General features: G+C 42.5%; 4 protein-coding genes across 11 annotated transcripts in view; 2 read left to right on the forward strand and 2 right to left on the reverse strand.

Moving 5' to 3' along the window:
• The first annotated feature begins 20,446 nt into the window (after positions 1-20,446).
• On the forward strand, positions 20,447-103,345 carry sema6e (sema domain, transmembrane domain (TM), and cytoplasmic domain, (semaphorin) 6E). 3 transcript variants are annotated; one of them, XM_062465495.1, is made up of 21 exons: positions 20,447-20,636; positions 34,914-35,020; positions 58,254-58,430; positions 74,333-74,534; positions 76,136-76,250; positions 76,508-76,565; positions 78,360-78,416; positions 78,734-78,835; positions 81,171-81,261; positions 81,527-81,649; positions 81,844-81,932; positions 82,088-82,305; positions 82,427-82,558; positions 82,797-82,952; positions 83,519-83,692; positions 83,885-84,022; positions 86,238-86,318; positions 89,216-89,274; positions 89,492-89,542; positions 91,787-91,942; positions 99,701-103,345. In XM_062465495.1, the coding sequence occupies exons 4-21, from the start codon at positions 74,393-74,395 to the stop codon at positions 101,014-101,016; spliced, it is 3,258 nt and encodes a 1,085-aa protein (XP_062321479.1). In that variant the 5' UTR covers positions 20,447-20,636; positions 34,914-35,020; positions 58,254-58,430; positions 74,333-74,392; the 3' UTR covers positions 101,017-103,345. The 3 variants fall into 3 exon arrangements, with proteins under 3 accessions (XP_062321479.1, XP_062321478.1, XP_062321480.1); XM_062465494.1 differs by having other exon boundaries at positions 20,448-20,636; positions 58,254-58,419; XM_062465496.1 differs by lacking the exon at positions 91,787-91,942 and having other exon boundaries at positions 20,448-20,636; positions 58,254-58,419.
• Positions 103,346-117,104: 13,759 nt separating this feature from the next.
• LOC134023405 (GA-binding protein subunit beta-1-like) lies at positions 117,105-122,175 on the reverse strand. 3 transcript variants are annotated; one of them, XM_062465497.1, is made up of 9 exons: positions 122,013-122,175; positions 121,222-121,329; positions 120,717-120,884; positions 120,273-120,467; positions 119,844-119,952; positions 119,234-119,320; positions 118,661-118,825; positions 118,386-118,498; positions 117,105-118,256 (listed from the first exon to the last, which is right to left on the reverse strand). In XM_062465497.1, the coding sequence occupies exons 2-9, from the start codon at positions 121,327-121,329 to the stop codon at positions 117,720-117,722; spliced, it is 1,482 nt and encodes a 493-aa protein (XP_062321481.1). In that variant the 5' UTR covers positions 122,013-122,175; the 3' UTR covers positions 117,105-117,719. The 3 variants fall into 3 exon arrangements, with proteins under 3 accessions (XP_062321481.1, XP_062321482.1, XP_062321483.1); XM_062465498.1 differs by having other exon boundaries at positions 121,222-121,332; XM_062465499.1 differs by lacking the exon at positions 119,234-119,320 and having other exon boundaries at positions 122,013-122,174.
• Positions 122,176-123,259: 1,084 nt separating this feature from the next.
• On the forward strand, positions 123,260-135,642 carry ptpn23a (protein tyrosine phosphatase, non-receptor type 23, a). 2 transcript variants are annotated; one of them, XM_062465500.1, is made up of 24 exons: positions 123,260-123,493; positions 124,923-124,997; positions 125,136-125,263; positions 125,425-125,501; positions 125,823-125,872; positions 126,081-126,212; positions 126,299-126,379; positions 126,549-126,680; positions 126,791-126,838; positions 126,913-126,969; positions 127,315-127,376; positions 127,481-127,560; positions 127,738-127,852; positions 127,939-128,004; positions 128,189-128,334; positions 128,555-128,869; positions 128,974-129,128; positions 129,290-129,621; positions 129,783-132,249; positions 132,363-132,547; positions 132,671-132,775; positions 133,056-133,194; positions 133,408-133,521; positions 133,861-135,642. In XM_062465500.1, exons 1-24 carry the CDS (start codon positions 123,410-123,412, stop codon positions 134,482-134,484), a joined length of 5,769 nt encoding a protein of 1,922 aa, XP_062321484.1. In that variant the 5' UTR covers positions 123,260-123,409; the 3' UTR covers positions 134,485-135,642. The 2 variants fall into 2 exon arrangements, with proteins under 2 accessions (XP_062321484.1, XP_062321485.1); XM_062465501.1 differs by having other exon boundaries at positions 127,318-127,376.
• A 457-nt stretch (positions 135,643-136,099) lies between these two features.
• The window catches only part of scap (SREBF chaperone), a 23,235-nt gene continuing 15,155 nt past the window's right edge, over positions 136,100-144,179 (reverse strand). For all 3 annotated transcript variants that reach the window (XM_062465523.1, XM_062465524.1, XM_062465522.1), the window contains exons 17-23: positions 143,908-144,179; positions 143,726-143,811; positions 143,454-143,536; positions 139,977-140,143; positions 139,690-139,770; positions 139,349-139,555; positions 136,100-139,128 (exon numbers count right to left, since the gene is read on the reverse strand). The exon at positions 143,908-144,179 is cut by the window's right edge and continues 254 nt beyond it. In XM_062465523.1, the coding sequence (XP_062321507.1) occupies positions 138,883-139,128; positions 139,349-139,555; positions 139,690-139,770; positions 139,977-140,143; positions 143,454-143,536; positions 143,726-143,811; positions 143,908-144,179 (1,142 nt within the window). In that variant the 3' untranslated portion in view covers positions 136,100-138,882. The remainder of the gene's footprint in view (positions 139,129-139,348; positions 139,556-139,689; positions 139,771-139,976; positions 140,144-143,453; positions 143,537-143,725; positions 143,812-143,907) is intronic.

Consider the following 144,179-nt stretch of genomic DNA (forward strand, 5'->3'; position numbering starts at 1 on the left):
GTGCGAGAGAGATAGCCTCAGGGATTAAAAGACCTTATTAAAACCTAATTTATCCGTTTCAGTCCCCAGACTGGATGTGACCAAGAAGTTTAATCCTTTCCCTTTTATGATCTGTCAGCTAATACTTTAAAAAGGGAATGGGGAGTTCACTGAAACTTAGAACTGTACTTTATGTCACAGTCTGTAGGGTCCCAAATCCAAAATTAGATAGGTATGGAACTGTCTGATTTTTTCAATACAGTACTGTGCACAAGTCTTAGGCACACAAAAAATATATGAAAAAATTAAGCAAAAATAGCATTGACATAATTAAATGATGTGGAAAGATAACTTATTCATTTAATTAAATTGTTTGCATTGAATACAACAGTGTATAGTAAGTATTCGTCCAAATATGTAAACAAATATTGTGAATTAATATACAATGTACTTGCAAATGCACTCGAAGGTCCATTGTTAAAGGTTACATGACATGCTGTTTTTGGAATGCTTTTATATAAAGTCTCGCGCCTACAACAGAAGTTGTGTAGGAGCATTTCCAGAGAAAATACAATTAAGACACTGGGTCTTCAGAGGCTCAGATGAAGGAACTGTAAAAAAGATTTTTGTTTTCCTTTGTACATCCAAACTGAGCAAATGTAATGCTTCGTTCGTTTGCAAGCCATGATGTCTCTCGAGGATAAAAACACTTGCACGGTCGTAGCTCAGTTTCTTATGGGCGGGCCAGATTCTCTGGTCGGGCAAAGCAGAGAGAGGGGAGGTAACCTTCCTCCTTGTGACGTCACAAGGAGGAGATTTTCAAACAAAGCAATTGAGCCAGCATTTTCTCAAAGGCGGAGAAGAACACCCAGGGCTTGGTTTACACCTATCGAAATTTCTAGCCACTGGGGGACCAAAGGCAGGCTAGGGGAACTCATATTAATGTTAAATAACCTCCTAAAGTGAAGTTTTCATGTCATGTCACCTTAAGTATCATCATTGAAACCACAAGTTAAAATAAATGCTCAACTTTAGTAAGAGGACAGATCATTCATGTTGTTAGCTTATTACATGTGTGCTGTCTCCTGTCTGTTAGTCTGAGTATCTGTATATTTCCTACTGCTGCATAGTAATCCATTAATCAAATGCACAGCAGGCTACTGTATTGATTGCATTGCTTTAATTGAATCCACAAGCGCTCCACAAGTTAAAACCATGACATATAGCACTAAACACCCATTATTCACCTGCTTCTTGTCATCCTAATGAATAATTGTTATGATAACTGCTCAGCAAGGCTACTGTAATGATAGCTACCATAAATGTACATAGATTCTACCAGGTCTAGGAACCTTTAGCACAGATGGCAAATTACTTCCCTTTCTTTATCTCTCTCTGGGATGTATAGTATCAAAAAAGGTACCACAATTATAGAGAAAGCAATTAGTGCCACGCTGTCACTGTTACAGAACTAAAGGGCTGTAATTAGGGAGATGAAGCCAGAGATGGCTGGGAGAGTGTTTGTTATGAGATTACGCAATTACTAGTTTCCTGTTTTTTTAATAAAGTCACTGCAGAGAACTGGTGAGATGTAAAACATGGACAGCTGGGAAGATTGAGCTGAGGATTATTTACAATATGTTTTACAGTTGTTTTGTAATATCACTAAACCATTGTATTAAAATATAATAAAAAAATCTGCTAGATTAATCAATGTCATGTAAACCATTCCTCAGTGAAATATTACAGCCAGATCACTCCTCTTTCCCTTGGTGGCTGTGAACTGGTGTCCATGCTGACATGTTGAGTTCAAGCCACATCAACGAAAGCCAGAGAGATCTTGACCTTTGACACAAAAAATCTCCCAGATCCCATCTATCATAGGCTCTATGATATGAAACTCTGTGACTAGGAACAAGATGGATGACTCCACTTTATCCAGGTAATGCAGTGCAACAGTAGCAGTGTTGTGCACCACCCACCCCCACTGTTACATGTACCTTTTGTGATTACACCATTTTAGAAGATGCAGTGTAGTTATTCTACAGTAGATAGTATAGCTACTGATGTGACGTAACTAGAAGTTAAAGTTGAACAAATCTTTGTGAAAACATTTTTGGAAAACAGGCATTCATAAAAAAAGGAATCGTCATTTACCCTACATATGTCAAAAAAGTGCAGTTTATAAAGAATCGAAGGTATCTTATGGCATTTGATTTACAAGCTGTCAGTGGTAAAGGACGCAGAATCATCTTGAATCCAGTCCAGTCTGTGAGGCAGCTAACCATGCCTTTTATTACTTAATTCCTTGGGATCTTGGCTCAAAATGTTTCCCTCAAGCACTCCATAGCCCTATTTATATCATTACGGAGCATCAGCACAGGCTTGAAGTTATTTCCAGAGTTTAACACATAAATCCAGTCAACCTCAGCCTGGGTTTTAGAAGTCCAATATGTTACCATAACTGTGTGACCCCATTTTTGTCTTATTACATGCAGTTTCAGTGGCACCATCAATGGCACCTCACTCAAATATAGGATGATGCCATGACGTCTCAGGTCAGTGCCAAAAGCAGTATTTGTTCAATTTGTACAACCCGGAAACGGATAAGCGGTTGATGATGGATGGATGGATGGATGGATGGATGGATGGATGGAAAGATGGATGGATGGGAAAGGAGATTGATACTATGGACTGTGGATTCAGAATTCATGGTCGTCTGTTTAGACAAGGCTGGTTCTTTAAGACTGGGTCTATGTTGTATTCCAACATTATCTGCCAGTATTTTGTCCACAGAGCTTATACGGTATGTCAGTGTATTACAGTTTAGTATAATAAGTGTCTGAAATGAGAAAAATGCCTCTATTGCAAGCAGTTTCTTTTTTAACAGATAGAGCGCTGTCTGTTGGCTGTGTTGAACCTGGAATGGTTAAAGAAAATAGGGCCAGTCATATGGAAGATTTATGGACAGTGAGGAAACATGGAAATATCCAGATGGTTATCATTTTTAGCTGCTCTCTCACTCTAGGCGTACAGTGTCTGTGTCTCCAAGGCCATGGGTTGTTTCATATCTAATGTTTGGAGTGATCCTTAGTTTAGACTTCAAAGAGCGATGATGCAGTCTGACCCCACAATACATATTAATTGACATTGATTAATAATTAGGGAATATTTTTATTGATATACTGTAGTATATGTTACTGTATGTCAACACCTCAGTCAATAGTTTTTTATAACAACCTTTTTTCCCCCACCTACTTTATGTAAATTAAGATAAACTGCCTTTTCTGAAGAAAATAAATCTATTTGTTTTCCTCCTAATAAAGTAATGCTTAATCAGAGATTCAGAATGTTTGAGAGATTCAAATTGAATGTGAACTAATTATTGATGAGGAGACTTTGGATAGGCTAATAGGAGGTAATTTTCTAGTGTGCATTTAATTTATTTTCCTTGCATTATGTTTAGCTATGAATTCAACATAGCTTCTGTATGCGATCATCAAGGATTACATTCGCTGAAACCCTTAGAGACATACAACGCAGATTGTGATCGGCAGTCTTTTGATCTGAGGTCCAAAAAAGACAGATCATCCTTGTGAATAATGTTTCAAATCCTCTTATTATCTATAAGCCATAATAATGTCTTGTGGGATTTATGGATTCACTGTGCTTTTTTGGTAATGGTGCTTATGTGGAACCATTAAAAAAACCTTTATGGGATTTTATTCAAACTTTTTGTCTCCTACGGGCTAATCTGCTCATTGGTATTCAACAGAATGGTCTGTAATTTAAAGTGACAGTGTGTGCCGGGTTAGGAGTCAACATGATCACACAGATATTATAAGTCCCTGTTATAGTAAGTATATTTAGTCTGGTTTAAAGATTTCGAAGTGTTTTACCATTAAATGAGGACAGCTAAATTGAACTGTGAGAGACAGATAGTTACAGAGAGAAATAACCACCTAAAATGCTATCTAAGGACACCCTCTTGCAACACGGCAATCTCTCCCACTGTTACTGGGGTAACTAAGCAAAAGTCTCATGCATTACGCACACACTCTCATAAGTGTCTCTCGTAAGCATACACACAGGAAGCCCCTGTCTCCCAAAAATGCAAATCCAACCCACATCCAGACTGGAGAGAATATATACCTTCACTTGCCAGGCAAAGTGATTCGTGCCCTGCCATCTAATCGATTGGTATTGTGTGGCTGAGCTGACAGCTGTTCGATTGTGAGTGCAACCCGTCCTCTAAGGCCTCTTACCGCTTTGTTGCCGATTGTGCATGGCTTTTAATGAACATCTTCCTTCCCTGCCAGAGCGACTCTATCCAATCATGGAAGACAGAAAACTAAGAAGGCATAAGTCATGGGATATGTGAAAGTATAATGTTTTCCAGTAGTTCATGGTCAGCTCACATGTCTTTAGTCTATTCACCGTTACAAGGGCTAAGCCTACTTGTTGCTGTTACTATAGCTTTCTGGCAAATGTTGGTGTGTATTTATTAAAAAGCAAGTAGCCTACAGTGTATTATATTATGCCTGCATAACTTTGAATAATGGAAGCATAGAAGTCACACAAAAGAAGTCATTGTAGAGGAAGTCCTAAATAATTTGTGCAAACAAGCCTGCAGCCTGGCAGCTTGGCCGATGTACAGAGCATGACGTGAACAGAAAGCACTGTGAAACGTGACAAAACCTGTGTTCACCTATGCTTGTTACTGAACAAGCATAGGTGAATTCTAAACAAACAAGGATAAACCAACCATCTTAATAAACAGTCCAGGTTGACCCCTTCATTGGCATTCTGCAAACAACACTGAAGAACCTCCCCAGGAATATCTAGAGTTGATCCTTCGGTCAGGCTGGGGCCTTGTTGTTTATAAACTTCTGATCTTTAAGGAAAAATTTGTATCAAACCAGAAAGCTGAGAAAGCCTGTGTATATTCTTACATCTGTGTCTCATACATTGGGTCGCAGAGGAAGTGCCGAAACAAAATGTTGTGACGTGCTGTAAGTCCTTATTATAGTTTTGACTTTGAAGGACATCTCCCTCACCCGTTCCCTGTAGCTGGTGCCATGTCCCCTGGCACTGCCAGGCAAGCCTGGTGACAGACTGGTCATGACCCTGTCACTGGCATCTCCCAGCCAGGCAATTCACAGACACAAGGCGAGCCCTGCCAAACAGAAGACTCAAGGGAGGAATGAGCTTTGAAATAGATGAAAAACGTACTGTGAATAAAAGAGGGGCAAAGAGAGAGAGATTAAGTGAGTGATCGACAGTGAATAAGTCTGCTGTTGAGTGGTTGCAGAATGACTTGTGTTCTGAGTAATGAAACATTTGCATGTTGATTACATGTATGTGTGTGTCATTAAAGTCAAGGGTACATAGAAGCTTCACTTTACTTTACTATCTTCTTTAGCACTATGTTGTCATTCACTTAGCATTTCCCAACTACAAAAACAGTTCTAGTCCCCCAGTTAAATAGTATCACAATATGGGATGGCGGGGTGACAATTAAAATAGCCTTCGCAAGCAAGACTCTGCATTCATGGTGCTACATAGCTTTTGTTTAGTCTTTAGATAGGGCTACTAGAAATGGCCTTGATGTTCCTCCCGCATATTTCTCTCCTGGACATGACCAAGGGTCATGTTCTCATGAGCTAATATAGCAGTTTATTGTATTCAGAACATAAAAAAACTGTAAAAAAAAGTAATAAAGTAATCGTTAGTTGTAATATTAAGTTATTGTTAATTGATCAGTGGTTAATGACAGACCTCTTCAAAAGAGAGGGGGCTTAAACTGCGGAATCAAAACGTAAGAAGTGCCGACATTTACGCCTGTGGCATATCTCACAATGAAACTATCATTGTGAAGTGCCTTTCCGACAATTCCATGAATAGCCAAATTGAAGCACATTAAGCCACATTAGCCTAAAATTACAGCCCAAAAGATGAATGATTCCCTGACAGTAAGCAGTGGATTACAGTTTGATATAGTGCACCTTTTCATGACTCTTCAACATTTCTTCCACCATCAAGGCCCAAAGAATCGAGTATTGTCCCTGTACCACACTGGCACAGTTCTATACTACATTGTATGACTTCCTGAATATTGTCTGTTCAAAGCTTTATCTTTGACAAGAAGCTCGTTTTTTCAAATTTCTGGCTTGAGATGATGGACCATGGACTATCTTTTTTTAATTTCATGCTCGGAAGTTGCAGACTAACAATGTCTCATAAAATGTTTCATAATAATTTAATACATCTGTACACCATTATCAATTTATGGGCTTACATTTGTTATTCTGTCATTGTATGTTGTATGGTTAGACTTTTCATCACATTAATTCTTAAGAGAAGTTTCCAAAGTACTTTGTTAAATACTGAAAACCTTTGACAATTGACTTATTGTCTCATGTTTATATGGATTCTAACCATGTTGAATTAAACCTACAAGAACCCCACATTGCGGATAGAAAATAGGTGATACACAAATGTTTGATAGTGTGCAAGCCAGTTAGCACATTTCCCAAAGTTAATCAACAGTCTAAGTTTGAAGCTTCTGATGTTAAGTTTCTATTAGATTAGATTGACAGCATTGGGATCTTCTCTGCAACAGTGGTAATCTTCTCTCAGCAGGTACATTAATTAGTTCATCCTTTTGTAATATCTTGATGATTAGTGGCATGTCACAATTTTGTTATTGGGAATATATGTTTTGTTTACCCATTTGGGAGGCAATGGATATTAGTTTTTAAAGCAATTACTCATCATGAGGGACTCTGTTGTTGTTGTTGACTATTATGAGGACTTGCTCCAGAGACAGATTAGAGGAGAATTGTTTTGATGGAAGACAAAAAAGAAGTAATCTAACATTGAGATGGGGAGGACAAAGTGTTTTATCCACAATAGCATTAAAACTCTAATTCAGAGCCTTAATGTGGAAGTACAAAGACAGAATGGCTATGTGTGTATTTGTGCTGATGTTTAAGTGCATGAGTTTAGGGTTCAAATCTAGTCTTTTAAGTAGTCTTTGTCATATTACCTTTGTGTAGTTATTTTTGCTCTTGCATCTGTCCATTCTGTTGATGTTGAAGGAGAAGATTTTTCGTCAATTTCTGCATGCCATTTAGTGCTGTTAATATTGGCATTCATATTTAATTTGCCCCAAGAACAAGAACATGATAGATTCAATGTTCAATTATTATAATCATAAAAAATTTACTCTCCAATGTCACCACGTATTTCGACAAGCAATACTTTTCCAGGCAGATATGTCCCCAGTGAAATCCTATCAGATGGCACAAGATGTTTATTGTGAGAGGCACGCCGTGCATAGCAAATATTGATTGAGAGGTTGTGCAATCGATACGCGGCCATTAGGAAATGAAATAGGCAGGTGAAACACTGAATGTTTTTTCCCTTAATACTCAATTGACTTGGCTCAAACATGCATATTTATGTACACAAACACAAATCATCATCAGAGACATACAGTACATTTGCACACACAAGCACATAATCAAGGACGCATTCCCCTTAATACAAATGTGCACACAAACACACAGACACACATTACATTTAGTCATTTAGCAGACGCTCTTATCCAGAGCGACTTACAGTAAGTACAGGGACATTCTCCCCAAGGCATGTAGGGTGAAGTGCCTTGCCCAAGGACACAACGTCATTTTGCACAGCCGGGGAATCGAACTGGCAACCTTAAGATTACTAGCCCGCTTCCCTAACCGCTCAGCCACCTGACTCCCTGACACACACAATCTAAATACATTCACACCAACACCACACACGTCTACCCCACACATACATTGTTCTATCATGTTCTATCCTTCACACTGTCAAGATGACCTTTATTGCAAATTCCAAACAAATGGATGACGGAAAGACAAACAATTCCAAAAAAATAAATCACCCAGCTCAAGGATGAAGAAGGATTATGCTTTCAGTGGCACTAATCAAATAAAAGAGCAGAAAAATTGCATTAGCCACGACAAACAGTTGAACTAAGACTATTGAAGGGCATGTGCTGCAATAGCCATACATTTACTGTTTTTTTCACTGAGCTACTAGAGTACAATAATGCTCTTTCTCAGTCTAAAGGATATAATGGAAATGGGTGTGAGGGCTCTATTATTTTTGCTATTGTCTACACCTCTTATTTCTTTAGTATCAGAACACTAGAAACCTACCCACCATCTACCCACCCTGTCACAGTTGTCTCACTCTTACTTTTCTCCTTCAATCAGTCTCCTTTCCCTCCTTTCCTTTATTTTTCTCTCCCTGTCTCTCCCACTTCCTCATCCCCTTAATCTTTCTTCCCCCTCTCCCCTACTCTTTCTCTCTGCCACCTTCCCTACATCAGTAATTGTCCCTGTTGTTGAAGGGGATGTGACAGGGAAGGAAATAATTAGAGGACAGTTTATAACTTACCTAAAGTTCCTATGAGCATACACACACCCCGATGAGTACTAAAACGATGTGCATACACTCAGATGCATCCACACAAGATGACTGGCAGGTGAATGGTATGAATGAGCACAATCCCTTGATCCAGACATGTGCACACGCACATCGCCCACTGCATGATCCACTTTGAGCTCAGAAGTAAAAGGGAACCAGTCCTGCAGTACTTGCACACCAAAGATTTCTTACAATTTTTTTTCTGAAGCTCAGCAAACCTTATTTAGAGATGGGTGAAATCTAAAACTTTATGTTTTTGGGGGAAGACAATGGATTGTGTCTGACCAAAACCTTATTTTTGTAGACCACACACTCCGTTAGTTCTTTACTCCTGAAAAAAGATCAGTAACGATTGACTTCATCAACAAATACTGACAGCCGTCAAAAGGTATTCACTGTAAATTCCCTTGACAATGATTCTAGAACAAGAAAATGGGACAGCTAATGTAAATGCAAAAATATGTCAGATTTCAAATCAGAAGAAGAACATGCAGTATATTTTATCGTTTTACAACCCACACCAGACTGGGTTTGAATTCATCAGATAGATACTGATGCATTGAATTCTCTGTTGTGCCATTTGTTGTTCTTCATGAGTCCATCCTTAACGCTTTGCGTGATACGAAAAGGCTCTTTGTGTTCCACTGCTTCTTGCACGAGTGTGTATATTTGCCATGGTGTTGGGATGTAATAAAGATTTCTTCTTTCTTTTTCGTATCATTAGGTCGCTAATCCTGTAATGTTGACCTGGTGAAGCATACACAGACACACCCACTACACAGTCTCTGCAAGGTCAGTACAGCTTCATTGAGTTATTTCAGAACCACTAGTCGCTGGCCACCCAGCGTTAAATTGGACTGCCCCTTGTTTTGGTGACAACCCCCATTTGATTATTTGTCATACCATGTGGCATTCCCCTACAGCGGTATAATCAAACTGAATTTATTATAAAACTGTCGGCCAATTGGCAGCCTAGCGCTGTAACATTGCCCACCTCTGGCCTCCTCTTGTGTCTCTACCCAATGGGATGTCTTTGATTTATGGTTTTCTCAGTATGAGGTGCCCGTACCTCCTGTGTGTGTCCCTTAAAGAATTTACTCTTTACCTCAAACACATGAACCTGGCTTGTTGTTTAGCTTCACATTGGATAAAGTCCTGGCTTAACTGGCTACCTGGTAAAGAAGGTTACAGAAAAATTGGCATTGAAAGTGTTATAATGGATATATGGATGTATATAATGTCAGATTGGATGTATACATACAGTATATATATATATATACACCAATTAGCATATTATATATACAAATCTTGTACATATTTTGCTAATTAAAATGGATTGGGATGTAAAGAACTACTGAGTTGGATGTAGCTGCAGGGTTTCTGCTTGCTCTGTCTTGTCTTGCAGTGGCAGAAAGCTAAGCTTTGAATGATAAGACTTTATGCCCGGGACAGTAACTGAAACCATTGGTCTGTGATGTGGCTGGTTAAGCTTTTAAAAAGTGTAATTCATCTCTTCCATAAGAGTATGGGGGCACAGTACCTGCCGCCTCACAGCAAGAAGGTCCTGAGTTTGATTTATGCACTTCTCAGGTCAGGCCTGTGTAGAGTATGCAGTGTGAAATGTATGCATGTAGTAGAGGAGTAGTAACTGTTTAATGATCATTAAATGTATTTTGTCATATGCCTCGTTACAGGCATTCCTCTCTGCAACATCATTTTTAAAGAACCCAAGGGAAACAAGGACTTTCCACCCCAATGCTGTTTACTAGCAATAAAGCTTCACAACAAAAACATTCTTAACCACAGCTATAAGTGGGTAAAGTACATTTCGATAATGCGTTCCATATGTATTGGATTAATAGTAATGCACACTTGGTTCTTTCTGGCCAATTAGCACTTTGACTTCAGTCAAAGTGCTAATTGGCCTGACCTGAGAAGTGCAGAAATCAAACTCAGGACCTTCTTGCTGTGAGGCGGCAGGTACTGTGCCCCCATACTCTTATGGAAGAGATGAATTACACTTTTTAAAAGCTTAACCAGCCACATCACAGACCAATGGTTTCAGTTACTGTCCTGTTAACTTTGACTTCCAGACTGGAAGTCAAACTTTGACTTCCAGACTCAAACATTTCCGCAAATGAACTATCAAACTTCCCCCTCACTCGCAGACAAAATACATACACACATTCACACACACACAAACCCCTGATCCACATGTTCTTCATTATTTGAAGTAATTTACTGATGGGGGCTCCAGGGCTGTGGACGTTTCAGATACTTCTCCTCTAATGGAATTTGACTGTGGGAGGGTAAAACCGTGTGGGTCAGATTAATTCTGGGGGTTGGTGGTGAGGGTTGAGTTGTGCACGGGATATATAAATGAAAACCAGTTTCGAGCAAGTTATAAGTTTGCGTTTGTTTGTGTGTGTCTTTGTGTGTGTGCACACGCATGAGTGTGTAGAGGAGAGAGTTAAGAGTTTAGAGCGCCCACATTTTACAACCCAGTGGCAGCAGGAGTCTGCTATCCAAAGCACAACTGACATTTGTTTATTTACTTGAGAATTTCAATCGTTAACCAGGAGGTTTTTACAAGATTTGTGGGGTGTTATTTTCTGTCCACAGAAGGTCAAGAGGTCAGACTTTACATGTTTAAAGTTGTCAACTTTTTGCTTAATAACCAGTCTTTAATATGCACAGTCCAGAAGTCATAAGACAAGCTCTATGCCTTGATTAAAGACATGGCCTCTAAAAAGCTTTTGCTCTCATTAATACAGATCTCATTAATAAACATCGTTGTCTACAATAACTGCAGTTGTAAAAGTGACAGTAATAGTATTAATTATCTTTGCAGTTTATCTAGAAAATATGGGTTCAGGCTTAGGTGACATCAATAGACTTTTCACTGCAATAGCATTGGTATTTAAGTATACAGTTACCTTTGTGTGAGAACATGATAGTCCTTGCTCATCCTATTTACTAGATCATGAAAAAGTAGTGTGATAAAACAAGAAGTTACTAGTGTGTCTATTGTGTACATTCAAGATATTTCAACAAAACGGTCATACATTTATTTTCTAAGGATATAATTGATGAGTGTACAATAGCATACAACAGTTGAACCAACTCATTGAACATACCCATTGTTCATACACATACATAGGCTCAAGGTACCGGTATATAAGCAGACCAGAATTGTATGAATTGTATGCACCTGCATGGCTGTAGTGCAACTGCGCACATTTGCTTGTGTAAACTGGTAGCCATGACTTGTGACAAAAACACATGAAGACAGACACAGTGAAATATCATCTGATGTCTCCAAGACAAACATCACTCAAAATTGCCTGCAGTAGTTTCTTAAGCGCAGTTATGGCCATGTCAGAGAATAAACATACACACTGTCACTCTGTTCCAGTCAACCAGGCTGTCTGGTGACACTAACAAGCACAGGGTGTGCCACGCGAGTCTAGCACTGTGCCCACGGGGGCCACTGGCTGCGACTGACTGATTTATGTTCCCTTTAATAGAAACCAGCGGCGTCTTCAGGCAAGATTCTAAACTGATGCCACCTTCAGCTCATTCATATGCATCAGTGACCAACCGAGAAGGAGGTGGATTTAGAAGAAAAAGTGGGTGCCTGGTTAAAAAAGACATTCTGGTATGCTAGATTCATAAATTCAAGATTTGGGATGAATGCATAATACATATGTGAAAATTCATTCCATTGATTATGAGATGGTATAAAATACATGCCATGTCTTGATTGGATTGGTTTTTAGTGTAAACACAATCTCTACCCACTGTATTTTTTCAAATCGAACAAAAACAATTCATGTTATAGCAATTGATGCTTTACACCTCGAGCTCATATAAAGGTTAAAATCAAAAGCTCTCTCTCTCTCTAAATCTCTCTCGCTCCTTCTTGAACATTGAAGTATTTGTGCATGTTTGTAAATAAATGTTGTCCCATCAGGTGGCATTTCTAAAAATGGCTAGGTGCTTTTGCCTTTAATATGATGCCGTTATTTTAATAAACATGAACACTTAATTTAAGAGCACCTGCAGGTCAGGAACATAAACAGTGTTGCACTGTGAGCACATTAGTCGAAAGAAAAGCTTTTGTGTGGGTGGAAAAGGTTAGAGTATCCATAGGGCGTAAATAGAAAATAACATCAACATATTTCACTACCCCACCAACAAATCAATTCCCATTGTCACTAAATTGTTACTCTTATTGCCCCCAGTCACTATTAAATGAAAATAATAGGCGGAGGATTCATCTTACAAAGCTCTAAGCTGTGTGGCCTAGAATGGGTAATGTGGTGATTAAACAAACAGGAATATATTCAGGAATAACATCAACAAAAGAAATACAATGATCGAGTATTTTTTCCTTCTTCTTCATTTAAACATCCACAGAAAATAAACATAAACATACATACCTCTGGTAAGAGCATGATACAACAAACCATTGCAGGAGTTCTGTTTGTTTGAAATGTATGGACGTTTCTGTGTCGATACTTAACTGAGCTTGATCTCTTGATCTACTTTATAAGTTAAAAAAACATTTCAACATGAGGCACACCAAAAACATAGATTTTGCTCTGGTTAAACACACAACCTAAGTGTGTTTTGAACCTTGTGAATAAAATATGAGTTCATTCCAAGCAGACCCTTCTTCTCATATCTTCAGTTTACATCCTCTTTGAAGACAGTAATATTTGAACAGGGCCAGTTGAGGTTAAAGGGTTCACAGATGATGCTATCTGGTCAGTTTAACAATGCAGGAGTTGAAGCTCTTCCAACTCTGACAGGAGATTAAACTGACTAGTAGCTCTCTGCGGGTATGCCGAAGGGCAGTTCATCCTCTGAAACAACCTTTGACCCTCCAATATGGGCATGATGTATCAAAGAGAGTTTCTCGGCTCACTTGCGATTCATGAGACTATCATGAAAATTTTCATCTCCAAGCAACATTTGCATTGGTTTGAGATTCTATTTGATCTAGGAACTTAGTTTCCTTTCATGTAAAATATAACAAAAATTATGTGTCAAATTGTATTAATTCCAAAAAGTCTCTGAAGGGTCAAGTTAGGTTATTGAGATAACATCTCGGGGTCTGACATTATTTACACCGATGAGAAGAATTGAAACACATATTGCATAACTCTTTCAGTTTATAGACCACAGGCTTTCAACATTAATCAGTCATTTTATTTTATTTTTTTCAAGGTATTTAGCAAACCTTGGTAATGGCAACATTTTGGGACATTTTCTCAGCTTAGAGCTTCAAATACCAACCAGTGTTTTGTTTTAATATCTCTACAATCTCCTCTGGGCAGCATAGTTCCTACTGAAGACTAAACGCATGTTAGTTAATCTGTCAATTTCCCTCATAAAAATGCTGATCAATGGAGAACAGGTGGTGCATGAACCTTCACTTTATGAATATGGATATGGGTAATGTGTTGAACATTGCCAGACTGGCTACAGTTGCACGCTCCGCTGAGAGAGCTTCTCATTTCACCATGCAAGAGCGGTAAAGGTCAAACAGGAGCCCATAATCCCTTGCACCGGGTGCCTTTTTTTCTCCATCAGACTTCCTGCGTGACCAGAAAGCTGAATGGGACTTCTGTTGTTTGTACTTAGTGGGTTTGGATGTTTTCAGATGTTGTACTGATCATTTTATTTTCAAACAGGTATGCTGTAATTCTCTGAAGAAAGAAAATTGTGTTATTAAGGTTAATTGAACACCATAGCCTTCACAGTTGAATAGAAACATCTAGGGTCCCATGAATCTCTTCCCCACGCACCGGGGACCTTTTCCTACATGTAACCCTGAAATCCCCATGTCAAATCTCCTTGTTATTATGGCTAAGACTAGCAGGTTATTATTTTTGTCTCCAACTGCCTTTGGAAGACCCAGGATCAGCTTGAGTCTGGGTAGCTATGCCCTTGCTCTCTCTTTCCATGTTCTCATCCATACACCCTCCTGGCAGGTCGTTACTGACCTAGGACTTAGCAGCCTTACCACGGCACCACAGGGGCAGAGGTTAAGAGACCAAGGTATCACCCGCCCCGATATGGAAAGAGAGAGATGAGCGTGAAAAGGTTTTTACCTGATCAGATCTTCCAGTTTGAAAAAAAAAAAAGGAAAAAGAGGAAAAGGGCGAGAAGGACGTCATCTCTGTTGAAGTAAATTCTACTGTTGTAACCCCCTCCTGTCCCCCCTCCACACTTCTTGTTCAGATATTCAAAGGATAGCTGTAGTGTATGTTTGCTGTTAGCCACTTTGAAACGCAAGACATCTAATCCTCTTACTTCCCAATATAACCGGTGTGAATCGGTGAAACTCACTCCTCAAGTATATAACAGGCCACCCGCGTCAACGAAGAGTTAGCTTTTCGTTGGCGTAGCTGGTAGTGGTCGTGCTTGGTAAGTCAGAGGTGGCGGGATCGAGCCCAGCGAGGGGCGAACATCGGCCCGTAGACCTTGTGACGGAGCGTGGCCACATCTGTTACACCAGCATCTCTTTTTGTACTTATCCAGAGGGAGAGTAAAAGTAACAATTGCCATATTTAATCTCCCAATGAAAAGAATCAGATTAGGAGAGAGAAGCGATGGCCAACAATACCATGTCCACCGTTTCTGTAAACTGTTCTGTTTCTGTTATGCGTCACAATGGGCGCTATCCTATGTGTGAACTGTGGACTTCTTAAATGGAACCTGTACATGTGGAAAGCTCATGATGTGATTGTGGAAATGAGGTGCCTCAGAATGGGATTAGTAATCATGCTGAGGACAATTACAGACTATAACTTTTCTGTCTCTCTCTCTCCCTCCCTCTCTCACACACACACAAACACACACAATCTTATCCTCACATTCTATATTTATTTAACACTCTTTTCCTCATTCTCCACACCCCTCTCCCCCTACTCTACCTGCCTGCAACCTTAACTATTGCGACGTGTCAGTCTGTGCGTCGGTCCCTGGTTTATCCAAGGTAAAGTACAAGGACGACAATTACAGAGAGGCAGGAAACACGTCAGACAACTCAGGTCAGGGCTGCGATGGAAATTACATTGCAATGAAACAGCCTCCACATTGTCATGCAGATATATACGATACACAGGGCCCAGGCTGTAACACAGTCAGCGAGGTTTTATAGGAGAGGATACATACAACAAGGTATAAGAGTACGTGCAGGGCTTGGTAATTGAGAGCTGAGGAGAGGAGAGTCATGGCAGAGGGCACCAGTCAAGTACAGTAGAGTTGATAGGATATGAGGGGCATTTTTATCACTTCACCTTCTTATCGTCTGCGTTATATTGATTGTATGCTATTAGTGGGAATGTTAACTTATTGCATTTTCCAATAAGATGAATAATGAACTAATGACCAGATTACAAGCTAATTCTTTTTTTAGATTGTGTTTGCTTATTACTAGTCATCCAATTGTGAAAATGTATAATTAAATAGTTGTAGTTGGTGTGATGAGCAATTGAAGTCATGTTTACAATGCAGTGGTATATTCTTGATTGAGGACCGCACATTCCCTCGCTTCCTGTTTGCTTGTTTGTTTGTTGTTGTTCACCACTATGGACGACAGCCGACAGCACAGATTTAGGTTGCAGTAACAGTGTCAGTACGCCTGTCACCTCCAGGAGAAGGGTCGCCATCATAGCCACATTCAGTACAGAATAATTGCTGTCACTTCACAAGGAGGAAAGCATCCCCCCTTCCTCGCTGTCTTTTTCCCTTTGACAGTCTAATTAGTCTTGGTGAGTACAGGCTATGATCAGTAAACATGCTATGTATTTGCGAGTATGTGTCTGTATGTGTGTGTCGAGACAGGTCTGTGTCTGTCTGTCTGTCTGTCTGTCTGTCTGTCTAGACAGGTGTGCATGTGTGTCTGTGTGTGTAAACATGCACAAAGACAGATATGCACACATTAGATAGATAGGGACATGGGTGCGGGTGTGTGTGTGGGGCGAGATGTCCTAACGAGTTATGGGTCGTCAACACTTTCCCTCTTACTGATCTCCCCCTCCTGCTCCTCCACCATACCCTCCCCCTGCTGGTTTGATCAACACTGCATAACTAGTCGACTTTCAGCACAAGCAATGCTATTCAACTTTCTACATCTTCTCTCACCAACTGATATTTATGTCTTTCTGTCTCCTCCCTGTGGAGTGTTGTGTGTGTGAACAGTAAAGTGTGTAATTGATTGAATTGGCAGTGGTTGGAGCTTTTCAAAAACCTAATGGCCTATTAAAAGCATTGAACAATGCATTATGATGACATTTAAAAACCCCATGCACATGGCAGTTCGTCATCTTCCCAAAAATACCTTTTAAAATGAAAGTTTTTTGTTAACCTTTATCAGACAAGTAACTGATGGAGACTGGAAATATTTGAGATATTTTCAGCCTGTTAAATACCACACCAATATTGTTAGACTCGAAGCATTGCTGAATGAAACTGGATTGTTTTCCATTTTCCCTGATGATTCTCCCTGCTCCTCTCTTACGGCAGATGGACCCAGCAAAACATTTAATCACTCCTCATAAAAGATCTAGATTTATTAACTTAACACAGAGCAGGTATGATATGGTCTGTTTAAAATCCTGCTCATAATTCACCCAGGGCAAAAGGGTCCTTGGATCATTTTGTTACATGACTCTGCGTTTAACTGCCCACCAGTGAGAATAATGAGAAGGAGCCGGCAGGCAGTCGAAGGTCAGACCAATGTCAATAGTTGAGCTGTCTGGTTAGACCCTGGGCCAGGACATAGGAGGCCACAAACCAACTGTGACCTGGTGCCTCAGGCACATGGCTCTGCAGGCAGGGTTGGGCCACTGGTTGAACTGCCCTACCCTACCAAAAATACTTATTCACTTGTCCTGCAGAGATAGCTCAATTGTTGCCTATGCCTGAATACAGTGCTGTTGGGTCATCCTGAATACAGCTTGTAGGTGGTTTTAACAAGTGAGAGTCAAAAGAGTCATCATTTCTTAAGGGTCTGATAACTCAACACGCAAAGTTGTGTTAGTGCAGTAACAAAACCAGACTTGTTCATAATGACACAAAGTGTAAAATGCAAACCAATCTGGTTTGTAGTGAGTCTACAGCTGTTTTGTCAGAAGTTTCATTGTGTGCATAATGAATGATGCAATTTAAAGGTGACCTAAGGACACGATAGGATCATTCACGGATGGTTCCCGGATAAATGGACACTCCACATGAATGAGCTATTGTTCTGCACTCAATTATGATCTCATGGTTCAAGGTTGTTATCATATGTAGAAACCTTTAGGATGTGATGAATATTGTAGGGAGATGAGGATGGTGATGACTCTTAGGAAATTACCAGACATTAAGATACTGTATATTACTAAATGATAATTAGTATTGGTTACATACTATGACAAAAAATCTCCTTTTAAAGATCACTATCGTGACATGGGGTGTGCACATGTACCTGCACCATTATAAGCATTATGGTTTACCTCTTTGTACTAAATAAAGTCATTTATTGGTAAAAAAAAATTATAACAAAGCTGCATTTATCTGTCTCCTTCCGCCTCTTCCTTTTTTATCTCCAAAGTGAACAAGCTTGTTTTTTTTTTTACCTCAAGGTAATTTTGCAGTTTGGATGGTGGTTTTTACCACTCTGGCAAGATGGAGGCTTTTCTCCTCTCTCGCAAATTGAGTCTTTCAACAGGGAAGGGCGGTTTTCTAAAGTACTGGCATTTTCCATTGACATCATCTGACAGTACATCCACGCACACCCCATTCAGCACATTCTGCTGTTCCGTCATTATGCCTTTACTAGTTATTGTGTTTTTCTCGATAAACATTCATTAATTTTAATGAAACTAATACACTTTTTTCTTCAATTGTTGCTTTTTTCTTTTGTCAGTCACCTTAAATTACACACAACCTTTCTGTTTATAGATTTGCTGCATGTGTTCTGTAAACCTTATATTGGCCACTTTGAGTTTTAAAATGAGCTTTAGTACTGATATAATCATTTCAAAACATGATCCCGGTGTACATAGACAATAACCGTGTTCTCTTAGTTGTTGAGGATGAACACAGATGAAGAAAAATTGTTTTTTTCTCTCCCTGTTCTGGTGACAAAATTCTGAGTTGTTTACTAGAAAATTACTCATGGGGTGAGCACATGATTCACAGGACATGATGGTGACACAACATCAACACAACAAGGCATGACCTCCTGATTAAAAGAGAATAAGATAGATAGAACATTAGAGTGAGAGAGACAGAGACACAGAGAGAGACAGAGAGAGAAAATTGTGCGTGGATCATGCATAAAGTTATTTTATATATATATATGTTTAAAATCATATGACTGTGGCCCTTACTATATGCTATATTGTTTGTGATTTACGTCATATTTTATGGAGGTAGGCCCACTTCAATCCCATTGATAGCAGAGAGAATACAACTGTACCATCATGATTTACCATCATCTTTTTTCCTTTTGTTTTTTCCTGTCTCAGCATTAGACCCATGGGAAGATACATGGATATATTAAATTGTAGTTTTTCATAATTGGATCTCAGGTGACAAAAGTCAGCAAGTCATTCCCACTGGTCCATTAGAATACAGCCATTGTGCTCACATGCTTTCTCTTACTTAAACTGACTTCGGGCAATGTAATTGTGAAGAGTCAACAATGGTTGCAGGGCTATTTACAATGCTTGTCTGTATTGGAATTTTGATAATGTGCCTCTGTTGAGGGGAATTGCAGTGTCATTGCAAAGGCACCAGTGTATGTATCAATGTATGTAAACTGCTATGCGATAGGTCATACTTTACAAATCTAGGAAAGTTTTGTGTTAGTGAAACAATTGACTAAATCGTGAGGCTGTCTTGAAAAGAGATCAAATATAAAGCAACATTTCACATTAGGCTAATTTTACAGTCCAGGCTATCACTTTTAGATACAAAACTCATTCCTTGGTAGATTTAGCATGTCCACCCATATCTCATTGACTTCCCCCCTCTTTCAGAGAGAAAATTACCCAGGTACACAGAGCATGTTTCCTGTCAAGAGAACTGACTGGGATACATCAGTATTGACTATAAATTGACCAAAATCTGTATTTTATTTTACAATGCTACACCAAGTAGAATGTAGGCTACTGAATACGCATGCCAGAAGGGAGGACAACTTTACAATGGGATTTATGAGAAAATACAGTGACATCAGGGTAACCTACTTAATCTGCTGTATCAGAAAAGACCTACATATGTATTTGATTATTATCAAAGTGTCAGTGAAGCACTGTCAAATAACAGACAATTACCACCTGGTCCACCTAGCAAGTGCATCACATTACAATCTCTATTTGGAAAACAGAAGCCCTGTTCTCTCACATCCTTTACAGTCTACAGTGTGCATCTTCTACCATTCATACAGTATCCACAAACGTCATTTCGCCAACATATTGTTGTGAAAACTGTTTTAAATGCATACCTGGTACTGCTGGGGCACATTTAACATTGCCTACATACAGTACGGATAATTAAGATACAACTCGATTAATCTTATTTACTTAGTAGGCCTATGGCGTCCTTACAAATATGTGTTTCTGACAATGTGTGCCTTGGGAAATTCTGAACACATTTCAATATGGATTCGGTTTTTAGGAAAAGTAAACTTGAGAAAGTCACGTTTAGGGGGGTTTAAATACCCTCTCTGAAGTCTCATTGGTGGATGCTGGTCTGGATCAGGTTACAGCGTTCCAGTTGTACTGTAGCCCTGCAAAAATGTCAACTTCACAAAAGTAAGATGTGGTAGGCGGAGTGAAACACAATTGCTTGAACAGAAACGTACCAAACATAGTCTAGTAGCCTACCATTCCTTACTCTGCTATTGGACTAACTGCCTGCCAATACAGTACAAGGGCGTGTCTTTGCGGAGGCTGCTATTTTGCTGGTGAAGTATGTTGTGATACAGCTCGAGCGCTTCTGGGTGACTCAGTCATAGTAAGAGGCGCTCTTTTGCTGCTTTCGCGCGCTGGGAATATAACCTTTTCGGAAAAATAACATATCTACTCAACGCAACTGTACTGCGACTTTATGTTTGCATAATACAAGGCTTCGCTCTCCCGAACTACGAACACGTTGAACGTGAGAAAACGGTAAGAAGTCTACTCATACTTCTTGTGACACTTTTCCGTCTCAGTCCTGCTGATGTTGCTGCAGCTGCACTTTCTCATTTATTAAAGATGTCCTTTTGTGGTTTCTCAAATGTAGGCTGTAAAGGCAATGAACACTTGATAGCATCCGTTTTTCAAGGTGACAAGCATATCGAGTCATTTTCTGCCAGTCCAAACAATTGTACATTTACCGTATGCTTCTGACATAACTCTACATGTTAGTAGGCTACTCGGTATACCGAGTCTTCATAGTTGTTACCACTTACCAAGACTACGTTGAATCTGGCTATGAATTTTGGGGGTTGTGACAAATTGTGCATTAATATTGACCAGGTTAAGATTGACTGTGCCTTTTATCTACACAGCATTTGTGTATAGGCTACAAGTTATATTATATTATATTAATATGCTCTGTCTGGGGATATTTTCACTGTTTGGCATGCCTCACTTCAACCCTATCCGTAGGTGTCAGTCCAACTGAATAAATGTGTTATACTGCACAAAGTATAGCTGTCCATTAACAGAAGAAAAACAGGTTGTTCTTTCGGGGAATTGTGCGGAAACCTACGTGAATAGGCTACTTTTAGTTCAATATGCTACTGGACATTTTCTTCAACCAAACAAAGTACGTAACAGAACCAAAAATGCTGTGGATGGGCGGCTTAGACAGCGTGAAATACAGTCCGTCTTGTCGCCTAAATGGTTAGGTTATGTTCTAAAATCGTGTGTAAATGAAAAAATTATACAAACAAACTAAATATTTCCTAGTTATTTTGGTCAAAGAACCCTTTTGGACAGTTTTTCTTTTTGTCCATTTCGTCATTGGCTTCACTCTTCCTGATCTCTTTTGAGTCCCTGATTGGACTCACCTTATTTGTTTCACCTATGCTGGCCCAGCTGGTATTCAACTTGTTGACTTGCAAGCCACATTCTAAATATGAATTATTTGAATTCCACACTGAGTTTATTCACAGTGCAAACTTAGCAATGGTTGTGGCTTTTCTAGAATTTTCCATAATAAATGTTCGTCAGACAGTCGTCGCGATTTATTACATGTAAACCTACCGTATAATTACACTAGATATTTTACAAAAATGCATGAATCACCATCAGTCACTCACATTTAATTGGATGAATATTTATCCCCAGGTTTATTAATCTATGGTATTAGTCTTCTTCTGCATAGAGCTGCATATTATGTAGGCTACTGTATGCACAGGTCAATTAGTGGGCTGTTTGGTCATCCACAATACCCAAGGACTTTCATAGAATATGGCACTTTTTCCCTCATATATAGAATCAAAGGAATATTTAGTGTTTCGGCAGATTAACTTGTACACCACATCATGTACAATCTGCTGAGATTTGTACGCTTGTCATGGGTGCCACACGTTCAAGAGATGCATTGTGCTAGATAGTAAGTTGGCCAAAAGAGGACCCATAGAACATGGGGTGAAATTGTACATGATGTTTGTGCAATCGCCCAACCCTCTTGTACAAGGTCCTTTAACATCTGCATTTGCGTTGCCCTTCCTATGCTGTCTCACACATAAGCACACACCTGGTAGTACCCAGCTCAATACAAATAGTTACTGTCATTTGAGTGGATTGGTGCATGATGGCAGTAAGCGAGTGTGGGAGAGAAAAGTATCACGAGACAGTTTGTTTTTCCTCGTCTCCAAAAATTGAAAGCCAACCACTCGACTTTCATTTCTGCCCTGAAAGAGCTGCCACTCGGTTAGTATGGCTAATGGTGCATTCAGCCCAGGGTTTAATTTGATTTCCAATTTCCATTGGTCCTGTAGTTTTTCTCTTATCTGAAGTGGGGTCTGGTAGAGGTGCCATCCCAGTGCAGATGGCTATGTCTACCCTAATGGTCTGTAGGGTAATGAGGGTTGAAATAAGCTCTGTCCTAGGAGCCCGGTACCATGGCTTAAGGATGTACAAAAGGGCCATTTCAACTACCAACTCTCACATTTGTTAATTTTCACTACCACTTAAAAATCGTCCCAAATATTTTTACGACCAGTGTTGTAGACCTTAATACCATAGTATTTTGTATGTTTGCTTAAAAAAAGAGGCCCATACAAATGAAGTACATTGCTTCTCTCCTATTTTAAGCACAATATAACTTTTTACTGAATCCTTTAAGACCCATTGTTGTGGAGCCTTGAAAGTAACAATTTGTCTGAGCTGACTAAGCACTACCTCCGGCTCTCAAGGGCCGCTGAAGTCTAAAGAATGGCCTGGCAATGCGTTGTGCTTGAGGAAGCAACAGTTAATCTTAGCTCCTCATCCCCAGCATATGGGATTTTGTTTGTCCCTGTACCTGAGAGAATCACTGGACTGGCAACTCATATTTCATATTGATGGTAGTTTGTTTTCCATGGTTACTGGGCAGCCAGTGGAAACCCCATGTCTTTAGCTTGGACAGAGGTGAGGTGTAGAGGAAGGGAGGGGAGGCAAGGCCATCCCTCTCCGTGCCTGCCTCCTTGTGTCCAGTGAAGGGTCCCAGACCCCTGGGGAGTGAATTATTACCTGTCAGCCCAAGAGCCTTCCCATCATCCATAACCAAGGGCTCACTCTTGACAGGCCTGTCCCAGCTATCTGCTGAGACCACCAGGCCTTGGACCTTTTGGCTGACCCTCTCCCCTTGGATGACCAGTGGTAAGAATTCACATGAACATGTTGCACCAAGCATTGCAAATGGATGAAGTAGGGGTAGCATGACTTTACGCCTCATAGATCATGCATGGCAACTGAAGAGGGGCCCTCAGTCATTGTGCTGGCTATACCTGTGGAGCTGGTTGCAGGTTGCTAGTAACATTTAAGAAGTTTACCAGTCACCACAGTGTTTTGATTGCTCTTGAGGTTTTTCAGGGGTGTAACATCAATAGTAACTATATCAAGAGTGAATTAGGTTTTACTATAGGTAATAATGCCAGAAACATTAAGATTAAGTTAAAGATGAATGTTTTGTTGATTGAAGTAGTAGATACAGTACTTTCATTGATCCTCAATGGGAAATTAGTCATATTATATATCAAAACATATCTTTCCTATTCACTCTCTTTAGAAATGTGAATGAAGTCTGTGATAGTCTGGTAATTACTGCTGATTACTTCAAACGAACACATGCAGTGGCTGCCCTCCTGTCACTCTAATGTAGTAAGCATAGGACAGGATAAACAGTACAATCATATTTGGGAGTTAAAATGCTGGAGTTCAGTCGAAGAGTTTAGGAAAGAGGGAAGAAAAACTTCATAATGGTGGCAGACCACAAGCTGGACAAGTGACAAACCTAGTCTCTTCTTTCCAGACTGACTGTCTTCCTGAGGTTTTGTCAAACGCTTTTCAGAAACATTAACCCCTTGTCAAACATTGGCTCTGGACATTCTGCCAATCCACTGATGCTGTGGACAAGAATGTTGGGTATAGCTGACTTGTTTATGGTCCATGAAGTTACAGAGAGGAAATGATCCAGCATTTAGAGGGGAAATATAATCTACACTCTGCCATGTCAGCAAATCAAGTATAATGTATGCATTTAGCTTGGTAAAGGTCTCCTGAGTTTTATTTAGGGCTATACTTTTACATGTTTATGTTATAACTTACTTAAGTTTCCTTACTACAGTGGGAAGGTTGCTAGTATCATCATGTGATTTAGGATTGTCAGTTTATTTTAAGTTCTATGCTACTGAGTAATTCAAGACAATGTTTATTTATATATTATATATTTTAACTTTCTCAAAGATTCTGCTAAATTTGCTGTGAGTGTGTGTGTGCTCTGAAAGAAATAAGGCTTTATATCTATATTTGTGCATTGTGCTTAATTAATAGTCAATGACAGCAAGGATTGCCAGACCATATGTCTAGTTGCCATTTTTCTAAATGCTAAGCAGTACATTTTCAACCACAATCCCTCAAAACTACAATGGCAACAAATGACCAAAGGAGCAAATACATCATCCTTCAAGATTATTATAACCATGCATAGCAGTGGGCATTCAAAACTCCTCTCCATGGGTTGTTTAGTGTAGGAAATAAACCATTTTGCAGCAGAATGGTTTCCCCCATGCTCCTCATCATATGGAATTTGAGGAAAAGCCTGAGCTAACAAAACAAGCTTCCTGGTGAATTGCAGTTGGCCATAGGCAGTATTGATTTCTGCAGTGCTAGCAGAGACTAAAGGTGCAGTGGTTTGTGTTCCAGATGATCTCTTAATCACTTCATAATGAGGGCAGCCCTTACAACTCATCGATTAACCGCTCATGCAGAAAGTGCAGCAAGCCGTCTCTAAAACTACACAATCCTGTCCACAACTTTTCTGGCCCCGGCTAGCAGAGTGTTTTCTTTGGGCTAAGCTGCATCATAAAGCATTCAATGTTGTTCAAGAATACATGTGTCTTAGCAGTGTTGCAATAATAGTCTTATTTCAGTCACTAGATGTTTTGTGCATGCATGTTGGTTGCGAGAAATGAATGTGTTAGTAAGTCCCTGTATGTTTGTTTTTTTTAAATCAAAATACTTTTGTTGGCAATGTGAACAACCCAGAAAACCGTTGCACTGAACATGATCCAGAATCTCAAGTGTGCGAGCACATGGGGTGTTGTTCTTGGAAATTAACTCACATTTCCCGACCATGTAGGAAAGATCAGCAAAGTGTGCACAGAGTAAGAGAGATTTGGTGAAAGAGTTAGAAATATCGAGCAAAATATTTATTGAATTGATATTTGGTAATGTGCGAAGACACAGAAAAAAGTATATAGAATTCATGATGAGATTAGGATGAAATGTTGAATGAGATGAATAGGGTTTCAAAGCGGTTCTTAAAGGGTGTGAATACTTTTTCAAGGCACTGTAAATATGTGATGGTACTATTGTCTAATTTGGCACATATTGCTGCACAGGGGTTTAGTACCTGTCAAACCCATTCAGAGTTATGATCATGTCTCATCGTAGCTTATTGAACATTTGGGAAATGAGTATTTTTATGATCCCAAAACGTGAAATGAAGCAGGAAATTAAAAACCCATGATAACATTTTCTGCCTGCCTTAAGTCACAGATGCCTCATCATAGCCAATCAAGCTCTGCATATACTCAAAAGGTGGGTGGCACTCATTTACACAAAGTGTTTTGATTAAACCCATCCCTTTTAGAGAATGGTGCAGTATCATGCCACTTTTTTTGGGGGGGGGGGGGAATTGGGCTAGTCCCACACTTGTTTAGTGTGCCATGTAGGAATGCATACTGCCCACATGTTTTTTTTATTAGCTTGTTCATAACCCTAACTATTCAAAGAATAGAAGTCTTGTTTGACCTTTGCCAAAACCTATAGCACATTACAGTATCAATTTGTATTCCTCTGATAATCTGCTAAAGTCATGTTACTGAACATCTGATTTCCCAGTATGTGTGTGTATTTTTTGCTTTTGTGTGAATGTGTCTTTTTTTTTTTTTTACACTTAATGTTGTTTTGTCTGTTAATTCAGTGTTCTGACAAGATTTCCAGGGTTCTCTAACTAGAGAAGTACTTCTAAACATCAGGACTACAACTCCTGTGGATTTATTTCCCACTTTTCTGCTTCCAGCGGCAGAATTAGTGGGAATTATAGTCAAAGCCGCCCTCGGCTTTGTCCTAGCAGCGAAGCGCCGTAGGAGAGGCAAACGAGCCGGTGCTCTGGTGCGACTCCGTCGGCGTGGGGCACGCACAGCGTTACCGGGGATATTTCTCTCCAACTTGCGTTCACTGAGCAACAAACTGGATGAACTTCAGCTACTGGTGTGGAAAAACAGAGACTTTCATTCATCTTCCGTTTTGTGCTTTACGGTGACATGGCTGAGTGAACTGATCCCAGACTCTGCGCTACAGCTAGCAGGTTTGAAACTGCTGAGAGCGGATCGTGACCCTGTGCTCTCTGGCAAAACGAAAGGCGGTGGTATTTGTTTTTACATTAACAGTGGCTGGTGTGAAGATGTGACAGTGATTCTGCAGCACTGTTCTCCTGATCTGGAATCATTTTTTATTAACTGTAGATCTTTTTACTCGCCACGAGAGTTTGCATCATTCATTCTGGTCGGCGTCTACATGCCTCCGCAGGCTAGCGTCAACGAGGCTCAACGTGTGCTCGCCAGCCAGATACTGAGTGTGGAGCATGAAAATCCGGATTCCTTGGTTATTGTGCTAGGCGACTTTAACAAAGGCAATCTCACTCAAGAACTCCCAAAATATAGACAATTCATCAAATGCCCTACCAGAGAAGGAAACACCTTGGATCACTGCTACTCTACAATCAGCAAAGCATACCATGCGGTCCCCCGAGCAGCACTGGGTCACTCTGACCACGCCATGGTCCACCTGATTCCTGCATACAGGCAGAAGCTAAAGCGCTGTAAGCCTGCTGTGAGGACATCAAAACAGTGGACCAGTGAAGCTATGGAGGATCTGCTGGCGTGCTTGGACTGCACTGACTGGGACATGTTCACGACTGCTACCAATAGTCTGGATGAGCTCACAGAGGCTGTGACATCATACATCAGCTTCTGTGAGGACTGCTGTATACCAACACGCACCAGGGTAAGCTACAACAACGACAAACCCTGGTTTACAGCTAAACTCAGAAGGTTGAGGTCAGAGAAAGAGGCCGCGTTTAGGAGCGGGGACAAAGACAGTTTCAAGGAGTCGAAGAACAGGTTTAGCAAGGCGGTGAGGGAGGCTAAACGACTGTACTCAGAGAGACTAAAACACCAATTCTCTGCAAACGACTCTGCTTCTGTCTGGAGAGGGCTCAGGCAGATTACCAACTACAAGCCCAGAGCCCCCCACTCCACTAACGACTCCCGCCTGGCCAACGACCTGAATGAGTTCTACTGCAGATTTGAAAGACAATTGGACAGTCCTGAACTACCCCTTCCCACCCAGGAGGCCTCCCACCTCCCCCCCTCTACAGTGACGACTCTCTCCATTCAGGAGGGTGAAGTTAACAGACTTTTCAAGAGGCAGAATCCCCGCAAAGCAGCTGGGCCGGACTCTGTCTCTCCAGCCACCCTCAAGCACTGCGCTGACCAGCTGTCTCATGTGCCACCACCCTTATTGGGCTCATCTCTGGTGGAGACGAGTCTGATTATAGGTGGGAAGCGGCCAACCTGGTGACCTGGTGCAGCCAGAACAACTTAGAGCTCAATGCTCTTAAGACAGTGGAGATGGTTGTGGACTTCAGGAGGAACACAGCCCCACTCACCCCCATCACCCTGTGTGACTCCCCAGTCAACACTGTGGAGTCCTTCCGCTTCCTGGGCACTATCCTCTCCCAGGACCTCAAGTGGGAACTGAACATCAGCTCCCTCATCAAGAAAGCACAACAGAGGATGTACTTCCTTCGGCAGCTGAAGAAGTTCAACCTGCCAAAGACAATGATGGTGCACTTCTACTCAGCCATCATTGAGTCCATCCTCACCTCCTCCATCACCGTCTGGTACGCTGCTGCCACTGCCAAGGACAAGAGCAGACTGCAGCGTATCATCCGCACTGCTGAGAAGGTGATTGGCTGCAATCTGCCTACCCTCGAGGACCTGCACACCTCGAGGACCCTGAGGCGAGCGAGGAAGATTGTGGCCGACTCCTCCCACCCTGGACACTCCCTGTTTCAGTCACTCCCCTCCGGCAGAAGGCTGCGGTCCATCAGGACCAATACCTCACGCCACAAAAACAGTTTCTTCCCTTCCGCTGTTGGCCTCTTCAACAAGGCCAAGGTACCACACTGACTCTAATGACTTCTTGCTTAAAACACACTGCTTTTTGCACTGCATTACAAAATGGTATCTTGTACATTTGTATTTTTTGTAATATTTGTATTTTTGTATTTTTATATTGTAATTTACGGCAACTTATATTTTATTTTATTGTATATTTAATTCTATTCTAATCCCACTTAGTACTGCTAGTTTATGTACCCTTAGTATAGATAGTCATATATTTAAATTTTAGGTATATGTTTATTGTATGCACCTTCCTGCCAAAGCAAATTCCTTGTCTGTGCAAACTTTCATGGCGAATAAATCCCATTCTGATTCTGATTCTGATCTTTGAGCGATGTTGTGATATCAGATATTTGCTTTTTTTGGTGGCTTTAAGATTAGTTCCTAAATGAACTCTTAGCCTGGTCATTTCCTTAAGTTTCTAAGAACTCCTAACCCTTTCTCCTAATAAGATCTATTTTTAAAACGAGTCTGTTGCGGAATAGGGCCAGGGGGTTGTGTGTGTGTGTGTGTGTGTGTGTGGGTGGGGGGGTGTTCATAACACTAAATCTACTCTGGGCACCACGCCAGGTTTGGTAAAATTGCCCCCGTCTCCTCTGTGGAGCACTCTTTCCATTCCACGGGTGGGTCAGAATTTACCATGTACGCAGTGACTCATCAACCCAGATTTACTGTATGTGCATGTGTGTTGGGATCTGTCAAGATATTGACTTGTTATTTTATCTATATGGGAGGACAGAATTTCTGTGTCAAACATTTGTACACACCCATGGTCAGTCTTTTGCACACCAACTTCAGTACTTGTACACATACCACACACATTCTTTCTCTGGTCCAGTGCATCCCAAGCGACTTCATTTGATCCTCTTTTATTGCTTTTGCACATTCTCTCTCTGCCTTGACAGTCTCTCCCTAAGGAGCAATTGCTGCTGACTGACGGTATGAAAAACATCTCAAGGTAAACAAGGCTAAATCTGCAGAGCCTGATATTACTTAAATACGTCATCTTACGGTGAGGAGACTTAACAGACACACCTCCATCACATCCTCATCACCTAATCTGAGAGGACTCAATTAGACACCCCAGAGGAAATTGCTATCCTGCTCAATACTCTCCAACCCCCCAACAATGTACCGCAAATATTTTCCAAAATTATGTAGTCGTAAAGTAAATGGAAAGAAGATATTGGACTACGGGGTGCAGGAGGTTAAATTGGTTAAATTTAAGAAGGTCCCAATCTTGGAGTTCATGTGTCCATTGACTGTTTAATGGAAGGAATATTTCATGTAACTAACCCAGTCCCCTACAAAGAGGCGTTCAGTACCCTCTTCTGTGGTGTGTCGTATTAGCTTTTTGCCTCATCAGCTGGACCTCTTTTTGGTGTGAAAATTGAATATGTACTGGAGGAAAAACTCAGGTCAGTGAAAACATTGATGCAGCTTTTCACCTAAAGACCCTTTTAATTAAATGTTCTTTTAATTAAGCAGTAGCATAATAGCTATGTCCATCTGTCAAGGCCCTTGCCATGGCAGTGCAGGAGGTATTTTCCCTCACTTGGCTTTGGAGGTCCCTGACTTCTATTACATGTGCCATTCAGTCAAATGTATTTTTTTCTTAGAGATTAGCATGATAATGCCCAACAGAGGGACGGTAGTGGAGAGTTATCCCAGAGCTGCTAATCAGATTCACTGTGTGCAAGACCCTGGCTATTATCATACTGAATGTACAATCATCAGTTAAACTAACTCTCTGAATTCTGGAATAAATCTCCAATATCATAGACTGACTGTCAGTGGATGGGAGGACGAATTATGTGCCATGTCTCTCATTGTGTCCAGGATATTGTATTGTGCTAACTAGATCTTTCCCCAGTGTAATTATGCTATGTTAATGCCAACCCCCTGGTGTCCCAATTCCACAGCCAGGGTTGTTCAGTTGTCCAATAAAAGGATTTTTTTTTTAAACTTGATATTGGGCAGAGCGAAGAAATGTGTGTTTGAGTTAGGTTTACCCACCAGTGCCACTCTTGAAACACGAGCACATCCTGGACAGTCATTCAGGCCTTCAATTGGGTGAAAGGGAGTCGTAGGGAAAGCCCTCGGCCAAACTTGGAGCCGTGGTTTCAGCTGGAGGGTTGGACGTGGGTCAGACCACCTTGAATTCCTCAGCAGGATTGATTGTGTTGGCAGTGGACAGGGTTATCTGCTGCTCTTTCCTCTGACATGAGGACTTTGTTAACGTCTGACACACACCAGACAGCGGCCCCAAAGACAAATCCCTGTCATGCTCTGAGGGCCCCAGGAAGGTCAAAAGTGAGGAGCTAAGGGGGGAGGTGGCATGACCTGCATACTGATTGATTTTGTTTTTGGGTGCCTGGAGACTGGGGACACAGTTAGGGGGAGGGGTTCACAGGGGTCGAGTCGCTTGCCCCTGCCCCATGTTGAGAACAAAATGTGGTTAGAATAAATGGTGAGAGAGGAGTACTCACAACATGCCCTACTCATCTGTGTGTGTGTGTGTGTTTTCACTTTCATTGAAATACTACACTTTTCCACATGTTAGACAGCTACACGGAAGAACAGAATCAACAGAGCCAACATTTAGCCTACACCAAGTTCACAGTTGGTTGCTCTCTGCACTTCAGTACATAGTTGAATTCCATAATTCTGTACTTTCCTAGACCACATCAGTGTGTCTGTTGTTTAAACTGTTGACATGGAGTAGGCTACAGTACGACTTGGCCTGTCTCTTGCAGTTCTTTTGTATAACAATATATGCCTCCCGCCACAGATACACTTTGTAAGCAAAAAGTTGATCTTACAGTGCTATGTTTTACAAAAGTGACTATTCAAAGGGTGAACTAGGACAGATACAAATTGAAATGTTATATTTCATATATGTTCATATATAATGTTATATATACCCATTGCCATATTAAAACAGTGACTTTGATTTGTTTACATAGTAAATGCTCAATTTTGCTAAAAAGGTTTGCTAGATATACTGCAGATCATAATGAGCATTTAGCAATGGCATTGAATCAGAAATACTCTTGCTGTTTAGTATTAGGTATAGTATGCTTTCAAGACAATACCACCATGTTTTTTATTTTTTAATGATGACTTCAAATGGATAATACCATTTTGGAGAACCATATGGTCAACCCATAAGTTTGGAGCACAGTCGGTGGTGCACCACCCATTGTGACATGGTGCTTCAAAGCTGTGGATGATCTCTACAAGTTCGTAATGCAGAGCCCTGGACGGACCTGATCCTTCATCCTGGGGTATGATCCTGGATGATGAGCGGCTAAGTCTTTCCGCCTTAGGCTCCATGATTAATCAATTTGCTGCCAGCACAGAAGAGACTGAGAGGGGGCATGGAGTTCACCCACCATCCCTTTCCTCAATGTCTTCCTCCCTGTTCTCAGTTACTCTCTGTTTCCTAGGGATGTGTGGTTCTTCTTTATGGGGGCCAAACACGGAACTGCAAAGGCACAAATTGAGTTTCTACCTTTTTTCTTACTACTCATCTTCTATGGCGGGCTGAATGAATGTATGAATGTTTTTATATTTGGTACACTGTTTGGGAACAGTCTCCTGATTCTTTTCACCAAAGTTCAAGTCTGCGGCTCAAGCACTCTCGAGCCACCAATGGGTCAAAGTTGGACGAAACTTTTGAATCGTATACCCGATTAGAAAAAAATTTGGTACAATGGAATTCCTTGGGTCAAGCCTAGTTTAATAGTGCAGTAAGCGAAAATATGTTTTGGCTGATAACTGTTGTTTTGTGCTGTGATTTCAAGTTATGTCTCTGGTTTGAAACCATGATTCTTGTTTATGCCTTGCTGGACTGCTTGGCCAGATCATTCCTGCTTGTTATGTTTATCGTTTTTTGTACTCTTGGCTGATGAACTCTGGTTCCCTGAAGACATTCTTTCCTATTTCACTGTTAATGATCTGTATCCCAAAGACGGTAGTAGAAGCACAAAGTATCAGGTGCAAGATGTCTTTGTCCTTCCAATAGTTATGTGTGAACACTTCTGATGAGATTATAGAATGCTCCTTTCAGACTTGCTAAAACAAGTCATAAATAAACATCTTCTAACATGGTTTAGAAGCCAATTTTTTTCATTTTCTCAGTTTCCTGTGGTAAGCAATGGGCGTTTATGTTTCCTCAAGACTTGAGTTGCAGCCCAGACTGAACAGAACTGATTTAGCTCTGGGGGTGGAATAGTTCCTCTCAGTTCTACAGGATAAACTATACACAGTCAGAACAGATTAAGCTGGCACGGCTAGTACCAGACCCTCCTTTGATAACGTTTCCCTGAAGTGTGCAGTATGTTTCATAATGTGTCTCTCTAAGTTGTTCCTTGTTCTACTGTGATCATATCTTCAGTGAAAAACGTATTGATATAGAGACCCCTTTAGAGACACTTTTAAATTGATTCGCACATGCGATATGGTCAGAGCCTAATTGAACTAGACCAATGGTTTACCTGTATTCAGTGCAAAATTACTTTGATTTGTCGATATTGCATTGACCAGTTGTTGGTAGATGGAGCCAAAATTAAGTCATTCAGACAACTTTTAACAGGTGGCTTATTGATCTTCAGTGTTGATTGAACTGTGCATCCCTTGTCTTACTTTCTTCATTACTTGAACTACAACACTCACTCTCAAATTATAAAGCAATTTGAAGTCTGGAACCTTTTAATGCATTTAAAAAAAGTACATTTCTGTGTAACCCCGAGTGAAGTTCATCTATTGTGGTACGCTGGTTGATTGAGTACCAACATTTGTTAATATTATTTCCAGCACCCTCCCACCACCCCACAAAAAAAGAAGATAACTATATCACGTTGGCCAGGGTCCAACACATTTCCAAATTCCCCCAGATAGGGCTATATGGGCTATAAGTATTGCATTTGAGACCATGGGAGATAAATAAGCTAGATGGTTCATTTAAGGTTTAGGAGACTTACCAGCAGCATGTGGCTGCCATCTGATCAGTTTGCTAATCTATGGGCTGCTGCTTTACCCAAAAAACAATTGCAGACAATTTATAGTTAACCTAATTCAATCCAACTTCAAGTACACACAAACGTTGAAAGGGAGAGTCAAGAATTTCATGACTGAAGGAATTTCACAGAACAATTATCAGGTTAACGCGTTCCATAACATTAGGTCTTATGGTTGCGATTGATGTTTCAAGACTGACTCAAACTGAGTTCTTGTGGTGTTTCCAACTGGTGTTTTGGGGTTCATTCCTGAAAATTATTGTGGCAGTGGTACCTATAAACCGTAATTTTTTTAATGATTTGTTTCTTTGTGTGGTGACATACTGCTTGTCTCTGAGGTGTCCACCCGTGGATCCAGTGTGTTGGTACAGGGTTGAGGCTTGATTAACTCCTCATACTGTAACTCACAATATAAGCGGGATACATTGCAAGCAAAGTTACATCCTATGGTTTGAGATTTTCAAGCAGCAGATTATTCTCAACCTTATCTTATTTTCCAAATCAAGCTTCATTTAGGTAGGTGTCAGCTTTTTCAAAAAGAGTAGCATTGCTTATCAAACCACCACACCTTCATTTATTTAGCTGCACCATGTCCTGTTGAAGGGTACAGAGTCCGAAAAAGTTAGATTTCTCAAACCACTCTGCACTAAGTGGTGAACTGGCAAGAACTAAATCACATTGAGCAGATTTTCAGAACAGATTGTGTTCTGAGATGCCTTGAGATTTTGGCAGCTTTAAGTCTATGATTTATTCCCTACATGTTACATCTTATTTGAACTATTTTGTGGGTTGCTTATAAGTACGAGTTGATTATAAATTCTGATATAGTATGGATTATGTAGACAACATTATCTTAAATTATAATATTTGGGTTATTTGCATATTAAATACATACTGTAGATTACATGTATAATACCATGGCTTGCCTAAGTATTGATAGAATGGTTGGAGCATTAATTTGAAATAGGTGCACACCACCACTGCACAGCTACTGAAATGAGTATCTCTCTTCATGAAACCTGTAAAAATAACAATATTTCTGCTTGGTAAAATAGCTTGTCTGCTATACTAATGTGTTGACAGCTGACAAAGCAGCACAGCACGAAGAATCAACTGATTTTATTAGTATGCAGAGTTAGTGAATAAATAATAAACATATTGTGTTGGCTCACCTAATCAACAAGACTGTCAGTGCTGAGGAACTTCATTCAGCAGATGGCCACACTTTTCTGTAACATACTAATTGATGCATGATGCTGATGGAAAGATGTGATTGACATGGTACTCAAACTCTGAGGTGTGAAGTTCTGTAATGTATGGTTAAAAACCTGACTGGGACTGTTCTGAGAATGTCTTTGATTCACACTAAAATAATCTCATGACATGTCTATAACCTTTGCTATAGACATGATGTTATTATGAGATTATTTTAGTGTAAATATATAAATAAATATGTATTTATTTTTGCTTCCCTTCAGATGGACACTGGGATATCACTCTGGGCCACCATACTCATCAGCTACAACTAAGCATCCGACAGTGCCTCATCACAAGATCTTGGGGTTTTGATTGATTGGAGCAAAAGGTAAAAGCGCATTGTATCAGGGTTGTTATGAAATTAATGTTGGAGCTTGATTGGAAGTCATCTCAAGACATGAATGCACTCTAAACAGTTTTGTACAGCCTTGGAATTCCTAATATGTATGAATTGTATTGGTTTAATGAGGGAGAAGAATGGTCTGCTAGTTGGATGAATAGTATGACAACTTGATTAATGGATAGTGCTGGAAATGTAATTAAGACAGTTTTAATTTCAGTGATTGCACATATTTTTTCATTAATATTTAAATCATTTTAAGGGGTTAGTTAACAAGAAGTATGTAGGCTTTAAATGTGCTGTAAGGAAATTGTTATCATGTGCAACATGATGACAATTTAAAAGTCAACATGTGTGTCTACAGTGACCAACTGACATAAACAAAAGCAAGGGAGAACTAGGCCAAGCTGCAGTGGTACCAGCCCAGATCATCAAATGGGTGGGCTGTACCAGATGGTTGGCCAAGTGCCCACCTGCTATGACCTTGTAACAACAAGAACATTTTCATGAATGTCTTAGCAAGGCAAAGGCATGTATCCTGCATAGGTGTCCGTCTTGCTTACGGTTTGCTACTCGAATGTTGAACATTTCTGTGCTACATTGTCTATTCACAACCTCCTAAGCCATCCACTTGACTAAATGAGTACATCCTTGGAGAACTTTCCCCCTCTGTCACCAAAAAGAGCATGTTTTCTCTGTCTGCATTCCTAATTAACCTGCCATTTGGCCTACGTAAACTCTAAGAAACGTGGCCCAAACCTTCCTCCATTTCTTTTATACCCTGTGCCTGAAATTGAGCAACTGAAGCAAAGAGTGACTGCGACCAACAGCCTGACACTGTGCCATCTGGAGTGGTTTTAGAATAGGAAAGGAAGTACGATGAACAGAGCCCGATGTGAGATGGTGTGGAGTTGAGATTTGAGGTGACAGACGTACAATTGTGGGGAGGAGATATCGGGGGTGAATGGTGAGAAGCTTTTTTAAGTCAACTGAACTTACGCCCTTGTCATCAAACTTGCATGTATCAGTGATTGGGTCTTGAACTATGAGATTTATTGACTTTGTACCATGGCGAGTACCTAACTTCGGATTGTTTCCTCCACATTTAACATGTTGTTAATGATACTGTATGTCATCCAAGACCCTCATTCTCTCAGACACAAAGATGGCGTCTTCTGGGATGGATTTTGGAACCTCAAAGTTAAGAGGGACTGAAAAATAGTATTCCCTATGAGCTGCACAACAAAGGCTGAAAGTTGAGGCAAGAGGAGGTCACAGGCAGAATTAGCGGCCTCCTTCAGTTCTTCCCCACAAATTGGTTGCTGGGGAAGCCAAAAAAAGAGACTTGAGACTGTTCTCTGCTTCCTTAGTAGCTTGTTAATTCTTCCAGCTGTGGCCAGAGGGGAAATGCTTGCGCAAACGCTACCCCTTCAAAAAAGGCTGCCCTCCACCCCCCGCCCCCCACCCCCTCCATCATCCAACTGTATCCTTCAGGGGTTTGTTAATCCTGTGCCTGGTCATGGTGGGCAGATCGCAGAAGGCTTTTCAAAGCTCTTCACTGGCTGGTCTTCAAAGTCACAGGGAGATGGGGTTTGAGAAGGTGTGTGTTTGTGGGTGGGTGTGTGCGTGTGTGTGTGTGGGGAGGGGGGGGGGGGTAGCGAGGCTCACAGCTAGCCAACTTGTTCAGATGCTCAGAAAGGGGTCACCTTAGCTTTCACCTGCACAATCCCAAAGGTAATGCTGCAGAGTCTCAAGGGAGAGACTACTTTGAGACAGGACAAAAAGATAGCAGCTTTAAACTTTTATCTTCATTTTGTGTTCCTGAACTGAATAGTATCTAATCACTTGAGTATAAGGAAGAAGGACAACACTTTGACCCTAGAGAGCATTAATAATGAATGTTTTTCAATCCAGGTTAGTGTCTAGCGAAGAATTACTATTAGTAATTCTGTTAAAAATGTTTTTGGGACAGCAATTTGCTTGATTGGGACAGACTATTGCCGGCCAAGTTGAAATCAGCTGTCTTCACCTATTTTTGAAGTTAAGTTTAGTATTCCAGTGACACAATCTTTCAAGTTAATAACACATGAAAGTGTAATGGGGACACTCAATCTAATGACTTTACAAATATTCATCCTTGTGTAACTTTGCTACTTTAAACATACTTTTTACACAAAAGCATTATTCCAAGTGAAAGCAACCCGCTTTCATTAAAGACAATTGTAATTGTTTAAGTAGAAATCATCCAAGTTATTTGTCTCTGTCAGATTTCCTATGGCGTAATCAAGTGTCTTTTTTGCTTCGATAGTTAAGGGCATGTTCATTTAAACCCTTGATTACAATAAAAACAAAGATTTCGATAAAGGAGCCTTCACACCCAGCTTACACTTGCCTTCTTGTTTGTTTAACGAATGCAGCATGCTCGGGCAACCTAGTAATTAGCTTAAGTGGACTCCTGGGGCGCTGGATTACGTTTTTTTTTCTTCCCCATCATGAAAGTGACGGTATGTGTGGCAAGGGTGACTCAGATCCAGTAGCCTCCTATCCTGCCATACTATAAAAATGTGCTGCTTAGACAACTATACAGTAGCTTCTCCTTCTGTAAAGGTTCACAATAAGTAGGATTTTGTCTAACTAAGGCTACATTAGTATACAAAATGTCGCTACCCTATTCAGTATGGGTGATTCCATAGCAAAGGAACTATTTTGCTCATTCTCAAGTTCTCTTGCTTAGAGTATGGTGATTTTGTCCGGTACATTTTTGTTTTCCATCAGTGAGGGGTTGTTTACTACTTAAAAAAAAATAAATGTTAAAGCATATTTTTATCTTATTGACTCCAATTCGTGTAATTGATGTAAATACATTCCCTAGGTGCAGCATTAAGGGGATTGCTTTATTAATTGCCCATGAATGCTTTCTAATGGGTAATTGCAATCTGTTTACTGGAATGCAAATTTTCTCTGCTTGTGTTTAATGCAGCTTGGTTATTGAGATGATGGCCACCCTGCTGAAGAATTCATATGTGAAATGATCATAGTACTATACTTGCTCCTATTTGTTTTGTCAGTAGAGGAATAAGATCTAAACCATTAAAGGAAGGTTGGTCTCTCAGAAACCCCTCCCCAATCACCACTCTGACCCCCTTAACACACACCCTTCAGATGGGTTTAGATGGGTTCAGCTGCTAGCCAAAAAGAGCAGATGGATGAAGAAGAGGTAGACGGATAAGAATATTACTTTGATCAGCCCATAGAGGGGTTCAGTGTTAAAATGGAGTAACCAACACCACACACTCACACGCACGTACGTACGTACTTACTATAAAATACAACACTGTTTTCTTTCAGTCTATAAAGTTTGTTCACCTTGTTGGTGGTTATTTTCAATCACCTTCTCTCCAGGCTGTTTTATCTCTCTCATCCACTTTTATTATTTATTCCCATCTCTTTTCTACCCTTCTTTCCCATCCATCTTATCTTCACTCACCCAAGATTTTTCAATATGACTGTGATTGGAAAGCACACGGCATCAGTGAGCCAATCTCATCCCTATTCACAGTCTTCACATGTCTCTGTGCCACCTCCTCCTGCATTGCTTCAATATGCTTGTCTCCAGCTTTTTGCGTTTTTGTTTCTGGCATTTTGTCCGTTATTTATTCAATTCACTTGCCTCCTGTAGGTATTTGAAATGGCAATGTAAGCAAAAGGCTTTGCTGTAAGCTCTAGGAAGTTTCACTGACCATGGACCTGTCATTACCTACAATCTCCCACCCTTCATCATCCACAACTAAAGCGCGCCCACACCATGTGCATGTCATGATTACCGTACGTACAAAAGGTGTAAAGGAAGATGGGCAGACAAGAGAAAAAGCAAGGTATCTAAGTGGGGTTTTTCATGAGCTGGAAAGAAATCGCTTTCAGATGCTCCATAAAGCTAAGGTCCTACTAACAAAAAGTGTTTCAAATTGAAAACGCTCAAAACTGCCAAACCACCATCTGGGTTTCCATGGTGATTCTGCACTCTGTGGCTGAAAGTGGAGAACTTCAATTCCATTACACTCTGATTGCCCTGTCAAGCACACTCTTGTGGAGGTGTTGTTCAGGTTTTGGCTCCTGGTCTCCTTAAGCATATGGGGTCTGAGGAGCAAGGGATTGTTTTTTTACCCCTGTATCAAGTTGTCAAGAGTTTTAATCCGAGACAGTCGACGGTTGGGGTCACTTTCTACAAGATAAGGCAAGTCTCAACTTTGAGGGACATTGCTCTTTATGCAATTCTGAGGACTTATATGAATCATATTCATTACACTAAAGTCAAATTCCAAAACACAACCCCAAGGAATTGTATCTGTGTTACTGTTTGCAATAAGGGGAAAACCCAACAAGTGTTGAAGCAATTGCCAACATGTATTCCTTACCTGACAGTATACGCCTTGGTGCCCAGTAATTATGCTTCAGTATGCCATGAAAAAAAGCTTTGCTTGATTGGACAGCTGATAATTGTGTGTTCATGTGCGCAAGAATATAGTACGCTGGAGGGAGGAGTGGCCGGCAGAGAACAGGACACAGCAGGTAGAAACAGGTGCCATTACCTGGCTGATGCGCATGCCATGAGAGAACAAACTGGTTCTCAGGAAAACACAACACTGGAAAGAACTCTGTATACCTCGCGTTGCTGATAGTCCTTTCTGAGTTTTTGCAGTGCCTATAAACAGCGAAAATGGATTGGACAAGAATGGGCAAAGAGGCAAAAAATCAATAGCACTCGTCTAACTGCCAGTGCAAGACTCTACACACCTGTGTCTCAAAAAATCACCACCAACTGAAAAGAAAGTTGACTTAACTGTGTGTAGAGCAAAAAAAACTAGTCCCTGAATCACTGAATCCAGATTCTCAAATATGGTTTATCATCTCCCTTGGGTGTTTAGAAAAAATTATAGCCTACACAGACAACACATGTCTCTGCATTCAGATTTGATATAACTGAAATTGGCAAATCAAACCTGGCCCAAAAGTGAGTGGCCTTTTCCTCTTTTTGTGTTGGTGTTCTGCGCTTCTCCCTTTTTGAATCATAATGCTGTAAGGTATGTCTAATCTCCCAAACCAGGAGTTTACTTCCTACCTAAAATCTAACATTTTTATGGATGGTCACTACAGGATTTGCATGAAATTTCTTATTGAGAATATTGTCTCCTTGCTGAATCATCTCACCAAAGGCTTCAGGCTCTCACCTCTGCACGCCAAGGGTGTATGATTATTGCTATTATGGATAATGAAATGTGCCCTGAATAAAAACATGTGCACACTGTCCTCCCGATCCATCCGCCCCCTGTTTAGAATCCAGTTAAGCCACAGATCACATTCAGCTGAGGCCTACAGTAAGCTGCTAGGTCTGCTCTTTCCTTGACTAATGCCCAAACCATGACAATGAAGCTGAGGCATTTTTCCTGTGGTGTAATGTAAACAACGTGAATCCTTGGATGACTCTTTCAAGCTAGTGAAAGTGGGACTTGGTCAACTACCAGCTGTTCTAGTTACAGTCAGCCTGGTACCTTTTTGAGGCTGTTTGGGAGTGATACACATGCATGAAAGGACATGAAAGCCATAAAGAGGAAAGAATAACGAATTTGCATGTCAATGCACTCAATTGCATACACACCCACACTGCAATCTAAAAAAAGATACATGGAGACTGAAGGAACACACCCACAAACACAAGAAAGAATAAGTCACATGCAAATGTAGATCGAGGACAACTTACATGGAACTGTTTTTGTCAAACCATTAGAGTTTGAATTCCTTATGAAATTACTTTGATAAGGACACACACACACACACACACATATGGGCAATGCCTGCTTGCCTTGTTGGACAGAGTAGAGCTGACATTGCTGAACATCTGGCACATGCACGGTCAATGACCCCAATTTATATCGAATTGAAATGTTTTTCTTTTTATGAATTTCCAGATCTTCTTCCTTTTTTCACCCGGCAGATCTTAGGGTAAAATAATCAATGTAAACACTTCACCCTGTAGTTGTTTTCACTGGGACACAAGTGAGTGCGTGACTGCAAGACTTGGTGCGTTGCAATTGTGTGTATCTTTGTATCCACACGCAACCCCTGGTTGATATCATCGATATCATCACGAGTAATGAGGAACCCTTAAGTGTTAAGACCAGACTTGGGCTGTCGACTGTATCCCTATCATCAGACTTCAATAACAAATGTACTCAAAGAAAACCATCTCAGACCTTGGTTGGCACCCCTCTAAAAAGATCCCCTCGGTTTCCAGCCTCCTCATTACTCCCAGGCACCTCAGTGCAAGAGTGTTACGTGTTATATGTATCGCAAATTTCCAGCCATTCTCAGTGATTTGAAGCGCAGAGCACTCCACTGCTTCTTCGTTAATTCATTTTGGAGTTTTTTTTTTTTGCCGAGTCCACCAGGACCAAGGCTGGTTTTGTCATGAAAAGGGAGGGAGGCGTGTGTGGCGGTTGATTTGTGCCTGCATATGCCTCTGGCTGCTCTCCCACGGAGCCGCGGCTCCAGCGACAGCGTGTCACCACCACTGTATTTCAACACGGCGAACACCGCTCCCTGTGGGCTGAGGGCCGGTGATCAAAACCAGACAGGGACACCATGGCCGTGCTCTCTCTCTCTCGCGCTCACTATCTCTCGATCTCTCCTTCATATTCAATGGTCATTACAGGAGTAAATAAATTATTCTGGATCAATCAGACGGAGGTCAACTGGGAGGGAAGCTCTGGGACTGTGTAATGGAGTCATTTGCATAGGCTTTGTTTATTTGGTGGCTTTTTCTAAATGGGGCTCAACTTGTCCCTCCATTGGCTAAAACCCTTGAACACAACATAATGCAAAGTGGGCACGATGTATGTGTGGTTGGTGACAGGAGGGACACAAATCCGTTTTCTACTTCAAATTGCATCATCATGAGTCTTGTGTTGGACATCCTTTCATGGCTTCGTTTCGGACTCTTCTATTCTTCTCCTACTCCTTTCCTACCTCCCCTCTCGCTTAATCTCGTCGTCTTTGTCTTCTTCCTCTGTCCTCACCTTGGCAGCTGCCCATTCTCAGCCTCTGAAGCGCTAATTGACTTTTCTACTGCACGCACTCTAATTGGGTTTTAATCACCGTTTTACATTATGTTTTCATATTCAAATCTGAAATGTCAGCCGAGAATTAGGGCTCTTCACCACCTTAACTGTCATTCGCAGTCGCTTGATGCAACATGAAAAGGCATGTCAACATTGATTGCATGTTTAACATTAGCGCACACTATTCAAGTGTGCCAAAAGCCTACAGGCAATGTTTGTTCAGGGCCAAGCTTGATAGAATCCAGTTTAATGCTAACAAGAGCTGATTGATGTTTGTGTGTCAGAGAGAACTTTCACAATTTTAATACCAGTGTGGGTTCTCTAATGAAAGATTCATGTTCTCAGTTCATGATGGAACAAATAGAATCCTAATCACAAAGGGAAAGTCAAAAAGCATTGAAATGTTTTGAATATTTAAGATATTGAAACAAATCAGTATGGTGTCATTGTGGGATCTGTTAGGTATTGCGAAAACAGAGAATAGATTTACACTTTTGAACCTTTCTTTTCCATGGCAGTTGGCCACAACAGGCATGTAGATGTGTGGTAAAACAGTTCAAGTCGATACTTCAGGGTAACTCTTCCAACTGCATTGATTGGTTAGAAAGATATTCCCACGCCCTTCGATGCGTGTGGAAACAAGTGGTGGATCAGTTCGGCTTTAGGGGTTATTGAACCAACGAAACATTAGCCTTGTGTTTCTACTCTAGACCAGCAACACACTAAGAAACATATCAACTAACAACAAATGGTGAACAGTGCCAGAGACTAGGGCTGTCCCCGACTAAGATTTTCTTTGGTCGACCAAGACTCGACTAAAACTTCTGAAAATCGACTAATCGAAATTTGAAACACTTTTTTTTTCACAAAAAAAAAACATACAAACATTTTCCCGATCTGACTCAATGGCTGCTGGACATTGCAGATTCAGCCGCTAATAGCCTACTAATAATAAGACTCGTATCACCAATCCTGTTGTAACCGAATGCCGATGTTATTTAGTATCTCTTACAATATACTATAAATTAAAAATATTGTTTGTTTAACATGCAAATCATCAGAGCGCGCTTATCACTGCCTGAACTTGTAGCATTCAAACTTACGTAGAAGCTGAGTGGGGAACGGTGCAACAGAGAAACATTTTGTTGTCTTGGCCGAAGAAGATAATGTCATTCGATTTGGATGTGATTCTTATAATAGGCATATTAATTTTTCAACCCAGCGCGTTAGCATGAGCAAATTAGGGCTAGGCCAACTTACGTTTTTCAGGTGGTAGGCTACATCATATTCGACGTTGAACTATGAAAAATAAACCGTTGTTGGCAGAGTTTGCATTCAACGTTTTTCGAGTCACCCTGTACTTTGTAAATGTACTTTAATGAAATGCTGCCATACCACAGATTTCTTTGCCATTTTGACTAATAACACCGACAAAGTAGGCTATGGCAGAGTTTGTAGTTCGGCAGCCAATTGTGCTCGTGCCGTGTGCAAAATACCAAAACAAAACAAAGCGCAGATTAACGAAAGGGAAAACAGTAACACCTTTTTTAAATTATATATTTTTAGAGTTGCTTTATTTGTCTCAAATAATATAATTTACAATTTCTGTAGAACATTAAGTTAATTCAGCAATGATGACCCAAGCGGGAATCAGATCTCACACTGCCATACGGCAGCTCGACTAAAAAAATCTTAGTCGACCAAGAGCATATCGACCAGAAAATCGACTTGTCGACTGAGTGGGGACAGCCCTACCAGAGACGGTTGAAAAAAAGGCAACGCATGTGTTTACGGTGCTTGGCTTGGAAGTCAGGAATGTTCAATCTCTGACATATTCCACCTTTGAAATGTGAATACCACAGTCTCTTCTCAGATTATACAGCGAGCGCCACAGGAGGTCAGGATTAGGATGCGTGACGTCTCTCTTCCTCAGCCTCTATCTTTTCCGCTTTCTCTCTGCCTCTCTTTTAGTCACCCGTTTTTTTTTCCTGGTGGCTGAAAGATCTTGAGTGACGTTCAGCAACTTTGTAGCCATTGGCAAGGCTAAGGGAGAGGGAGTCTCTTTTTAGCATGTCACCGACACTCTCTAAACAAATCAAGACACTAAGACGAAATGCAAGCTGGCGGCCTGCGTGTAACCCATTCAGCTCACCAGAGCCTGTAGTTTTCTTCTTTTGTCCTTATATATATATATATCTATATATATTTGTTTACACTAAAACTAAATCCGTATTTTTAAAGCCCCTGCAGTGTTTATTATATAGTATCAAAAGCACCGATTTTTGGGTGACTGGCTGAGCTGGTTGTGATGGGAGTGCAGGAGTGGAGGGGGTTAGTGGAGGCACAAGCACCTGAGTCATGCTGTGACAGGCTCATTACATTTGCTCTGCTCCTAATAGTTCAATGAAAGGCTCCTGTGCACAGGGCCCACACTTTCGGGTGCAGTCCATCAACAAACGTAATGCATTGACTAAATGGAAAGGTACCTCAAACATTTTTCATAAATCTAATTTCTTGCTTAGATTTTGTTGCCTGTGTGTATTCCATTCCGTTAACAGTGTTCCCTTCATCTCAGTTTCTTCCATTTAAATGTAATGAACCCAGGTGGATAATGAGACCTGCCATTTAAAAAGGCCAACACACTCTTCAAGTGTCGCCTTTCATTACAAACCACTCTATTTGTTTACACTAATATCCCTCTATGATCTATGTTCTCACAACTGTATGTATGCTGTGTACACTGCCTTATCAACTTTATTCTGACCTTTCCTGTAAGCGTGAAAGGTGGAGGTTTTGATAAAAGAAGAGAAAAAAATAAGGACTACTTGGAAAGACAGAACTGTGCTCAAGATGAGTCCTACAGCTGTCCACTCGTAATTTCTCCCTTTTTGCCCTTTTGGATAGATTTATCTTCTTTCTGCTTGCTAATTGCAAATTTTTATAAAATAATTGTGGCCAAAAAAGGCTTACTTAAAATTAAAGCATTCATCAACAGAGAAACGGAAAGTCAGAAGGAAAAAGATGGGAAGGAGCTCGCTGAAAGAGGCTGAGGGAAATAGAGTAGGGAGCTCAAGAAATGCCTTGAGAGAGGTAAGTAAACACTGGCTTCCATTAGTTCAGAGAAGTCTGTCTAACCCAGCGCAATCCCTGCTCTTCTCACAAGGATGTGACATTTCAGAGAGAGCCGTCTTGTTTCTCATGGCCTAATTAGCATTCCTCTTGGAGCCAATGGAGCAAACCTCTCCTCCGTGTGTTTGTGCACGTTTTTCTATTCCTCCTGAAGTAGCAAGCTGTCTCCTCAAAGCCCTAATGTTAACGGGAATTCCTTGAATAGCATTACAGGGACAGTTTCGTGCCCCGGATTCTTTTGGGTTCACTGACCCTTGGCTTTTGCCGGTGTTCTCCCATGAGTCAATTGAGGTCAGTCTATTTGCCTGTGTCAGTTGGTGATTACCACGGCGATGATGGTTCTCTGAACGGACAGAACTATCTGGGGCCCAAGGGATTCCAATACAGAACTAGGATCCACCTATTCAAAGGTCTTTCAGTTAACCTGCCATTTGGCACATGGGCTAAATATCCATGCATTTCTTACCTGATTATTATTGTGCCATGACAAAACTCTGGAAGCTAAGTGGGTTTGGAGTATGGCTGAATGATAAGTAAGCACAGATAAAAAACTAACACTACGAGAACACTGGCTTTGAATCTGAATAGTCATATTCAGGTAAGACAGAATAAATGGGGCTACACCTAGTGACTGGATGTGTTATTTTCTAGTTTCAATGTGCTATATTCTAGCCTTTACTCTCACCTGCATGTCTGTCTGCTTATCAGTTGTGCGGCCAGGTATTGGAGAGGTTTTGGTGATGGCTGGTGCTGGGCTCCATCTCTGAACACTGAACAATAGATGGGGAAAATTAGACTGGCAGGGTGGGAGGGGCCTGCCATTTCTCAGTAAAAGATGGATGTCACACAGAAACCAGGCTGAAAGTAGGACAGCTCTCCAAAGGACACCAGAGTGACACAGCGACAGGATAACCGAATGGTTTATTTCTCTGTTCTATTTGAAATTCTGGTCCACACACACCCTGCAAAGACGCTGATATTGTTCTCTTGCTCTCAAGGTTGTTATATCCAAGTAGTTGGTCTGTTTGGTAAACACTTAGCTATAAGATAATGTGAAGAACCGTTAGCAAAACGTATCCCTGATAGTTACCTAATATATCTGATGTAAATAATCCAATTCACATTCTACCATGCATCTTCTTCCATTGATCTCCAAAGTTACTGTTGGGCCCAAATTCAAACACCCAGTAGAAATTCCATTGACTGTTTATTGCATTGGATACGTACGGGATAGATGCACTTCATATTTAAATATAGCCTGCTGTCTCTGCTGGTCTCTGGACAATCTCCTCTGATCAATTCCTCAGACCATCTGGCTTCCAGGCGTTCTCACAGTGCAGCGCAGTTAGGAGACAGACCTCTGTGGCAGCAGTCTTCCTGCCTCCCTACTCCCTACTGTCCCTCTCACCCCCTTCTCATCCTTTGGCTCTCCCCGGACCTAGGCAAGGTTAATGACAATATTCGTCACCCCCCCCCCCCCCCCCCAACCCCCCATCACCACCACCACCACTTCTTATTTCCCCCTCTCCCCCCACCCACTTATCCCAGCTACTTCTTGCCTCTCCTGGCAGCTTTTGACACAGTGGGGGTAGTCGGAAGCTCTGGTAAACTCAGACTGCTGTTGATTCCTAAGGAGTGGTAACCTGCTGGTGAGTTGGCGTGGGAAGGGAAATAGTGTGTCACAGTTTGTTGTTTTATTAGAGAGAATGGATGAATTTGAAGTGATGGATTATATCAGTAGAGCACTACAGGACTCTGCCTGTAGCTGAATCATAGCTTTAACCAAATTACGTGGGCATAGCGGAGCCGTTGTACTTCGTGCCCAAATTCGAGACCCAGCTCGTCTAGTGCACTGCCAGGACATGCATGCCAATTACCACTGCTGACTTGCCAAGAAAAATGAGAGAAAGAAAGAAAATAAAGAGATATCTGCGCCCTTGCTGAGGCAAACACATTTCCAAAGTACCATCTATTGGCTGTGCTGTGGGGTTGCAAGAGCATGCTATGCTGTGTCTTTTTAAAATGAGTGTTTATCCTCATTAAACTCTTTGTATGGTCTGTTTCTACACAGGGGTTGGCGCACTTTGTCGTAGTTGGCAGTTTTGTAGTCAGTTGGGTTTACCACAACCTGGATGGCAGGAGTTTGTTTGCTCTCAGTTTTGGTTTCTCTGATTGTTCACAGACAACTGGGTTCACAAAGTGTGCGATAATCTTGAAAAGAAGCTAAAGTATGGGGTGGTCAAGACCCAGGGTCGGTTTGGAGTAAAGAGGGGTAACAGTGTTGCCATTGTTATTTTTCACAATCCCAAACCTTTGATGCTGATAATTACTGCTCTGTGTCGTGAATATAATAGAAACATGTTCTTTAGTGGCCAAGAAACAAATCGAGCATGCCTACATTTTTTTTCTTTAAGCTGTCCAGTTATTGGGTTACCACAAATGGTCTGGGCTAAATATTGGCAAACTGGGAACTCTCCACTTAACTTCCCATACTAAAGCGGTGCAGGAAGGTTCAGGCAACATAACATGACCTGGCATTTGTGTGTAACTTGGATTAAAAGGGAGTCAGGTGAGTGGTTAGGGAATCGGGCTATTAATCAGAAGGTTACCGGTTCGATTCCTGGCCATGCCAAAGGACGTTGTGTCCATGGGCAAGGCACTTCACCCTACTTGCCTCGGGGGAATGTCCCTGTACTTACTGTAAGTCGCTCTGGATGAGAGTGTCTGCTAAATTACTAAACGTAAAAGGAATGGAGCCTCCCTGCATTTTTATGATGAATTGCGGGATGCAGGGAGACTCCTTTGTGTAAAAAAAGGCGCTTGCAGACATAGCATTTTCATCAATTAGATTACATTAGATTAGATTATTGATTTCATCAATCAGATGGTTCCAGCTGTAATTTTATTCCAATAGTTGAAAGAGGAGCCATCAATGACAAAAAAGCAGACACTCAGAGGCAGACTGCCCTCTCTTGCTTTTTTCTGTTTTGTATAGCGCTGTAGCTACAGCTGAATGAGACGTTTAAGTGATCCAACCATTCACTTTTAAGGTAATAAAAAAAATGGTTTCTCAACTCCCTTATTTATCAGTTGGTGTGCAGCGTGCACAAAGATGCAAAGTAAGGTGCCTGTTGGTAAATTCAGCTTTGCTGTATTGCTCCAACGTTAAAACTTGGGTCTCTATTAAAGTGACACCTGGGGCTCACATTCACACCTTGTACAAAGCCCAGTGCAGCTTCCAGACAGCAGCCCCTCGCAGCTTAGTCAACACCCCACAGGCTCTGGAGATGAGTTTGGCACAACGCGCTTTCCCAAATGGAATTCCGGTGTGTTAGGGATGTGTTACATAGGGAGCGGGCGCTCTCTAGCAAGGCAGGGGCAGAGAAAGGGGAACGAGCTGTGGGTGAGCAGCAGAACAAGGTTGGTGTAATCTACGACGGGAGAGGGAGAGAGAGTGGGGGCGGCATGCAGAAGTGTTATCACTCCTTCCTTCTACTCAAGCCCCCCCCATCACTGCTACCCACCCCCTTTCTTCCTATACACATTTCCCAACCGTCACCTCTTATTGTATCTCCCTCATCTATCTTTTCTGTCTGCCTCTCTGACTGCCACTTATCTCTACCTTCCTCCCCCTACCCTCGTTTTCACGTATTCTTTCACTCGCTCTCTCTCTCCTTGTGTGGTGTCGTTGAGTCGCGGCGGCGCTCACCGCGGGTGGTGTGGTGCACTCCAGCTGTTTGGGCAGATAAGCCACCGCCCGCCCGCCTGGCTTCCCGTCGCTCATCAGCTGAGCGAGAGTCGCCCCATCACCGTTATTCACTTGGCACCGGGAGGTTTCTGCCACGACAGAGCTCCTGTCAACACTTCACCCTCTCCAAAACCTCATCCCAGAGAAAAGACAGAAAGGCTACAAAGCAACAGAGCTGCTCCACCCAAATAAACAAACGAAAGCGACGACGCAAGGAGAAATCGTAAAAAAAATCTTCAAAATCTCTTCATTGTAAAATAAGACGCTCCTGCTGTAGATTCCCCCCAAAAGGTATTTGCTTGCTTTCATTCGCTCCCTTGAATATCTGTTGTCTGAGCTCTAGTATTATTTTGTTATTAACTTATTTCACAAGTGTTGAGACTGAGATGAATTCTCATGGTCTCCCATGAATTTTCAATCAGTCTACATAACAAACGATACAAGCAATACTGAATTGGATCGTCCCATGGGTCTCTCATCCCACGTCCTCATTTGAATGTAGAAACAGGGTTAGTGACTCCAGCCAACTGGAAGGTGGCGAGTTTACAGTGTTGGGCCGTGGGCCCAGATTATATTTTTGTACCTGGAGCAGGGAACTGATTGCCTGATGAAAAGCACTGTGCAAAAGGTCAATAAACAGTGGCCCAGTTATTGTGTGGCAGATTGAAAAGGAAATTGTTTTGCTGTTCTGGGAGGTGGTGATCTGCGTGCAAAGAGAGGGGAAATTGAGATGGAGAGCGTGTGCGTGTGTATTCAGCTTTGTGCCTGCCATTTCCGCCGAAGGTTTCTCTTGGCAGCAAGTCTTCCAGCTGACCTGTCAGGGTTAGTCAGTCTGTGTGGCTGTAAAATGGCCCACTGTGGGGTACACTGGGGTCCTTGCCACCTTTTCAGCTTCATATTTATTTATCTTTTTTTCCCTCTTGCACCCTTTCTCTCTTTCCAGTTTCTATTTTCTTTTTTTGACACAGCAAATCGACTCGATAAGCTGCCTTATTTTTACCTCTCCAGTAAAAGTCTATTTTCTGCTTTCTAGTGAACTGTAGCCCACATCTCTGCTCGTGTGTTTTCTTGCGTGGATCCGTTAAACAGCTGTGTGTTCACGCAGCCTCGGTCAACACCAAGTCTCACTGTGTCGCTTGTGGGGAGATGGAAAGAGACCGGTCTTGGCTCAGACATCAGTGTGATGCCGACGAGTGGAAGCTCCAAACCCAGAAGCCCATTAGTAGACCAGAGTCGGGCCTGTTGCCGGGGCCGGCCTGGCAGCCCACATGACCCATCGGTTTCCATGGGTCTCCTTCCAAAACACAGAAGCGTGCCAGGCTCACAGCATAGTGTCATGCAGGCACACCTCACCCTCTACAGGATCTTACTGCATCCATTCATTCACCTACCATGTTTACACACCCCAGTCATTAAGTAGCCATTAGCAGTAGGGAGAGAACACGAAGGCCAAGCTGTCTTTTCATTTGAAAGGCCATGAATAATGTTTGACAGTGGCTCAAAAGCAGTTGAAGTGATTTAATGTATTTCATCACTGTTGTTTAGAATTCAGGCCAGTGTGTACAATTTGTGGTCTGATCATTACGTCATGATAGGTTTTGGACTGGTGACATGTTCAGCCCAGTTTTGGAACAAATGCTCCCTGTAGTATCCACAAACATACTGTGGACATACTGTAGAAGATCAAGCATCAGAAGTGCAAAGTTCAACAATAACGTATGCCTTTTTTATCTAAAGCCCCCTCTATTTGAGGTCTTCTTTATGGTGTGAGAGGTTAGTTTATTGGCCTGGTAACTGACATGCGTAGAGAATGTTTTTTTGTCTCGGCGTGTGCTGGGCTCTGTTTTAGTTTTAGCAGCTGTTTACGTTGTGGGAGGAAAAAGGGTTGTTTCAACAAATAACACAAGTCTGCTATATGTGAGGGAGGGAGATGCAAAGAGAGACAGATTGAGAGAGAGAGAGAAAACATGAGCTAATGCAAACCTCCTGCCAAGTCTACATCTCAATGCTACAGTAACTGTAAATTAGCTGGAAAAGTATTACTAAAAGATTATCAGGATTAAAAGGTGCTTTACATTTAAATTGCAAAGTAAACTTTTAGTGATATTTTATCATTCTACATTGGGATCTAGACAGTGTGTGATCATTTTTGTATATTTTCTATATTTTCCACAGTTATGATATAGGGACTTGTTATGCAATGAACAGCAATGGATTTTTTGGGGGGTGAGTGTGGAAGCATGTCTCACATGCTTAAGAGTTTCGATGTGTCTAGACTTTATATGTTGTTTTGGAATTGAACACCTCTGTGGTTAGCACCTCATTGACATGCTGTATGGGCAGGGAGGAGAATGCTACTCCACAGGAAATGTCATGGTGAACTTTCAAAGCCTGTGCGAGGAATGTGGAGCAGCGTTCCGCAACTCATACTAGCTGTCTATACTGAAGAAAAATGAAGAACATCAATTGACACAAAACCAGAAAGGCAACCACCTCAACGCATGAACAGAGACGACCAAAATAGCATGTTAATGGTCTCTTTCCTTTGCCTTGTAGGACTCGAGGAATGTTGTTTTGTTTTTGTGTACAGTGCTACGCACGTTGTTTGTCCACTTTGATCGTCTGTTCTATTTTTGTGTCCTTCGTGATTGCCATGAGTCACTCCTGGGGCTTGGGCAGTTTTGTGAACTTTACATTAAGGTTACATCAACTGCCCTACAGTAAAACATTGTAGTTACATAAGAGTTGCCATGTCATTAAATTATATTCTACTGGTGTAGGTTATCACAAAAGTATTTCCATTTAGTTCCATGATGGTTAATGTAACATTTATGTGAAGTGTTGCCCAATTTTTTACAGAAGCTGGAGGTGTATAAGCCTTGTAGTAGTAGTACAGTATAATACTCCTCAGATCTTTTTAAATACAGGTCTGTGTGTGTCATCAGTATTATAACCAGGTAGATTAAAGATCTAAGGCAAATAATGACCTTCACCTTGAGCTGCATTTGACATTATCCCCTACAATCGTCGCTAGCGTGAAAAGTAATCCACACACTGTATTGAAGGAAAAAGTCATAAACACCCACGCACGTCAGCCTGGGCTCTCAGACATTTCGAGATGGCCAGACAGATTTGAGGATTTTAGACAATATGAAATTTTGTCTGTCTAGGTGCCATTTTTACAGGGAGACCTTGAGAGCCGAAGAAACGAAGCCTGCGCCAACAGCTGTCAAAATGACACAGCCGTTCATTATCGCGTCATCTAATAGGGATCACAGCGCTCTATTGACAAGCACAGGAAGAGTGAGGATGGAAGGAACAGCAGAGGTTGTGCCCCCACCTCCTCCCCACAGAACGCAAGAAATGACACATTTACATTTAGTCATTTAGCAGACGCTCTTATCCAGAGCGATTTACAGTAAGTACAGGGACATTCCCCCGAGGCAAGTAGGGTGAAGTGTCTTGCCCAAGGAGACACATCAGGGCTGTAATCCAAGAATTATTTGTCTGGTTCCATCTTTCTTTTGCTCGGTGCGTTCTTTTGCTCGGTGAGTTCTGCACCATGTCAGATAAGATAATGAAATGGAGCCAAGGCTTGACATTTGTGTGAGATCCTCCGTGAGCTGCACCCAGCCACCTAACTCCAGCTACCCTACCCTACCCTGCATGGCTGCCCTCCTGCTCTCCTCAGTCCAGGCTCCTACCCTGGGAGGATATGTTGTGTTGACACAGGTGAGGGGGCAGCCTTGGTAGATGACTTTTGGCAAAGGGGGTTCTAGAGCACGCTCGGGTGTGATAAAGATCTACTCTGCACCTCTGTGTGTGTGTCTGAGAGCGTGTGTGAGACGGAGAGAGACCCTAAACACGTCCCTATAGATTCACATTTTCAGGTCGGATTACAGGGAAAGAGATTTGAAGATAAACCGCCTTGACTCATGTCTTTGTACAATTGAATTTTGTTGGTACTGCTACAGTATCCATTTAAAGTATGCTGTTTATGTTCCTGTCTCACAACAGCCTGGCTCCGTTTGAAGGTTTATGTTTCTTCCAGTGTGTTTACTAAGGGGTGCCTCTTGTGTGTGCATGGATAAGGGAAATGTGTGTTTCAAGTTTGAGAGAGCTGTTTTCTTTCAGTCTTGATTGCTTACATGAATGAAGCAGTCAATGGCTTTGACTTCAAAATTAGGCTTAATAGACTTCCATTCCTTGTCCCTAAGCACATCTCAGCATGAGCAACTTTTAAATGGCAGAGGTATTCCTTAACCCTCATGAATGATTCAACCAATAGGCTAAACTCAATTGTAGCTTCAAATTGCCTTCAGGTTGAAGGCGAGGGCACTTACGCTGTACATTTCCCTTACGTCATCCATGTCTGCTCTTTAGCAGCCCTAACTCACCACTGTACATCTTATTGCGGTTCAGTACGTTGTTGCTGTTTTCGCTGTGCTACATTTACATTTACATTTAGTCATTTAGCAGACGCTCTTATCCAGAGCGACTTACAGTAAGTACAGGGACATTCCCCCCGAAGCAAGTAGGGTGAAGTGCCTTGCCCAAGGACACAACGTCAATTGACACGGCCGGGAATCGAACTGGCAACCTTCAGATTACTAGCCCGACTCCCTCACTGCTCAGCCATCTGACTCCCGATCTGTGCTGGTCACAGAGGTGCCCATGCCTTTCACACACAGGCAATCACTAACAATGAAATGCACCTTCAACATGAAATCTGTGTACAGTCCTGGAGTCCTCTGGTGAATGTGTGACTGTGATGGAAAAGGGTTTGGGGACATGCATAAGGCAAAGTAAGGGCAGAGCGGTGTCTCTTTTTAACAATATAATGCAATTTTTAATAAAGACACAGGTTTCCAGATTGGGGGTGTCAGTTTGTATAGCATGCTGTCTCAAGGTGATTTATGATTCAGCCGTGAGCCTATTCAATTACGGGCCGCAGTCCTGTTCTCCAGAGAAAATCATAACAGGCCCATTGCTATAGGGAACGCGTGTCTCATTTCAGAGGGAAATCCCATTTAAAGGAAAGAAACTGTGATAATCTTTTTGAATGACTTTTTAGGGGTTCATCAAATTCTCAGTCTGTATGACAAAGAACTATCGTCAAAACATCCAGCTTTAAAATGTTACAGAAACGGAAAGGTTTAAGTAGGTAGACATACATCAGGGTAAGCAAGGAAGTGCAACTCTGCAATTTTTGCCTGTCGCCATGGGTCTGAAGAGGTGTGTGTGTAGGAGAGAGGGGCAGGGGTGACAAGGAAGACGACAGAGCTCTGAGGCCAGAGTTCACGCTATAGCACACCGCCGCTGAAAGGTCAGTTGTCAACCGCCAGCAGAGGCAAGCAATGGGGCACTAGCCAGAGCGCCTGGGAAAATGGACGAGTCAGAGTCGCTTTCAATTAGCGCAGCGTGCCCTCTCTCTGCAGCCAGCCACAGGCGCTGGCCATGGGGTGAAGAAAGGAGAAAGTGTTGGGGTGAGGGGGAGGGGAAAGGGGTGCAGGTGCAGAACATGGAGGGAAAGAACAGATAGGCTCAGACTACCAATGGAGGAAGCCCGGATGTTTGGATAGCGCTGTGTGAAAAAGTCCCCTACACAGTGGGGTGATCAGTGGTGAGTGTGTGTGCGCGTGTGTGAGTGAACGAGAGAGTATCCATATAATTATAAAGGAATGCATAGGCATATGGACAGAAATATCCCACAGGTCAACAAATACATTATTATTTCTAACTTTCTGTGAAAGGGCTCTCAATTGTATTCAAAAATCAGTATGTGCTTACAGCTTTATATTTTTTACTTGCATGTTTAATTTATCCATTGCAACCATGGGTGTTCCAACAGTTGGAAAATTACCATCAAAACCCTGCCACCATTTCTGAGCAAATCTATTGTCGTTACAGTGGTCCCCTGTCCAGGTCCTCAAGCTAAACTGCGACATTCTGTGCCGCAAAGCCTTTGGCTGGATGCTTCTGTTCCCAAGCTGAGTACGAGTTGGCTTTCTACTGTGCTGAGGAGGACACACTCTCAGGTCCTGTGTGTGCTGTATGCCAGTGGAAGTGGATCAGTGCTAAAGCGTTAAAGCAGGATGTGGGTGTGTGTGTAATGAGTGGGACCATACCGACGTTGCACACAGGCTCTCAGACACACATCCATGTTTTTCAGAAGCAAAAAGAAAAATGCTGGAACTTCTCTATGCTGCAACATTTCACCAGGTTTATTTTATCCTCAAAAAAAAAACTCCCATGCTCTTCTGTTGTCCTAACGGCACTGTTCACTGCTAAACATTATCATCAAACATATTACACCAAATCTGGAGCTCGGCCATATTGCTTTTTTTGCAAGATAGTTTTGAGGAAATAAAGGTGGAAATGTTCTCATAAAAAAATGCAATAACATCATAATGGGCTTTTTTTGCTGTAAATACTTTTTTTTTTACTTTTTACTCTTTACTTTTAGGCCAACTCAGAGGCCATTATAGAGAGCATGGAAGAGTGTCTCTGATGTAGTATGGCCTAATAATAAGGGAGCAAAGGCCCAAAATGTTGTCTTTATTAAACCAAGGTACTAATTTTCAACAGAATGGAGCCTATTTAAACTCTCACCATGTAGTACTTTCATGTCTAACAAACACTAGAAAAGTGCATGAACTTGTGCACATTTTGCTAAAATATCTTAAGATGTACTCTCTTCTGATCCTGACGTCTTATTAATGAAAAGAAATAGCATCAACCTCTTTATTCTTTGTCTTGAATCCCAGAATGCCAAGCTCCCCCTATTACACACCCACTTGCCAAGGCTCCAGTCTATTACATTCTCCTTTCTCCCGAAACACAGCAGATTAATCCAATTAGCAATCAATCAGTTTCCCCCGCCCCCGCCTCCCCCTCGTAATGGCCTATATGACAGACCGGACCCTGCATTATTAATGCCTCCATTTCAGAAGCCTGGGGGCCCCTAGGCGCCCACAGCCAGGGGCCATTGATCACCTCCACCACAGCCCAGTGAACATCGCTAGGCCTGCTGGGAGATATCTGGAGGGAGGGGGATTTCAGAAGAGATCAGGGAAGGGTGGAGGAGGGAGAGAAGATTTAGCATATATTTGGGGGGGTAAATCTTGGGGGGCTTTAAAGGATGAAAGATTTATGGAGGCATAGAGAGTGTAAAAAAACAAACAAATGATTTGAGTGAGGAGACTGAAGACGGAATGGCAGGACGGATCAGAAAATGCATGGGGACACTGTGTAATAGGAGTGCTGTGCTGTGAAAAGCCAGTTTGGTTAATGGGGCTTACCTAGACATTATTATAGCACGATTAGGAGGGCCCCTCAATGGGACTATTTCCATAAAATGAGATTAGAAATTACAGGACCCAACTAGGATAGAATGATTGCAGCACAGTCACATAACAATCAAGACTAGATAATGCGTGTATTTCCATGACATTGAAACGAGGCTTCTCGTTGACAGATCTGACAGTGTAAGTTATGAAGTAGAAGCCCTGTAGCAGTTTGCGTTCTGTGAAATCAATATTGCAAGCTATTCCATGTCACGCTCTGAAAAACAACCTAGCAAAACAATGAAACCCCTTGCTTACGCTGTTAGCTTTTACATTGCACAGACATGGGGTTCATTTTGCAATATTTAGCAAAGTCTGCTGACTTTAATTTATCTAACCTCTGTGCCAGTGACTGCTGATATAGCTAGCTTTGTATGGTTGTTGTTGTTGAGCACCCTAGTGATGGTGCTTTAAAACGGCTGTGGTCTGCCATAATTAACTACAGTGGTCTCCAGCTTAACAATTAGAACAGTGAGACGAGTGAGATAGGTTGTTTGTAATCGACCCCTATAGTGGTCTTCAACAACTCCTACCAGATGACATCACTCACTATTCAGTATTTGGCTATTTCCCTTGGTTGTGTCCCTGTGTCATTCCCATAAAGGGCTTGAACAGCTTTTGACTTCTCCACACAGGCTTAGTCACTATGAGCCCCTATGCCAATGCACCCATGCACGACAAGTTAATGTGGAGAACGCAGAGGTGGTTATGGGTTTATAGACCCATCATGAGTTCATGACACCCTCATTGGTAGCCTGTGACTCAGCCTGAGTTGCAGCTGCCTGGTTCCAGGGGGTTCTAGAAAAATACCCTTGTCTCTTGTGTCAAGTTAGTCAGTGAGTGGGACATCATGCGCTATAGCTCAGGATGTATCAGATTGCTCTGTGGTTACAACCATGAAATCTGTCTCCATTTTTTGGGGGTATGCTAATTTCTGTGTGCAAGTGTGCGCTGTAGGAGTGGATCCTGCTGAACATCATCCATTGACCACTTGCCATTTGTCACCAGTGGTCGTTAGACAGCCAGTCATAAAAGTGCTGGCTTTGCTGGAATGGATTAGAGACAGAATCATCTATCATGCGCTCTCATCAGCATAAGGCTGGTTTTATAGGGAGGTTGTTAAAAGGATGACAATACAGTTGGGGAACCGGGACGGTGATAGAGTAGCTGCAGTTTAAACCCCTGATGGATAGTGAAAATGAGTCAAGAGTAAATTAGTTTGTGGGTTCTGAAAAGAGCTCCAGGGACTTTTCTTTATTAATTTTTTTTTACAAATCTGCAAAGGTGTCCTTAACAGTTCCCCAAAAGAACATCCGAGTTGTAAGCAACAACAACCTTGAACTACTGGAACAGCTACGCAACAACTGTTGTAATAACATCAAGAACTACAAGTACCTTATTTGTTTGTAAGGAACTTTAGCAGGGGTTGATGCCTGTATTGAGTTTCCATACCATGATGAAATGTAGTTTTTGCACAATACAAGATATTTTCCACACTTAAAGAAATATATTCTTACAGACTTTCCCTGCTCCTTACTTAGCCATTTCGAACTTCTACCCCTGCTGAGCCCCATCACATCTGGTTCTATTTACAGACCCTCCGCTTGTGTTATCCGCGATGTTATGACAGTAAAGAGACAGAGAAGATTGTGCTAAAAGGATGTTTGCCACACACACTCACGCACACACACTGTACACCGCATCTCTGTCGGTCACTGGTCAGTGGCCTGGGTATCCTTGCGTTAAAAGACCCTGGGGTTACTGGCCAGTGTGTGTGTGTGTAGCACAGCTGTGCTTTGAGGCTTTGCGTCCTGTCGTTCTACATACTGAGCCAACACTGTTGCAGCTCACTCAGGTTTTCTTCTCTCTGGTTACCCTCACAGGACGTTTTGCTGAGTTGTGTAAAATTGAGGTGGGGGGGTTGACCCCCAGGCCCTTCAGCAGCACAGCTGGCCCCAAACACCCTTGCTCTGTCCCCTCGGAATTCTCCTGTGGTTGCTCGAAGGAACTGAAGATTCTGCCAGTCAGCCGTCTTTACTGACCAAACAAGTGAGTAGACTGTACGTTAACAAACTCCTCCTTTTATTACACAGTAAGTGACTTTCAAACTGTCACTGTGGTACATTCAAAGGAGAATTTGGACACAGGCTCATTATGATGTTATGGATAGCAACACCAGTGCAGTCCCCTTATATCTAGCCATAGACTTGTATTCCATTTGATACATTTTATGAAGTGTGTCAAACACATGCTGAATCATACAGTTTCGCATTGCAGAGGTTAGCAATGGGTCCAACTCTTGAGGACTGAATTAGCTACAGTAATGGATGATCAGCATAAGAGACACTTGTGTCACTTGTTTTTGTTGTAATGGCCTTTTCGGATAATACCGCATAGCTGATTGGGTAAGCCTGTATCTGTATCAACAAGGGGGTTTTCCACAGTGGAATAGCGCTCTTCACAGCTTTCAGTCAGTGCTTACCGTACCAACACGAGCCTTGTGACAGACATATTTTATATTACAACAACACTGCTTTTTGTTTTTGGTCCATGTCACAATCTACATTCCCCTGTGCCCTTATTTGCTGTCATTCTGTTGGCATGGGGATGAACACCTCTATTCATGCACCTTATTAAGCATTGCCTTTGTACTGTCATCCCTCCTCTGGCTAGGTATGTGTACGTACACCCCTGGCCATTGTGGGGCCATTGTGTGTCAAAGTGAATGCAAGCCAGCCAGTTACATTGTATGTTGTTGGCAGAGGGAGAGAATCAATCTGGGTAGGTTATGAAGGATGTGTATAAAGGGGATGTGTGGTTAGGTGTGCCAAATTGGATTGGGTCACTGGCTTGGTGGTGGTATGGTAGAGTGGTCCTGTGGCTGGCACCGATGTGGACAACCATTTTCTCCTTTTCATTACGGCCACCACAGAGACATCGGAAAAGGGCTGAAAATGGGGAATAACGGCAATCAAAGCAGGCCACATGGGCGTGAAACATGATCAGACTGGTACCTTGAATGGAGGAATTGTCATGGCGGAATGTCTGGGAGTGTGTTTGTTTGTGCGCACACAAGAAGGACATGAGTCTCACATTTCTTGGATATCTTGTCACCCACTCCCCTAACAAAAGGCCCTGTCTAACTCCCTCTGTCGTGACATACTGGGAGAAGTGTGTGCAATTCTATTCATATCTTACATACATTACTGCAAACCTTGTTGTTGCACTGCCTCTCAAGTAACATACAAAAACATGACCTTGTTTCTTGCGTGCTCTGCTTTCGTGATGTCCGATCTGCCTGGATCTATTCCTCTGCCCCAAACACGTTTGTCTGGCATAAATGCATTTTTGTATACAATTGAGTATCCATAATAAATCTTTGATTAAACTATGTGTGTTGTCAGTTCTAACCCATATACTGTTGTATGTGCTCTGACTCAGATGGAAGAACACTGGTCCAACTTTGCACTTTGGTGAATATACTGCCAGTTGACCCAGAAATGTCTTTCAGAAGTCTGCCATTGACCTCGGTTCTGAACTCTAGCTGCCCTCTCACTTCATTTCCAGGGCTCATGCCTCTCAGTCTATGCTAGTGTCTTTATTTTCTCCTTTCTCCATCCCTCCTTCCTTCCTTCCTTCCTTCCTTGTTCCCGGAGCCGCTTTTCTCAATGTTAAACGAGGGCATGGCCACACTCGGATGTGCTGTGACAAATTGGCAAAGGAGAAGAGGCAGATGGCGACTGGGAAGGGGACTGGTTGTCACGCCGTTTGCAGCGGTGACATGAATTGATCTCTCCACTGAGCCGCCACACATGCTCCGCTTGTGTAATCCTGACTCCCTAACCCCCTGTGTGTACACTCACACACACTCACACACATTTCCCTTATACCCTGTTTCCCTGCCCATTACTACCAATGATGTGTGCAGCGGAGTGGCCTTCAAACTGTCAAACCCTCTCTGCTCCGCTCCCCCCAGAGAAGCATCAAGGGCTGAGTAAAGATTTCACAGAGATGGCACCCCAGACTAATGACAGACCTAGGGGACTTAACAATAAAGGAATAGCCTAGCTGGGCTGCAGTGCACCTTGCATGTCATGAAACATCATGTTTACAGAGCTGCCACAGCCAGAATGACAAGGGTTAGCAGCTTTAGGTCAAAGTCCCAGTTGACCCTATTAACAAAGTTTTTCCGGGAACACCGAAACATGATTCATAGTGTGGTTTAGCTCTACAGTAAGCATGCAGATTCTTCTACCCGCATGGGCGAGCAAAAATAAACTTGTTCTTCAATATTTTTGCAAGCAGATGCAGCATTTGTGTGTGCTAAGATTCTGCCTTAAAAGCAATTCTCTAATGTTAAGTGATCAAAATCATCCATGGATGGATAGATGGGATAATTACAGGCTTTGGGACCTTTCACCCTGAACGTGCCGGAATAACTTTCCCACGTTGTCTTAATATTCTGTGGACACACTGAATTAAGCCCCGGATATCAATCCACGGATGTGATGCATCCTGTGGAACATCCAAGCCAGCTTCTGAGGGAGAACTTGGAGACAGAATGAAGGAGATACTGTAAATCAAAGAACAGAAGAGCCCTAACTGCAGAATATTTGAATTTGATCTTCCACAGACCCCATCTCCCTATGAATGAATGGAAAGATTGTTTGTTTTCATTTCAGTTTATGGGTAACTTTGAGTTAACATGAAACTATATACAAATCTAAATGCACCGTAACCTATTTCATTGAAAGCGTAAAAGGTAAGGGATTTCGATTTTAAAACTTCCTTGGACAGTAAAACATCCTCCCCAGTAACACTACACAGTGTGAAATGTTTGATGGGTTGTCCACACAATTGTAGACACTCCAGGATGTTGGGATGGAGCCAATCCTCAGTTTGACACACACACACTTGCACGTGCACGCAATAGCTGTGAAGAAAAAATCAGTACTCCCTCTACGATAACAGCTCATCCACTGTCAGCACAAACAGTCTGCAGGCGTCACTCCCCCATTACTTGGACTCTTCTGGGGTTGACAGATTCACAGAAACCCTCAAAAGATTCTGTGAAAGAAAAGCTGCAGCAAGGGTCTGAATAAATCATCTCTCCAAATAGGAAAGCAATGCATCTAAAACCACAGAACAAGTTCTACAAAGTCAACAACCAGGCTGGTTATAAGGAGCCCGTCTGACCTCCCCTCACCCTTCTTGCTGACTGCTAGGATAAAGATCAGAATCAGGAAGACGACTCTGGTTCAGTGATTGTGGTCGACTCTAGCGAGGTGATTTATTCTCAGGCCTCTTTTGTTTAAACAAAGAATTCTAGACAATCTAAGATTGCGTGCTTAAAGTCATGTTCACTAAATAAATATGTAGGACGTTGTTCAGCCCTTGCAAGGATAATTGAGGGAAGATTAAGCAGGAACTGTAAATGGATGCACATAGGTTTGCCTTTAACACTAGTGTACATGGAAGTAGTTTGTCTTGCATTAACTTAATATGTTTGTTTGAGCCACTATTGCAAAATTCTAATACAATCAATCACCATTAAGTTAATATTTAGTAATTTCACCCTTCAAATGAGTCTTGAACAAATGTTAAATTAATCTACTTGGACAGTTGGCTATCGCCCAAAATAGCAACTTGAGTTTTAATAGAATCTCTTTTTTTGGCTTTTGGCTGTTTGCACTTGTCATCTTGACTTTGCCCCATGTCTGTGTACACCAAGGTGAACACAAAATGTTTTTAAAAAACCATAAAAACCTTGCACTGTCCTTGTAGTAATGGGGAAAATTGATAGATTTGGATGGGGAATTTAGACTGTATTAGACCAGTGTGTTTAAGTCAGTCTTACAACTCAAGGCAAGTGGCTGTAGGTAAAGCCTTTTGTAATTCTATTGATGCTCAGTCATTACATTGGTCATATAAGCAGACAGTTATGAAGTCACTTTTATTTTAACTTAATCCTGGTTGCATCTAATAGTCAGAGAATAAGCTTCACATCAGCTATGGCTTCAAAGCCCCAGCCTGGAGGACAGAATGTGCTCCGTCACTGAGACCGCTGATTAAAAAGTCTGTGTCTCATGGTCAGGGCTGCGGTGGCATATGGCCGGAACTTAAGTTCACACAAAAGACATCTGCAGTGCCAATCCTGGGAACCAAGGAAAATCTAAAAGATTAACGTGGATGTCCACACCGAAAGCCAAAAACCATGAGCATGGCTAATTTTAGATTGTAAATCGACATAATGGAAAGTGCTCTACTACACAGTCATTGCCACTTTATTAAGTTATTGGTTGTTTAATTTGCTCAGTACTCAGGTTTAGCTCTTTCAAAGTCAGATTTAGATTTGGTTACAGATAAACTCGGACTTGGTCAGTCTCTTTTGATTTGACTTGACCTGCTTAATAATATTTTTACAGAGTAAAAGCGGAATGTAATATGGAATGGGTCCTACAATCACAATGAATAGGGGTCCATGTAGCAATTAATCCCCTAAAGATTTTTGTTAAAGAAGTAATGAAAAGTAAGGTGTATACAGTATTTTAAGTGTTATAACAGGTTTTTCTCTACTAGAGTTATTGTAATGGTTATTGTACTGTAGTCTTTCATGTTCAGTATTTAATGAACGTTCTAATCGGTTGAAGGGAATATTGCTGTATTCATTTTGGAATGAATTACAATCAAAATCATTTGATTAGATCTTTGTCAGGCCTTGTTTAACTGACATTTGACAAACCAGAATATTTAGTTATTTTATTTTGGTGTTATTTAGATAGATGTTCAGTCATATCTCAATTCTGGATTCGTCTTTTTGAATGCTTCAACATGCAACAACTGGCTTTCTCTATGCATGGATACAGTTTCTAAGGTGTCACTACATACTGGATGTGCTTAGACACACAATATTGTCTTAATTTAAGTATACAGTAGCTCATTTCATTTTTGTATTTTTTTAAGATTCGTTGGAAAACCAAATGCATTCTACCCATGGGCAAGGATGGTCTTTCTATATATGCTTTAATGTTATGTTAAGGTAATGTCAGAAAGGTCACCCAATCCTGTAGTTATCCCACTAGCCTCAGGCCCAGTGAGGCACTCCCATCAACCTTTTCACCCCATACTTTGATTGTTCATGTCTAATTCTAGACAAAAGAATTGCCTTAGCCCTACAGTATGCTATGCAGGATCAGCGCCACCTGCAATTGAGGCTCAATCCAATTCCCACTCCACAAGGCCTTTCCTAGGAGGAAGAAAATGGCAATTGAACGTCAAGGTCACAACGACAACATTGTGGGATTTCTCGAGAGGGTTGAAAGCCGTCCTCCAAGTGAGCAAATAAGGCTGCTGGTAGATGAGGTCCAGGAATAGTTTGACAAACCATATCACCCTGAGACAAATTAAAATGTCACTGGCCCTGTACTCCTCTGTTCTCACATTTCCTTCTACATTCTATGATAAGCCAGCCCCGATGTGAGTGGCTGCCAGCACACACAGTGTGTCACCTGCTGTGCAGTTAGAAGACGAAAGAGGTAACAGGAGACCTGGCCAGATACAATCACCCTAGTATCGATTGGGCCAGACGTCCAGACGACTGTGTTCTAGCTAGTGATGGAGATGAGCAGGTCTGTGGCCGTCTGACATTGTCACGGAAAGTGCCTCTGATTAACTTGATATAGCACAAGAAGCAACGTACGAGAAGATACACATACAGACTGGTCTAGCAGATATGGCTCTGTTCAAAATGACACCCTAATCACTCATGCACTCATGCATATCTGTCCCTTTTATCAGATACACGCACACACACCAATACAGTCATGCATCCATTTGTTGCACACACATTTACCATAAGCACAAACATGTTCCCGTGACGCAGACAGGAAACACACAAACTCTCAAACTCTCACACAAACACAGAAACGACCCTGCTTCATGTCGCAGCAAACACAAGAGTAATGGCCTCTGGTCTCTTCTTGCACACAGACTAATGAGAATCTCAAAGCCGACAAGCGGAGTGCATTTATCATGCCCTCACACTTAATGACACCGCTATCCAGGCCCAACAGCACACACACATCCCAATCTAACCTGTTATAGACAAACATGGTCGTCTCCCCTCTGTCCTATTATTGTAGTTTCATGCTCAGTCCTGTGAGTGGATGAATGAGTGGGAGGTAGTGAGTTTGTGGGTGAACTTTGCATGGAAACGACGAGAGATTTAGTTTGTCTCCCTTGTCCTTTTCTCTGTCCATCTTTCAAGCCGGCCCTCCCCATGCGGAATTGTCTAGTCTTGATTCCTTCGTTCTCTTTGTGCCTACCACGTTACACTTCTAAATTCAGGACATCAAATGCAGATGAGCAGAACACATCGACACCAGCACGGCGGGAGACTCGACAGATAAATACTACATGGGCTGCTTTGATCCACAGGGGAGACTGTTGTTTTCTTTGGAACACCGCAGAGCTGTATTCCGTGGCTCTCACCTTGTTTCAAACCTTGAAGAAATGCTTGTAAAGAATATAATGTTGGCTATATCACAAAGAAACAATGTGGTAGCCAGCTAAATATGACTTCATTTTCAAAGTGGTTATTGAAAGCCGCAGTGCATCTGTTTATGCGAGTGTAGCGATGCAATGATATATTGGCTGTTTAAGGTTTTTATTTGGTTGGCCCATCAGCAGATGTCAATCAAAACACCCTCTCCCTTCTTCCTGGTAGCATTCTAAACACAATGGCATTTTTGCCATTGTAATAATACTTAAATAATACTTAATATCCATTGTGGCTTGAAGAAGGAGAAAATTAATTCAGCTCCATTTAAACAGACTCTAGGATCTCTTATGGTCTCTCAAATTCAATTTATTGGATGTTTTGCCATTTAGTGAATGACAAATGTGGTTGGATGGTTGTGTTTTTCCCCATAGGAATGTAGTGTGGTTGTAAAGTTGATTTACTGAAATTAAGTTGACTCACTCTTTGGCAAGCAGCTTATCAATGCCCCTATCCCCCCCGCCCCCCCATATCTTCAACAAGTCTTAACAACATTCACTGTAGTTGCCAGCAGGCCTGGCAGACTGCAGCGGCATCGTGGAATTGATTGTGCAGCTGATTCCAGACCAGTGAGCCGTCGAGACGTCACCCTCAACTCATTTACAACGACCGCCTCGCCAACAGCTCAGTGTTTTGTCCCTAGGCCAAACACCGCCGTCAGATCCACCAACACCAGCATTTGACGGTACTTCATACTGACACAATGCAGCCTTCAGCAGGCTGTGAAGAGCCACACTTCTCGTTCTTTACACTCGCCGCCGATGGCCATTCGCATTCGTTGAGGGAAAGGGATATAGCCACAACAATAAGATGGGATAAATGGAGCCGAAAGCCTCCAAGGCATTTATGATGCCTCAAGACTAGGTCATCAGCTTGAGACAGTGCAAATGATGATGTTGGGGCCCTAGGCCCCTGAAGAGTACCATGCTCAAGGGCAGAGATGCCCTGATACTCCTGTTTAATGACTCCTTTCCTTGGGCATCTAGTGTGGGCTGATGTTGCAATGAAATGTAGGAATGGGGGTCTTGATGAGGAAGGTGTTTGATAATGGGGTGCATGTTCAGGAACAGGACTGTTTGTCCTATAGACAATGATGAAGCGTTTAATCTCCTTAGGAACAGTCAGGCAGATAGGCATGATAATACCATTACCCTCAAGCAGCGTTCTCCCTGAGAACCTCCACTCTTCTTCTGATTTATATTCTCCTTCATCAGCATCGACTCCTAAGATTGGAAAAATCATTCATTTATAAAACCAGGGCTGCCAGAACATACAATGTGCTCAGAACATACAATGTCACACACATTATCCTCTCTTACCCACACCCCTTCTCTTTCGTATTATCTTCTCGGGTAATGTGACAAGGATAGATCAGGGCAGAGACTGCTGTGTGATTGCATCTGCTAAACGGATAAAAGGCAACAGATAGAATTTCTCTGCTTTTCACTTTTTGTTTAAGCTGCTCCATCTCTTTGTTTTGCATGTATGTATGACTTTGAGCCCAAGCTGGAAGTTAGCATGCGTACAATTCCACATGTCTCTTGAATCAGAAGAATACCCACAAACTTGGATTGTTAGATTGGTTGATTATTGAACTATTCGACCTAATGGAATATAATTATTTTCAGCAGGGCAAAAAGCAGCAGAGATGAGTAAATATGTATTTGATGCATCATCCCTCATTCCTTGTAAAACTGACTTAAACCACACTTCAGAGCACTGTGCAAACCCAAATCCACTTTTAATCAGAAGGGTACAAACTATCTGCCACATGGATAATTCATACAAATCGTCTGCCATTTTTGAATGTGGAGAGTTCGAAGTACAAACGGTGCGCAGAGCTAATTGGTGCCTCGGGAGGTTCCATTTGCTGGAAAGTTATGGAGATGGAGATCAAAGAGCTTCTCTGTTAATATAGATGGTTCACTCCCTTATTGTGTGCAACCTCCACAACTGAGACGCATACAAAAGCACCAAGAAAGGATCATAAAGACTGTCCTCAGTTGAAGCACCCTTCAGGGTCATGAAGTTTCCATTGCTGCATGTTTTTATACACCTTTTCATTCTGTTGACCTTGCTTCTATTGTATTAGGCTCATCTTTATCTCCTTGTGAGATCATGCCTGTTTAGATTAGAGTATTTCCCCTGGTTGTCTCAATTCTAATTCTCTCCCTGATTTCAATCAATGTTTTTGTATGCCAGCTGTTCCAGGTGATGGTTTACACCATCTGACAAGGGTTCTAAACCCCTAAATCCAAGTTTGGAGTCCGTTCGACCTTTTATCTTTTACTGTCAGCATTGGCATAATTATGGTAGTCTCTCTCGTCATCCTAGCTCACTGCTTTTGATTGACAGGCTTTCCCTATGCAATGTGTTTATTTTGGGTGATTGCTACTCTCTGCATTGGCAGCAAAACCAGGGTTTGCCATGCCCAGTCAGAATGCCATCCACAGAGCCTAATCAGTAATCAGAGCAGTATTATTAGGTGGTTCTGCAGCACACACACAAAGGCACAGATGAATACACACACACCCTCACTGTCTCTCTCTCACACACACACCCTCACTGTCTCTCTCTCACTCTCTCACACACACACCCTCACTGTATCTCTCTCACACACACACCCTCACTGTCTCTCTCTCACTCTCTCACACACACACCCTCACTGTCTCTCTCTCACACTCTCCCCCTCACTGTCTCACACACCCGGCCTCCCATGGAGCCCAAATTTAATCAACGAAAAGCATTCAAGCCGTTTACCTTGATGTTCCCTCACACCATCAGCTTGTTTCCCCTCCAAGGGACATTTTAGCAGTGGAGCCGGCCATCTTTTACCCCTGCTGTATGGTACCTGTGAGCCGGGGCGGTGTCTGGGGCCACCTTCCCCTTTGGTGATGTTAAAGAGTCACTGGAGGATTCTGATGGAACTGATGAGCTGTGACAGCGAGGCCTGTTCACCCTCCTCTTTCTCTCCCCTTCGTTCTTTCCCTCTGTCTGTGGTTGCAGTGCGTTTTATCTTCCCAGCAGTGTGGGGAATATCTTTTTCTGGCTGCTCTCTTCTCTTCATGAGCTGTAGTGGTGTACTAGAGTGTCCTTTTTAGAGTCATTCAGATATTCTAAAACAACTTTGTAAAAATGTACAGAACAGTTTCAATCCAACATAGCACATTGCAGCCTTTGAAAAACAGCATGTATAACTCTACTAAAGCTCCAACGGTGAATTTGCTAAGTAAGTCACCACTGCACTTATTCCACAATTTGTTCTCCACGGTTAAGATAGCCAAGCACTTTCCCGCCCACATTTTAAACATCCTTGAGGTAAAGTCAGAGGGGGATGACTCCTGCAGTTGGGTCTGGAGGCTGTCGGTTTGAAGTACTAAAAAAGAAAGGTAAAAATAGAAGCCCACACACACAGACCAACAACAAAAAATAAGCAACACAGACCTCCTCTTTCTCCCACCCGGATCCTACAGCAGCGGACTTGGGGTATCCAATTATGGTGCCCTTGAGGGAATGACAGTGCTTGAGTTTCTGTCAATACAGGTTCAGGTAGTGTTTCTGAAAAACACTTTGAATTATTGATGATGGGATGATTGAGAGAAGGGGTAGTTAACATTCAGAGTTAGGCATGAAGTGGGGAATTAGGGATGGAGGTGAAGAGGGAGCTTAAATGACATCCTGTAGATTTTTGCGCTTGCTTTTAATGAGGTGACCCGTGGACACCTCCTTGGAATATGACGCACAGTAATTATTAAAGGCCATTGAATTACAAGCTTATCTGAAGATAAAGGTAAATAATTGACAAGAAGCAGACAAATCAAAAGGATACCATAAGAGTGCCCGATATCTCTTTCGCTGATTGGAATTTTTCATTGAAAGTAGACACAAAGACGATGGATGACGCTCTCAGCGTTTTCCCAATCGATCGCAGAACCGCCTCTGTGTCTGTGTCTGGCATAGATCCCTCCCTCTGAAGTCTGGCCAACCAGCCCGTTGTGGCGGGATGCCTTACAGGTTCAGGGAAAAACTGGAGACTGCAAAAACACTTTTTTCATACTGTACTGATACTGGACACCGGGAACACAAAACAGCACTGGAGTTTCTACCTTTTCAACAATAAATCCCTATTCTGTTGTGTTCGAGTGATCACCATGTATACCTTTTGAAACATCAGTGTTATGTCTGTTTTCAGAGCACAGACTGTGGTTTATTTAAATTGAATGGGTACTTCCTAGTTCTTTTGTTGACTCTGTATGTGAACTTTATATGAGCCCTGCTTCAGTCTTATGACGATGAGTCGGTGACACAGGGTGAAGCACGATTGAACAGGTTGACAAACAGTGTCTAGTCTGCACAGACTGTTCAATATGGAGGAGGAAGACTGAGGGGACATAGGGTGATGATAAACGTCCGGTCCCCCTGGATGATCCATCAATTTGCTCGAAGTGTGTGTCGGTATGGAGGGTGAATCATTGTCCTTAGAGGGCGGGATGAGTGGCATTGATGGCAGAGGAGGTCCTGACCTCCACTGCCAGACATTTCTCACTCTGAATGCCTACTTGGCCCTGCTGTCCATGCCACTGCTCAGATAAAGACTATAAGGAAAGATCGTCTGATACGGACACCATCCATTTGACACTCTAATCCCAAACCTCAGGGGCTATTGGGACCATTGATTTTCATTTTCTGCCAGGAGAAAAGGAGCTAGCCGTCACTCCTAGTTGACCCTGCATAGTAAATGACATCTCAAAATGTTGTCACCGAGGTTCCTCTCTGGAGTTAACTCTGCAGGACCTCTCGAATCCCACCAAGATACCCATCACTTCCTCTGACATGTATTTTTATTGTATTTAACAACACATTTAATCTTTTGGCCTCACCCTGATCACCATTTCCTTACTTGATGGGCCAAAGTTACACCATACTAGAAATATCATCCAACGTTTGACGTACCACATTGTTGCTCTTAGGAATAAGAAAAGAAGAAAAATACTCGTTCCAAACACTACTTTCTCTGTATTACTAAAGTAGGCTCACCCAAAGGCCTGAAGTCTACTGGATTGGATAGATGTTAGTGAACTTGTAGAGGTGCCTTTATAAGGCGCTTTCATTGGCACTAGGCTTAAAATAAGTTAATTTTGGTGCTACTATAGAGTGAACTCTTGTCAGAAAATCATCCCATATCGAAACCGCCTTCGGGGACTGTTCCTCAATTATTGCCCGGTGCTCCTTGATCCCAATTCCAATTTGCCTCTGCAACGTCTGTGTGGTTAGCCGTTGGAAATCTAATTAGCAAAGTTCCCTCCCGTCTAAGGGGATCGCATGGGGAGTTGGAATGACCGCCGGGCAGAAAACAGATTCACGAGAAGCATCATCTTTCTGTCTCTTAGAGGACTCTTAGAGGTTTGTCACTCTCTCTTAGAGTGACAAACCTCTTAAAAACAGTTTGTGTAGACATAGGTAGAGTTTGTGTAGACATAGGTAGAATCATAGAACTATGTCCTTTTCATCGTCGTGAGTATGACTCTGGAGGAGAATTGTGAGTGTCACAAAAACTCAGTGAGAGCTGCTCTTTGTGGCTAATTGTTAGCCATGTGAGCTGCATCATGGGACCTAGTTTAGATATTGGCAGTCAGATGTACTTTGCAAAAGGAGGTCAGTGATGATGTGGACTCCAAACTCTAACAAAGATGTCCTTTGTGTTGTCAGGTCACAGAAGATGCGTGTCCCGGGTTTGTTGTCCTCCTGAAGATCTCATGAGGTCTTAGTAGCAGAACATTCGTGAGGTATTGGGGAATCTTGTTTTGCTGAATTGAAAAAGAGGCAAGCTTGGAAAGAATTCTAGAATCTTGACAATATATTCAAGTGTTGTCCTGGGCTCTGCATTGTACAAGTTATCTGCTTCTTTCTTGAACTAACTTACTCTAGTACCCTGTACTTTCTCAACCTAGGTCCCTTTACTTCACTTGCCGGACTTTCTGGACAAGCTAAACTGATATGTTTTGCTCAAATGAGGTGGACTCGAATGCCCTCACACACGATACACAAAATGCAGCCAGCAGGTCATCTGGCCACTGTCCCTGCTCATCGCCATTGCAATGGCATGGTTCCCACCCGAGCCCTGGGTGGGTAATGGTCCATGGAGAGCAGAGGCTAATGTGGCTAATCGTGTTTGAAATGACAAGGGAGGCAAGGGACACGCTCCCTCATTATGTAGGCCAATGTATACCAAGGGTGGGAAAGTGTGTGTTTGGAGGGGGGCTTTCAATTTCTGCAACCACGAACTCAGACCTTGAGTGAGCTCAGAGGCTTCCCAATGCACAGAGGTAGAGAGGTGAAAAGTAGTTTGGCTATTCCCGAGCTGTCAAAAACAATTTTTGTTTAGCCTCAACCCCAGTTGAAGTGCTGGTGTTCATTATAAGAGGTTATAGAACATTAGGGGTTCTATGATTCTGCTTGTGCCTTTATTTAGTTTTGTGTAGCAGGTGTCGGCACAACATTTATGTCATTCCCAAAGCAGACAGGTGTATAACGCAGTTGATTGAAGATAAATTTGGCATTTTATGATTTTAATTGTATCTTTTTATGGAATAGTGGTCCCTGGCCAAACTGGGTGGGTCATAAAGATTGACTCATAAAGTTTATGCATCAATGAAAATGGATCCTTTTTAAAGATGATACCATGGCCTTGCCCTCCCCACCCCATAAAGACTCACATTTCCATGTCATTAAGTCTCCTTTTACATCATGAAAGCCTCTAAGAAGGCAAGACTGAGGATGTCTCATCAAAATACAGAACCAGCTCTGTTGGCTAATCCAAATGAATGTCAGATAATCAATAGAACTGCCCTAGCGGCCTGCAATCCCTTGCCCTGCAAAGAGGCCCAACTGCCAGTGCCTCACAGATGGCTTAGCAACTCCAGTTCATTAAAATCAAAAGTCTCTGCCCTTCATTCCGAAACACAGGGAAAGAGAAATGTGGGGGGTGGAGGGGGGGGGGGGTGAGAGAGAGAGAGAGAGAGAGAGAGAGAGAGAGAGAGAGAGAGAGAGAGAGAGAGAGAGAGGTGAGGAGAGTGTGTCTGGAACCGGATAAGAAGATGCTTATATGTTATCGACAGCTGTCAGCTCATCGGCTTCTTCTTTCCAGTTACTTTGCAGTGTGCTGTTGATTAATTAAAGAAATACTGCAAGCTTTAAATGCCAAAAGTGCACTATATCACTCGGATGTTTGCACGGACGGGTGCGGTGTTTGTGTCTAACACATTTTTGGTGGGCAGTTTGAGGCGTGGCAGTCGCCAATGGACCCTGGGTTTGTATTTCAGATAATTTCTGTTATTTCGAACCAGTCCCACAGATCGCATCAGATTCTTCATATACAGGGGATGATGTCATGATTCCTGGGGAAATCAAACTGGACAGCTTCTCATTTGGGATTTAAGGCAGACAGCACAAGCCCTCCCACTCAGACAATGTGGACAGAGCACTCACATCTTTTAAACAAGCATTAGCATTACCCATGATTCCCATCCACGCATCAGCTACTCACTTGGAAGCATGGAAGAGATCCTTATTTTACATGCATCCCCATCATACACGATGCATAACAATGGAGGTTATACAGTACTATTTCACAATAGTATTCTAATTGAGTCGTGACTCTGAACTAAATCCCTACCACCCCTACCTTGTACCGTGAAACCAATTTAAGGAGAAGCGACACATTAAAGAACGTTTTGTTTGCTTTTCAGTACATCACTGTAGTTATCATTTAATCGGATTACGTCGTGCAGTTCCTCTCAACAGAGCGTACTCCATACCCCCTGCTCGGTGATTTGAAAGCGTTAACAGAGATCCAGAGCCCCATCCTGTTTGTGGTGTTGTTGTGTGGAAATTGATAAGCGGGAGGTTCAGAACATTGGCTGGTCTTACCTAAGCTATTTGTGCTAACTATAGTTGTGGTGTTGTGTGTGAGTCATCTTCCGATTCTTCTGGCTATATGCCATTGGATAAAGTATCCTGTACTCGTCGATATCGTCTGTGGCCTCACTCCATTCCTTCAGGCGTTGACCGCCACATCTATATGTTTTAATTGTCGCTATATGCATATTTGGATCATAGGTCAAGGAATGTGAGCATCCAGTATACACCATTTGAATCTATTTAGCATATTATAACTGCAACTTTGTTAAGATGTTTTCCAGTTTATTTCAAGCATGTATAAAGCAGCAGCAGAAAAGCCCCAGGTTTACCTCGAAGACTTGGATAATGATGGCGAGTAGATGGAGGTCAGATTAGTCATCCATGGCTTTTGGGAAACCTGCTGTTGGCTGTGGCCCAGCAGGAACTTATTCTGTTTGTTCAAGCAAGCAGGTTCTCCTTGGAGCTAAAATTCTGTATCGGTGCGTTAGTCTCATCCATCAGCCATAAGCTCCTCTTATATCGCCCAGGCAGGACACGCAAGAGGCTGTAATTCATGAAGTAAACAGGAACAGACACTCCCCCCCCCCCCTTGGATTTATGGCGCATGATCATCGCTCGACCTCATCGCTAAATGCAGCCAACGCCTCTGAATCCGAATGAGGAGCTGTTATCAATATTGATGGCGGTTGCTATCTGTGTTGACTTCGTTTTCGACGACCATTAAAACTGGACTGCTCGACTCCCCTCACAAAGTACTTGAACCTGAAATGGCTGAGAAGTAAACCTTAGAGGACACTCCGCCCCTGTTAAGTTGGCTCCAAACACAGGTCACAGCTTTTCAGAATTTTGCTCGAACTAATCCCAGTGCCATCCATCTGTTGCTGTCTTTCACCCTGGTCGCGAAACAGATGTGCTAATTAGCATTTCTAGACAATTCCAGTTTGACGCATAGCTACCTGAGCTATTAATAATTCAGAGCTCCAGGATGCCATACAACCTTTTGACAGAAGCCGGTCTTGTGTTTTTTAGGTCTGATTTATTTATTTATTTTTGCATCTCCTGTTAAACATTGGTACTTAAGACCTCCCTTAAGGCCGAGTGTCATAGTAGCCAGACGGAAGTGCATTCCCCAGTGTAAAAAGTGGTTAATTGGGTTAAGTCACCTGTGAAAGGCTGGAGAGTGGGAGTAAATGAGGAAGGTGTGGCGTCCAGTGCCGTAGCTCTCTCTCGCTCTCTAAAATTGTATCCCTTGCCTGCATTCAGACGCACCGCTTTTCACCTATCATTTATCTCAGCTAGCTATAGGCATGAGTATGCTGGCTTGGTATCACAAGTAAGAGTAATACCATGATTATAATAAATGTGATACCATGACACCTGTGGGCATCATAATCCTCCATTATGTACATTTTACAGTGTCGTACGTTTCAACTTGTATTCTGCATGTTTCCTGAAATGTATATGCATTTGTTTTATCTCTGATAGGTGGTGCCGTCGTTGCTGCTGGTCATGCACTTTTGGTGAGGCTTGGGAACTCCTGCCAACATGAGGCTGGTAACCGGGTCGCCTCGGCCCCTTCTGGTGGCACTACTGGCTCTCTCCCTCGCTGCCGTATTACCTCAGCTGTCCTGGGGAGCCACGCCCTTCCCCCAGGACTTGGAACCAATCAGCATCGTGGGGAGAGAGTGTAAGCAACAGATGTATTGTGTTGCTATCGTTATTTTTTGTCCAGGAGTGGATGCCTGGGAGTGTAGACATGGAATATAGCACCTTTTTTGGTCAGAACATTCTTTTTACTTGTCTTCTGTCAGGAGTACTGCATGTGGGCAGTTGGTTAAAGTATACTATTATCAAGTTCAGAGTACAGTTTAAAAGTTACACACTAATAATATTGGCCCTGAAGACTATTGACTTCAGTGACATTCATTGCACAGTCATTTTGGACCACGTTGAGTACCCATCTGTGGCACCAAATCAATGGGGAGGTCTGTGGAGGAGGTCCTTGTGGTAAATACACTGGTCCCATAATTGATTTAAGAGGTGACTGAGACTATGGCCCCACACACTGTAATTGATCTATCTGGAGGAGTGTAACATGGCCATTAGCAGAAATAGCCACGCTAATAGTCCTATATGTGGAGCTCCCTCCCAGGTGTAATGAGAGCCATTTGTCACCCTGGTTCCTGCAGGTGACAGCGCGTCACAAGCCCTCACAACTCTGCGGGATGTCCATTATGTATGTTAATACATCCTCAGACTCGTCCCAGAAATCTCTCTCGCTCCATCTAATTGGAGAGACCTGGGTTAAAGGTTGTTAGGCAAAAAAAAAAAAAACTTTAAAAGGAAGTAAAAGTGCTGAGGTGTAATTAAAGGCATAGGCTGTTGATGTTAGGTCAGGCAAGGTGAGGGGGTGGGGTGTGCCAGGGTTGTGTTGCTCAGCCAGCCATCAAAAAGTTAAATCTTTAAACAGTCAGGTTGGGTAAGGGAAAGAGAGGGTTCCTGCAGCGATAGTACATTTTAGTGCTGTGTTTTCAGAAGGCCTGCTAATACAGTGCCAGCAACATGGTCAGATGGGAGCAGTGTTTCCCCAAGGTTTACAGCTTTGGGGGGGCAGCGACGGCGACCATGTAGAGACAGAAATTACATGCCGTCGTGTAAATAAAATAAATAACATAAGGCCATTTAGTTTGTTTAATAAAAGAGCAAGCAAAATGACTTATCTTGTGATCGGGCGCTATATAAAAAATAAAGATTTTTTATTTGTATTTTTTATTAACTTGACCTTCCAGGGGGGGCGGGGGGTGCCGTTGGGGGGCGGGGCTCCCCCCGAATATAATGGTAGGAGAAACACTGGGGAGAACACTTAAATGCGGAGCTAGTCTTGGTCTAGCTGCCTAGACCAAGACTAGTCAGATCAACATCTAATCAACCCCAGACATGCTTTTGTTGCAGAGCTTTCATTTTGTCTAACTCCAGTAATTTAGGATTAACATCGACATTCAGTGAAATCCATGTGATTAGTGTTAGTGTTGTAGGTGTGAAGGAGAAGAAATAAGGAGAACATGAAAACGGCGAAAGTGTGGTCTAATGAAAACGCAATGTAAAGTCAGTCTCTCTCCCTCCCTCTGTCTCTCTATCCCATTGCCCTCAAATAGTCTCTTTTTGTGTGCCTGAATACACTCAATTTCCAATGGAATCACATACTTGATTTTTATAGCGTCTGGTGCAATTGGTTGAGTCATAAATTAATGGAGCTAATGGTTTTCTTTTTCTCACCTCCCCACACAGACTCCTACTTATACCCCAGCTTTCAAGGCCTAATGTCGGACAATGACACCGTACGACTGGGCTTGGATTTCCAAAGGATGCTCCGGATCAACCACATGCTTTATATTGCAGCCAGGTTGGTCCACTTGTCTCTCACACTTCTCCTATCATCTTACCTCTGGTTTACTAGACAGCTAATGCTTATGTCGTACCTTTCATATTTACAAAATATAGCTGTCCTCTTTCATCTCTATTTTTCAGTTTTCAACCTAATTAATAACATTTAATCTAGGGGAATTAGTTTGGTGGTGAAATACGTTTTTGTTGATGCAAAAAGGATATTTTGTTCAGAGGAGAAATACATTGTTAATCCAAATTTCTCTTTTCTTGCAGGGACAATGTTTTTGCTATCAATCTCGCCACATCCTCTGAGAATCTTATCCCACAACAGGTAAAAATGTCAATGACTTGATTTACATATAATATTTGAAGATTTTATCTTTCTGCAGGACTTGACAATGAGACATGTGTTTTTGGCTACAGTACTTTAGTGTAGACAACTTCCTTTTTGCACTCCCTGGCACTCCTTCAGTTGACAAACAAAATCTGCTTTCGTTTGAAGCATCCTTTGAAATGTTTGTCGAGAAATTTTGCGTTTCTTTCATCTACTCTTACCCAGCCTTAGCAATACCCAGACATACTTCAGAAAGATGTCCAACAATAGTTTACTCCTGGCTTTTGAAGGGCTATCACTCCCATCCAAATCTCATTTGTCAAACATGATTGCACTTAAATAAAAAGCCCTTCAAGGCACAAGCCCGGATCCCCATTGTATTTAGATTTGTTGCGGGGTAGCGGGTTCCATTCCAATAAGGGCCGCACTCAGTGTCAAGGAGAAGCAAGCTATTGATTTGTTTTGATTCCAGTGTAAGGAAGTGAGAAGCATGATCTGCTTGAGATACAGTCTAGCCTCATTGTAAACTGTGTAATAGAAGCCTAAGATTGAACACGTCCACAGAACAGCGACTTGCTTATCTACTATGAAGAAAGCCAGAGACTTTCACATCCGACTTCAGCCCTCACCGTAGCAACACCCTGCTGTTTAATACTCGCTTCTCCATGCTTCTTGATCTACTTCCCTGAGATCATTAGTGTGCCTCAGTCCCTGCTTCATCGATCCCTATTGGTTTTCTTTGACCTAATTCCAAAACAGCGCCCTCACCAGAACCATCTCCACTCGAGATCTCAGAGGGCTTCATGCACATGAGCAAGGATTTAAGAAAGCTCATTTAACTTGCCCAAGAGTACTTAGTAGCAACATTATTAATATAGTGCTGACGCCCATCCAACCAAGATATTTTAAGAGAAGTAAGACTGGAGGACTGGGGGAGATACTATTTCTCATCCCCCTTTTGGTCATGAGGGGATAACCTTTGCTCTATCGTGCCTGAGCATGCCCAGTTGTGCTCGTGTCCCGTGTCCTCCCAGTCTTGATTAGTTTGTAGCTCCCATGGCGATGGACAGTAAATCACGTTGGCTCAAACGACGGTGGATCAGATCGGGTGGACAGTGCATTAAATCTTCATCTGGGCGACCTTGTTAACATGTTGATGGATCTCTTCCGATTACCGCCACCAGTGGAGCCACATTGGGTGGCCACTGCCAGGAGATGAGAAGAAGAATACCAGGGCTAGCAACTCACTAATACACTGCCTAGACATTTTACATTTACATTTTTTGTCATTTAGCAGACGCTCTTATCCAGAGCGACTTACAGTAAGTACAGGGACATTCCCCCGAGGCAAGTAGGGTGAAGTGCCTTGCCCAAGGACACAACGTCATTTTGCACGGCCGGGAATCGAACTGGCAACCTTCTGATTACTAGCCCGCTTCCCTCACCGCTCAGCCACCTGACTCCAGACATGTTCATAAAGTTGCAGTGATTAATCAGTATTTGATGCTTTGTGTGTGTCATCATGCTAGATATGGATGGGAGGAATCCTAGTTGTAGCGATATTATATGGGTGATGTTTATTGTTCAGTGACAGAAGTCTTTAGATGTACATTGATGAAGCTAGGCACACCTCCTAAAGTGCTTTAGATGTCCGTCTGTTTGTTTTTTTTCCCGTGTTTTATTGAAGTTAATGAGGTTTTCATCACAGCTGTCTCCTAATAGCACTTCAGTGATTGTGAGCAACAACAAAAAGTGTCCTCAAGCTGACAGTTGGTTGTCTGTGCTTTTCAGAAATTGACTTGGAAGACAAAGGATGTGGAGAAATGCACAGTGAGGGGGAAAAACAGCGTGAGTATTTCTATTTCCACCTCTCTCCCTCCCTCCCTCCCCTGCAAAACAAGACAGTGGCACAAAACTATTGTGCAGATTTCTTATCAAACTCAGCGCTACAGGTATCTGTAGACACAGACACTGGGTTCGGCATAGCCTCAGCCTCCCAAAGCTGCTGTGAAACCATGGGGATCAGCATAGGGATTATGATAATGACTGAAATATGAGTTTGTGTGTCAGCTTGCGTAGCCTCATGTTTAAGCTCTGCAACCAAACTGCAGCTGGAGTGACAGTAGTCAATGCTGTACCTTGAAACCCAGCTGTGTCTTTGACAGGATGAGTGCTACAACTACATCAAAGTGTTGGTGCCGCGCAATGACGAGACTCTGTTTGCTTGCGGAACCAACGCCTTCAACCCCACCTGCCGCAACTACAAGGTAGGATGCAGATCTTTCTGTTATGTGTGCCGGCTACAAACAGCTATGAACACAAACTCAGACACACAAACACTTGACAGAGCTGTTTAAATTGTGGAACAATGAAAAACGTGTCATTATTGATAACAGGATCAGTATCTACAGTATAATTTGATCAGGAAAAACTATATATTTACAATACGGACTCGTCTGAAGGCAAACGTTAGATTTAAATGCATGTGAGAGTGGGGGGAGGAGGAAGACAAGGGAGATGGAAGAGGAAGTCAAGAAGGGGGGGATGCAAGAGAAAATCCTGCCAGGAAACTTGAGTAAGAATCCTGGGAGGGAGGGGTTCTTCTGTTCCATGAAACAGCTCAGTGCCAGTGAGTCTGCAGGCCTATTCGACTGTTAAAATGATTAGTACTGCAAAAGGTGCTAAAAGAATGTAACTACTAATTGAAAACATACACCGGCGAAAATGTTGATAAAGTCACAGTAACGGTACGCATATAGACTGAGAAGTCTATATGCGTAGAAGTTTGAGATCTGCTTGGGCGAAATGCAATTCATCAGTCTGCTTGAGTTTAATAGATGACTTCACAGTCATCCACCATGACTCACAAGGTGCTATTCTGGAGGATTCAGGGACATAACGTTCTGCGGCGTGTAAATCTCAGCGAGCAAGAAAGAAGTCAGCGGGGAGCCGACGAGATCCGTGCACAGACCGAGGCTCTACTCTCTCTCCACTACAGACTCCCTATAGAAGTCGTTGATTTACATTTTCTGCTTAACAGATTGTTCCCCCATCTTCGTCTCCTGGTCCCTCTTGCTCAGGGAGAGCTAGGGAAGGCAACTGCCCGGAAAACTGGGAAGAGTGTGCAGAAACGTAAATCATGTCATGGAGTGTCTGTGAAAAGACAGGGCTGCGGTGGGATCAGGGGAATGCTAGGTGGAAGAACGTGGGTGGGGGTCTGGGTGGATTAAGATGTTTTATTTTGCACAGGGGTGTGTTTTCCATGGAAAATACCCTATAACCCCACTTGGCCTTTTAACTAGTAATCTGAGACAGCTGGACCCAAGTCAGATGTTGTATGCACCAAGCAGGTGGTTTACTTGACCAGGGAGGTCTAACCTCCAACCCAGACATTTATTCTGAGGAAATGTGAGGTAAAGTAAAGTGGACCAGTGGCGCATAAGTAGGACCTGCTTTCCTTAAATACATTACTCTAAATAATAGTTATTGCATTTGGATCATAACAATAGCCAAATCATCTTTACATGCCCTCCTAATTGGAACAAGTCACATAGCAGTGTACACAGACGTACATGTTAACGGGCTGTCACCACTTGTGTGAAGGCAGCTGTTCACCAGAGCATGGCTTTGTATGACTTCCCCCCAGGGGTCATGTTTTGCCCCCTCGTTCCCCCACCACCCCAGTGAGATTCACACTCATTGTCTGAGGCTAGGTTTATGCCCTTGTTAACTGTGGAGGCAAAAATAGCTGCGAAAGATCTGTGGTCAATGTGTATGTCAGGAGCGTATATCCTCGTTGCCGCCAAGACTAAACGGTTAACAACAATTACATTTATATTTGACTGATCTGCTAACTAATCTGTATGATGCTTGTACAGTACAGCATTTCCTTCTAGTCTAAAGAGACTTTTTCGGTACACAATTCTCTCCACCTCATGATGGGTAAAGAGCATGATTTTTAAACTGCATCAATGCCCACCTCTTGGTTTTGTTGTGAATAGACCATGACGACCTCAATCGCGTAAACTTCCAAGCAAATCCAATTGTTACAGAAGAGACTCATTTAGAGTGCATAGTACGTATGTTCTAAATGGCATAAATGCTGCAAATTAATAATTGAGGTACGTCTTGTAAATGGTCAGTAGCCTAGCCTATCGATTAAGGTAGACCACTCTAATCACATGTACACTGTCTGCTTAATTTGATCTTGACATATAGGCTAAGCATTCTGTAGCAAATAATAACAATAAACCCACTATTAATTACATTATCTTAATGCAGTGTAACTACTTTAGCATAATAATGCACCTAAAATACAAACAAGAGCAAGGGCGTTCAGCAATCACCATCAAATCAACAACCACGTGCAATTTAGCTAGCAGGTGAAGAATACAAACAACGAAAATCACCAGTTAACTTAATTTAAATTTGCAAGAACTATATACTAATACAATAACAGGCTTAAATGAACTGACAACATAAGTTATACTGCTACGGCAAAATCTACATAGAGGAAACACTGTAGTATTGTTTTATATTGAGTTAGTGTTACTTTCACTCAAATTGCTTATTTCTAAGAGCTCCATGTCTTCGTTTATCTAGATGTCAACACTGGAGCAGGATGGGGAGGAGGTGGTGGGCCAGGCACGTTGTCCATTTGAGTCACGCCAGTCAAACGTAGGCCTCTTTGCCGGTAAGTACAACTCTGGACAGAGGAACTTGTCATCTGGGCGTGAACATTACTTAACCTGCGGTCAATCCTGCCAACTTTCCAGTGACATTTAGACAAAGTTCACATGGCTGAGTGTGGCTCCATCTATTCCACTCTGCCTTACAGGTTAAAAATAGGTTAGGATGGACAAAAATACACACACAGAGATAATGGGCTTATGCTGGTTATGTGAAAACTGGGGAATATTTTCTTTCTAATGAGCACATTTTTGGTTTCGCCTTTTTAGGTGGAGATTTCTATTCAGCCACCATGACGGACTTTTTGGCCAGTGATGCTGTGATTTACCGTAGTCTTGGAGAAAGCAGTCCGGTGCTTCGTACTGTGAAGTATGACTCCAAATGGCTTCGAGGTAAGACCATATATCTGTCATGGGAATCAATAGATTTCACCCACAGAACATATCTTGGTATTTTAGTAATTCAGTTTGTGAGGAACCTTATTGGGGTTGCTTCCAGTAAAACCCCTTTACTCCTGGAAAATTGTTGTTGTGAATAACAAGTAGTTTCATGTCAAGGTTTCAGAAGTCAACTTTTGTTTCCTCAGAGCCACATTTTCTCCATGCCATTGAGTATGGGAACTATGTGTACTTCTTCTTCAGCGAGATAGCCGTAGAGTACACCACGCTTGGCAAGGTGATAATAAATGTCAATGTAAATGAGTTAAAACAAGCAAGATGTATAATTGCACAATGTATCTTTACCATTATTACTATCACAAAACAACAATTATGATCAAATCATATAACACTATCTCAAATAATTAAATTACCATTTTCTATTTTCTCAAGGTTGTGTTCTCCAGAGTGGCCCGTGTTTGTAAGAACGACAACGGAGGTTCTCCACGGGTTCTCGAACGTTACTGGACCTCTTTTCTAAAAGCGCGGCTCAACTGCTCGGTTCCGGGTGATTCCTTCTTCTACTTTGACGTTCTCCAGTCACTGACTAACGTGCTACAGATCAACCATCGTCCAGCCGTGCTGGGGGTCTTTACCACTCAAGCCAACAGGTCAGTCACACCATTTTAGCTAATTTTGCTGGGATGAACATGTAAAATAACTCAAATTTTCATTGAGTGCACACTGTGGCCCCCAAATGAAGTGTGCAACCTCTGTACGTGTGCTTCTCAGTATCACTGGCTCAGCCGTGTGTGCCTTCTACATGGATGACATTGAGAAGTCCTTCAGTGGGAAGTTTAAGGAGCAGAGGACCAGCGAGTCGGCCTGGACGCCCGTGCCTGAGGAGCAGGTGCCCATGCCCCGGTGAGGCAGTCGACTCAGTGGGAGAAGGACATTGTCAAACTATACAATATCAATTGTTTATTGAAGGTTTACAAGGGAGTGTGCTAATGTCGTCTTTTATTATTTAGTGAAACAAAATGTTGACGCTCACTCATGCTTTGCCATCGGGAATGAACAGCTGCAGTCTTTTCACCGGGGTGCATCTGTCTCATGGAGTTTGAATCTCAACTGCCTCTGCCTTTCCTTTGTGCTTCGACAGGCCAGGCTGCTGTGCAGGTGACGGATCTGCTGCAGCTTACAAGTCCTCTACCACCTTTCCTGATGACACGTTGACCTTCATCAAGTCCTATCCCCTCATGGATGAGGCTGTGCCCTCTGTCAACGATCGTCCCTGCTTCACCCGCACCACCAGCAGGTAGGGGGGGTGTTGATCAATAGGATGGGTGAGTCTGTGGATGGATGTAAAACACTAAATTTACACTGGAGAGGGAAACCTTTCCATTAAAAGGAAGGACGGTTCAGAATGGGATTTTTGAAAATCGATATGGAAGATCTCATCTGTTAATCCAGCCATCTAAGCAATGGGGGAGTGTGTGATCCATGTGAGAGGTGTGTGTCTGACAGCCCCCTTGCTGTGCCCCCTGCCGTGAAGCTCACATTGAAACGCCCAGAGTTCTGACAGCCAACCAGACGCGTGTTCCATACTGCAGAGAGGCGGCGGGGCACGCAGGCTCACATCTGCCTACTTCAGGCACTACATCTGCCTCAAAGCTTCCCATAGTTGACTGAACAGAAGTCATTTTGGTGTATTAACGCCAGTGTCTTTAGAGGGCAGATTTGACTAACTGGGTTTTTCCTGCAAATGCTGTGTACTGGAAACGCCATCACATTGCTTATCAAGTGTGCAGTTGCTTTGTTTGTGTGTTCTATAAACATCAGAGGTGTGTATTTCTGATCATGTTTTCATTCTTTACCATCCAGGTTCAAGTTGACCCAGATAGCTGTGGATACATCTGCAGGGCCCTACAAGAATCACACAGTTGTATTTCTGGGGTCGGAGAATGGCCGGGTGCTGAAGATCTTGGCCAGCACCCATTCCAACGCGTCCTTCGGCACACAGCTACTGGAGGATGTTGATGTCTATAATCCCACCAAGTCAGTACTGTATCTTGCTTTAACGTACTACAGGACTGCCTGCATCTCTGAGTCACCGTAGCGCCGTACCAAGCTTGTCAATTTGCGAACTTGAAAAAAATTGTTTACCTGTGACCTGTCGACAGTTTCTGCTTATCGCTTCCATCCATCCCCCATGTTTTTATGTAATTTTTTTCTTCTTCTCGTGTGTAGGTGTAACATTCGTGGCGAGGACAGACGAGTCCTGGGATTGGAGCTCGACAGGGATCACCACGCCCTGTTTGTGGCCTTCTCCGGCTGTGTGATCCGCGTGCCTCTCAGTCGCTGCTCCGACTACGGCTCCTGCAAGACGTGAGTGTCACCCTGTTTAGAGAGCTGTTACTATTCCTGTTAGCTCTAACACTGGAATATTGCTGTCGTGGAATTATGTCATTCGTTTTTTTGTCACTGTAGCACCAGGCTAAACTCTGATGCTGTAGGGGTTAATAAATAAAAACTTGCCTTGAGATACTTTAATCTATTCACATCTGTTTGTCCTTTTCACCTTGTTGTTTATCTGTATGTAATTGAAAACACATACAGTTTAACAGAGTTAATGATAATGATTCCAATATAATTTCAGTGCAGTCTAGGTCTGTTGCAGATTGTCAGGCAAGCTTTTGTCCAAGCCAACGTACTCTCCCATCTCATGTTCTATTTTGGGGTTGTGAGGAATTCTATCCCCAGTAACCCCTTCCCTCATCGTCCTTCAATCCAGAGAAGAAGAAAAAATTGAAAAGATTTGTATCAAATTCAAACTGGGACGCCAAACCCCCCCATAGCATGCTAAAGCCTCATTGCGGGGCCTCGAGAAGTACTCACAGCATTTACGCACAAATTGGAACCAGCTGATTGGGCGAGAGCCAAGTGCAGGCCTGTGTTTTCAAGCCCAAGGAGAGGAGTGGAGAAAGCAGATAGGGCCTGTCTCACTTTTAGAGGGCTTACGGAGCCTTCGCCTGTTGTGCTTTCAGAAAGAACCGCAGCGCACCTCATCCAGGGATTAGGAGGCCCTGTAAGCCCCATCCTGCCTTGCAAGGGGTCAGGTGTCAGCTCCATATCCTTCTCCTCCACGCGGCCCCATCTGTCTAGGACTAAATGAGATTTTGTGTATCTTTCCCTCAACCCCCCCCTTTTTCACTTTTTGCAGTGTAGCCTCGATATTTATCACAAAAGAAAAAGTAGGTTTTCTATCACTCTAGCTCCCGCTATTGGATTTCAGAGAATTGCAGTGTTATGAATGACAACAGCAAGGCATTGTGTGAAATAGACATTTGATGGAAAATATTGTGAAGCAGGTCAAATGAAGACCTCAATCAAAATGCAGTACAGTACAAGTACATCTACAAACCTGCATTCAACACAAAGGAAAATTATGAAAGTGTATTCTTCCTCTGCATTTAAAAAGGACTACATTCCATATACTTTAAGATTTTTGGGGGCATAAATAGCGGACAAATCTTAGCCTTCTTTTACCCAGTAGACAGGTAACTCCCAGTTAAACAGTGCCAAGAAGTCATGATCTCAGGTGTTATGGGACAGTGGGGTCCTGCAAATACTAGCACATGGTCCCACAGTGCTTGAGTGTAGCACCACTTGTATCTTCACCATATGCTGACGGGAGAGAGAGAGAGATGTCTGTTTCCAGTCTGCTTCACAGACGAGGGTAAAAACCTTGGGTTATTAGGCTCCCACCCTACATAACAAGTCCCTTGTTACCTGTACAGTACCTTTAGTCTAAAGCTTGCTGTGTGTTTGTTGTACTAACAATGCTGGATAAGACTGACCTCTCTCACCCATAGTCCCTTGTCCCAGGAGTCCTGCCCTCTGTCTTGTCAACTTGACTATATCACCATGTCCCAGAAAGTCTCTGTCAATCTGAGACCCTGGGTGGGCAGTTGAAGCACGGCTGTCTACAAAGGCAAACTGAACTGACCAACAACTGGGGGGTCAGATGGCTGAGCGGTTTGGGAGTCGGGCTATTAATCAGAAGGTTGTTGGTTCAATTCCCGGCCATGCAAAATGACGTTGTGTCCTTGGGCAAGGCACTTCACCCTACTTGCCTCTGGGAGACTGTCCCTGTACTTACTGTAAGTCGCTCTGGATAAGAGCGTCTGCTAAATGACTAAATGTAAATGTAAAATGTCAAACTATGCTACAGCAGCTATTAGCCATCCCTCTCATGATGCACTGTGCTTCTGAGTTTTCAAAAGGCTAACCTTTAAGCTAAGGAAGGTAGCTAGCACAAACTTGTAAACCAAGAAATGCCGTCAATTTAATTTCTTTCCTTTCCTACTTTAATTTTTTTAGCTGGAGGCTTTTTATTTCTCTTAAAGATTGGGCCCATTATGCTGTATTTTTCTACAATAAATGTAATTGTCTTGTGAAATCTACTCATATCCATATGTATTGTGTTGGAACAGCTGTTATATCTTGCAGGCTGTTCCAACACATTGTACGGTTATTTAGTGGGTATCTAGTGTGAAGTGACAGTGTTGTCACACTTTCTGCCTGTCTGTCTGTTCTCTAGGAGCTGTCTGTCCTCACGGGACCCCTACTGTGTGTGGATGAGGTCATCAGGGACCTGTGTTATGGTGGCACCCGGACTAAAGTGAGTCTCTTTTACATATGCAACATGCTCAAACAAACAGTGAGACTTAGACCTCAGTTTAGTTTGTTCCTTATTCTTAGTTTTTATAACATATGTTGGCATGTTTTGCATTTGATGACTGGGAAATAAAATGTGTATAAAAAGATTGTAAATGGGTGTTCCACTTGAGTTTTAAAAATGCATAAAAAAGCTACCTCTTTAGGGCATGTTCAATTTCTAGTTCCATTTAGGTTTTTTCAACATTAGTATAGTATGGCATGGTAGCACATATAATTGATACCTTGAAGGTTTTAAGTTTGCAACTGTATAATTGAAAAGTAAAAAATTATGTTTTGGACAGTACCTTTTATCACATCTTGTCCCAGAATTCTGGAAAATCTGTGTGACCCTGGGATTCTGTACCCTGGAGTTCTGTTCCGTCTTTGGCACCAATCATGCCTCAGACATGCGGCATCTGAATGAAACCACTCTAGCTGTTTACCTCAGTTCTGTATAGGCCACTTTCATGTATGCTTTCAATAAACAATACCTAATTTCAAGTTTGACTTGACTGCACTGTCAGACTGATGAATGTATGCCTCTGAAAGCTACAAAAAATAGATGTGTCAACTCTATCTCTCAACTACAAAATCCATGTTGTTGGGAGACACGCATCACGTGTCCAATCGCTGGGAAATTAAACTGTGAATGTTTTTTAGGGCAGGGGGTTCGGAGGGCTCTTAGCATCACTTGCAGGGAGAGAAGGGAGAACCGTTGATCAAAATGTAATTTACTTATACATTCTCATGAACTGGAAGGGAGCCATTTGACACTTAAAGCTATCGACCAAGCGTGGCAGCAACGAGAGCGGTGTGCCAATGTGCATGTGTGCACGCAAGCAAAAGGCCAATCAATCCCATTCTGCCACCCCTTCCTCCCGCCCCACCCCCACCCTCCACCACCCCTCCATCTTTCTCTCTCTGCCCTGTTGCATGGAATCGAAAATAATGTTCAGCTGTATGGGTTTCAATCACGTTGTGTGTACCTCACTGTCTGCCAAACCGAGAAAGGGATAGAGGGAAGTGACAGAGGGAGGGAAGCCAGTGCAGTAGGCTGTAAAGGGTATTATTTCTCCTCCTATGTTGCCTCCAGACACTTGGTGACATACGTAGCTGTATGTGTTTCTCTGATATACTGCATGCCCCTACGTCACATGCTGAGATTTTTGCTTCTACAAACATGGCCTGTAAAATAAATGTATGGGTGTAGAGGCCGACAACTCAGCTGTTGTCCAGGAATGGTCCTCAAATTTACTGCATCTAATTGATTATTTTGATTGGTGATAAGTGGTTGAATTGTTTTTTTTTCCTGGTGGGCCAGGCCATCTTTCTAGGCTTTTGGAATGTGTGTGTGTGTGTATCCACGAGTGTATGGGTGTGGGCAGGGTGTGCATGGCAGTCAGGTAATCAAAATCTCACCCAGGCTTCATTTTTAGATGGTTTAGATGGGGTGCACATCACCATGCAACAAAGCAACAGAGTAGGATTTAAGAGATTGGTCAAATAATCTACATAGAGCCATTACCCTCAACCCACGGAGAGAGGAGGTTTAGGAGAGAAGGGGGTGAAATGGTGTGAAATAGGCAGAACTGAAGCATGACCATGGCTCCAAATGCAGCAGCTCATAAACCTTGTAATGGGGCTGGACTAAAAAAACTATAGAAATCCCATCGTTCTCTCTTTCCCTACTCTCTACCTCCAAAGGTGGCATACATTTTGTTGTGCTAGAGGAAAAGTATTTTCACAGTTTCCCCCTCTCTCTGTCTCTCTCCTTCTTTCATTCTCTCTTTCTCAGCCAAGCAGGCCAGATGCAGTCAGATGCTCCATATACTACCTTCCTCTCTTTTTCAGTCTTTCATTTGTGTTAAGAGGGTATAAAGTCAAAGAAGTCAAATGTTAACACTGGTCATATAGTTTTGGCACACACAAAACCAGAAACACACAAACACATTAACCAGGCACACAATTTGTCAGCTGTCTGTCAGCACACTGCCAAACATGGAAAGATGATTAAGGTTATGATTCCTCATATTTGTTCTGTTGCACCTGCCTATTACACCAGCACCCTTTCCCTTCTTTGTGTCTTGATTTGCTCAGTGATCCTGTACTCACTCCTTTAAACGTCATATGTTAATGTCGGCTGTAAAGTCAGCTTGCGTGTGGACGTGGGTTTGTGTGTTGTCTCTGGTGGGTTTCCTGCACGCCTTTTGAGTCGACATCTATGAACATTCACATTATTTGCTTTGATCGTCGCCACAGTCGATACGTCCTGTAGACCTATCACTGTCACTCATGTTACGTTCCGCTTCATTGACGGGGCAGTCGCTTCACTACGCATCTAAAGAATCTCATTATTCACCTTGGGATGTTTCTGGCTGCCTTTTAGTCTTTGATTTGTGATTGACCCAGGTGAAAAACAAATAGTATTTTGCAACGGGAATTGTATATTGTTTAAAACACTATATAAAAGCTACATCACAGAAAAATGTAGACTGCCTATAGCTATTGTTTAGCACTGCTAAACCCACATATCCTTATTGTATTCTAGCAAACTGGCATCGGTGTTCTACTGTGTTCTCTCGACCTCCTTACCCACAGAATGTTTCCACCACAAGAAAAAATGTACAGTACATGAGATCATTTGTTTCTTGTATTCCTCCTGTCACATTTTCTTCCACTGTCCCCCCACGGAATCCCACTGCCACAAAGAGACAGTATTTCAACACATGGACCTTGACTGGACAATGCACATTGAGTTTCCTTTGGATGCTCTCTACATCATGAACAAATGCAGTTTGGAAGACTCAACACTGCAATAAGATGACATGTTTTCAGTTGTTCTGTTTTTTTTCCTCTCAGGGCCGGATTTGAACAGGATGTGGAAAACATCTTCCCTCAGTACCCAGATAGCTGCCATGGTAAGGTTGGACTGTCAGTTGTTCTAATGCCTCTTGATAAAACATTACATTTACACACTGAACCTATAACAGCGTCTCACACGGAGACATTTTGACTACCATAATTCACAATTTCGCCAATGTACTACCACTGTACTTATGCTAATTTACAGTGTTTTACACAATAGCCCATTTTTGCGTCTCATATTGTTTTTTCCAATGCCTCTTTCCATTCTAGACGTCTTGGCGACTACACGCAAGCAAAACACAGCTGCTGATTCAGCATTTGGTTAGTTGTCATCTCTTCATCTTCCCCTTTTGAATTTGTCTGAATTTATGTGCACAGCTACGTGGTTCGTTTGCCACGGATCTCCGTTTTATTGCAGTTAACAAAGCATGCTCCCCCCCCCCCCCCCCCCCCCCTTGGTGGCCCATTTTGCAACAGGAGTTCATGTGAAGGAAGGAGAATGACAGTACCACCTCTCTCTCTCTCGCAAAACGACAGCTTTAACATTGGATCTATTGTCCGAAGCAGCCGCACGATCACTCTTTTGGCTTCGGTGGCCAAGCTGCCTAATTCCCTGTATCTGGGAGGATCATCATCCCTGTCACGTCCCATTACTTCTCCACTGCCCACAGAGTAGCCATACAGCTCAGAGGACAGCCAGGCTCAGAGGGGAATGTTAATGTTTGCAGTCCACTGAGGTACACTTCAACAACAGCAAACACAATTGGAAGAGTGGCCATGTCTTATATGCAACATTTGAAAGCGAAATAGTTTTCTGCCCTTATTTTAATTTAAGTTAAGTTTAAGTTTCCAATCTGCTAATTCCCATTATGTTGGTTGTGTGGAAACTTTTTGCTTTGTTAATTTGCGGTTAGCTTTCCTCCAAAGCTCGTCAATGTTGGCAAAAGAAGCACAATTCTGTTGTCTTATAGATTAGACAAAATCTCAAATGGTTGCAGTTTGTCTTCAGTAGTGATTAGCACAGCACCGAGACCATTCCGATGAGAGATGTTTCCCATTACATCCGAACAATACCATCAATCGAGTGTTCCGTCCATTTACTTCATCCATTCCTTAAAACAGAGGCTACCCTGTCAGCCGACTGGCATCTCTCTTTGCTTTTGCGTTGCACTCGCTGATAGAGGATGTGCTGCTCAGTGGGCAGTGGAACTTGATGAGCTACCCTGTTGGTTCATCCTGCAGGGCTCTTAGCACATCCATGCTGTTCTATACCATTTGATGCGTTTCACACAGAAGATCCCTTTTTTGTGGGTACTGGTCTCCATTTAGGGTGCACCAAAGGCAGACACTCTCCTCCTTTCGACACAAACAATTCCATCCCGTAGAGATGAAAGACACACACTTGGCAGGGTGGGTAATCAAATGATTCCCTGTAGTATGTTGTCCTTTTTATTCCATGGTAAATGAGAAAACAAAGCAAATGTACACACTCGAATGTACACACAATTGGTATAAATTGTACAAATAATTCAACCCTGAAGCTATTGTCCAGTGTGCCAAGGCCGAACTCCCCTGGTGGGCCATTTTAATTTGCCTGGCACAGATGGTGCTCTTACAGGGCACCTTATTCGGAGCGAAAACTGTCAACTGGCAGGCAGAGAAAGGAAACAGACCTTGTGCTTTCAATCTGGGATGGTGCTTACCAGTATGCTAATATTTTGGCTGGCTTAATAGTTAAAAAGCTGAAAGCAGTATGTACAGCTTAGCATTTCAAGGACATACTGTAGACTATCAGTTAGAGTGCACTCATGGTATGAGTGTGTCCAGTAGGTTACAGGCCTTGCTTCAACCAAGCAACTTCTGTAACTAGATTAGATTCTTTTGGGCTTTTATTCGTTTTTTACTTGGAAAATGAATTAAGAGACAGTTATTGTAAGCTATGACCTTTCTCATCTACGATAATGTATGTCTGCAAAACCACCAAAAGTGAACAATTTAAACAGGTTAGAGATGTTTGTCTCCTCTGGAAGAACAATTCATAGAACCTCCTGCCAGCTGGCTAAGTTCACAACAGTAAGGATTTTCTGTAAAATGTACTGGACTGCCAGGGGCTATAGATTCCTCAATGGTTCGGTAACAAAGGTCTTGAGTATGAAAGTTGAAGTCTTCTCTGCAGTCAAATTATGACCATATTGGGCATGACTGCATTTCTCTAGAGTCGTGACTGCTGTCTTCTAGGGGCAATAAAAAGCTGGAGAAATTGGTTCTAAATCAAGGAGACATTTAGCACCTATAGAGGAACTGCAATGTTGGATGCATGTTCACAGGAGGTCTGAATTAAACTTTAAATTGTTACATTTACATTGATGTCTTCATTGTTTTTAATTAATATATTTTAAGAAGCAGGTCTTGACAGTGATCTGTTTTCATGCTGAATGTATCTGCTTGCTTTTCCAGGTGCCCCCAAAATTTGACTTTATCGAATAGGAGTTTAGCCTTTAGTCTGTTTTTGCGTAATTTTACTAACGGGTCACTTTATTACCCCCTCGCCTCATACAACAACAGGAAAGACCACACCCACAAGTGCCAGCACAACCTATCAGGGGTCGACTTTCCCAAAGGAGACAGGTGGCCCTGAGGGAGGCACTGGTCCTGATGGCAGTCCTCCAGTAGGCGACCATGGGTCACCTGACTCGGAGCCAATCAGTGTGGAGATGGAGGGTAAGGGGGTTGGGGTGTATGTGTCTGCTGAACTTTGACCTGCAATGGATTTTACTGCTGGGCCCTGAGGCTTCACTGTCCTCCTAACGACTAACGCTGTGTTCTCACTATTGCATATTTTTTCTGACTGTGCTATGAGTTTCAATGCAATTCTTATGTCGGAGTGCCGTTTCACCACTTACATTTTCAAAATGGACATACATGCGTAATATGGACTGTAGTTGTAAAAGCTCATATTTAAATGTGTACAGATACACACTGTAAGATAAATCAGAGCATGTTTCCTACACAGTAATCTATTGCTATTTGGCACAAGACTTTGGAGCACACCGACTGATCTGGAAAAATACGCAATAGCAAGTTCATGGCATAACCCTCATAATCACTGGAAATGACTTAATGTCACTAACTAACAAATCTATCCCTTACAAATCAAACACACTCACAGATCAACAAATTGCTAAATGTATCCTCATTTTTTAAGTAACATGGCTTGATGAAATAGTTACATGATAAATAGCGAGCATGATATTTCTGAGTTGAAAAGTCATGCAACACTAACTTGCATGGTGCATAATTGGTGGATCATAAACAGCTGCATTTAAAGGCAGTCAATGAACAGATCTTTAGAGAGCCAATTAGAAAACTCAAGAACGGTAAATAAAGCTGTACCCTTATGTTGAACTATACGTCTAGACCGTCTTAGCAAAGCAGAAACGAGTTAGAGAGGCATAATTACTTTGGTAGGTACTACAGCAGATCTAATTTAAGTCCTCAAATCAGATTCACTGTGCATGTCCTAACAAAACTGCACCCGCCTGTCTCCCTCTCATCTCTCATTCAGCTGATCTACACACAAACTGCCTTTTTGTTCTCCCCAGTAAGGAGCATCAACAATGTAAACACAAACCGCAACAAACCAGGCTTCCCCTCGGTGTCATCTCCAGATAGCTCCCAGAAAACCCACGCTGAACACGCTGAATTTTCAGCATATTTGGAAGACTACTCGTCTAAGAGACTTCCAATGGACATTCTATATCTTTTTCTCCTTCTCGCGGCTCCTCTGGCACGTTGTCAAGAGTCCATAAATTCTGAGCTTGTGAGAGGTTCCATTCAGGCTGACAGCGGCTCTGGCTGCAATGATGAGCCACTCAGACTCAAATGAGAAAAGCCCATAACAAATAAATAACCAGCAGCCGGAGGCCAGCGGGCAGACAAGGGAAAAACCGTAATAGAAACTTGGGCGACACACAATCTATTTCTGCCGCTACCGTGTTGCTGGCCTGCCAGTTCAATCAGAAGAAACCGGCAACTGATAAGGCAAGAGAGCAACTGTTATGGAAGCAACAGTGTTGCAGTTCCATAAGGGTCTCACTTACTCTGCTTGGCAAACTCAGGCCCTGTCCTGGAGGTGCATTGAGGGCATGATAGTTTTGGTTCAGGGAATAACGGGATAGATGTGTCTAAGCGTTAGAGGGCTAACATGGTGAACTTTAATGCCAGTTGAATCAGAACTGATACCCCACTTACAAACAGATTCAGCAGAGCACCAACAAGCAGAGCTAGACTAAAATAAATTGTACTGGAAGTGATCACAAAGCCTCCCACCACAAGCTCAAAGAGTAAAAAGCAAACAGTCCCATCAATTACATCATCAAATACATTTCCTGTGTTAACAATTTATGTAACATGTTCTGACATATATATATTTAAAAGGTGAAATGATTCACCCAGGTTTTTGTATGCAGTGTTATATAAAGATACGGGTGGACCAAAACATAAGTAACCTATTGAGACCTCACTATTTAGAAAATATCCAGCATCCAGTTTCAACTAGTTTGTACCTAGGGATAACGCCTACTTTCGGATAGTGTGAAAATGCTTAAACCTACGCATTGTCAGAACCATTAGTTTGTTTTTCTCATTACTTTTAATTTTATTTACCCTTTTCCCAGGGACTAAGTACAATCAAATGAATCTGTGTGGATTTACACAAACCTTGCCAGCAGATAATTCAGTTGACAAGCACAGAGAAATAACTTAATACTGGACGCAAGCAAAGCAGGGCTATGAAACTTATTATAGCACTATAGGAGCAGAGAGTGAACTCCCACTGAACCATCTTTCCATTGAAGAAGCGTTGGCGTCCTAACCTCCTAGGTTCAGTTTCTTAAGAGTTATTTATACCGTGGTGCTCGTTACTTAAAAGCTATTTTTACCATGGCGGACCACAGCAAAACACACACTTCATCATCATTTCTTGGCTAGGCTTAGATGCAATTTGATAGATTATATTTTTACCCCTAAAATGAGAAAAATATGAAATGTATTTCATAGATTTAAGTCTTTCCTGAAAAAACTTTTAATATATTCTAAATAATTTTAAGAGTACCAGGCATCCCTATGCCCAAGATGGGTGTTGTAATTCATCATAACATGTAAAGTGTCCCTTTTGTTTGTTGAAGCCAATTTTGTCACTTAGTCATAAGCATGTCGTAATGTCACTTAATAAAGGTCATTCAAACTAGATGACGTTTTCCTGAGGCCAACTCAGTTTCTACAATACTTTTAAATTATATCATTTCACATGAACTAAAAACATACATTACTGTACAGCCTCTGACTAATCATAGTAAATAACTTTCCATGAGCAACCAATGATGGCATTTATCCAGGCCAACACCACCACTCAACTGAAAGTCAGCATTTCACTCAAACTATTCTAATCTTGGTTCTTCCAACAATGTAATTCAATGTGCTTAGTGTATCTTATCTTGCTATCAACCAAAATATTTTGGTTGTTAGCAATCCATGTTGATATTTACAGTCAAGATGCACAGTGAACCACGGGCCCACAGTGCAGATCCAGCCATGCAGTTGTCCTGACTCCTAATCCTAACCCCTTACCCCTTATTCTGTCTCCTTAAGCCCTCGGGAGATTTTTGTTTCCCCTGCCTGTTCTTTCGATTGCACTAACCCTTAAGTTGCCTACCTCCTTTGTTGAACTCTCCTTCTGGATCTTTTGCCTTTCCTATGACCTATGTCCAGTTTCAGCACCATGCACTGGTACCTGAAACTGTGCTTGGTTCGTATACAAACAGTGGTCTACAAGCACATGGATTTGGGTAAAGCTATGCTCAATCCAAAGCTGGTTTTCCACTGTTACTGTACATTATAATTGTGGGTGATTATATGAATTACGGAGAACTGCTTTGGAATTGCTTTGCCAGTTACTGAATGATGAATGTCTTTTCTCTTTGTTTCTGATGCAATTGCATGTAAAATGTACCTTTTTATTGCATGTTGTGCTATGCCTGACTTGATAAGAGTTTCATGAGTTTTTCAGACAGCACTTGAACTTTCTGTTCTGGGGTCTCAAACTGTGAAAGGAAATAACATTGGTTAAGTGACGTAAAAGAGACATATGGCAAGTGTCCTTTTACTTGCCACATTTGACATTACTTTGATTGCTTACAGCTATTCAACATGTATGGTAATGAAATATTGATGTTCTACATGCATCAACATATTTATATTGAAAAACGAATAAATTAGCACTATTTTTCCATTTTAATGATTCAGTTAAATCATCATATATCATATTACTTAAAATGCATAAATCAAGCTGCATCCAATTGGTTGTGCACTGAGGTGGAATATTATGCAAATCTTGTATAATGAAGGTACATGATTGAATTTACTCACTCAACACCCAGACCCTTCTACACGGGTGCACACTCAAACGCAGACACATACATACTGTACCTACAAATACGCAAACACACAAACCCACATAGACATCAGGTATTTAAACTATTACTTTTGAGTCATTTACCTAGGTACTTTTGAGAGGTGGTAGAACATTTGTGTCTGAATTATTTTCTCTACATTTTACTACTTTATTTCAACTCTGAGAGTGCCAGAAGTCTTGCATGAACTAATTTTGTTGTTATTTTTCCCACCCCAAAAAATAAATCTTTGGCATTAGTACGGGGTAATATTCGCCTCCAAATCCCCAGGCTATTTTGATTCATTGGTGCCCAATGGAACGAAGCAGCCATTAATGGCACTATTAGATGCTCTCCTCAGCGTAGAGAAACAGAAACTAATTGGTCTATTTTGGAGATTCTTCCCTCAACGTAAAAACAATTATTAAAAAGACTTAAGGATGAGTCTTCAAGTGCACCCTTGAGAACAGCACTGACATTTTCATACCTCAAAGGTTTTCCAAAGTCTAGTGTGTCTGTATTGCACATAGATCCTCCAAATCCTCCTAACTTTCAGTAGACCTGCTCTAAATTAGCATTCAAAAGAATGTGAAATCCAAGGTCACCTAACCTACAATGAATGAAGTATATGGAAGGCTGAAAACCATGATCCAAATGGAGTCAAGGGGTTTGCAACTTTAATTTTGAAGTTACCAATCCTATTTATTCTGACCACCAGTAGATTAATGATACTCTGCCTTGGTATTGAGCTGGAGGTTGAGAGAAAAGTTGTTGTTCAGTAAACAAATACTGAAATCAGGATAACTTGGATGTTAATAGTGCCCATAGCTAAACTATGGGCACTTCATGGCCAATCATAACTCTAAATCACTACTGTACTACTTCTGTTGAAGATGTACTGTATTCTCAGATGTGATCTTGGGGAGTAAACACTAGCTTGGTAAAATGTTTTTTTTGTGTTCCTGCTATTTGTTTAGCGAGTCACTTTGTCACCTGCTGCAGGAAATAACGTTCTCCCCAACCAACCGAACCTAACACCAATTAGTTTGGTGGTGAACAGACATGTTTATGGCTTTATTCTGCTTACATAAGCTGGTGCATTGTCTATTTTTAACAATATGGAATTGATAGAATTGAGAGCTCCTCTCCTACTGTGTTGAGAGAGAGCCAGGCGGGAGTTTTCTCGAACTACAACACAGCTGCTTCAGAGCGCCGTGCTTCAAAACCCACCAGACTTGACAATCTGTCACTCTGACACGTCTGTCTCTCCATCTTTTCCTCCCTTCCCTGCTCACTCTTACAATCTGCTCCTTGCATATTCTCTTATCAGTCCCCCCCCCCCTTTTTCCGTCATTTTGGTTTCACCTGCTTTTATCTGTGTTCCATTTTCATATTTTTTTCCTCTTCCACTTTTGAGTCATTTTCTTTTATTATTTATTATGTTCTCCCCATTACTAGTTTCCCCTTGTTGAATGTTAGCCTATCCCTTTGCACTCCCCCTCTATGTTCCCTTTCTCTCTTGGCACATCTCTGCACATCTGTCTATCTTTTGGCAGACCTGTGTCCTTAATGCTAGATGCCCTTTTCGTCACACATGATGCAGTTTTATGTCTCTCTTGAACAGACACCCATTTGAAAATTATACCTGTGAAAATAAATAATTTGAAATGCTTCAAATGCCATGTAAGTATTGAGTTGCTCCAAGTAGCTTTAAAGACCACTTCTGCCCTGAAGATCATCATTTGCATGACACAAACCTGTTGCTCAGTCACCTATGAGAAAAAAGATCAACCTTCAATTAGTATTTTATTTATTTTCCCCTATTCACCCCCTTCAGAGTTTCAGTTCTTTTGTAGTCTTCTGTAGAAACTTCTGTAGTCGGTTCTACAGTCAGTGCTGTGTATTGTTTGCCTGCCTTGTAGTGGACATCTTGTGTGCCGTCAAACAGCACGCCAGTCCTCCCACATGATTCACTGGGTATTAATTTCACTGTGGTTGCGCCACCATATGTCACGCATACGGGCCGATTGAGTCATCCAGCCAGGTTCTTAAACATGTTGTGACAAGTTGTGCGTGGGGTCAGATTTGTGTGCCTCCCCTGTGTCCCCCTCCCCCTACTCCCCACTCCCCACTGTGGTGCTTGACTCATAGCTCCCTGTCCATGTGGAACCCTTCAATAAGTCACCGTGCCCTTGGGGGTCGAAGTCGAGGGGACTGAGTCACAGGTAGCTGAGAGAAAGCCACAGGAAAGTGGGATGGAGCCACAGAGATAAAGGCGGTCTTTCTGTTCATGAGAAACTATTTGAAGCTGCTTTGTCTCACATTGTCCTAGGACAGCCGTACACGTTGCTATGGAACATTAGTAAGTAATCTTATTAGCAGTCTTGAAATTGTCATCAGGTAAAGGTTTATACATAATGTATGGGAGATTGCAGCTCAAGAAGGTTGTGATGAACTCAAGCTAAGAACAGACAGCAGATCGACCATTTTTCCATCGTTCATGCAATACGTTTACTGTAAACAGACCAAGATTTCTTATAAGGTAGGGTATTATGTACGTTTTTACATGCAAAGCAGGCATAACCATTACCAGCATCCATGAAGTATTGTCTCTTCACAAGAATCCCCTATACATGGTACAAAACATGTATTTTGAACACATGAACCCAGCTAAGAGTTTCTCAACACACTCAGAGATAATTACTTTTCCACCTCACTAGGATGCAGAGAGATGTTGAGATAATATGTAGAAATGTACTGTAAAGTGGTTGTTCAAAGCAAGACGACACACAACGCAACACACACACTGCTTTCTATTGAAAACATTATCCACTACCTAAATTGGTACATCAATAAACACTTACTAGTTACACTAGACAATATTTTTGTCTAGTGGATCATGTTAGATATACATACCAGTTTGAAAAAAATACATTAAATTAGATATTGTCACAAACTATGACAAACTTAGCACTGTCACAAACTGTCCTCTAAAATGTTTGCAAAAAAATATTTTCCTTGTTAAAAGTAGCCTCACCATGTTTTGTGAAAATTATGTTTCTTTGTAAGTTCATTGGCGAAGGAACATTCCTTTTACCAAATTATATTTCTCACACTCCTTGTCCCTATCATCATCATGCTCAACATCTCATGAAGCACCATTAAGGCTTAAAAACTTGCTGCATAGTTTTCTATTATGCAGCCCAAACTGAGCATCCATTACGTGCTGAAATTAGCTCATTTGGAACACCTGCACTTCTCCCCCTGGTGCAGCCTATACAATTCCATCCCTAGACTAATCATTTTCCCACAGACTGTCATTAAGGGTGGAGAAAGGCCCAACACCACAGATGGTAGCAGCCTTCGCAAATGAGCACTGATTGCGAAAGGTGGCAGGTTTCACTCTTGTCACTCCTTGCATGCCATTAGGCAAATAAAGTGGCAGGGTCACACCAAGCAAGGACATTTTTATTTAATGTTCTCACTGCAGTTGTTATATTGAGTTGTTTCATTTCAGAGCACCACCTCCTTAACCTTGAAATAAGAGCTTTGCTAATGTTTGTATTAGCTAGGATGCTACACTCAATGAGCTGGTTGCCTGACCCTTTTTTTTTTGTACTTGGCAAATTCACCATGCCAGGTGTGTCATCACTGATCCTCACATTGAAAGCACAGCCTGTGGAGATGACATCAGACTCCTGCTGGCACTTTCATCAATATTTAAATCCTTTGCTTAACTTTGAGTTGATTTCTCACTCACAGGGGAGCTCTTGCCCTTTGCCACTCTCTCCACTTAGCGACGAAAGCCATGGTCCTGGCAAGAAAGATTTTATTGATTTATTATCAGTGAATGGAAGAAAGCAGAGGGACCAATTTGAACACCTTTGCCCCCCACATAGTGGTTCTTCTATATACACAACCTGTCTTTCCAAGCTGCTGCTGCTAAGCTTTATTAGCTCACAACAACAATGTACAATCAATTTTGTCTGTAATAGTACTAAAAGATATTTTCTCTTATTTTCATTTTAAGGTGTCCGGCGACCCCCGGAGATTGAGAAGACCAATCACAGTGTTCACTACACCCTCTTAATCGCCTGTGTGATGGTAGCCTTTGTCCTCGGCGCATTCCTCTCTGGCTTCCTGGTCTCTTGTTACTGCAACCACACAGGCCACAAGTCCAAGAGGCTAGCAAAGGACCCTGAGGCACCGATCCCCCATGCCCTGTCCCTTCGTAGTCTGGCCAAGCTCAACGGCCTCCTGGACAGTCAGAACAAGGAGGACAAATTAGAGGTCTCTTCACCCAAGCTCTACAACTCCTTTTTCCCCAACGGCAAAGAGCACCACCAACATAGAAGGAATGGACATCACAGCGGGGTTACCATGGGAGACCTAGTCCACCCCCATCACCTACACCACTCCTCAGAGCTTTCAGGTCTGCCTACCCCGGACTCCACCCCAGAGCTACCCATTAAGAGCATGAAGGCCTTCAAGAACCAGTGGGAGAAGAACCAGAACTGCAACAATGCCAAGGAGCCAAAGTCCCACAATATGGGGTTGAGCTCCAGGCCCAGCTCAGCCATGCTCCATCAGCAGGTTTTCCCCTACTCTCATGGCTTGTCCAACGGCCAAGCCCTGGTCACTGGTCCCCTGCACCTGGAAGAGCGTAAGATCCATAACACGGAGCGCATCCTTGCTCAACAGCCGTATCCCTGCTACTCCCAGAAGGTCATGGAGGTCACCTCATTGGACGAGCTGCTCAAGCATATTCACGAAGCCAGTGCCAGCAAGAACGGCCAAGTCATGACTGCATCTGGACTGTCAGCCAGCATCAGTGGAGGTCAGCTAGCCTTCGCTAACCGCGTCCAGCCGCATATCCCAGAGACGGAATCGGCGCCATACTACAGCTCTTCTACCCTGCCTAGAGACAGCCTTACCCGCCGAATGGACGTGCCTCCAGACATACCATTGCACCACCAGTCCACCTTAGAGCGAAGGCACTCCTCACAGAGGCACTCACTTATCGCCGCTGCCACTAAGATATCCAATGGAGGAGGAGGGATGGTGCCCAGGCAGCACAGCTTCAGCCAACGTAACTGCGGAGGCCATCCGCCACCTCCCCTTCTGGCCCGGATGAACTCGACAGGCAGTGCCTGCGAGGTCCACTACCCACTCATCCCCAACGGCTACTTAACACGGCAACACAGTTACAACAGCGATCAACAGGAGGTCCTCCACCGTGGAGCTATCGTCCGCCGGACCGCCTCCCTTAAACCCGATGTCCCACCAAAACCCCTCTTCATCCCAGCCACCTCACCAGTCAATCAACAAGGAAAATTCAACTACTGAGGAGAGGAGAATGGAGAAGGGGATCTGGACTAGAGAGGGACTGTGCCTCATCTTATCCCTAAAGTACAAGGCTGAGGGTGAAGGGTTACAAACATCGTCCTGGATTACATGACAGCCATTGCTGCTGTCCAAACCTCAACCAAACTTTTTTGTTGCCCTTTTTGTCCAATTAATATCTTTGTACCATATTGGTATTGCACTGCTACTTGCCTATCAGACAGTGAAAGGACTCTGGTAGCTGAAGTGATCACTTTATATTAGGCTGCCAATGTCCTCAGTGCGGATTTAAAAGTGTTCATGGGTGGGGCTGGCATCAGAGACATTAGGTAATGTTTGGACATCTTAAAGACTTTCAAACTAGAACCTCTTGCAATTCCCATGACAATTGCTTTTGCTGACCTTTTCTGATGTAATTTTGGCAACCAAACCTGATCCCCGAATGTGTTTATATAAATATATGCATGTGTGTGTGTGTATATATGTGTGTTCATATCTACACCGTATACGTATACATATACATATGCAGTATATGTAACCTGGGGATGAAAAATGTCTCCTTTTAGGCCTTACTTTGAAAGTAAATATCCTTTTTTCAGTATCTAACCCCTTGTTGTTTGACATCTAAAATAGTGATGCAATATCCTGCTGGATACCATATGTTGATTATACAGTATATTAACACATCTGTAGTGAATTTGACCACTTAAATGATGACCAACTGGTGAATTGTGTCAAAAAGGAAAGTTCCAAGGCAACAATATTGAGCGTGAATACTTACCATGTTTTGTTGGAAATGAAGAAATGGTGGCCACAACAATTGCACAGGTCCGTTCAGTGATGTTCCTCTCATGTTGGTGCTTTACGAATAGTTAATTCACCCCTTTAGGACCCAAAGACAACCAGACAGAAGCCCCATCAGTTAGAAATCTGACCATCTGGGAAAAACTCTCATTGTATGGACTGTGATTACTATAACTATTAACTTTGTGGCTATTGGTTGTAAATAAAGGAATAATACTAGCCACATTTTAATTGTATGTGTAAATGTGTGCCTTATTTAAATAGTATATATGTGATATGGGGGTAGTGAAAATGCAAGGAGCTATGATACTATTATACTAGGTGTTCAATTTTTTATGGTTGTATGTGTCATTGCTATTGTAGATTTGTATTTCTATCCAGGAGTTTTTGACATCTCTGAACTGTGAGCCTGTCATATTTTCAGAACAACTATCCCAGCTGAGGCAACTCATTCTTAGTTTGCCTCCTTTTTATGTCTGGCACCCTGGATTTCATGATCTGTACATTTTAATTGTTCACACATTAAGTATTCAATAGATTCATGAGAGAAGATCTCTTGAACCATACCCTATGGTACTCAAACATATCAATTGATTTCCCCTTTTAACCCTGCAGGGGACAAAGACTAGTCATGAATAAGTCATTCAGACCTGTTCTGGAGTTGTGACATTTGTTTATGGAGAAATGAACTGAACTCTCTGAGTCGATGAGCTTGGACATGGAGAGACGTTCCTCAGAGTAGCACTCCTTAGAGCATTTGGAAGAGACGCCCAGGCCTCCGGGTTTTGCAAGTGTCTGATGAGATTTATCCTCAAGGAGAAAGGAAGCAGTTGGACCAGCCTTAGATGTGTCACTCCCTCTGGAACTGTCTATACTTGTACTTTCTGGCAGTTATTCTTAGAATGGGTTACTGGAATAATGGTGCAAAACAAAAAGCTACTGTTGCTAAATCTGAAAATTGTATTGTTAGCATTACATATGTTTTATAATACATACGCTTAAGGTACCTGGAATTGGTCTGACCCAAAGTTTACTGTTCACACTTGAATGCATATCTAGCAGAATAAAACAAAAACCTACATAATGTTACAAACTCATTTTAGACAATGTTCTGTGCTGTTAGCCAAATAGTTATTTAGGTATAACATGCGCATGTTCAAGTTTCCAAATGTGATTATGTATGGAAGCTCCCATTAAACATTTGGATTTGTTTTGAATGTGACCATGTCTCATTAGAGGAAGGGGGCAGCTACGGTTTCACACCAGTTCTTGGTGAGTTAAAGTGTAGTTTCTAAGCTTGCATTGAGATTGTATGGCAAAGGGAATAATTTCTCTACTAGCTATGAGTATTTGAATTATCTAAACTTGCACAGAGTGTAAATACATTATTGGGACGGGGTATCATTGTTTCAGTTTTATGTATTTTTGTTGATTTGGGGCTACATATCTTGAGCTATTATGAATTTGGTCGAAAATAATACCATTGTATGTCTCTTATAATAGAAATAAATAAAAAGTTCAGTCCAGTCACGGTCTCAAATGTGTCACAAATGTATAAAATGATGGTAACAATATCTACATGTCGAATATGTTACAAATATGTCCATTATTGTATTTTGACATATAGGAAAAACTTGATTCATTTCAATTAACAAACTCGTAAAAATGCCTCACCACATCATCCCACCAGGTTAAAGAAAACTGCATGAAATACACTCTTTAAGGTTTCAGTAGAATGAACAATTGAATGTGATGAGCCAATATATATTTAATGCACTGTTGATTGTACTATGAAGCACAAAAGTAATGTGTTCACGCATGTATTTTTATCCACTAGGAATTTACAGTAATAGCAAAGCTGACATCAGAAAAAGACAAAAAAATATCTTCAATTGCTTGAGTAAACTGTATAAGGCACCTTGTATTAGTAAAACGTTAACTATTTTGGACGTGCAACAAAAATGCTGTCTTTAAATCAGAAGGAAGTCAGCTTTTTATTATGTGTCTGACTTCTCAAATGAACTTTACAAAAACATCTGAACCTTAAAACCCTTTTCACCTGCTCAGACGCAACCTGCGGTATAATGAGTCTGGTCATTCGACTTACTAAGTTGACCAGACTCAAATTACTGATAGAATATAGAGCTAAGAAAGAACACCACGTGATTGACAGAAAAATACATTTTCCAATTACTGTGCATGGCCCACATCTGCCTTAATCTCTGTCTGACCATTGACTCTACAAAACATGTATTTTTCTGTCTTTAAATAGGTTTATATACTGTCAGCTATTCCATACTGACCCTCCCCCCACACACACACACACACTCTCTAGTGGAATCATGGGAGACACGCCTTGAAATGACTTCCTATTCCCAACGTGTCAACCCTAGCGACAGCACAGTGACAGCCAGCATCAGAATTCATTATGTCTCTGCTGGGAAAAGTATGAAAAGCCAGGGGAGAAGCAGGCGTCATTTTTCACCACAGAGACCTGTCTGTGAAATAATCACTGCCTGTAAGACATTTTTTTCTGTATATAAAAGGCAGAAGAAAGGGGAAACATTGATACCAGTTTCAGAACACATGTAATGCTGCTTGTCCCCTTCCTGTGGTCATATTTTACCTTTCCATCACACTTTCATGGTTTTCTTTGTGGTGCTCTCATTCATCACTGTCACTCACCTGAAACAAAGGTGGTGACCCTGATGTAATGTTACTGTACAACCTTTACCACATGGTTAGTATTTGACAGTCCGCAGAATACAGTGCCAGACAGTGAAAGAGACATGAAATTTGACTGGATCGTACTGTAATAATGTCTACGAACGTAGGTTATGTCACATTTGACATTGCATTGTAAAACGTTTGCTACGGTAACAGTAGCTACTTCATTACTCATACAGTTTTCTCCAAAGTACACCACAAAGTCTCCTGCCTCAATCAGAGAGTAAAAGTTTTCTTCCTTCACTGACTCTGCATTTGAGCTTCAACAACGGTACGGGATGTGGGCACCAACTTTTTGAGGAAAGATTCATGCTGCGATTTTACGGATGAGCAGTGTTAAAATGATTGCCCCCAAGACTCGATTTAAAGGATCTAAAGAAACTCCTCATTAAGCCGGATATTAATTTAAGCTTATTTTATACCACCAAGTCTTTCATCTTATTTTGTGACAGGAACAACTTGCTGAAGATGACAATAAAGACGTTTTTACTTTTAATTCAGTCTCCTGTCAGAGTACATTGACATTGGGAGAAATAATATGATTCAAGTTGTTTAATTTTGTTTTGAATTAACTTTGGTGTATAGTATGTGTTGAGAGGGCTGATGTTGAATTTACAAGATTGGTCTACAATACTGATGATAAAACATTAAGCATAGCTTAAACGTAGTTACGCAAAAAACTCTCTCTCAAAGTATAGTATCCATAAGTTAAGCTCCTTAGATTCCCTGCAATATTTGTTCTAAAAGTAGGCCCCATTCTGGATGAACTCCCAGAGAGGGGTTTGGAGGGCTAGGCCACAGACCACAGCACATTTTGATGCCTTTATAGGGTTCATAAACACTAGTAGAAACACACAACATCAACACACAGCTATTTTGTTTTCATGAAAGACTGTTTTTGAAAGGCAATTGCAGTGGCAGTAGTGTAGTTTGGCTGAATGGCACAAACGTGCATGAAATTTCCTTATAACCAACCAAATGTAGCTGTCATGAAATTAAACATAGTTTGACTGGCAGTACTGTAATAGATAAATTATTGCCTAGGATCTCAGATTTTACTAAAACTAATGGTTCCTCTGTGGTATACCAGGCCAAATTTGGACCCATGCAGACAGGTCTAGCTTTACTATCCAGCTGACCTGGCCTTCTCTACCCTCAGCCAACTACTCCACACTTGATTAGATTTTCTTCTCCATAAAGACAATCAAAAATGTTTAGGAACAGAGAAAATAAAAATCATGCCTACTCATCAATCTTTGAAGAGTCATTGAATGTATCTACAGTGCTGAGTTGGCATGTTGGTATATGGTACTGTAGACACACTATACACACAACCACGCTATCTTTACTCAATCCCTGTTGCCTTTACACTGGAGGGTGTGGGGGTAGTTACACTGAACCCAGCCACAGTAAGAGCTTAGGTCAGTGGGAAGCAATGTGGTATGGTTGGTATGTTTGGCACGCACAAAACGCATGGCTCGCGCCACACCCCCAACACTACAGTAGAGAGGGCACATGGCGCGGTACCAGTTCAATCCAGTTCGTTCCTGCTCAGCAGAAGTCTCACCTCAGCACTTTTGACACTTTCACCCAGAGACAAGGAGACACCTGTGCCTGTCTGTTTATAAAGGCTCCCTTTTGCCACCACCCTCGTCTGCCTCACTACCCTGACCCCTATATCTCTTGCCATCCCCATTCCCTATCCATGCCAATGTTCCCTGCCTGTCCCAACCTGCTCAGCCCTGCACCTGTCCTGCCCAGGACATCCCACCCCAATTACCCCTCCAGGCCCCTCCAGCCTGTCTGGACCTGTCAGACTGACTATTGTCAGCCAACTGGAAGTCCCCAAGCACAACCAGTCCAAACCGACCTCCTTCAGTCCAAACTAATACCTATCGTACTGCATATCTTGTACACAAATGAACTGTACCATTTTGCACATACTGTATACTTTTGATTGACTGTTGATGATTTTCTGGTAAAAATACAAAATGAAATGTATAGCCAGATGCCACTTTTCATGTTCTGATTTTGTTGGTCTGTAAAAATGTGTTCACGTCTTGGTTTTTTGACCTGACAGTGTTTTTATGTGCCCATGACAATCTGTTTGCCATGGACTGAGAGGAATTCATTACAGAGTAACGGAGGTGACAATTTGAGATTTTCCAGCCATTTATCAGGCCTTAGTCAGGAAAATACTTAGCACCTCACCATGAACTGGAATTGTTAATATTTACCTTTAGTCTTCAGCTGTAACTAACTCCATGTCAATACAATGTTCTATGGAATAACTGCCATGGAGAAGAGTTGATCAAATATGAGTTACACTAACCTTCAGTTAATAGCCTATATGACTTGCATGGGTTGTAAACAAAGTAATGATAGTCTGCTTATCCCGGGGGAGAATCTTCTCATTTATATGCTTAATAGTAATCTTGCTGCTTTGAAATTTGAGACTGGAGGCACAAATATGAATGTCAACATCATGATACAGCATTCAGCCGTGGTTCACCTTTGAGATCAGCTGTGTGACCTGGATACCAAAGCAACAGCTTAGAGGAAAACTAGACCAACAGGGACCCAAACTATGACTCAAGTTTTCTCAGCCTTTAGCAGGTGTTCATTATCATTACTGCATTGTTCAACCGACAGGCAATGTCTTACCTACAGTAACCTGTTATTCTTGTAATGTGTCCCACATTTTTCCTACTCTGGTGTACTCCCCTGTTTCCCACCACTTCTTGTCTGAATATCTCATAGTAGACTTGAAGCAGAGTTTCAGATACTGTGACTTTAGAATTCACAGACAGCCATACAGGCTGCCAGTGCTGACAATATAGGCCACATCCTTGAAGATGGTTCAGACAGGAGACCCATTGTATTCCAGCATGATTTTAATGAGTTTTCATACACTTTGTATTTTGGCAGTATGGTTCAGCTGTGCGACGGCTCCCTGCCCAAGAAACCCAACCTCTGAAGACTTTATTCCATCATTTGTTCTGTTTCAGCCGTTTGCTGAATGTCCTCCCCTCTCTCTTTCCCCTACGTTTCCTGCACATTTACACTGTCACAATCATAAATGAAGCTGAAATGCAAAACAATATAACAATCAGTCTTTTTGGCCTTGAATATACTTTTTTCGCTGATGAGTGTGATTGGATTTGCATGATGAGTGATATCGCCGACTGAATCAACTGCCCCTCAGAATCTACTACCTGAACCACCTTCACCCATTTCATGTGTACTCAATTAGTTCCTGAACAGAAGCACACCCAGCTTAATGATTCAGACCCTATTTCCAGTCCTTCTTTTCCAACTGTCCCTGACACATCATTTTCTTCTTTCTTATCTGCCATCTTAACAATTTTGTTGTGTTAAATTGCATATTGCTCTAAATGGCACAGCCTTACAGTCTTAGAATCATTACTGTCACAGTGAGACTGAGAGGTTGACAGTTTTAAGAAATGCAGATTTTCTTTTCATGCCGGGAAGATTTTTACTTTTTGTCATTTTAAATTGGCTGGGCTATTTCCAGAGATCAGGGTTGCAGTGTCTAGAGATCGGTGTAGAAACCAAATGCTTTTACTTGAGATATGATTCTACTGATATTCTGCTCTAGAATTTTTCTGGTGAATTTGTTGGGAAAATAACTGGTTTATTCATCCCACTATTAGACACTCATGTAAGCACAATATAGCATGGCTTTTTATAGAACACAAAGAAGGCTAAAATGAGAATTAAAATAGAACATTTCTTATAGAAATATAACTACAATAGTTCATAAAGCATAATCAATGTGTGAGCCAGCCATTTTGTAACCATTATTGTATTCCAACCCAACCTTCTCAGCATAGGCGATTTTAGGTTTTAAAACTGGGGGTGCAACGGGTAGTGATTTTTATTTTTTTGCTAACAAAAACATGCTCAAAGTGTATACTAGATCTTAAAATAAAAAAATTATCATTAGAGTACAGCAAACCATGATAGAACAAACAACTCTGACTTCACTTAAAACATTTCATTGTTTTTTTACATTCATTGGAAAATGTAAATGTTTTCTTCCCAACAGTAGGTGGTGCAAATGAACCCCCTGCACCCGCGGTAAAATCGCCGATGCTTCTCAGCACACTGCCTTATTAATTCAAATAACAAACAACCCAAAACCTTCTTGTGGCAAGGGAAAGGTTAATAGGGTGAGGTAATAAACATATATGGACTGCATGGTTGGAAAATGCATTCAAATGTTTTAGGAGCTTAACATGATTTCCCTTTTCAAAGGGAAGACAGTCAGACATGATATGACATCATCAACACTTACTATGTTGTGAGTGTGCGCATGTTTGTGAGACACTGGGAGGGAGGGAAAGAGAAAGCCAAAGAAGAGGGAGATGGGACTTTGAGAGCTTGAGCAGGACACAGAAGAGCAGTACAGTGCTACGTCTAGCAAGAGCCAAGCCTCCATAACTTTCTCAGTCATTCCAGGAAATGTAACACTTCCTGTTCAAGTTACACTGTTGTAACACTGTTATGTTTTTATTACACTTTTACAAAGTTTTACATCGTTATTACAACATCATTACACTGTGATTACATTGTTGTTACACTGTTGCAAAGATGGGAACGCTATGTCTACTTAATATACTTTATTAGATAAACAACTTTTGACTAAAACAGGTCATTGTAATTATTACTTTTTAATTAAGTATATGTCAGAGCCCATAGATTTACATTTAGTCATTTAGTAGACGCTCTTATCCAGAGCGACTTACATTCCCCCAAGGCAAGTAGGGTGAAGTGCCTTGCCCAAGGACACAATGTCATTATGCACAGCCGGGAATCGAACCGGCGAACTTCTGATTACTAGCCCGATTCTCTAACCGCTCAGCCGCCTGACTCCCATACTCCCATACTTCTTTACTTTAACTTGAGTGAAAGTGTAGTCAGTACTTCAACTTTTACCAGAGTCTTTTTAAATATGAGTATCTGTACTTCTACTTGAGTGAAGGATGTGTGTACTTTTGCCATTTCTGATGGTATATAATTTCTTGTATGGCATCTAACTGTCCTTGTGAAATGTTTGCATCATGAGTATGTGATTCACAGCTCTGTACTGACACCTGGTGGCACAAAACCATAGAGCCCTCCTTGCTTGCCCTAATTTGACTCCAAGCCCCCAATTTTCATTGGGGGCTTCTGTACAATAATGTTACTCACATGCCCACTTACTATCATTCCACTGAGGAAAAAAAGAAAAAAAAGGAAGAGGACTATTGATTGTAGCATAAAATAACAAATTGAAATGTAAAATTGCTAATGTGCAGACATCAGTTTATAAATGCTTACCTCAAATTTGTAATTGCAATATTGTATGATCACGCATTATATTGTAATTATTATGTTAATTAATATTGTGCTATAACAAGTTTTAAGACAAGGTATTTAGCAATAACTGCAGGCATGCAACATGCTTACACAAACATTTTAGAAACGATGTATTTACTTTCAAATGTACTGAACTGTTCTTCAAACTAAGGCATTAGGCATAATAACAGTTTCTTATTCTAATCTGCATTTTATGGTTATTCCTGGTTTTCTTTCCATTACTATGAAACCCCATCAAATAATACAAATACTGGCTTGACTGATGATTACAAACATCTCCTACCTTTCGATCATCATGTAAGAGTAATTAAAGGGTGAAGTGCTTTGTAATAATCACATTATAGATACTTCATTACGTTATACCACCCGTATCCACAAGGAAAGCCACCGTTAAGATTATGCCCTAATGTCCCAAAACTACATATGATAAATTAGCAGTACAAACAAGCTTAGCCTGTAATATAGGATATACTAAAAAGCCTAATGTACTTTTGTGTCAGTAGTGGTCAGTAGCAGTAGTGTCAAGCTACCATCAGAGGGCAGTATAAGTCTTTATGGTGGAATTATTTCCCCTTTTTTTGTTGCCTTGTTGCAGACCACGCCTTGGATAATTAGATTTGTAATTTTGCTGTGCCGAAAAAGATAAGGCCAGTTTGGCTTTTCCCAATAAAAGCATTTGCCTTACTGTGTTTAATAATAGATGTGTTTTGAATGGAGAAATGGAGAAAGGTTCTAAGAAATATAACAATTTACTAAATGTTAGAAGGTTTAGACTGTAAGTCAATGAACTTGAATCTACCTCTCTGCCATATTATTACTGCCAAAAAGGTTTTTTTTCACTGCAACCTGGACATTGCTTCGGACGATTTTATCCTGCTCACCTCAGTCACCCCTGTTCACACTGAAGGAGTCAAATTAATAATTATTGAATCCAGTCTGGATTTTAGTGGATGAAATTAAAGTGCAGAAACCCCCCACTGCTTCCTAAGAAATCTAGGTTCTACCCAATGACACAGGACCAATTAAAAAACTAAATAAGATGACATTAAATTAAAATATGTGTCATGACTTAAAGATTATTAACACTTTTTAGACAGCTTGGCAGAGCTGTTTCCAATCCATGAGTATGGTGTTTGTCAAGACCTATCCCAATATACAAGCGATAGGCCTAATTGCTATAATGTGCAAACAAGGGAATCATTTCAAAGGTTAAATTGATGTAAAAAAGTCTGAACAGAATAAAGGTTGGAGAACTTAGATTTAATAGGCTTCAAAGGTTAAACATGAGCGCATTGGCGAAGAAAAGTAAGCCCTATATTAATTTCAAATTTGGGGAAGCCATGCTTTTCAAGCCATGTCATGAAAGACCCATGAAAAGGATAAATGGTGTCATTTAAGACATTAGTACAAAGCATTAAAAACATTGTCGGTGTGAGTTTTTGAGTTTTGATAAAATAGTCATCTGAAATATAGTCCTAATTGAGTAAGGACTGAAAGTATATATTCCATGAGAGGATATGGTAGCCTCTAGCCTATATTTCCCATGGTGGAAGTGTGTACATTGTTGTTGCTACACACCAATCAAAAGTGCAAGACTTCAGTAGGCTATGGCAATAATATTGAGGGTATCAGCAAATTAATTTCCCCTCAGTGAAGAGGAACCACACCTTGACATCCACAAATAATACCTGCCTGAGAGGATTACTATGGCAACAGGTTGCCATTGGCGACGAGATACCGCCGCCACTTCGTTTTCTTCAGTGTAGGTGTGTGTGAGATGGGCAACTAGACGACGAAAGGATGAGTTTGAGAGAACGTTGATATTTGAAAATATAGGGGAAGCCAACTACGTTTTGATAAACGTTATAGTTTGTTCACAATGTATGATAGGCTGTAACGAAAAATACATTTGGAAATAGGGTTTGCACCGAGAACATTTCCCGCGCTCTTCTACAGTAACAGGTTAGTGGCGTTTTCAAATGAAATTACATCAATGGTTTTCTTTTCTTTTTAAAGGCTATGGATTTCAAAGTAACGCTATTTTTTCAAATTTGTGTCTACACTTATTTGTTGTTTACACTAGGCGTTGTGGGGTGTAGGTTATCGCCCTATACGCGACATTACAGTCCAAATGGATGCGATGTGTTAGATGCTCGATGCGCAACACGTGCCGGTTTCATTGCACAATTCTTGAGAAATGCGTGTTGATATGGCACGTTGCACTAATAGTGGCTGAAAATCCTCATTTTAACGTAGAATGTTGCCTACAACTGTATATTGGTCTTTAAAGCAATGCCATTCTATCAGGTTAAGGCTTGACAACTTAATGTTTTCACATATAAAGTAGGACCTTAAACTTCTTTCCATCAACAACAAAAATGCTAACACAAAAATGCCAACTGTGACGGAGTTCTTCATTCAATTCATTAATGCCATTTAATTTAGGCCGAGGGATTTTCAAGACCTAATGACTGTACTACGCCTTAACAAACGGACTGAAGCAAATTATAATAGCTACCATTGTTCCAGGTGGTTAAAGCATGACATTTTGATTCTTTCACAATTTTACAAAAGCAATAAAATAATTCATTGTTTGATCCAGTGTAACACCAATGTAGATTTTACCTTTGTACGTAATTGAAGCTTACTAAACGATGTAGGCCAAATAGCTTCAGACACTAGGGCTGCCGCAGGCTTACACAGTGACGATGCAAATGAACATTATAGGACAGTCAAACAACAAATGGCATCATATAATTATCAATACAAGCTGTCAATATCATGTTTTCGTAATGGAGTTAAGGGCGGGGGGGCGGGGAGGGGGGGCTATAGATAAGTGGTTAGCACTTGATGGCAGATCAAATGTGCGTTGTTTATGATATAATTCACTTCAGTAATTCACTTCAGAATTTCACTTGAGAATTTCATTTCTTATTCCATTTACCAACAAGCTTATTCAATCTGATATTGATTGGCTAATATAATAATATATTGATATTGTGAATTCTTGCCGTGGTCCTTCTTCAGCTGAGTTTACTGCCACATCAGCTGTCAAATTCCACCATAACAGCAATAAGTCACTAGTGTAAAATTGAATTTCTGAGCACTAAGTGTGATGAATTACAGCACGCTCAGTCCTCTGTCTGTCAAAGTGAGGCAGGGTTGAAGTCTCTTCTCCGGAGAGTCCCTGGCAGAGATTTGTAGAGATGAGCCATCACACAAAAACTGTTCTGGTATCCTATAATTACAGGTGGTGTTGTGATTTTCTGTGACAATGCTAAAGGCTTGCAAAACCATGATGGATTTGCCGTAACCCCAAAAGTGCCTCTTATCGTGATGCACAGACATTTACACAAGTGTGTTTGAGGAGGAAAATACATGATATGCTCTAAACTACAATGCTTTCACTTCATCTACAGTACATTATGTTCCCTGCCCGCTGCATGACTGTGGTCCTCAATCATTCCTTTTCAACAGCTTTAGTTATTGAATGCAATGCCTTGCCTTCTGTTTGCTTTGTTTGGCATACTACACAGGAATTTCCTACTTCAGGCCTCTACCATCATCCTACATCTCTGAGTGGCAAAAAGAGACTGGGAGCAGTGAGCAGTAATGGATGTGCCCAGGATGGGCGAGGGATTCTTTAGCAGTACCTTGTCTGCCTCGGGCGGTGGCCACCATATGCCTTCTTATCTGACACTGGAGCAGAAGGCTGCATCCGTGTTTGTTCTGCTTCTGTTTATATTCCTGGCACTGCTCATTGTGCGCTGCTTCCGGATCCTGCTGGACCCCTACCGCAGCATGCCCTCCTCCAACTGGACCGACCATACTGAAAAGGACACGTTTGACTACCGCATCGTCTGAAGTGCCCCTAAGGCCGAAGAGTTCCCTTGTTGCTGGAGAAAACCAATTAATTGTTCCGCAGTTTAGTGCTTGTAAAACGTTGTTTATTTTCTCATTGTGAGCAAATGACTGCCAAATCACCAGGGCTACATCTTTGTGGTAAACACCGCCGTACATTTTTAAGGAGTGTGTGTTATCGATGCACCACAGTTCACAGTCAAAGCTTCTCTGTAATCTGTAAATGCTGACCATAAAATGTAAGAAACAACTCCACATAAATTCATACAATGCTTACATCATATTTGCTGTTTAAGGTACATCCACAACTTCTGCATCACATCCATCAGGTATGGACTACCTCGTTGCCACAGCCACCCTCAGACGCTTTTATCCAAAGCGACTTACAAGAAAGAGCTTTACAAACTCCATAACTCCATAACTCTGAATATGCCATTTCAAACCAGGTCTACTATGTTGCCTGTACATTTGCAACGTCTCTGTTGCAAATGTTGTTAAGACTGGTGGGAAGGATATACAAAGATGTAGACAATCAGTGTTGGAAAAACTGTTTAGGCCTACAGTATTACAAAAGTGGGTGAACTTTCCCTTTATTTCTCTCTGGACTCAACCGTAGATGTTCGATGTCAGCAATGGATGTGTTAACTATTCAATGTTGGTCCTTTCAGATGGCCCCAGACCTTTGGTGTTTAAGGAGTCATAAACCAAATGAGGTATATTGAAAAACGTGTTTACTGTGCTGTTCCTTGTGCCTAATAATATGTTTTTAAGAAAAATAATCAAAAGGTTTCATAGTTTTGTCTTAGATATGTTTCTGTGTAGTACCCACATGCGATTATTTAAATTATACAAAAAAAGGAAACAACAACATACAAACAAACAAAACATAAAGCATATAACTGCCTGCAGTTGGCATATACACAGTTGGTATGCCAGATCTGCACAAATGATAATGTAATCTCTTGTCCATCCCTTTATGAACTCTGTATGTCGCTCTTTGTCTGGGAAAATCTTCAACTGTATGCCTTATAGTGTAGATTGTTTACAAATAGTTAGCTGTGAGATAAACCAGCCTTGTGCATACATTAAGATGGCTTGCACTTTGCTAAGAGTCATAAAACTGCCAAACAGTGCAAATTTTGCTCGTTCCACTACCCTGGGACTTGACACTTGGTATGGGGTTCTTGTGATATGCTGTGGCCTTTTCCTATCCAAAAGCATTTGTTCAATAGTGATACCTTGCTGTCTGTGTTGATGTGAAGTATTAATGCATGTTTGTGATATGGTATACTCTCATAGCATGATGGCTCATAGCTGATGTGTAGTGCTTTCAATAAGTGTTTTACAGCTTTTGGTATGTTGCTTAAACATAGCAACACATGTTGCTTTTGTCAGTGTTAAAAACGTACATTGAACTTGTGATGTTTGCCTGAAGTAATCTGTTTTTCATATTAAAAATTATCACAAATTTTTCCGCATTTGTGTTATTAACAGACAAAATCATTGTTTCATTGGACCTTTTTTTGAAGCTCCTGATATCAGCAGCATACAGTATTGGGGGAATGTTTTATCAGTTTGTGACAGAGGTGGCTTACAGCCATCTGCTTGGATTTTGTCGATCCAGACACTTTGTCTGGCTTTCATCAGGCCAATACAGACATAACCACATTTGCTCGAGCTGCAGGCAGGGTCTGTCCTTTCAAATTAGATGGATCCAATATCATGCAGAATAACAATCTACTCTGAAACTGTGGTGCCTTGACATATAATTATCTGAGACAGAAATTTGCATTAAATAATTGTACATATTGAAGCAGAAGATCTAAATCTATTAATGGATGAATGGATTGTATGTTTATTAACGTTTTGGTATATATGTTACTTATTTTAAATGCTTCATAGCAGCGATCTTGGATGTAAAAGTCTTCCTGTCCTTGATGGACAGATCATCCCATAATAATTTACATATACTCTACAGTGAATTTAAGTTTAATGATAATATTAAAGACATGAACCACTGAGGGTCCATACTTCTAATCAGGGTCAAAAAGTACTTATCTTAAGGGCTAATTAGTTTAAGTAGGCTAAGCTAAGTCGCATTTTACAGTCTACACTCAGCCGCCCTAATTGTAGGCCTCAAATTAATATTTCCCTCCCCCCAAAAATGTATTTCTGTATTCAGCCATAAGTCAATTTAATGGTCTATGAACATATTTCCCAAGAGGAAGAACAGTGTTGGTATTACACAATTGATTTTGCAGAGCAAAGACCTGTGTTGTAATATTGATGTGTTGTACTCAGTATTGCAAGATTCATTTAAGTTCAATAATAGGCCAAAAACAGTAATTGTCATGGCAAGTCAATTGAAGTATGACAATAGACAAAAAGTGTATGGATATAATATCAGTAGAGTAATTTATTGATTACATCTATTTGCTCAAGAAAGGGTTATATCTCATACAAACCAACTTTATTATTGTGACATTTTCCAAGATAAACACAATCATAACTATTCATATTTTATAAAAACCTACTACTACACAGACAAAGATCCCAATAGTGTTTTATTACAAAAAATACAAAACAGTTTATAAAGAGGTTAAATGTAGTTACAAACCAGTATTAGAAACCCTTCTTAAGAGTGCAAAGTGTTATAAGTGTTTCTTTGACAGTAAGTTTTGAGATTTTTAAAACTGTACAATGATGCTGTATTTTGAGATCACATCCAGTAAAAAGAATAATTTACAAATCACATTAATGGTGTTGCATGTTAAAGTTACAATACAAAAACGAAAAAAGATTTAAGCAATACAACCTTTCTATGACTGAGAAATTAAAATTGCTAGATGTTTGTGGTCAAAAACACATAGGTAGTATGTTGTGCCTGGTACACCTAACCATTCTACAAAATCACAGAGTTGGGAAATTAAGGCTTAGTTGTAGTTAAGGTCGCACCACAACCATGTGAATAGTATAGCACACACCGACCTTAACCACACATGGTCACATACTCACAGCTGTCTTATTAAGTATTTAAACTTTTTCAACAACTCTTAACCCTTGTGTTATCTTCGGGTCATTCTGACCCATCAGTCATTGTGACCCACCGTCGTATTGCGACAGATTTACCGCATACAAAGACAAAGTGAAGCATTTTCTTTTAACCGTTGGGCTGTCTCAGACCCCCCACATTGCAAAGGTTAAAAGAAAATTATTTTAATTTGTTTTTGTATTGGGTAAAATTGGGTAAACACAACGATGGTTCGTTATGAACCTTTGGGTCATGTGACCCGAAGGCAGCACGAGGGTTAAAGAAGAAAGGCAGAAACAACAGCACTGAGGGTGCATATTTTCAAATTAGCTGTCCCAAAAGAGAACAAAGGTTGGCAAAGAGGAGACAGACCCATTACTGATGTAACAAATGCTAGTTCCATCTAAACATTTTAGGTATGACTTTCTAGGCATTACGAATCTGCTAAAGAAGTAAAAACATAGGTAAAGCTACATGGTACTGTATATGTAACATACATCATTCTTTTAAATTGTATTTACATGACAAGATTTCTTTCATGGATGTAAAAAATGTTAATTGCAGTGTAATCTATAAAAATGCTTTTGAAAAACCTTGCTTCAAGGTTCTATCACATCAAACTCTCAATATGTACAGCGTTAGCTATTCAACAACTTTTCATGCAGTCAAATACTGCTACTGATTATTAGGGACTAATAGACTAAGACTTGTGTGTGCCTAGACAGCAGCACCCTCCAAGAATATCAGTATGGGCTTTAACTAGTGCTAACTGCAATGGCTTGTATAAAAAGATTTAGCAATATATTTACAAATACCACATGACAATTATGACAGGTTGTATTAATATAAAAACATAGACTATAACATATTGTAACAACAAACAAGCAGAAAAACAACATGACTAAAACCTCCTACGTCTACCTCTCCCTCGACCTCTGCCTCTCTTTGGGGTGGTGACCTTGCTTTTGACCTTCTCCCTTTCCTCCATTTCTTCAAGAGCCACCTGCTCCCCCTCCTCCAACTCCCCCACTTTTACCAGAATGGTGTCTTCTGGGAGAATGACAGCATCCTCCTCTCCTTCTACAATGTCCTCCCCTACTTCTTTCTCTCCCTCTATCTTATCCTCATCTCCTTCAACTCTGTCCTCCTCTCCACCTCCCACAACCTCTCCAATTCCCACCACCTCTCCAACTCCCATTACCAATCCACCAGTCTCTTCCACCTCAAGTTGTTCCTCCTGAACAACCTCCTCCTTAACTTGTGATCTAGAGACAGCAGTAAGCTTGTTGGCTTGCCCGCTGGCCATAGCCTGCTCCAGTCTGAGGCGGTACTGCTCAGCCTCCTGCTCCTTCTGCAGGAGTTGCTGACGGTACTCCTGGGCCTTCCTGTTAGCCTCTTGCAGCTGCTTTTGGAGTTGCTCACGACTATCTTTCCCCTTCTGGAAAAACACACAAAATCACATGGTGAAGAGGATGGAAGCCATTGAAGCCATCAGAAACTCAAGATGGGATTCAGGTGCAAAGTGATCAGTAATACATGCAGTAAGCACATGCAATTATTGTCTAACCTTGGGGCTGTGATTGGCGGATGGTTCTGTCCTCCTCTTCCGTGAGGGAGTGGGTATCTGAAGTTCTTCCTCCACTACTTCCTCTGTGATATGACCAGCTGGAACTGCCACCACTACAGAGCAATTTCAGAGCAAGGCATTTTAGCATACAACATAACAGTCCAATTCTATATACTAAGAAAAAACAGATAACTCAAAAAATACATAATAATAATAATAATAACAACACATAAAACATTATGTAGAAATATATGTTTTTATTGTTTTCTGCTCACTTTGCTGGCCCTGCATGGTAACAAAGAACTGCTTTCCAAGCCCAGCTGGTTGCAGGTTACCATGTTGATCTGTTACTATGGTGATGACCCTTTGACCCCCATCGCCCACCATATGCTGTATGGCTGAGTCCACGGAATCTGCCGCTATTGCATCCTCCGATTTGCCTGAGGGGAAAAGACCATATAACATCCAAATCCTTTTTTCTTCAAAGCTACAGTGAATGCTGGCATGATCCAAATACATTAGTATTATATTGTGACCACAGTCTATAACAGGCTCCCCAAGCTTTCCATGCCTATTTTAAACTTGATACCTATGACCAAAAAGCTAATTTTCAAAACTTTTCTGCGTGTACATTCCAAAAGTGATTTTATTATTAAATTATTAGTATTTTATTATTTCCTTTCCTTTTCTTCCATTTTGTATTTTTTTTTACAGGTTTTCCATGCCCCCCCATGTGAATAATTTACATGTGTTTGAAAGTATCATTCTGAAGGGCGTGGTCTCTCAAACAGTACACCCACTATGTGAGATTCCGCCCTTTATTTTAAGTGTATTATTAGTATTATTACCAGCACCATTGGACTTCCCCATGGGTCCAGAGGCCTCTGCCAGGGCTGCAAGGGTAGCCAGAACTGAGGTGGTTGAGCCAGGTTCTCCTGGGTGACAACAGATGGTGCGCTGTTCACTTTCTTACTTCATCACCTTGCATTTCTGAGAGACTGTCTGTATACAGTAGACGTATGCCACCTGCACACTGCACAATTGTTTCCCTATTCTTTCTGTCTTTGATGTATTTCAAGATTAGAATGATATTGCTTAAGAGAGCGTACCGAGAACACCGGGGAGACATGGTCTTAAGTATTTTATTTTCGTTGAGTTAAATATTCCATATAGACCATACATTCACTGTTTAAAATATAAATGCTGCTACCTTGTTCGATTCATCTTTGATTTGGTTTAAAATCACATTTAATCTGTTTCATGGGGTTTTGATGTTTTTAGTGTTGAAATGTGTGTTTATTGAAATACTCCCAATACACCATACATTCACTGTACAAGACATAAGCACTTCACAAGCAGAACCTGCTTGTGAAGTGTCATTTTAATTCAGCTTAATTTAGCCATAGCGGAGTAGTGGAATGTTGAACTTGTTTTGATGCAGGGTGGGGTGCCTCTTACCTGGAGTGCTCTTAGGTGTGGTCACTAGGTCTGAGAGGTTTAGTACACCACTTGCAGGGATGATGTACTGAGGCTCTGGATTCATGTTAACCTGGTTCTGCATACCATCCTAGAAAGACACACACACACACACACACACACACAGATCTAATACTGATACAATACCTCCCACATACAGTACTGTACAACTGTTCCCAGCCTAGGGCCTCAATATGTTGCATAATGCATTTCTCTTTTCTAAATGAGGGTTTAGTTGCTGAAGGTATAGGATCATGTGTATTTCTGTAGCTGAGAATATTACTATCACTGAAACCATAGCAACACTGGCAGAAACTTGAAAGCAGGGGATCTGTTTGCCATTTGCAAGCACTACACAACAAGAAAACATCAGTCACATTTCAAGCAACAACACACAAACCCTCCCTTCACCTGTAGCAGTATCATAAGCTCTGTGTTGCTGGTGTCCATTGCAATGTCGAAGGGGGTCTTGTCAAACTTGCTGAGAGAGTGAACGTCAGCGCCGTATTTGAGCAGCAGCTCAGCCACCTCCCTGTGACGATGCTGGGCTGCCCAGTGAAGTGCTGTCATCTTAAGCATGTCCTTAGCGTTTATGTCCGCCCCACTCTGTTGAAGAGCATAGAGATGCATAGGTGAGAACGGGAAGGACTTTTTCCTTAATTTAGCCTTAGATAATTAGTGATTTAACAGAGAAAAGTCACCCAAATGTAAACCGAGTAATAGAACATCATGCTGTGTTGTACTGAAAGAGGATCCAGAAACATTCCTGGATCTGGGTAAGCCACCTAACATTTAATATATACCTTTTCTGTTTCTCCACAATAGTACAGCTGCAGTGAGGACCATTATCCTTACCCTTACTAGCAGCTCCACTATACTTGAATGGCCCTCTGTTGCCGCCATGTGAAGAGGTGTTCTATCCACTTTGGTCCGGGCGTCCCTGCTGACACCTGCTCTGAGAAGCACCTCTGCAGTAGAATGGTGTCCATACTGAGCAGCTAAATGAAGAGGGGATGTACCCAGCTGGAAAAATGGAGGTGAGATGGTTGAGTGGTTAGGGAATCTAGCTAGTAATCAGAAGGTTGCTGGTTCGATTCCCGGCCGTGCTAAATGACGTTGTGTCCTTGGGCAAGGCACTTCACCCTACTTGCCTCGGGGGAATGTCCCTGTACTTACTGTAAGTCGCTCTGGATAAGAGCGTCTGCTAAATGACTAAATGTAAATGTAAACATGGTTTGCGCTTTATTTGACATTACTGTAACAATCTCCTCATTCAATTTATTGACTACAGCTTATAACGTGTAATAATTTGAAGAAAAAAAGGCCCTCTATGTAATGTACAGTATGTAACAGGCCTTACCCAGTCCGTGGTGAACGGGGCCCCATTAGCCATTAGAGACCTGACATCGTCGTCCTGCCCTGCCCGTGCAGCCTCCAACAGGCGCTTCCCCAGATCCACTAGCGACATCTGCTGGGAGGTGGTCAAACTTTTTTTCACCAGGTGGCACGGAACATCAATAATTCGCATTTAGAAAAGGAATGACGTAAAAACATTGTCCACCATCTAAGTTTAATATATTAAAGTGTCTCTATTCCTCACTGTTAAGATATTTGTAGTTTACTTTTTCAGTGCAAAGCAAGAACAGTTGCATGTAGACTACACAGCACAGTTCGACATAGCTAGGTGGGCACACCTATCAAATTATTTACATGGAAATAAGGATTTTTATAAGTATAATGATGTCCCGATAATTGATGTTCCGGTGGAAGTTGAACCTATTCTACGGATGCCAAATCAGAGGCACCGATACAGTACTTGCCATTTCCACATCCGCTAGCTAAAAACTAAGGCACCACGAAAGAGGCACAGAAGACTACCAGGCTAGCTAGCATTAAGAAACATTAAAACCTTGTAATTATTTATTTACAAGTAATTCTTATACTGGTCAGAAAGACAGAATACGGTTTATGACATATACACTGCGTGTGCTGTAATGCAAGACAAGCTAGCTAAACAAACATACTGCAAACTCCCTAGGTATTATCTGACTGGCTAGTTTAGCTACTGCAGCTTAGTATGGCAGACTTGATTAAGCCCAGCCAAACATTCTACGAATTTTAACAAAGCTAATAATATCAAGCATAACTCACCTTAGGTACTCAGTGGCTCAAGATAAACTCTTATGTTTACAAACCAGAATGTGTGTTTGATACACTTTCGAAACTTTCAAGCTAAGCAAATATCATTGTTTTCATTATTTGTGGGTCAAATATGGCGGCTTGACACAACGGAACTGGAAATAGTGCCGACTGCGCAGTATATTCTTGGCGCACTTTTTCAAACATTTTGAAAATCGCCTTTTCTTAGGTGCAATTCAGTCATTCTGTATTAGCAGTCAATTAGAAACTGGTATGTTATTAGACAAAATCCAGTTTGTGCTGCGGTGATAGTTGACTAGTTTGAGTCTTGCCAACTAAACGGTTAAAGTGGCTGTAAAGCAGAACTGAAAATGAGTTTTAAGTTCATCACCCGAAGAATGTGTTGTTAACTACTCATCCAAATTGGAATGGAAAAAAAGGGGGGGGGGGGGGGGGGGTATAACCACACATTTTGACAAAGACCTTACCACACATTTTGACAAAGACCTTGCCAGTGGGTCTAACAGAGATGGCAAAATATACCTACACACATCCTTACATTTACATTTAGTCATTTAGCAGACGCTCTTATCCAGAGCGACTTACAGTAAGTACAGGGACATTCTCCCCGAGGCAAGTAGGGTGAAGTGCCTTGCCCAAGGACACAACATCTACATCCTTCACTCAAGTAGAAGTGCAGATACTAAATGTTAAAAAAAGACTGGTAAAAGTTGAAGTAGGCTACTGACTACTCTTTTTCACTCAAGTTAAGAGGATGGGCTCTGACATGTACTTAAGACAAAAGTATTCATTAACTGTTTTAGTAAAAGTTTGTCAGAAAAATCTACTTAAGTACGCTGGTACTGGACCTCACTCACATCATATGGATTCCTGGCGAATGCGCTGCGTGTCTGTAGTGTATTTTTTTGTAAAATTAATGACCGACAATTTCGAACATGACTAAATGTAAATGTAACATCTCCCTCATATATGGCCATGGGTGATGATCACTGATCAGGAATGTCTCTTTTCTCAGTCATGTCGACAACACATCCTTTGTGTAAAAAATGTAAGGAGGGAAAGTAAAAAGTTGTCAGAAAAATCAATAGTGAAGTTAACTACTGATACCAGAACAAAACTAATTAAGTACAGTAACGATCCATCTCTGGACATAATGTTATTTCTAAGATCTTTGAGTCCATACTGGCTTTAATTATTTCTGCGAACGCTTGCGCATTAGAAAATCCTTACTGACGTCATATCCTTACCGTCCATCCAGTTTCCTGGTGAGGTGTAAACGGGGACATGTCACTGTTGTCTCCTGATTTCTAAGAAAAACTATATCAGCCACCGCAGTTAAGGGTATAGTTGAAGGGAAGGCTTTGAAAACAAGAGTACTCTTCCCCGCTATGGAGGCGGTACCCCGAATGCCGATGATCTGGCTGGATCTGAAAGAGGCTGGGGAGTTTCAGTTCAGCCCGTCTGTAAGGCAGGTGAGCTTGGTTGTGGGGAGTGGAGCAACAGGGCACTGTGGGGGGAGGGCTGGAATCGGAAGTCAACGGTCAAGATTAGCTAACGAGATACACAGTGGTTGACTAATTAGCCAAACGTAAACATTGAAAGGTTTGCTCAAATATATAGCGTATTTCAGTAACTAGCCAGCTTCTGCGTTGTCTCAAGGTAGCTACTGTAGTCACTGTATGTATGCAGCTACAGTAGTTAAGAGTCGCTAGTACCAGCACTGTAGCTACCCTCGGCACCGCCTTTGTTTACATCAGGCCAGAGCGAGTCAAGTTATTAAGTAGCCGGCTAGCTGACAGTGTCAACGCTTGAAATAGAACTATCTAGTGAGCAAGCTACATTAATATTTGGTCAGGCAACCAGTCAGTTGCTGCTAGCTACCCCTAACTGCCGTAAATAGCTAACCAAGTATTGAGTAGGATCTAAAGTATTCCTGATCCAGTTCAGAATCGCAAAGTAATCGGCCTTAGGAGTCATCGTGTCGATGGAAAGAATAGAGCATTATGTTACTGTCACATGCAGTTAATTGCTTAAGCAGTGAATGTGCCACATAGCTCACGAGATAGCTAGCTAGTGCTAACTGCGTTTTTCTCAATGTAGGCTAGCTAAATCACTGTAGTCATACAAGGGCATTACAGTATATAGACTCAGAATTTAAGTCCAATTCCTTCCACCTTTCCTTCTTTCCTCTTCACTGCCCCAGATAATATTACAACACCTTTGCCCTTAACTGGTCGTTCCCAAGCATTGCAAAATGTAATTACTGATGGGGAGAAAGCTTATTTAAGATTAATATGAAAAGATCCAGAGTTGTACAGTTTTGTTTTTGGTTTATGACCGTTTGTATCCCTTCGATTTTACCTTTTCAATAGCTTTGCAGTGTAGATCAGGTGTTAAGATCATTTGACTGCAGATCAAGAGTTCTCAGGTTCAAATCCCTATCTGCTGTACGCAATTTTGGATAAAATGAATCCTAAAAGCTACACTAATACATTATTAATTGGAATGGATACAAGCTAAATGAATACATTTATTATACTGTGCATTTCGAACTATTTATGTAAGGGTTTGGCAACATATGGTAAACAACATATGTTGTTTACCTTCATACTTTGGTCCTATGAGTCTGAAGATTAGATTACTAGATACCAGTCAACTAATCAGGGCAGAATATGTTGTAGCAAGGCATGACAGGATAAAGAGTCATTAAGAGGTTAAGATGAGGCCCTCCACTATGTGAGTTAAGCATGTAGCCTTAAAAACATGTGTTTTTCTAAATGCTCAAAATACAAGTGTACACACTGCGGTACTGTCTAATAATAATATGGAAATACTATATTTTTCCACCATTTATTTTACAGAGTATAACCAAAAAACTATTTTGTCTCACATTTATTTCAGTTCATCCTTAAGAACTATGGGGAGAATCCAGACAACTACAATGAACAGCTGAAAAAGCTGGAAACACTAAGACAGGTATTGATTTTTCAGGTTTGCCGTCTACCCCTGACAACAAAACATTGTGTAGACGATCTGGCTAGTGGAGTTTCAGCTTGGTATTTAAAAGCCACAAATGATCACTATAAATTAACAATGTTCATCTCATTTTGCCAGAGTGCGGTGAATGTGACACGGGACTTTGAGGGATGCAGCACATTGAGGAAGTACTTTGGTCAACTGCACTACCTCCAGAGCCGAGTGCCCTTGGGCCCTGGACAGGAGGCAGCTGTACCAATCTCATGGTAAGATATGAATACACAAATGTATTTACTATTTTGATTGTAGGCTTGAAGGTTGTAAAGGGTATAAACTATTAAAGTGGTGTACATTTTCTGTACACAAATAGTAACAATATTGGATTGTGTATATTACAACTAATGACCGTCTTACAAAATGTTATCAGGACAGAGATTTTCTCTGGAAAGACGGTTACCCACGATGACATCAGCTATGAGCAAGCCTGCATCCTCTACAACCTTGGTGAGAGTCATAGCAAGCTGTAACGTAGAACGTAACTGCCTGCTTTTGGCCCTATATCCAACTGTGTCTTTTACAATTTTCAAATAAACCTCAAAAAGGTGTAGCAGTCAAGTGTCCTAAATTATATTTGTTGGACCGATTTTAGGTTAACCGAAGTTATGAAGAGATTAACCTACATTTGAGTGCAAAAACTCTTAAGTGGACCAACAGTCCATTTCCTTTCCTAGACCTTCATGTTGCTACTTGATATTTTCACTTGATTTAGATTTGAACTGTACGTAAAAGTGATTACCCAATATCCTTACATTGATTTATTTCTAGGTGCTCTCCACTCCATGTTGGGAGCCATGGACAACCGGGTGTCAGAGGAGGTAAGCATGGAAACGCGTGTTCAAGGTTTTGTCTTCATTCAGCATGTGAAGCATGTGGCTTATTCAGACAACCAAGTATATCTCTCTCATATCTTCTCTGTGTGTTTCTTTCTCTCTCTCTCTCTCTCTCTCTCTCTCTCTCTCTCTCTCTCTCTCTCTCTCTCTCTCTCTCTCTCTCTCTCTCTCTCTCTCTCTCTCTCTCTACAAGGGTATGAAAGTTTCATGTACACACTTCCAATGTTCGGCAGGGGCCTTCTCCTACCTGAGGGATCATTTCAGTCACAACTTTAGTGTGGACATGAGTCACCAAATCCTTAATCTCAACATCAACCTCATGCTGGTAAATGTCTTATCATGGATGCACCAGTGCTCTTTCTCTCTGCTACAAAACGTCTGAAATCAACTGTACTTTCTCTGATTTTGTAGGGTCAGGCCCAAGAATGTCTTCTAGAAAAGTCCATGCTGGACAATAGAAAGAGTTTCCTTGTTGCCCGAATCAGCGCTCAGGTAAGACCATTTTTTGAAATCCATAAAGCCTTTGTAGTAGGTTTAGTATTTCTATCAATTCACATGCCTTGTTTGCATTGTTCAATAAGACATTGATAGTATTTATTAAACTAGAGCAATGCCTAAACTAGAGCTGGTTTCAAGTCCTTCTATTATTGCTGTGGTGCAGGTGGTGGACTATTATAAGGAGGCATGCCGGGCCCTGGAGAACTCAGACACTGCTTCTATGCTGGGAAAGATTCAGAAGGACTGGAAAAAACTGGTCCAGATGAAAATCTACTACTTTGCTGCTATTGCCCATGTGAGAAAGCTAAGATCATATTGAGAATGGTTGGCTCTTTAAGAAGATCTTATTCTTTTATTTTTAAATTTTTCCTTTCCTTCTTTACCTTCTTTTTCCTGTTTCTATAGCTACACATGGGAAAACAGGCAGAGGAGCAACAAAAATATGGAGAACGGGTATGTCAATAATGTCCTCTCTTTTAATCCTTCCTGTGTTATCAAGACTAACCTTTGTTTTATTTATTTTACAGTTGGCCTACCTGCAAAGCTCAATGGACAAACTCAGTGAAGCCATAAAGTTGGCAAAGGTATGGCGCTCTTGTTGTTGGAATTCAGATCCACCATTTCTTTACGAATCACTCTTACACGTTTGTGTTTTTCCATGCTTATGTGGACAAATACATTTACATTTAGTCATTTAGCAGACACTCTTATCAAGAGCGACTTACAGTAAGTACAGGGACATTCCCCCAAGGCAAGTATGGTGAAGTGCCTTGCCCAAGGACACAACGTCATTTGGCACGGCCAGGAATCGAACTGGCAACCTTCAGATTACTAGCCTGATTCCCTAACTGCTCAGTCACCTGACTCCCTGACATTTATCATTGTCATTTGCTTGTCCCTTTTCTCCACTCCTTTCTTGCCGTTTTGAGCAGGGTCAGCCAGACAGTGTGCAGGAGGCATTGAGATTCACGATGGATGTGATTGGGGGAAAGTAAGTGGCTGCATCTCCTACTCTATCCAAAACTGTATCAGAATGATGGGTGATGAATGTTTTCGAACAAATCCACTGAATGTGTGTTCTCCTTTCTAATGTAGGTTTAACTCTGCCAAGAAAGACAATGACTTTATCTACCACGAGACTGTCCCATCTTTAGAGACACTGGCTTCAGTTAAAGGTAAAGTTGCACTCAGACGTGTTGCTCACTATGGATCAATTAATACACCTTCACAACACCTAAATATGCTCACAGTTGCTGTTTTTTTGTGTATATCTTTGCTTATCAAAATACATAAAAGGTACATTAAAATATTGTTCAGATATATTATTTCTCCTTCTCAATACTCCCCTCTAGGTGCCCCACTGGTGAAGGCACTGCCCGTCAACCCCACTGATCCCAGTGTCACTGGCCCTGACCTGTTTGCCAAACTGGTCCCCATGGCTGCCCACGAGGCCTCTTCTCTCTATAGGTGGGTGAAAAAACTGCTGTGTCGTATTCTGCTAAAACAGGACTGTTTCTGCCCTTCACCCTCCATTTTGTGTCCTTTTCTCACAGTGAAGAGAAGGCTAAGCTGCTTCGGGACATCATGGCCAAGGTAGACGGCAAAAACGAGACACTAGAGTAAGTACTGATGGAATGTGTAAGACTGTGGTAATATGAAGGAAGCAGAAGATAAAGGATCAGAAGTGTATAATGCTAACAGCATTTTGATAGTTGTCAAGGAATGTTCAAGGAACTGGAACTGGACAAAGGGAATGTCAGTATCATATAGATCACCTGACCTTGCTTCCTCTGTGTTTCCAAGGCAGTTCATGGACTCTTTGGGTCTTGAGCCAGAATCTGTGGACAACCTGGACATGTATAGTCACATCCCTCCAGTTCTCATGGAGAAGTGTGCGGCTCTCAGTGTCCGACCTGACACCGTCAAAAGCCTTATCGGGTCCATGCAGGGTCAGTGACTGTACTCTCATTACACACACTCGAGTTACCATATTCAATAAATTAGCTTCCTTGCACAAGTTATTCTTTTTGCAGCCCTAACGCAATAAGACAAATTGCACATGTAAATGTGGATGTAATTTAAAAGTCAATGTTAGTTAATGTGATTGATGCTCTTTTTGTTTTTTATTATTAATATTTTTCACTATGTCTTTCATTCCCTCGCTTCTAGTCCTGTCAGGGGTGTTCACTGACGTAGAGGTGTCCTTGAGAGAGATCAGAGACGTGTTGGAGGAGGACGAGGCTGGGGTCCGCGCTCTACAGGAGGCCGGGGGGCCCACTGCCACCCTGGACCCCCCGACCCAGGCACAGGGCCTGGCAGAGATCCGCAGGGACCTGGAGAAGTACATGGAGGCCCACGAGAAGGCTAGCTTCACCAACACAGAGCTGCACAGGGCCATGAATCTGCACATCAGTAACCTGAGGCTGCTAGGAGGGCCCCTGGAGGCTCTAAGTGATGCCCTGCCCAGACCACAACTCAATGAAGGTATGTACATTTTTAGACAGTTATTGTGCTGCAAATGTGTCTTTTATATTGAGTTGGTTTGCTGCTACAGGTGTATTTATGCATGATTGCTTGTGTTTTTTCAGAGGAGGTAGCAGGACTGCAGTGTATGAAGAGAATTCTGAGTAAAGTACAGGAAATGAGAGACCAGAGGGGCTCACTGGAGAAGCAGCTGAGAGATCTCATTCAACAAGATGACATCACTTCTGCTTTGGTCACCACTGAGCGAGCAGACATGAAGGTAAGGACCAATTACTACCAACAGTAACCTGGGTCTAACATGCAACCCCATCCCCATAGCAACATACAAAAAATACTCTTATGCCGTGTAGAGAATTGACAAACCACCAAAATGTTAACACGTAGCAGCATTTAAACGACCTTCCTTATTTCCCTTTTCAGAGGCTGTTTGAGGACCAGCTAAAGAAGTATGAGCAGGTAAAAGTCTACATCGACCAGAACCTTGCGGCCCAGGAAAACATCCTCAAGGCGCTGACGGAGGCAAACGTTCAATATGCCACAGTCCGCAAGGGCCTCAGTGAGACAGAGCACAAGTGGAACACCATGGTCCAGATGCTGGTGGCCTCTTATGAGGCGTACGAAGACCTTATGAAGAAGTCGCAGGAGGGCAAGGAGTTTTACGAAGACCTGGAAGCCAAATCGTCCCGTCTGCTGGAGAAAGCCAAGAACCTGTGCCAGGGCAGGGAGGAGGAGAGAAAGGCTATTCTGGACAGGTGAGGATGTAAGGGAGGGGAATAAGGGAGGGAGGAAATGTGTCATGGAGAAGAACGACTGTGAATTGTGAGTTGATGACGTGTTGAGATGTATGATTAGGGGTGACATGGGTCGGATGAGCATTTCCACAATTCTATATATTTTTTTTATTTTCACCCAGGGAGACCCAGAAGAAGCCTCCGCCACGGCCCACGGCAGCCAAGCCCACCCTGCAGTCCAAAGGCTCGGATGTGGACTCGGCCTGCTCCAGCCTGGAGGACCCTGAGCTGGCCCAGCTCAACGCTGCTATTCTCAGCCTGGGAGGGGATCTGCCCGAAGAGCTTCGCCACCTGCCCCCAGACCACCCCTCCATGCCCCCCCCCTCCTCTTCTCGCCTCCCGGGCCCTGAGACTTACTTGCTGCCCGGTGCTTCCCTCGGCACCGGCTCCTCCCTGCCCTGGCCTGGTGCCCCTCGGTTCCCTGCCAACCTACCTCCACCAGAACTCCTGGCGAGAATATCCCAGTTTTCAAGTCCCATGCCTGCCCAGGGTTTGCCTCGTGGACCCCACCCTCAGATACCAGCCCAGGTGCCGGTATCTGGATATGGACCTCCCCCACAGCAAGTCCCCCAGCATAGAGGTGTCATGCCTGGTCCTGTGCCAGTCCACCCTTCCACCACAACTGTAGATAGCATCCAGGCTCCAATCCCCAGCTACACTCCTACCCCACGCCATCCTGTACCGTCTGTCTCTGCAGGTTATACAGTGCCCCCACAGATGGGTACTTATCCACAGTACATGCCCCAGCCAGGGGGGCCCATGCCAGTGCAAGGACAAATGCAGCACCACCAACCACAACAACAGCAGTACCCACAGCCCCCTCCGGGGCAGCAGCCTCCGGGATACCAGGCAGCCTCTCGGGGAATGCCTGGCCCCCGCCCCCCTCCCCAAGCTCAGCCAGGGTATCCCCAGTACATGCCTGCTCAGCCTAGACCGGCCATGCCCCCTCAGTATCAGCAGCCATTTCCTGGCCAGCCTCAACATGGCTACCAGCCCCAACAGCAGTTGCCACAAGGCTACATCCCACAACCGGGCTATCTACCACAACAGCACCCCCACATGATCCCTGGCTCCATGATAAGACCCCCTCAGGTTCAAATGCCCGCTCACACTGTCCACCCTCAAATTCCCCCCACCTCCCAGTCAATGCCCCCTGTCTCCCAACCCTACATGCACCCCGGCAACCAACAGATGCCCCCTCAGCACCCTCACCAGCAGATGCTGCCACGCCAGCAGCAGATGCACCCTAATGCCCATCAGATGGTGCCATCTCAGCTTCATCAGCAGATGCCCCAATGCCAACCCCAAATGCCGCCCAACAATCAGCAGATGCCCCCAATTTCACAGAAATACCTGCCTCCCACCAACCAACCCATGCCCCCCAACCTCCATCAGCCTATGCCCTCAGTCTCACAACCCAACATGGTCCCTGGCCCTCAGGCTCACCTGCCCAGGGGCCCCCTCACCCCACAGTCTCAGATGTCCCCCAATGCCCTACCACCCCAGCAGCTCCCCCAAACCGGTCAACCCATGCCACAGATTCCCCAGCAGCAGCCCATAAGGATGCCCTCCCAGGCCCTGCCTCAGCCCCCTCACATAGGGTCTCTATGCTACCCAGGGGGCCCTATGATGCCTCAACAGCCCCTGGCATCTTTGCCCATGACCCATTCACAGCCACCCCCAGCCTCTCCCATGTACCCTGCTGCCTCTGGGGCCCCACAGCAGCCCACCTCTATGGGCCCTCCCGGGGCTCCGCCACAGGGTGTTCCACCACAGCATATGCTTCCAACCCCGTCGGGAGCCCCTCCAGCAATGATCCAGCCCCCCAATAGTTCTATCCCCCCCTCCCCCTCACCTTCCCCCTCTCCCTCCCCAGGCCCACCCTCCCTTGGCCTGACCCCACAACAGCGTCCTTCCCCAGCCGCTACACCCGGAGTGGCAGGTGTGGCCCCACCTCTCCCCTCCCCTTCCTCTTCCCCCTCTCCTTCCCTCTTTCAGCGCCAGAATTCCAGTACAGATGACCTTCTGTCCTCCAGCCCGGAAAGCCAGCCTGGAGGTCCCAAGGCCCCCACCAATGTCCTGCTACCAACGAAAGCAGACCCCAAGGATGGCGAGCGCAGAAAAAAGAGCTCTCAGGGGGTCCTTCTGATACAGGGCGACCCCTACCAGGCCCCAGAACGTGTGGCCCACCTCTGCAGCGAGCTGGAGCAATTTCGGGTGTCAGTGGAGTGTCTGGAGCAGCCTACAGAAGCCGAGGGTGGTCTGTCGGAGCTGGATGCTCGATGGAAGGAGCTTCAGGAACAACAGGAGAAGGATGCGCGACAGCTGTCCATTGCCATCGCCCGCTGCTACACAATGAAGAACCGCCACCAGGATGTCATGCCTTACGACGCGAACCGTGTGGTTCTGCGCTCAGGCAAAGACGACTATATCAACGCCAGCTACGTCGAGGAGCTGTCAGCCTACTGTCCGCGTCTCATTGCCACGCAGGCTCCGCTCTCGGGCACGGCAGCAGACTTTTGGCTGATGGTATATGAGCAGAAGGTGTCTTTGGTGGTCATGTTGGTGTCGGAGCAGGAGTTGGACAAGGTATGTGTACAAAAGAGGCTAAAACTTGTGTTTTCCAAGGTATTTATATAAGGACAAATTGACAAAGTAAGCTTAACATGAACGATCAGGCATGTCTCCTTTTTCTGTCCTAGGGAAAGGTTTTGCGCTACTTCCCCACGGAGCGCGGCCAGAAGCTTTCTCAGGGACCGATTACCCTCACCCTGACCACACAGAAGACTACGCCCACCCATGTGGAGCGTATGATTGGTCTACAATATCGGGACCAGAGCCTCAAACGCACCGTCATCCACCTGCAGTTCACCTCATGGCCTGAGCTGTGAGTCCAAACTCCACTAGGGAATTGTTTGATTACAACTGTAAAACTGTGGTGTGCAAATTAATATCAATAAATAACAAACATAATGGAGAGCACTGTTCTAACCTCTCTCTAATTGAACAGGGGTCTTCCTGACAGCAAAAGCAACCTGATCCGCTTCATCCAGGAGGTCCATGGACACTACTTGCACCAGAGACCCTTACACACTCCCATTGTGGTACACTGCAGGTAATTCAGACTACTTAAAGGTTTTACATGTTGCTACAGTGAGTGTGTTACATTCAGAGATAGCAAAAGTATGCACATCCTTCCCTCAAGTAGAAGTACAGATACTCATGTTTTAAAAGACTGGTAAAAGTACTTTTGTTACTTCCCATCTCTGGTTACATTTAATATGAAGTATGATTCAATTCGAGTATCCAGAGAATGTGTCAAATCATATAGTTTTTGTTTGGAGTTGTCGTCTATGTTTGTGTACGTCTAACTGAGTCTTCCCGCTGTCCTTCAGCTCGGGTGTGGGGCGCACCGGCGCTTTCTGTCTGCTGTACGCTGCGCTGCAGGAGCTGGAGGCAGGGAACGGCATCCCTGACCTGACTCTGCTGGTCAAGAAGATGAGGCAGCAGCGAAAAAACATGCTGCAGGAGAAGGTGTGACATTCCCTCAAACCTCCCACTGGCCCTGAGGTCTAGGCAATACTAGTTTTGATTCAAGAGTATTGGCCAGATGTTGGCTAGTTAAATTGTATTGTACTCCATTCACCATATATATGACAGTGATATTTAACCCTTGACCAATAATAATGTTTTAATTATTTGCTCGTCGGTTTCTATACATCTCATTGGTTTCCAATCTTTTGCCAGCTGCACCTGAAATTCTGTTATGAGGCAGTGCTGAAGCACGCTGAGCAGGTCCTTCAGCGCCACGGTTACGCTGCTGCCCCCTGCAGCAAAACCTCCAACACTACAGCGACCAAGGTAAAACCCCCTTAACTTGTTTGTTAAAAATAATGTAGGCTAGCAACAAGCTCGAAGCAGGCAGTAGGTTGCAATAGATTTGCTGATGAAAGAGCTACACTGTCGTTTAGCTGTCTCTGTCATTTGTTTTTGACTTTGGATTTGGTTTAAGTGTCAGTTTTGGGGTTTCATGTATTTACTCATCTACTTTGTGCATGCTTGGGTCTGGTAGGGATTCTACCAGTTCTGTTTGGAGCAGGTACAACTTTAACAATCTCTAAGTTTTTATTCCTATGCTAGTGTTTTCCACTTGTTCTAAATGCTGTCCTGTTTCTCCCACCTGGCGGTTTGGTCCTCCAGCCTTATTCACGGCAGGAGTCTCAATTAGACTTGGTTCTGGGTGGAGACATGCCCATCAGCTCCATTCAAGCCACCATCGCCAAACTCAGCATCCGGCCCCCGAGTGCAACGGACCCAGCCATGGAGGCCTCCCTCAGTAGTTTGGAAGACCAGCCCTTAGTCATTCCATCGCAGCTTTCCCTAGACGGAGACCTCCAACTGACAGCCATCCCGCAGGAGGACCCCTTACCCCTTGGGGAACCCCAAGTACCCTCCTCCCTCAGTCCTTCGCTCTCTTCTCCATCCTCCTCCCCTGCACAGGTCCACTCCCCACCGCCCAATGGGGTGGATGGTCCCGACCTTTCTTCTTCTCCCGTAGCCAATCATCACGAGTCACCAGAGGCTAGACCCGCCCCTGAGCCTTCCCCTCCTGTCTCAGCCCCGGCGCCTTCCTCTCTGGAGCTGCTGGCCGCCCTGACACCTGAGGCGTTCTCCATGGAGGGAGGTGGCATGGGGAAGCATCGTGTCACCAAGCAGAGCTTCCTTCAGCCGGCTGAGGGACAAGGCCTGAGGGGGCCCCGTGAGGAGGGGGGAGAGGACCCCCTGGGCAACCTGGATCCCTTATGGAGCCTCAACAAGAGTTGAGACGTAGGAGGCACTACACGTACCTTGCTTTATATCACACTTTATAGCCTGTATTTAAGCCAACCTTAAGCTTGTAGTACTAATTCTATCAGATTTTTCCTTGTATAGCGTGGCTAAGTGGAAGCAATGAAGTGGAAACTTGGACCTGGCTAGTGCATTTAACCAGAGGACTGTAGTAGTAGGGGCTAGGGGTTGGTTTGGAACCAGGCTATCGCTTTAGGGCCTTGCACTCCATGGGTTCTACCTTCCCACTTGCCTCATCCCTTCAATAGTGGCCTGTGCATCTGGGACCAACACACTGTGCACCTTTCTATCGTCCCTTTCTCTCCCTCCTGTCTCTTCTTTCTTTTCTCCGTCTGTTGTTGTACCACTTGGTACCGCAATCCCAGCATGCACTCCTGTCCTAGCTGCACAGTGTCTTCGCCTTTAACACCTAGTTATTTGTCAGCAGTAGCAGTGCTAGGCGATGGGATTGGTTTGGGCTCTCCGAGTGGACTGGAATTTATGATTGCACTATGATAATGGAGACACAGAGGCCAAAGGGTGTGAGTGGGGATTTGGGAGGGACTTGCAGAGCTATCAGAGGACCCTTAATCTGCAGTATGGCTCGTTGTTATGGTTACATACATATAGAGCATAATCAGCACCTCTTAATGAGTCAGTGATCTTTGTCTTTTAACATTGTAAATATACTGCATCTTAAATAAAATTAGAGTAACATTAACTTTGTGTCATTGTTGTTTACATACTGTTTAATGTAGTCACAATTAAACACAATCATGATGAAGTATGAAACTTTGTGAAGGGGAAGTCCCACATCTCATATGACCACAATGTAAATGTAATGTAATGTCAAAATTTGGATTTGAACCCAGGCTGTTGTGGTACTGCCCCAGCATGTCTGAAGGAGCATGCACACTAACCCAGTGAGCTAACAGGGGAGCCCTGCTTCATCTGGTTTTCTGACATCCCGACTCTGTATGTTGTTACATCTAGTTCAATGTCAAATTTAAATGTTGAGTGGAGATTATGATCCCTGATAGCTCAGTGGTTAAGGATGTGGGCTACTGTGTGAGGGGTTTTGTGTTCAAATTTGGCTGAAGGATCTTACAGCTCAATTTTTGCTCTTCGACTTATAAATAAAACTCGACATATAAAAGGTACATTTGTTTTCAGACACTTGGTTGAGCCTTTCCTGGTGGGACAGGTGGGTACCTGGAAAGACAGTTGGGAGAGGGGATCTGGACAGTCGGGGAGTGCGCTGCGGTTACAGGGATCTGGGCCCACGGATGGGTTTGGCACTACGTTCTGTGCTGGTTTTTAACCCAGGTTGTTGTGGTGTAAATACAGTGACTATAAGTAGACTTTTCTTGAATAGACGTATTTATTTCTGCAACATGGTTAAATATTAAACAGAAATGTACATCTTACCGTCTATTAGGGGTGGGAATCTTTTGGTACCTCATGATTCGATTAGATTCTTGGGGTCACGATTAAAAATTTTTTTTAATTGAAATCTTTATGGTCTTAAAATGTCTTAAATTTGACATACTGAAACCCGCAGGAACCCTGGTATGTGTGCTCTAGTAAAAGTAACAAGACCATGAGACCAGACTTAAAGGTATCAAAACCTCTTTATTTGGAAATTAGTACAAAGTTGTATTCTTGTTAAAAATAGTAAAATAGAACAGAACATTAGTTCCTTCTCCACTACAGCCTGTATGTATACACTAAGTAGCCAACTGAGTAAGGGAAGAGTTATGGGAAGAGGAGAATCCAAACTTCTATTTGTTCCAGTGCTCCTTCCCATCCTGTGTTTGGTAGAACAAGTGACAGGAGTGGTGACATGGACTCTGTCACAATTATCTGTAAACCCCACATTTACCTCACAATCACCGTCATGCCACAGTTTGAGGCTTGAAATTATATTCGAGGCTGGATCTGTGAAATGAAAGAAACTACAAATTCTAGATGGTGGGAACATTCATATTTTTGTGAACCCAAAGAGATAAGGAAAGGCAGCATCTAATGACAAAAACGTTTTGTTTGAACAGTTAATCTAGAAAACTTTATATAGCATCTCCCCATACCATTATTCAAGCCATTCCCCCGCCCCTCAATATAAATGTACATTATCCAAAATGTTGATAACAAAAAAAACTAATAAAAAGTTAACGTACACATCTTCTCTAAAGCCATATCCCCTAGTATTTATTTACATCCATAAAACAAAGCTAATAAATTAGAATGGTTATACTGTTCAGGGATGCACAACTCACAAGAGGTGTCACTTGGTTTCCCTTTATCCTTCATTCAGATTTCAATTCATGACATTGTTAAACCAGTGTTAACAAAGAGGGTTTAAATGCCCACATATTAGAATTCTCACAATACCTATACATGATTTATTCTACAGTAACAGTAAATGCATGACTTGATTTAAATGATGAATGAAAACCAACAGACACAGCTGACCTTGAAGAACAGTGCATCCCTGAAATCACGTCTGATGTGTGAAGCTGTTAAAGGTCAGTATCTACGTGCCTGAATGTCTGTGTGCATGTGTCGATGTTTTGAAAGTGCATGTTTGATCATGTGCATTCGAGAGGGTTAACAGTTAGTGCACAAGTTAGTGTTCCGAGAGGATCTGTTCATCAAGCGTCATGGGTCAACATTCAACCAGTTAGTGCAGTAGGTTTGTGTGGGTGTGTGGCGGTTGAGCGACCAGGACAATGTTGTCGATGTCAAGCCTAATACATGTTGCAGGCTGTCCTCTGCGATGCACACTACATTCTCAGAGCTTTTGTGCAGAAGTGAGGGATTCAAGGGACATGGGGGGGATCTCAAACAGACCTATGAGGGGGGACATGGGGGGGATCTCAAACAGACCTATGAGGGTGGCCTATTAGGTGCCTTCTTCCTTCAAGTACCTGACCACATCCTTATAATAAACAACACTTTTTAAAAGGTTAGGATTAAATGGCTTGAAGGACTGATCAAGAAGAGGCAAAGAAAGAAATTATTGCAGTTGAAACAGACTAGATATTGGATTGTCATTCGGTATATGTATCAGGGTACACACTAAGTTGAAGAAAGAAGTATATTTTTGGGATGAATGTAAACCATTAAATAACAAATGCTCTTTTTTTTTCCTCAATCACTGTGCAAAAATGTGTTTGCAGATATAAAATCTTTTGGGTACATTTGATAAGAGGATTGGTAAACTTAATGCGCGCCAACGGATACAAAATGCAATTCAAAAGTTTGGAAGAAATGTATGAACATGGCCTTAAAGAGGCCTTATGTATTTAGGCCTCCGCTCTATTGGATCAGAGGGGCCATCATAGCTTCAGTAATGGCATAATAAGAGCTCAAAAAATGGTATTACGGTTTAGAGCCTACCCTGCTCAAGTCAAAAATAAATCATGGTTTTCAATAATATTTCTAGCAAAACCAATTATATTAATCACCATTACCATCTTACATTTATGACATCTTCTCCACATTATATTATCTTGTAAAAGTCAAGTTTAGCAATTCTCAAAGAATTTGTTAATTTCAAAATGCATCACTAATAAATAATAGATTGAACAATACAAACAACCCCCTTGTAGGTTCATTTAGTTACAGTAATCAAATCCAATTCTCCCTCTATTACAAACAAATTTGTTTGCACACACCCTTTCATACAATTTCAGATTTTTGTTCCGTTTCAGCAGTGTTTAGCCTTAAAATAATCAACACAGTTCCTTCGACTCAGTCTGTCCCACTCAAACACATTCACTCGAACACACACACAAGTAACTGCTGAGCCCAGGACATTGGCCCATGATAGCTTTTAAAATTGCCATGGTCACTACACTGATTTTTCTATCTAGGCAGCAAGGAGGAATATAAAAAAGTTTGTAAATATTCCTTTCCAGGTGGGTGGGTTTTAAAGAAGACACATCCACAAGCAGCATAGAGGGCAGTGCCTGAATATTGTGTACAAAAAAGCATTAACTGTCAGAGCATTGGGAGAGGAGATGAGTAAACCCCAGACATTTTAAAGCTCAAGTACAACCACCCCAAATTATGCTAAAGTTCAGGGTCAAACAGTCCAACTTCATAGCTGATTCACTCTTGTTCCAGGACTCCTATTCTGTCCATAGGTTCATCCACATTCAGGATCGAGCTTTAGTGAAAAAGTATACCATGGCTACAGAAACTGCCCTGCATGCAAGTGGAACAAACCAGATGGGTCTGCTTTTATTCATAAAAAAAAATGCAGCTCAGAGCTTACTGAAAGGGCAACGATGAAAACAGTGTCATCTCGTACACGCGTAGCTCAGAATGTTTGTTGTTCCTCCAGGCCACAAGGTGGCCACCACCTCCAACGTCTACCTCTTTGCCCCCTCCTCAGTCCAACTTCTCCAGCACAGAGGGAACGTAGACCAGGCTGAGCTCGATGCCAAAGTCACAGACGATCGCGGCATTGTTCAGCACCAGGAGCTGACGGACGCCCTGGCCGTCGCTGCTCTGGCCCAAGTAGACTGTCTGAAGCAGGTCCCCGAAGTTGAGGTCCCAGAAGGAGACGCAGCCCTGGCCCCCTGTCACCAGAAGAGACTCTGAGATCACCCCCAGGCTGGATCCACAGCCCACCTCCTGGGATAGAGGGATAGAGAGAGAAACAGATAGAGGAGATGCAGGTTTATTGAGTGAATATACCGCGAGGGCGAGAATCAGAGAAGTATCGAAATAACGGTAATATGATGGATTTGAGAAAATGTAACAAGGGTGAGAGAGAAAATGAGGGCTTTAGAGGAGTAGGAAGGCCCCATTTCTCTTTTTTAAGGAGGGGTCAGGCCCTTACATACAAACACACCTGCTGTATGGAGTAGAGTTTGATGCCAGTGCTGCGGTCCCAGATACATATGAGATCGTCCAGACCACTGCTAATCACGCATAATGTGGTGCACACCAGCGATGTCACGTCACCGCGGTGTCCATACACGTGGCTCACTCGGCTGCCCGTTAGGACGTCCCATAGACAGATTGCCCCATCTTGCCCTCCACTGGCCAGAACCATGGTCTGCAGGAGAAAACACACCAATTTTTTTTTTTTACAAAATTGTCTAACAGGAGAAAGACTTTGCAAAAAAGACATATTAGGGATATAGCACGGGCGAGGACAGCATGGTGGAGGGGCTATGGTGCTGTACAGACCTGGTCGACGTAGATGGCTGTGATTCCCCCAGAATGACCTTGGAGGGTAAAGAGACAACACGAGTCCTCCAGACGGTACACCTGAGACCCAAGCATGGAACAAAAGCTTCATTTTGTGCATTTTTTTTTTAAGCAAGTGCAATTCAGGTTTTTCAATAAGGTAGGCTTACAATGTCGGTGTGACTTTGTCTCTGTGTGCCTTGTACATCCAAAACAGTATACGTGTGTGTGTGTGTGTGTGGGGGGGGGGGGGGGGGGGGGGGGGGAGTAAGTCAGTGTATCCTCACCCTGACGGTGTGGTCCTGGCTGCCAGTAACGACCCTGCCTGCCGCAGCTCTAAGCACGGTGATGGGCTTCTGGTGGGCACACTGTACAGAGCGGGTCAGCTGACAGCTGATCAAGTCCTCGCTGCTGTAGCAGGGCGAGGAGGGCATGCTGCCACGGAGGGGGGGCCCTGGGACACAGTCAGATTTTACATGTCATATTACCTTACAAGTTATTTATAACAGATATTATGCTCATAATCTGAAGGAATACTTGCTAACTGGCAGTTACACATCACCCCACAATGAAAGTTTCATTACATGGTTACTAGAGAAGTACTTCTAAACATCAGGACTACAACTCCTGTGGATTTATTTCCCACTTTTCTGCTTCCAGCGGCAGAATTAGTGGGAATTATAGTCAAAGCCTCCCTCGGTTTTGTCCTAGCAGCGAAGCGCCGTAGGAGAGGCAAACGAGCCGGTGCTCTGGTGCAACTCCGTCGGCGTGGGGCACGCACAGCGTTACCGGGGATATTTCTGTCCAACTTGCGTTCACTGAGCAACAAACTGGATGAACTTCAACTACTGGTGTGGAAAAACAGAGACTTTCATTCATCTTCCGTTTTGTGCTTTACGGAGACATGGCTGAGTGAACTGATCCCAGACTCTGCGCTACAGCTAGCAGGTTTCAAACTGCTGAGAGCGGATCGTGACCCTGTGCTCTCTGGCAAAACGAAAGGCGGTGGTATTTGTTTTTACATTAACAGTGGCTGGTGTGAAGATGTGACAGTGATTCTGCAGCACTGTTCTCCTGATCTGGAATCATTTTTTATTAACTGTAGATCTTTTTACTCGCCACGAGAGTTTGCATCATTCATTCTGGTCGGCGTCTACATGCCTCCGCAGGCTAGCGTCAACGAGGCTCAACGTGTGCTCGCCAGCCAGATACTGAGTGTGGAGCATGAAAATCCGGATTCCTTGGTTATTGTGCTAGGCGACTTTAACAAAGGCAATCTCACTCAAGAACTCCCAAAATATAGACAATTCATCAAATGCCCTACCAGAGAAGGAAACACCTTGGATCACTGCTACTCTACAATCAGCAAAGCATACCATGCGGTCCCCCGAGCAGCACTGGGTCACTCTGACCACGCCATGGTCCACCTGATTCCTGCATACAGGCAGAAGCTAAAGCGCTGTAAGCCTGCTGTGAGGACATCAAAACAGTGGACCAGTGAAGCTATGGAGGATCTGCGGGCGTGCTTGGACTGCACTGACTGGGACATGTTCACGACTGCTACCAATAGTCTGGATGAGCTCACAGAGGCTGTGACATCATACATCAGCTTCTGTGAGGACTGCTGTATACCAACACGCACCAGGGTAAGCTACAACAACGACAAACCCTGGTTTACAGCTAAACTCAGAAGGTTGAGGTCAGAGAAAGAGGCCGCGTTTAGGAGTGGGGACAAAGACAGTTTCAAGGAGTCGAAGAACAGGTTTAGCAAGGCGGTGAGGGAGGCTAAACGACTGTACTCAGAGAGACTAAAACACCAATTCTCTGCAAACGACTCTGCTTCTGTCTGGAGAGGGCTTAGGCAGATTACCAACTACAAGCCCAGAGCCCCCCACTCCACTAACGACTCCCGCCTGGCCAACGACCTGAATGAGTTCTACTGCAGATTTGAAAGACAATTGGACAGTCCTGAACTACCCCTTCCCACCCAGGAGGCCTCCCACCTCCCCCCCTCTACAGTGACGACTCTCTCCATTCAGGAGGGTGAAGTTAACAGACTTTTCAAGAGGCAGAATCCCCGCAAAGCAGCTGGGCCGGACTCTGTCTCTCCAGCCACCCTCAAGCACTGCGCTGACCAGCTGTCTCCGGTGTTTACCTACATCTTTAACACCTCCCTTGAGACATGCCATGTGCCAGCTCAGCTCAGTCTCAAGTCCTCCACCATCATCCCTGTGCCCAAAAAGCCAAGGCCAACAGGACATAATGACTACAGACCCGTCGCCCTGACCTCTGTGGTAATGAAGTCTTTCGAGCGCCTGGTGCTGGCACACCTTAAATCCATCACTGACCCTCTACTGGACCCCCTGCAGTTTGCCTACAGAGCCAACAGGTCTGTGGACGATGCAGTTAACATGGCCCTCCACTTCACCCTACAGCACCTGGACTCCCCAGCATCCTATGCCAGGATCCTGTTTGTGGACTTCAGCTCTGCCTTCAATACCATCATCCCCGCCCTGCTTCAGGACAAGCTCTCCCAGCTGAACGTGCCTGATTCCACCTGCAGGTGGATCACAGACTTCCTGTCTGACAGGAAGCAGTGCGTTAAGCTGGGAACACAAGTCTCTGACTCCCGGTCCATCAGCACCGGATCACCTCAGGGCTGCGTCCTTTCTCCTCTGCTCTTCTCCCTGTATACCAACAGTTGCACCTCCAGTCATCCGTCCGTCAAACTCCTGAAGTTTGCGGACGACACCACCCTTATTGGGCTCATCTCTGGTGGAGACGAGTCTGATTATAGGTGGGAAGCGGCCAACCTGGTGACCTGGTGCAGCCAGAACAACTTAGAGCTCAATGCTCTTAAGACAGTGGAGATGGTTGTGGACTTCAGGAGGAACACAGCCCCACTCACCCCCATCACCCTGTGTGACTCCCCAGTCAACACTGTGGAGTCCTTCCGCTTCCTGGGCACTATCCTCTCCCAGGACCTCAAGTGGGAACTGAACATCAGCTCCCTCATCAAGAAAGCACAACAGAGGATGTACTTCCTTCGGCAGCTGAAGAAGTTCAACCTGCCAAAGACAATGATGGTGCACTTCTACTCAGCCATCATTGAGTCCATCCTCACCTCCTCCATCACCGTCTGGTACGCTGCTGCCACTGCCAAGGACAAGAGCAGACTGCAGCGTATCATCCGCACTGCTGAGAAGGTGATTGGCTGCAATCTGCCTACCCTCGAGGACCTGCACACCTCGAGGACCCTGAGGCGAGCGAGGAAGATTGTGGCCGACTCCTCCCACCCTGGACACTCCCTGTTTCAGTCACTCCCCTCCGGCAGAAGGCTGCGGTCCATCAGGACCAATACCTCACGCCACAAAAACAGTTTCTTCCCTTCCGCTGTTGGCCTCTTCAACAAGGCCAAGGGACCACACTGACTCTAATGACTTCTTGCTTAAAACACACTGCTTTTTGCACTGCATTACAAAATGGTATCTTGTACATTTGTATTTTTTGTAATATTTGTATTTTTATATTGTAATTTACGGCAACTTATATTTTATTTTATTGTATATTTAATTCTATTCTAATCCCACTTAGTACTGCTAGTTTATGTACCCTTAGTATAGATAGTCCACATATTTAAATTGTAGGTATATGTTTATTGTATGCACCTTCCTGCCAAAGCAAATTCCTTGTCTGTGCAAACTTTCATGGCAAATAAATCCCATTCTGATTCTGATTACTTTATGACTTTCGTTCACTCTCACCTCTGTACTGCAGCAAGCCCAGAGGTTTATTGATGTCAACAGTGAAGAAGTCTAGGGAACCGTTTAATCGAGCTGCCACAATCCTAGAACGAAAGAAAAACTAATCGTATGATAAATGTTTTACAAAATATAGATGATACGTTTTTATAAGACGGATGCATTTGATGTGCTGAGAATTTTAAGTTAATTCACTGATTAAAAGACAATCCATTAAGGAGTTCCTGGGAAGAAGAAAACATTCTACATCCCTGCTATGTATGTGTTTGCATTACCTGTTGTTGAGAAAGGCAAGTGCTGTGATTCCCGACACTCCATCTTCATTGCTGCAGCGTAAAGATCCCTCCACTGCATCCCACAGCTAAAGAACACACATACATATTAACACACCCACAAATGTTTATTAAGTTGCTGCTCATAGTCCAACTGAAAATGACACCTGTGACGCCTTTCTAACCTCCAGCTTTCCGCTGCTCCTTCCAGCAGCTATAAGGTTCCCCCTGAGTTCCATGGCCCAGACAGAACTGTCCCAGTCTGGGGTCCAGGTCTGTCCCCCCGAAGGGCTTCTGTCCTGGGCCTGAGGACCTGGGATGTCCCCTAGGCTCAGTCTCCTCTTGAGCTGAGTTCCCGAAGGGGGAGAGGAGGAAATGGAAGGGTAGGTGGATGTTGAGGGTGGCTCGTGCTCAAGGTAGGCCTTCTCCACTAGACCCCCAAAATCAAAGCCTTCCC

This window comes from Osmerus eperlanus, chromosome 7, assembly GCF_963692335.1.
Source record: "Osmerus eperlanus chromosome 7, fOsmEpe2.1, whole genome shotgun sequence".
Classification (NCBI taxonomy): domain Eukaryota; kingdom Metazoa; phylum Chordata; class Actinopteri; order Osmeriformes; family Osmeridae; genus Osmerus; species Osmerus eperlanus.

Excerpts from the sequence above, each read along its gene's own strand:
- sema6e (XM_062465495.1), top strand. The coding sequence starts at position 74,393 with ATGAGGCTGGTAACCGGGTCGCCTCGGCCCCTTCTGGTGGCACTACTG. Across the intron at positions 76,566-78,359 it reads AGAATCTTATCCCACAACAG|AAATTGACTTGGAAGACAAA; the intron begins GTAAAAATGTCA and ends TGTGCTTTTCAG. Across the intron at positions 89,543-91,786 it reads AGCTGCTGATTCAGCATTTG|GAAAGACCACACCCACAAGT; the intron begins GTTAGTTGTCAT and ends ATACAACAACAG.
- LOC134023405 (XM_062465497.1), bottom strand. The coding sequence starts at position 121,329 with ATGTCGCTAGTGGATCTGGGGAAGCGCCTGTTGGAGGCTGCACGGGCA. Across the intron at positions 120,468-120,716 it reads TAGTGGAGCTGCTAGTAAGG|AGTGGGGCGGACATAAACGC; the intron begins GTAAGGATAATG and ends GCTCTTCAACAG. Across the intron at positions 118,257-118,385 it reads CCGCCAATCACAGCCCCAAG|AAGGGGAAAGATAGTCGTGA; the intron begins GTTAGACAATAA and ends GTGTTTTTCCAG.
- ptpn23a (XM_062465500.1), top strand. The coding sequence starts at position 123,410 with ATGGAGGCGGTACCCCGAATGCCGATGATCTGGCTGGATCTGAAAGAG. Across the intron at positions 126,681-126,790 it reads ACTTTGCTGCTATTGCCCAT|CTACACATGGGAAAACAGGC; the intron begins GTGAGAAAGCTA and ends CTGTTTCTATAG. Across the intron at positions 129,622-129,782 it reads AGAAAGGCTATTCTGGACAG|GGAGACCCAGAAGAAGCCTC; the intron begins GTGAGGATGTAA and ends ATTTTCACCCAG.